The sequence below is a fragment of the Aquila chrysaetos genome, chromosome Z (genome assembly GCF_900496995.4).
Source record: "Aquila chrysaetos chrysaetos chromosome Z, bAquChr1.4, whole genome shotgun sequence".
Lineage (NCBI taxonomy): Eukaryota > Metazoa > Chordata > Aves > Accipitriformes > Accipitridae > Aquila > Aquila chrysaetos.
This window is the reverse complement of record NC_044030.1, coordinates 29,719,861-29,864,039: the sequence shown is the minus strand read 5'-3', so window position 1 is coordinate 29,864,039 and position 144,179 is coordinate 29,719,861. Positions and strand designations below refer to the sequence as shown.

The following is a 144,179-nucleotide window of genomic DNA, read 5'->3' as shown; positions in this document are numbered from 1 at the left end:
TCCTGTAAAAATTAACTCTATCCCAGCTGAACCCAGGACATTATCCACCCCTTATTCTATACCATTTACATCATGCCCAGATCTTACATTTTCCAATCAACCACTACCACTTCCCTTGTCTTATATATATATATATGTATATGGACCCCCCCCCCCCACACACACACATACAAATAGTATTCCCTTAGTCAATGGGTTATCCCTCCAATGTGTCCATCAATTTTATTTAGTTCGTGACTTTGGGGCTCCATCTGTTGTAACACTTCTTCAGGATAAGAGAGATGGTGTGAGGTGTTGGGTTGTTGTATGCTGTCTCTGGAACTTCTGGATGGTACATTTGATGCAACCCACACCCTTGGTCTGCAGGTCGAAGAGGTTGATCTTGAGGAAATTGCTGGGTGCCAGTTCAAGTTCTATCACTGTTGTTCTTGGCTCAGTTTCAAAGTCCATTCTTCAGTCATTTGGGTAATTCTTACAGTAATACCCTTGATATGGCATATAGACACTATAGATACAATGACATACATTGGCAGGTTATTTAGCAGTTAAATATCATACAGCCTAGTTCACTGGCTATTCTCTCCCAAAATCAAATCTCCCTGAGGTACACATCGAACTTCCCCATCCTTCTGCATCACCCACCAGGTGTACCCAGGTCCCTGAGCAAAAACCACCCCTTGGATGGGTTTGTCTCTGCGTGAGGGAGGACTAACCCAGACTGTCTTTCCTAACATACTCCTCATGTGCACTACAGGAACTTTATCCCCTTCTACAGTATGTGGAAGTCTTGGTTGGGCAGGGCCCGCCCAATTGGTGGATCCTCTAGTATTAACTAACCAGGTGGCTTTCGTTAAATGTGTATCCCAATGTTTGAAAGTTCCACCCCCCATTGCTCTCAATGTAGTTTTCAGCAGTCCATTGTATCGTTCGATTTTTCCGGAGGCTGGTGCGTGATAAGGGATGTGATATACCCACTCAATGCCATGTTCTTTGGCCCAGGTGTCTATGAGGTTGTTTCGGAAGTGAGTCCCGTTGTCTGACTCGATTCTTTCTGGGGTACCGTGTTGCCATAAGACTTTCTCTTCAAGGCCCAGGATAGTGTTCTGGGCAGTGGCGTGGGACACAGGATATGTTTCCAGCCATCCAGTGGTTGCTTCCACCATTGTAAGCACATGGCACTTGCCTTGGCGGGTTCGTGGGAGTGTGATATAGTCAATCTGCCAGGCCTCCCCCTGTTTATATTTCAGCCATCGCCCTCCATACGACAGGGGTTTCAGTCGCTTGGCTTGCTTAATTGCAGCACATGTTTCACATTCATGGATAACCTGTGCGATAGTGTCCATGGTTAAGTCCACCCCTCGATCGCGAGCCCACCTATATGTTGCATCTCTTCCCTGATGGCCCGAGGTGTCATGGGCCCACTGAGCCATAAATAGCTCACCCCTACGTTGCCAGTCCAGGTCCACGTGAGACACTTCAATCTTGGCGGCCTGATCTGCCTGCTGGTTGTTTTGATGTTCTTCAGTGGCCCGACTCTTGGGTACATGAGCATCTACGTGGCGTACTTTTACCACTAGCTTCTCTATCCGAACAGCAATATCTTGCCACAGTGCGGCAGCCCAGATGAGTTTACCTCTGCGCTGCCAATTGCTCTTCTTCCATTGCTGTAGCCACCCCCATAGGGCATTTGCCACCATCCATGAGTCGGTATAGAGATAGAGCACTGGCCATTTCTCTCTTTCAGCAATGTCTAACGCTAGCTGGATGGCTTTCACCTCTGCAAACTGACTCGATTCACCTTCTCCTTCAGCAGTTTCTGCGACTAGTCGTGTAGGACTCCATACAGCAGCCTTCCACCTCCGATGCTTTCCCACAATGCGACAGGACCCATCAGTGAACAGGGCATATTGCCTCTCATTTTCTGGCAGTTTATTATACAGCGGGGCCTCTTCAGCCCGTGTCACCTCCTCCTCTGGCGACATTCCAAAATTTTTGCCTTCTGGCCAGCCCATGATGACTTCCACAATTCCTGGGTGACTGGGGTTTCCTATGCGAGCCCGTTGTGTGATCAGTGTGACCCACTTACTCCACGTGGCATCAGTTGCATGATGTGTAGAGGAGACCCTCCCTTTGAACATCCAGCCTAACACTGGCAGTAGGGGTGCTAAGATGAGCTGTGTTTCAGTGCCAACCACTTCTGAGGCAGCTCGAACTCCTTCATATGCTGCCAATATCTCTTTTTCAGTTGGAGTATAGCAAGCCTCGGATCCTCTGTATCCCCGACTCCAAAACACCAGGGGTCGGCCTCAGGTCTCCCCACGTGCTTTCTGCCAGAGGCTCCAGGTAGGGCCATTCTCCCCAGCTGCAGTGTAGAGCACATTTATAACATCTTGTCCTGCCCGGACTGGCCCAAGAGCTACTGCATGAACAATCTCCCGCTTAATTTGTTCAAAAGCTTGTCGTTGCTCAGGCCCCCATTTAAAATCATTCTTCTTCCAGGTCACTTGGTAGAGAGGGCTTACAATTTGACTGTAATTTGGAATATGCATTCTCCAAAAGCCCACAACACCTAAGAAAGCTTGTGTTTCCTTTTTATTAGTCGGTGGGGACATAGCTGCTATTTTGTTGATCACATCCATAGGGATCTGACGACGCCTGTCTTGCCATTTTACTCCTAAGACCTGGATCTCCTGTGCAGGTCCCTTGACCTTACTTTCTTTTATGGCAAAACCAGCCTTCAAAAGGATTTGGATTATTTTCTTCCCTTTCTCAAAAACTTCTTCTGCTGTGTTGCCCCATACGATGATGTCATCAATGTATTGCAGGTGCTCTGGAGCTTCACCTTTTTCCAGTGCAGCCTGGATCAGTCCATGGCAAATAGTGGGGCTGTGTTTCCACCCCTGGGGCAGTCGATTCCAGGTGTACTGGACACCCCTCCAAGTAAAGGCAAACTGTGGCCTGCACTCCACTGCCAAAGGAATGGAAAAAAATGCATTAGCAATGTCAATTGTGGCATACCACTTGGCTGCCTTTGATTCCAGTTCATATTGAAGCTCTAACATATCTGGCACAGCAGCGCTCAGCGGTGGCGTGACTTCATTCAGCCCACGATAATCTACTGTTAGTCTCCATTCCCCATTAGATTTCCGCACGGGCCATATGGGACTATTAAAGGGTGAGTGAGTCTTGCTGATCACTCCTTGACTCTCCAATTGGCAAATCAGCTTATGGATGGGGATCAGGGAATCTTGGTTGGTGCGATATTGCCGCCGGTGCACCATCGTGGTAGCAATTGGCACCTGTTGTTCTTCAACCTTCAGCAACCCCACAACTGAAGGGTCTTGAGAGAGACCAGGCAGGGTAGACAGCTGTTCAATCTCCTCTGTCTCCAATGCAGCTATACCAAAAGCCCAACGGTACCCTTTTGGGTCCTTGAAATATCCCCTCCTGAGATAATCTATACCAAGGATGCACGGGGCCTCTGGGCCAGTCACAATGGGGTGTTTATGCCAGTCATTCCCGGTTAGACTCATTTCAGCTTCTAATACGGTTAGCTCTTGGGATCCCCCTGTCACACCAGAGATACAGATGGGTTCTGCCCCTTTATAACTTGATGGCATTAGGGTGCATTGTGCACCAGTGTCTACTAGAGCCTTATATTCCTGTGGGACTGATGTGCCAGGCCATCGAATCCACACTGTCCAGTAGACTCGGTTGTTCCTCTCCTCCACCTGGCTGGAGGCAGGGCCCCTCTAATCCTGGTTAGAATATTCGTTACTCACTTTTCGCACACGTGAATCAGAAGTCCCTTCAAGAGGATCAGAAATGTGATCAGCCCATCTACTGCATCTGGGGGACTCCTCACAGGAAACTGGAGCAGCAGTTTTCCAAGAAGAATCCTCTTTTCTGGTTGCTTTTTCTCTCAACTCCCGTACCTGTGCATCCAGGACTGAGGTAGGTTCTCCATCCCACTTCCTCATGTCCTCTCCATGGTCACGCAGGTAAAACCACAGGTTAGCCCATCGTGTGTACTTTCCTCTCTCTTGGGCAGAGGAATGCTTACTCCCAATAGCTGCGATGCGGGCCTGTACAGGTGGAGAGGAGGACATATCCACTTTGAATTGCTGGAACTCTCGGGACAATTCCTCTACAGCCGAGACACAGGCCCGTAGGGAGGAAGAGAGACTTCCTTCGTATTGCTGGAGTTGGACAGCCAATTCATCTACCGTTTGTCCATGGCCTTCTTTCCAGGACATTACTGCCAATGAGTTGGCATAGGTTGGTGGTGCACTTCGTAGAAACTTCCGCCACATGGGTTGTGTGCATTGGACTTCATCTGGGTCTATGGGTGACTGCGCATTTTCTGGATCATTATAAATCACCTCCAGCATGGCTAATTCCCTCAGGTACTGGATACCTCTCTCCATGGTGGTCCACTTGCCTTGGTGACATGTAACTTCATCCTTGAAGGGGTATCTTTCCTTTACACCTAACAGAAGTCGCCTCCAGAGGCTGAGGACTTGTGTTTTTCTCCCAATTGCCTTGTCGATGCCCCCTTCCCTAGACAGAGATCCCAACTGCTTGGCTTCCTTACCCTCTAATTCCACACTACTAGCCCCATTATCCCAGCATCGGAGCAGCCAGGTAATAATGTGCTCACCTGGGTGGCGGCTAAAATCTTTTCTCATGTCATGCAACTCACTCAGGGATAGAGATCGGGTGATTATTTCAGGTTCTGCCTCTTCCTCCTGTTCTCGTGATGACCCTGGTTCATCTTCACCTCTCACTGAGCGAACTGATTTCTTTGTGTGCTTCTTTTTCTGTACAGGGGCGACTGATACTGGCACAGGTTGGTTCTCTGGTTTAGCTGCAGTATCTGTCACTGCGGTTGGGGTAGGCGCGCTGCCTGTTGCTGGGGTAGGGGTAGCCACAGTGCCTGTTGCCGGGGTAGGGGTAGCCACGGTGGCTGCTGTAGGGGTAGGGGTAGCCACGGTGCCTGCTGTCCTGTTTTCCATCTTTTCCCCCTTTTCTCCCTGAGGGTGCTGCCTAATATCAAGCAGTGTTTGGTAGATACTGGCCAGGGCCCAGCACAGTGCAGCGAGTTGTGCGTCTCTGGAATAGCCACAGCATTTTCCTTTCAAATATTCTACCACTTCATGAGGGTTCTGTAGTTGTTCGGGAGTGAACTTCCAAGCCACTGGAGGTGAGATGTTCTCTAGATACCTGCCCATATCCTCCCACATGCCGTGCCACCCATGAATATCCAGCTTTGGGGCAGATCTCTGGGTGGTACTCTTAAAGAGCCTTTCTGTAGCCCTAAACAAGACCTGAAACATATTCAGGAGGCATAGCACTAACAGCACACTGGCTTGCGCATCCCAAGGATATTCAAAATTCTCAAAAGCTGTTGTAATTAGTCAGAAGGAGAGAAGGGAGGTGAAGGGATGGGGGGAAGTATCGCCCCTGACTTCCCCATGGATTGGGTGTAATTACCAATAAAATCCGATAGAAGGTGCCCAAAGTATGGAAATGATATCACTGCCTCATACAGATACCAGCTTAACCTCATGACCAGTGACGTAATCATTTCACAAGTCGACATTGCCCAGTACAGCAAAATGATAATCCCAATCACTCTCCCAGAGGTGAGAAACGTAACTACAGGCAATACATAGAGCATATAAGGACTTACAAAACGCCACCATGTAAACAAATTAATCAACATTGTGACTAACATCTATTTATCTAATATAAGGAATGCGTATGACAAATTTGTTTCAACACACTCTAGCCAGATCTGTCGTTATCTCAACCCTTCGTGCCCCACGTTGGGCGACAAAAAGGACTGTCGTGGTTTCAGCCCAGCCGGTAACAAAGGACCACGCAGCCGCTCGCTCACTCCTCCCGCCCCCTCCGGTGGGATAGGGGGGAGACAGAGGAGAGAAAAGAAAAAAAACCTGGAACCTCGAGGGTTGAGATAAGGGCAGTTTACTGGGACAACGCAAAAAAAAGTTACAACAACAACGACGGTACTAATGAAAGAGTATACAGAAAAGAGTGATGCACAGTGCAACTGCTCACCACCCGGGACCCGACGCTCCGCCACTTCCCCCACCGAAAGTCGAGAGCAGGAGCGCCCTCCCCCCGGCCCACACCCCCTTTATATACTGAGCATGATGTCACATGGTATGGAATAGCTCCTTGGCTAGTTCAGGTCAGCTGCCCCGGCTATGCCCCCCCACCTCCCAGGTTCCTGTAAAAATTAACTCTATCCCAGCTGAACCCAGGACATTATCCACCCCTTATTCTATACCATTTACATCATGCCCAGATCTTACATTTTCCAATCAACCACTACCACTTCCCTTGTCTTATATATATATATATGTATATGGACCCCCCCCCCCCCCCACACACACATACAAATAGTATTCCCTTAGTCAATGGGTTATCCCTCCAATGTGTCCATCAATTTTATTTAGTTCGTGACTTTGGGGCTCCATCTGTTGTAACACTTCTTCAGGATAAGAGAGATGGTGTGAGGTGTTGGGTTGTTGTATGCTGTCTCTGGAACTTCTGGATGGTACATTTGATGCAACCCACACCCTTGGTCTGCAGGTCGAAGAGGTTGATCTTGAGGAAATTGCTGGGTGCCAGTTCAAGTTCTATCACTGTTGTTCTTGGCTCAGTTTCAAAGTCCATTCTTCAGTCATTTGGGTAATTCTTACAGTAATACCCTTGATATGGCATATAGACACTATAGATACAATGACATACATTGGCAGGTTATTTAGCAGTTAAATATCATACAGCCTAGTTCACTGGCTATTCTCTCCCAAAATCAAATCTCCCTGAGGTACACATCGAACTTCCCCATCCTTCTGCATCACCCACCAGGTGTACCCAGGTCCCTGAGCAAAAACCACCCCTTGGATGGGTTTGTCTCTGCGTGAGGGAGGACTAACCCAGACTGTCTTTCCTAACATACTCCTCATGTGCACTACAGGAACTTTATCCCCTTCTACAGTATGTGGAAGTCTTGGTTGGGCAGGGCCCGCCCAATTGGTGGATCCTCTAGTATTAACTAACCAGGTGGCTTTCGTTAAATGTGTATCCCAATGTTTGAAAGTTCCACCCCCCATTGCTCTCAATGTAGTTTTCAGCAGTCCATTGTATCGTTCGATTTTTCCGGAGGCTGGTGCGTGATAAGGGATGTGATATACCCACTCAATGCCATGTTCTTTGGCCCAGGTGTCTATGAGGTTGTTTCGGAAGTGAGTCCCGTTGTCTGACTCGATTCTTTCTGGGGTACCGTGTTGCCATAAGACTTTCTCTTCAAGGCCCAGGATAGTGTTCTGGGCAGTGGCGTGGGACACAGGATATGTTTCCAGCCATCCAGTGGTTGCTTCCACCATTGTAAGCACATGGCACTTGCCTTGGCGGGTTCGTGGGAGTGTGATATAGTCAATCTGCCAGGCCTCCCCCTGTTTATATTTCAGCCATCGCCCTCCATACGACAGGGGTTTCAGTCGCTTGGCTTGCTTAATTGCAGCACATGTTTCACATTCATGGATAACCTGTGCGATAGTGTCCATGGTTAAGTCCACCCCTCGATCGCGAGCCCACCTATATGTTGCATCTCTTCCCTGATGGCCCGAGGTGTCATGGGCCCACTGAGCCATAAATAGCTCACCCCTACGTTGCCAGTCCAGGTCCACGTGAGACACTTCAATCTTGGCGGCCTGATCTGCCTGCTGGTTGTTTTGATGTTCTTCAGTGGCCCGACTCTTGGGTACATGAGCATCTACGTGGCGTACTTTTACCACTAGCTTCTCTATCCGAACAGCAATATCTTGCCACAGTGCGGCAGCCCAGATGAGTTTACCTCTGCGCTGCCAATTGCTCTTCTTCCATTGCTGTAGCCACCCCCATAGGGCATTTGCCACCATCCATGAGTCGGTATAGAGATAGAGCACTGGCCATTTCTCTCTTTCAGCAATGTCTAACGCTAGCTGGATGGCTTTCACCTCTGCAAACTGACTCGATTCACCTTCTCCTTCAGCAGTTTTCTGCGACTAGTCGTGTAGGACTCCATACAGCAGCCTTCCACCTCCGATGCTTTCCCACAATGCGACAGGACCCATCAGTGAACAGGGCATATTGCCTCTCATTTTCTGGCAGTTTATTATACAGCGGGGCCTCTTCAGCCCGTGTCACCTCCTCCTCTGGCGACATTCCAAAATTTTTGCCTTCTGGCCAGCCCATGATGACTTCCACAATTCCTGGGTGACTGGGGTTTCCTATGCGAGCCCGTTGTGTGATCAGTGTGACCCACTTACTCCACGTGGCATCAGTTGCATGATGTGTAGAGGAGACCCTCCCTTTGAACATCCAGCCTAACACTGGCAGTAGGGGTGCTAAGATGAGCTGTGTTTCAGTGCCAACCACTTCTGAGGCAGCTCGAACTCCTTCATATGCTGCCAATATCTCTTTTTCAGTTGGAGTATAGCAAGCCTCGGATCCTCTGTATCCCCGACTCCAAAACACCAGGGGTCGGCCTCAGGTCTCCCCACGTGCTTTCTGCCAGAGGCTCCAGGTAGGGCCATTCTCCCCAGCTGCAGTGTAGAGCACATTTATAACATCTTGTCCTGCCCGGACTGGCCCAAGAGCTACTGCATGAACAATCTCCCGCTTAATTTGTTCAAAAGCTTGTCGTTGCTCAGGCCCCCATTTAAAATCATTCTTCTTCCAGGTCACTTGGTAGAGAGGGCTTACAATTTGACTGTAATTTGGAATATGCATTCTCCAAAAGCCCACAACACCTAAGAAAGCTTGTGTTTCCTTTTTATTAGTCGGTGGGGACATAGCTGCTATTTTGTTGATCACATCCATAGGGATCTGACGACGCCTGTCTTGCCATTTTACTCCTAAGACCTGGATCTCCTGTGCAGGTCCCTTGACCTTACTTTCTTTTATGGCAAAACCAGCCTTCAAAAGGATTTGGATTATTTTCTTCCCTTTCTCAAAAACTTCTTCTGCTGTGTTGCCCCATACGATGATGTCATCAATGTATTGCAGGTGCTCTGGAGCTTCACCTTTTTCCAGTGCAGCCTGGATCAGTCCATGGCAAATAGTGGGGCTGTGTTTCCACCCCTGGGGCAGTCGATTCCAGGTGTACTGGACACCCCTCCAAGTAAAGGCAAACTGTGGCCTGCACTCCACTGCCAAAGGAATGGAAAAAAAATGCATTAGCAATGTCAATTGTGGCATACCACTTGGCTGCCTTTGATTCCAGTTCATATTGAAGCTCTAACATATCTGGCACAGCAGCGCTCAGCGGTGGCGTGACTTCATTCAGCCCACGATAATCTACTGTTAGTCTCCATTCCCCATTAGATTTCCGCACGGGCCATATGGGACTATTAAAGGGTGAGTGAGTCTTGCTGATCACTCCTTGACTCTCCAATTGGCAAATCAGCTTATGGATGGGGATCAGGGAATCTCGGTTGGTGCGATATTGCCGCCGGTGCACCATCGTGGTAGCAATTGGCACCTGTTGTTCTTCAACCTTCAGCAACCCCACAACTGAAGGGTCTTGAGAGAGACCAGGCAGGGTAGACAGCTGTTCAATCTCCTCTGTCTCCAATGCAGCTATACCAAAAGCCCAACGGTACCCTTTTGGGTCCTTGAAATATCCCCTCCTGAGATAATCTATACCAAGGATGCACGGGGCCTCTGGGCCAGTCACAATGGGGTGTTTATGCCAGTCATTCCCGGTTAGACTCATTTCAGCTTCTAATACGGTTAGCTCTTGGGATCCCCCTGTCACACCAGAGATACAGATGGGTTCTGCCCCTTTATAACTTGATGGCATTAGGGTGCATTGTGCACCAGTGTCTACTAGAGCCTTATATTCCTGTGGGACTGATGTGCCAGGCCATCGAATCCACACTGTCCAGTAGACTCGGTTGTTCCTCTCCTCCACCTGGCTGGAGGCAGGGCCCCTCTAATCCTGGTTAGAATATTCGTTACTCACTTTTCGCACACGTGAATCAGAAGTCCCTTCAAGAGGATCAGAAATGTGATCAGCCCATCTACTGCATCTGGGGGACTCCTCACAGGAAACTGGAGCAGCAGTTTTCCAAGAAGAATCCTCTTTTCTGGTTGCTTTTTCTCTCAACTCCCGTACCTGTGCATCCAGGACTGAGGTAGGTTCTCCATCCCACTTCCTCATGTCCTCTCCATGGTCACGCAGGTAAAACCACAGGTTAGCCCATCGTGTGTACTTTCCTCTCTCTTGGGCAGAGGAATGCTTACTCCCAATAGCTGCGATGCGGGCCTGTACAGGTGGAGAGGAGGACATATCCACTTTGAATTGCTGGAACTCTCGGGACAATTCCTCTACAGCCGAGACACAGGCCCGTAGGGAGGAAGAGAGACTTCCTTCGTATTGCTGGAGTTGGACAGCCAATTCATCTACCGTTTGTCCATGGCCTTCTTTCCAGGACATTACTGCCAATGAGTTGGCATAGGTTGGTGGTGCACTTCGTAGAAACTTCCGCCACATGGGTTGTGTGCATTGGACTTCATCTGGGTCTATGGGTGACTGCGCATTTTCTGGATCATTATAAATCACCTCCAGCATGGCTAATTCCCTCAGGTACTGGATACCTCTCTCCATGGTGGTCCACTTGCCTTGGTGACATGTAACTTCATCCTTGAAGGGGTATCTTTCCTTTACACCTAACAGAAGTCGCCTCCAGAGGCTGAGGACTTGTGTTTTTCTCCCAATCGCCTTGTCGATGCCCCCTTCCCTAGACAGAGATCCCAACTGCTTGGCTTCCTTACCCTCTAATTCCACACTACTAGCCCCATTATCCCAGCATCGGAGCAGCCAGGTAATAATGTGCTCACCTGGGTGGCGGCTAAAATCTTTTCTCATGTCATGCAACTCACTCAGGGATAGAGATCGGGTGATTATTTCAGGTTCTGCCTCTTCCTCCTGTTCTCGTGATGACCCTGGTTCATCTTCACCTCTCACTGAGCGAACTGATTTCTTTGTGTGCTTCTTTTTCTGTACAGGGGGCGACTGATACTGGCACAGGTTGGTTCTCTGGTTTAGCTGCAGTATCTGTCACTGCGGTTGGGGTAGGCGCGCTGCCTGTTGCTGGGGTAGGGGTAGCCACAGTGCCTGTTGCCGGGGTAGGGGTAGCCACGGTGGCTGCTGTAGGGGTAGGGGTAGCCACGGTGCCTGCTGTCCTGTTTTCCATCTTTTCCCCCTTTTCTCCCTGAGGGTGCTGCCTAATATCAAGCAGTGTTTGGTAGATACTGGCCAGGGCCCAGCACAGTGCAGCGAGTTGTGCGTCTCTGGAATAGCCACAGCATTTTCCTTTCAAATATTCTACCACTTCATGAGGGTTCTGTAGTTGTTCGGGAGTGAACTTCCAAGCCACTGGAGGTGAGATGTTCTCTAGATACCTGCCCATATCCTCCCACATGCCGTGCCACCCATGAATATCCAGCTTTGGGGCAGATCTCTGGGTGGTACTCTTAAAGAGCCTTTCTGTAGCCCTAAACAAGACCTGAAACATATTCAGGAGGCATAGCACTAACAGCACACTGGCTTGCGCATCCCAAGGATATTCAAAATTCTCAAAAGCTGTTGTAATTAGTCAGAAGGAGAGAAGGGAGGTGAAGGGATGGGGGGAAGTATCGCCCCTGACTTCCCCATGGATTGGGTGTAATTACCAATAAAATCCGATAGAAGGTGCCCAAAGTATGGAAATGATATCACTGCCTCATACAGATACCAGCTTAACCTCATGACCAGTGACGTAATCATTTCACAAGTCGACATTGCCCAGTACAGCAAAATGATAATCCCAATCACTCTCCCAGAGGTGAGAAACGTAACTACAGGCAATACATAGAGCATATAAGGACTTACAAAACGCCACCATGTAAACAAATTAATCAACATTGTGACTAACATCTATTTATCTAATATAAGGAATGCGTATGACAAATTTGTTTCAACACACTCTAGCCAGATCTGTCGTTATCTCAACCCTTCGTGCCCCACGTTGGGCGACAAAAAGGACTGTCGTGGTTTCAGCCCAGCCGGTAACAAAGGACCACGCAGCCGCTCGCTCACTCCTCCCGCCCCCTCCGGTGGGATAGGGGGGAGACAGAGGAGAGAAAAGAAAAAAAACCTGGAACCTCGAGGGTTGAGATAAGGGCAGTTTACTGGGACAACGCAAAAAAAAGTTACAACAACAACGACGGTACTAATGAAAGAGTATACAGAAAAGAGTGATGCACAGTGCAACTGCTCACCACCCGGGACCCGACGCTCCGCCACTTCCCCCACCGAAAGTCGAGAGCAGGAGCGCCCTCCCCCCGGCCCACACCCCATTTATATACTGAGCATGATGTCACATGGTATGGAATAGCTCCTTGGCTAGTTCAGGTCAGCTGCCCCGGCTATGCCCCCCCACCTCCCAGGTTCCTGTAAAAATTAACTCTATCCCAGCTGAACCCAGGACATTATCCACCCCTTATTCTATACCATTTACATCATGCCCAGATCTTACATTTTCCAATCAACCACTACCACTTCCCTTGTCTTATATATATATATATGTATATGGACCCCCCCCCCCCCCACACACACATACAAATAGTATTCCCTTAGTCAATGGGTTATCCCTCCAATGTGTCCATCAATTTTATTTAGTTCGTGACTTTGGGGCTCCATCTGTTGTAACACTTCTTCAGGATAAGAGAGATGGTGTGAGGTGTTGGGTTGTTGTATGCTGTCTCTGGAACTTCTGGATGGTACATTTGATGCAACCCACACCCTTGGTCTGCAGGTCGAAGAGGTTGATCTTGAGGAAATTGCTGGGTGCCAGTTCAAGTTCTATCACTGTTGTTCTTGGCTCAGTTTCAAAGTCCATTCTTCAGTCATTTGGGTAATTCTTACAGTAATACCCTTGATATGGCATATAGACACTATAGATACAATGACATACATTGGCAGGTTATTTAGCAGTTAAATATCATACAGCCTAGTTCACTGGCTATTCTCTCCCAAAATCAAATCTCCCTGAGGTACACATCGAACTTCCCCATCCTTCTGCATCACCCACCAGGTGTACCCAGGTCCCTGAGCAAAAACCACCCCTTGGATGGGTTTGTCTCTGCGTGAGGGAGGACTAACCCAGACTGTCTTTCCTAACATACTCCTCATGTGCACTACAGGAACTTTATCCCCTTCTACAGTATGTGGAAGTCTTGGTTGGGCAGGGCCCGCCCAATTGGTGGATCCTCTAGTATTAACTAACCAGGTGGCTTTCGTTAAATGTGTATCCCAATGTTTGAAAGTTCCACCCCCCATTGCTCTCAATGTAGTTTTCAGCAGTCCATTGTATCGTTCGATTTTTCCGGAGGCTGGTGCGTGATAAGGGATGTGATATACCCACTCAATGCCATGTTCTTTGGCCCAGGTGTCTATGAGGTTGTTTCGGAAGTGAGTCCCGTTGTCTGACTCGATTCTTTCTGGGGTACCGTGTTGCCATAAGACTTTCTCTTCAAGGCCCAGGATAGTGTTCTGGGCAGTGGCGTGGGACACAGGATATGTTTCCAGCCATCCAGTGGTTGCTTCCACCATTGTAAGCACATGGCACTTGCCTTGGCGGGTTCGTGGGAGTGTGATATAGTCAATCTGCCAGGCCTCCCCCTGTTTATATTTCAGCCATCGCCCTCCATACGACAGGGGTTTCAGTCGCTTGGCTTGCTTAATTGCAGCACATGTTTCACATTCATGGATAACCTGTGCGATAGTGTCCATGGTTAAGTCCACCCCTCGATCGCGAGCCCACCTATATGTTGCATCTCTTCCCTGATGGCCCGAGGTGTCATGGGCCCACTGAGCCATAAATAGCTCACCCCTACGTTGCCAGTCCAGGTCCACGTGAGACACTTCAATCTTGGCGGCCTGATCTGCCTGCTGGTTGTTTTGATGTTCTTCAGTGGCCCGACTCTTGGGTACATGAGCATCTACGTGGCGTACTTTTACCACTAGCTTCTCTATCCGAACAGCAATATCTTGCCACAGTGCGGCAGCCCAGATGAGTTTACCTCTGCGCTGCCAATTGCTCTTCTTCCATTGCTGTAGCCACCCCCATAGGGCATTTGCCACCATCCATGAGTCGGTATAGAGATAGAGCACTGGCCATTTCTCTCTTTCAGCAATGTCTAACGCTAGCTGGATGGCTTTCACCTCTGCAAACTGACTCGATTCACCTTCTCCTTCAGCAGTTTCTGCGACTAGTCGTGTAGGACTCCATACAGCAGCCTTCCACCTCCGATGCTTTCCCACAATGCGACAGGACCCATCAGTGAACAGGGCATATTGCCTCTCATTTTCTGGCAGTTTATTATACAGCGGGGCCTCTTCAGCCCGTGTCACCTCCTCCTCTGGCGACATTCCAAAATTTTTGCCTTCTGGCCAGCCCATGATGACTTCCACAATTCCTGGGCGACTGGGGTTTCCTATGCGAGCCCGTTGTGTGATCAGTGTGACCCACTTACTCCACGTGGCATCAGTTGCATGATGTGTAGAGGAGACCCTCCCTTTGAACATCCAGCCTAACACTGGCAGTAGGGGTGCTAAGATGAGCTGTGTTTCAGTGCCAACCACTTCTGAGGCAGCTCGAACTCCTTCATATGCTGCCAATATCTCTTTTTCAGTTGGAGTATAGCAAGCCTCGGATCCTCTGTATCCCCGACTCCAAAACACCAGGGGTCGGCCTCAGGTCTCCCCACGTGCTTTCTGCCAGAGGCTCCAGGTAGGGCCATTCTCCCCAGCTGCAGTGTAGAGCACATTTATAACATCTTGTCCTGCCCGGACTGGCCCAAGAGCTACTGCATGAACAATCTCCCGCTTAATTTGTTCAAAAGCTTGTCGTTGCTCAGGCCCCCATTTAAAATCATTCTTCTTCCAGGTCACTTGGTAGAGAGGGCTTACAATTTGACTGTAATTTGGAATATGCATTCTCCAAAAGCCCACAACACCTAAGAAAGCTTGTGTTTCCTTTTATTAGTCGGTGGGGACATAGCTGCTATTTTGTTGATCACATCCATAGGGATCTGACGACGCCTGTCTTGCCATTTTACTCCTAAGACCTGGATCTCCTGTGCAGGTCCCTTGACCTTACTTTCTTTTATGGCAAAACCAGCCTTCAAAAGGATTTGGATTATTTTCTTCCCTTTCTCAAAAACTTCTTCTGCTGTGTTGCCCCATACGATGATGTCATCAATGTATTGCAGGTGCTCTGGAGCTTCACCTTTTTCCAGTGCAGCCTGGATCAGTCCATGGCAAATAGTGGGGCTGTGTTTCCACCCCTGGGGCAGTCGATTCCAGGTGTACTGGACACCCCTCCAAGTAAAGGCAAACTGTGGCCTGCACTCCACTGCCAAAGGAATGGAAAAAAATGCATTAGCAATGTCAATTGTGGCATACCACTTGGCTGCCTTTGATTCCAGTTCATATTGAAGCTCTAACATATCTGGCACAGCAGCGCTCAGCGGTGGCGTGACTTCATTCAGCCCACGATAATCTACTGTTAGTCTCCATTCCCCATTAGATTTCCGCACGGGCCATATGGGACTATTAAAGGGTGAGTGAGTCTTGCTGATCACTCCTTGACTCTCCAATTGGCAAATCAGCTTATGGATGGGGATCAGGGAATCTCGGTTGGTGCGATATTGCCGCCGGTGCACCGTCGTGGTAGCAATTGGCACCTGTTGTTCTTCAACCTTCAGCAACCCCACAACTGAAGGGTCTTGAGAGAGACCAGGCAGGGTAGACAGCTGTTCAATCTCCTCTGTCTCCAATGCAGCTATACCAAAAGCCCAACGGTACCCTTTTGGGTCCTTGAAATATCCCCTCCTGAGATAATCTATACCAAGGATGCACGGGGCCTCTGGGCCAGTCACAATGGGGTGTTTATGCCAGTCATTCCCGGTTAGACTCATTTCAGCTTCTAATACGGTTAGCTCTTGGGATCCCCCTGTCACACCAGAGATACAGATGGGTTCTGCCCCTTTATAACTTGATGGCATTAGGGTGCATTGTGCACCAGTGTCTACTAGAGCCTTATATTCCTGTGGGACTGATGTGCCAGGCCATCGAATCCACACTGTCCAGTAGACTCGGTTGTTCCTCTCCTCCACCTGGCTGGAGGCAGGGCCCCTCTAATCCTGGTTAGAATATTCATTACTCACTTTTCGCACACGTGAATCAGAAGTCCCTTCAAGAGGATCAGAAATGTGATCAGCCCATCTACTGCATCTGGGGGACTCCTCACAGGAAACTGGAGCAGCAGTTTTCCAAGAAGAATCCTCTTTTCTGGTTGCTTTTTCTCTCAACTCCCGTACCTGTGCATCCAGGACTGAGGTAGGTTCTCCATCCCACTTCCTCATGTCCTCTCCATGGTCACGCAGGTAAAACCACAGGTTAGCCCATCGTGTGTACTTTCCTCTCTCTTGGGCAGAGGAATGCTTACTCCCAATAGCTGCGATGCGGGCCTGTACAGGTGGAGAGGAGGACATATCCACTTTGAATTGCTGGAACTCTCGGGACAATTCCTCTACAGCCGAGACACAGGCCCGTAGGGAGGAAGAGAGACTTCCTTCGTATTGCTGGAGTTGGACAGCCAATTCATCTACCGTTTGTCCATGGCCTTCTTTCCAGGACATTACTGCCAATGAGTTGGCATAGGTTGGTGGTGCACTTCGTAGAAACTTCCGCCACATGGGTTGTGTGCATTGGACTTCATCTGGGTCTATGGGTGACTGCGCATTTTCTGGATCATTATAAATCACCTCCAGCATGGCTAATTCCCTCAGGTACTGGATACCTCTCTCCATGGTGGTCCACTTGCCTTGGTGACATGTAACTTCATCCTTGAAGGGGTATCTTTCCTTTACACCTAACAGAAGTCGCCTCCAGAGGCTGAGGACTTGTGTTTTTCTCCCAATCGCCTTGTCGATGCCCCCTTCCCTAGACAGAGATCCCAACTGCTTGGCTTCCTTACCCTCTAATTCCACACTACTAGCCCCATTATCCCAGCATCGGAGCAGCCAGGTAATAATGTGCTCACCTGGGTGGCGGCTAAAATCTTTTCTCATGTCATGCAACTCACTCAGGGATAGAGATCGGGTGATTATTTCAGGTTCTGCCTCTTCCTCCTGTTCTCGTGATGACCCTGGTTCATCTTCACCTCTCACTGAGCGAACTGATTTCTTTGTGTGCTTCTTTTTCTGTACAGGGGCGACTGATACTGGCACAGGTTGGTTCTCTGGTTTAGCTGCAGTATCTGTCACTGCGGTTGGGGTAGGCGCGCTGCCTGTTGCTGGGGTAGGGGTAGCCACAGTGCCTGTTGCCGGGGTAGGGGTAGCCACGGTGGCTGCTGTAGGGGTAGGGGTAGCCACGGTGCCTGCTGTCCTGTTTTCCATCTTTTCCCCCTTTTCTCCCTGAGGGTGCTGCCTAATATCAAGCAGTGTTTGGTAGATACTGGCCAGGGCCCAGCACAGTGCAGCGAGTTGTGCGTCTCTGGAATAGCCACAGCATTTTCCTTTCAAATATTCTACCACTTCATGAGGGTTCTGTAGTTGTTCGGGAGTGAACTTCCAAGCCACTGGAGGTGAGATGTTCTCTAGATACCTGCCCATATCCTCCCACATGCCGTGCCACCCATGAATATCCAGCTTTGGGGCAGATCTCTGGGTGGTACTCTTAAAGAGCCTTTCTGTAGCCCTAAACAAGACCTGAAACATATTCAGGAGGCATAGCACTAACAGCACACTGGCTTGCGCATCCCAAGGATATTCAAAATTCTCAAAAGCTGTTGTAATTAGTCAGAAGGAGAGAAGGGAGGTGAAGGGATGGGGGGAAGTATCGCCCCTGACTTCCCCATGGATTGGGTGTAATTACCAATAAAATCCGATAGAAGGTGCCCAAAGTATGGAAATGATATCACTGCCTCATACAGATACCAGCTTAACCTCATGACCAGTGACGTAATCATTTCACAAGTCGACATTGCCCAGTACAGCAAAATGATAATCCCAATCACTCTCCCAGAGGTGAGAAACGTAACTACAGGCAATACATAGAGCATATAAGGACTTACAAAACGCCACCATGTAAACAAATTAATCAACATTGTGACTAACATCTATTTATCTAATATAAGGAATGCGTATGACAAATTTGTTTCAACACACTCTAGCCAGATCTGTCGTTATCTCAACCCTTCGTGCCCCACGTTGGGCGACAAAAGGACTGTCGTGGTTTCAGCCCAGCCGGTAACAAAGGACCACGCAGCCGCTCGCTCACTCCTCCCGCCCCCTCCGGTGGGATAGGGGGGAGACAGAGGAGAGAAAAGAAAAAAAACCTGGAACCTCGAGGGTTGAGATAAGGGCAGTTTACTGGGACAACGCAAAAAAAAGTTACAACAACAACGACGGTACTAATGAAAGAGTATACAGAAAAGAGTGATGCACAGTGCAACTGCTCACCACCCGGGACCCGACGCTCCGCCACTTCCCCCACCGAAAGTCGAGAGCAGGAGCGCCCTCCCCCCGGCCCACACCCCATTTATATACTGAGCATGATGTCACATGGTATGGAATAGCTCCTTGGCTAGTTCAGGTCAGCTGCCCCGGCTATGCCCCCCCACCTCCCAGGTTCCTGTAAAAATTAACTCTATCCCAGCTGAACCCAGGACATTATCCACCCCTTATTCTATACCATTTACATCATGCCCAGATCTTACATTTTCCAATCAACCACTACCACTTCCCTTGTCTTATATATATATATATGTATATGGACCCCCCCCCCACACACACACACATACAAATAGTATTCCCTTAGTCAATGGGTTATCCCTCCAATGTGTCCATCAATTTTATTTAGTTCGTGACTTTGGGGCTCCATCTGTTGTAACACTTCTTCAGGATAAGAGAGATGGTGTGAGGTGTTGGGTTGTTGTATGCTGTCTCTGGAACTTCTGGATGGTACATTTGATGCAACCCACACCCTTGGTCTGCAGGTCGAAGAGGTTGATCTTGAGGAAATTGCTGGGTGCCAGTTCAAGTTCTATCACTGTTGTTCTTGGCTCAGTTTCAAAGTCCATTCTTCAGTCATTTGGGTAATTCTTACAGTAATACCCTTGATATGGCATATAGACACTATAGATACAATGACATACATTGGCAGGTTATTTAGCAGTTAAATATCATACAGCCTAGTTCACTGGCTATTCTCTCCCAAAATCAAATCTCCCTGAGGTACACATCGAACTTCCCCATCCTTCTGCATCACCCACCAGGTGTACCCAGGTCCCTGAGCAAAAACCACCCCTTGGATGGGTTTGTCTCTGCGTGAGGGAGGACTAACCCAGACTGTCTTTCCTAACATACTCCTCATGTGCACTACAGGAACTTTATCCCCTTCTACAGTATGTGGAAGTCTTGGTTGGGCAGGGCCCGCCCAATTGGTGGATCCTCTAGTATTAACTAACCAGGTGGCTTTCGTTAAATGTGTATCCCAATGTTTGAAAGTTCCACCCCCCATTGCTCTCAATGTAGTTTTCAGCAGTCCATTGTATCGTTCGATTTTTCCGGAGGCTGGTGCGTGATAAGGGATGTGATATACCCACTCAATGCCATGTTCTTTGGCCCAGGTGTCTATGAGGTTGTTTCGGAAGTGAGTCCCGTTGTCTGACTCGATTCTTTCTGGGGTACCGTGTTGCCATAAGACTTTCTCTTCAAGGCCCAGGATAGTGTTCTGGGCAGTGGCGTGGGACACAGGATATGTTTCCAGCCATCCAGTGGTTGCTTCCACCATTGTAAGCACATGGCACTTGCCTTGGCGGGTTCGTGGGAGTGTGATATAGTCAATCTGCCAGGCCTCCCCCTGTTTATATTTCAGCCATCGCCCTCCATACGACAGGGGTTTCAGTCGCTTGGCTTGCTTAATTGCAGCACATGTTTCACATTCATGGATAACCTGTGCGATAGTGTCCATGGTTAAGTCCACCCCTCGATCGCGAGCCCACCTATATGTTGCATCTCTTCCCTGATGGCCCGAGGTGTCATGGGCCCACTGAGCCATAAATAGCTCACCCCTACGTTGCCAGTCCAGGTCCACGTGAGACACTTCAATCTTGGCGGCCTGATCTGCCTGCTGGTTGTTTTGATGTTCTTCAGTGGCCCGACTCTTGGGTACATGAGCATCTACGTGGCGTACTTTTACCACTAGCTTCTCTATCCGAACAGCAATATCTTGCCACAGTGCGGCAGCCCAGATGAGTTTACCTCTGCGCTGCCAATTGCTCTTCTTCCATTGCTGTAGCCACCCCCATAGGGCATTTGCCACCATCCATGAGTCGGTATAGAGATAGAGCACTGGCCATTTCTCTCTTTCAGCAATGTCTAACGCTAGCTGGATGGCTTTCACCTCTGCAAACTGACTCGATTCACCTTCTCCTTCAGCAGTTTCTGCGACTAGTCGTGTAGGACTCCATACAGCAGCCTTCCACCTCCGATGCTTTCCCACAATGCGACAGGACCCATCAGTGAACAGGGCATATTGCCTCTCATTTTCTGGCAGTTTATTATACAGCGGGGCCTCTTCAGCCCGTGTCACCTCCTCCTCTGGCGACATTCCAAAATTTTTGCCTTCTGGCCAGCCCATGATGACTTCCACAATTCCTGGGCGACTGGGGTTTCCTATGCGAGCCCGTTGTGTGATCAGTGTGACCCACTTACTCCACGTGGCATCAGTTGCATGATGTGTAGAGGAGACCCTCCCTTTGAACATCCAGCCTAACACTGGCAGTAGGGGTGCTAAGATGAGCTGTGTTTCAGTGCCAACCACTTCTGAGGCAGCTCGAACTCCTTCATATGCTGCCAATATCTCTTTTTCAGTTGGAGTATAGCAAGCCTCGGATCCTCTGTATCCCCAACTCCAAAACACCAGGGGTCGGCCTCAGGTCTCCCCACGTGCTTTCTGCCAGAGGCTCCAGGTAGGGCCATTCTCCCCAGCTGCAGTGTAGAGCACATTTATAACATCTTGTCCTGCCCGGACTGGCCCAAGAGCTACTGCATGAACAATCTCCCGCTTAATTTGTTCAAAAGCTTGTCGTTGCTCAGGCCCCCATTTAAAATCATTCTTCTTCCAGGTCACTTGGTAGAGAGGGCTTACAATTTGACTGTAATTTGGAATATGCATTCTCCAAAAGCCCACAACACCTAAGAAAGCTTGTGTTTCCTTTTTATTAGTCGGTGGGGACATAGCTGCTATTTTGTTGATCACATCCATAGGGATCTGACGACGCCTGTCTTGCCATTTTACTCCTAAGACCTGGATCTCCTGTGCAGGTCCCTTGACCTTACTTTCTTTTATGGCAAAACCAGCCTTCAAAAGGATTTGGATTATTTCTTCCCTTTCTCAAAAACTTCTTCTGCTGTGTTGCCCCATACGATGATGTCATCAATGTATTGCAGGTGCTCTGGAGCTTCACCTTTTTCCAGTGCAGCCTGGATCAGTCCATGGCAAATAGTGGGGCTGTGTTTCCACCCCTGGGGCAGTCGATTCCAGGTGTACTGGACACCCCTCCAAGTAAAGGCAAACTGTGGCCTGCACTCCACTGCCAAAGGAATGGAAAAAAATGCATTAGCAATGTCAATTGTGGCATACCACTTGGCTGCCTTTGATTCCAGTTCATATTGAAGCTCTAACATATCTGGCACAGCAGCGCTCAGCGGTGGCGTGACTTCATTCAGCCCACGATAATCTACTGTTAGTCTCCATTCCCCATTAGATTTCCGCACGGGCCATATGGGACTATTAAAGGGTGAGTGAGTCTTGCTGATCACTCCTTGACTCTCCAATTGGCAAATCAGCTTATGGATGGGGATCAGGGAATCTCGGTTGGTGCGATATTGCCGCCGGTGCACCGTCGTGGTAGCAATTGGCACCTGTTGTTCTTCAACCTTCAGCAACCCCACAACTGAAGGGTCTTGAGAGAGACCAGGCAGGGTAGACAGCTGTTCAATCTCCTCTGTCTCCAATGCAGCTATACCAAAAGCCCAACGGTACCCTTTTGGGTCCTTGAAATATCCCCTCCTGAGATAATCTATACCAAGGATGCACGGGGCCTCTGGGCCAGTCACAATGGGGTGTTTATGCCAGTCATTCCCGGTTAGACTCATTTCAGCTTCTAATACGGTTAGCTCTTGGGATCCCCCTGTCACACCAGAGATACAGATGGGTTCTGCCCCTTTATAACTTGATGGCATTAGGGTGCATTGTGCACCAGTGTCTACTAGAGCCTTATATTCCTGTGGGACTGATGTGCCAGGCCATCGAATCCACACTGTCCAGTAGACTCGGTTGTTCCTCTCCTCCACCTGGCTGGAGGCAGGGCCCCTCTAATCCTGGTTAGAATATTCGTTACTCACTTTTCGCACACGTGAATCAGAAGTCCCTTCAAGAGGATCAGAAATGTGATCAGCCCATCTACTGCATCTGGGGGACTCCTCACAGGAAACTGGAGCAGCAGTTTTCCAAGAAGAATCCTCTTTTCTGGTTGCTTTTTCTCTCAACTCCCGTACCTGTGCATCCAGGACTGAGGTAGGTTCTCCATCCCACTTCCTCATGTCCTCTCCATGGTCACGCAGGTAAAACCACAGGTTAGCCCATCGTGTGTACTTTCCTCTCTCTTGGGCAGAGGAATGCTTACTCCCAATAGCTGCGATGCGGGCCTGTACAGGTGGAGAGGAGGACATATCCACTTTGAATTGCTGGAACTCTCGGGACAATTCCTCTACAGCCGAGACACAGGCCCGTAGGGAGGAAGAGAGACTTCCTTCGTATTGCTGGAGTTGGACAGCCAATTCATCTACCGTTTGTCCATGGCCTTCTTTCCAGGACATTACTGCCAATGAGTTGGCATAGGTTGGTGGTGCACTTCGTAGAAACTTCCGCCACATGGGTTGTGTGCATTGGACTTCATCTGGGTCTATGGGTGACTGCGCATTTTCTGGATCATTATAAATCACCTCCAGCATGGCTAATTCCCTCAGGTACTGGATACCTCTCTCCATGGTGGTCCACTTGCCTTGGTGACATGTAACTTCATCCTTGAAGGGGTATCTTTCCTTTACACCTAACAGAAGTCGCCTCCAGAGGCTGAGGACTTGTGTTTTTCTCCCAATCGCCTTGTCGATGCCCCCTTCCCTAGACAGAGATCCCAACTGCTTGGCTTCCTTACCCTCTAATTCCACACTACTAGCCCCATTATCCCAGCATCGGAGCAGCCAGGTAATAATGTGCTCACCTGGGTGGCGGCTAAAATCTTTTCTCATGTCATGCAACTCACTCAGGGATAGAGATCGGGTGATTATTTCAGGTTCTGCCTCTTCCTCCTGTTCTCGTGATGACCCTGGTTCATCTTCACCTCTCACTGAGCGAACTGATTTCTTTGTGTGCTTCTTTTTCTGTACAGGGGCGACTGATACTGGCACAGGTTGGTTCTCTGGTTTAGCTGCAGTATCTGTCACTGCGGTTGGGGTAGGCGCGCTGCCTGTTGCTGGGGTAGGGGTAGCCACAGTGCCTGTTGCCGGGGTAGGGGTAGCCACGGTGGCTGCTGTAGGGGTAGAGGTAGCCACGGTGCCTGCTGTCCTGTTTTCCATCTTTTCCCCCTTTTCTCCCTGAGGGTGCTGCCTAATATCAAGCAGTGTTTGGTAGATACTGGCCAGGGCCCAGCACAGTGCAGCGAGTTGTGCGTCTCTGGAATAGCCACAGCATTTTCCTTTCAAATATTCTACCACTTCATGAGGGTTCTGTAGTTGTTCGGGAGTGAACTTCCAAGCCACTGGAGGTGAGATGTTCTCTAGATACCTGCCCATATCCTCCCACATGCCGTGCCACCCATGAATATCCAGCTTTGGGGCAGATCTCTGGGTGGTACTCTTAAAGAGCCTTTCTGTAGCCCTAAACAAGACCTGAAACATATTCAGGAGGCATAGCACTAACAGCACACTGGCTTGCGCATCCCAAGGATATTCAAAATTCTCAAAAGCTGTTGTAATTAGTCAGAAGGAGAGAAGGGAGGTGAAGGGATGGGGGGAAGTATCGCCCCTGACTTCCCCATGGATTGGGTGTAATTACCAATAAAATCCGATAGAAGGTGCCCAAAGTATGGAAATGATATCACTGCCTCATACAGATACCAGCTTAACCTCATGACCAGTGACGTAATCATTTCACAAGTCGACATTGCCCAGTACAGCAAAATGATAATCCCAATCACTCTCCCAGAGGTGAGAAACGTAACTACAGGCAATACATAGAGCATATAAGGACTTACAAAACGCCACCATGTAAACAAATTAATCAACATTGTGACTAACATCTATTTATCTAATATAAGGAATGCGTATGACAAATTTGTTTCAACACACTCTAGCCAGATCTGTCGTTATCTCAACCCTTCGTGCCCCACGTTGGGCGACAAAAAGGACTGTCGTGGTTTCAGCCCAGCCGGTAACAAAGGACCACGCAGCCGCTCGCTCACTCCTCCCGCCCCCCTCCGGTGGGATAGGGGGGAGACGGAGGAGAGAAAAGAAAAAAAACCTGGAACCTCGAGGGTTGAGATAAGGGCAGTTTACTGGGACAACGCAAAAAAAAGTTACAACGACGGTACTAATGAAAGAGTATACAGAAAAGAGTGATGCACAGTGCAACTGCTCACCACCTGGGACCCGACGCTCCGCCACTTCCCCCACCGAAAGTCGAGAGCAGGAGCACCCTCCCCCCGGCCCACTCCCCATTTATATACTGGGCATGATGTCACATGGTATGGAATAGCTCCTTGGCTAGTTCAGGTCAGCTGCCCCGGCTATGCCCCCCACCTCCCAGGTTCCTGTAAATAACTCTATCCCAGCTGAACCCAGGACAAGGCCTTTTCTGTTTCTCATACTGCCCCGCCAGCAAGTAGACTGGGGGTGTGCAAGAAGTTGGGAGGGAATACAGCCAGGACCCTTTTCCAGCTGTCTCCCCCATCCCTCTGCGGGGAGTAAGTAAGTGGCTGTGTGGGGCTCAGCTGTCTACTGGGGTTAAACAATGACACAGGTGAAACATGTCTCTTGGAAAAAGGTGTAGTTTTGGCTCCTTTATTTCCTGAAAGTGTACTTGCTGCAGTGTGGCCTTACCCATGGGCTGCAGTCCTTTTCAGCAGTGTACCTGCTGTGGTGTGGACTTGTCTGTGGTCACAGATGCATGAGAAAACATCTTTCTGTGTCCCATTGCTGCTGCCCCTCCTTTCCCCAATGTGGGAAAACGTTTGAGGGAATATTTCTTCTTAAAAACAAATCTGTCATCAGTCAATCCTGAGCAAAGCACACCTTCTTAACAGACAGGATTTAATTTTTACTAATATGAAATCTCCGCTTCAAAATGTATTTGACCAAATATGTAGCTTCAGTTCTGGAAGCACGAGCTCTGCAGTACATAATTAGGGTACAAAAAGTTGCAAGCATTTGCATAATTTTTAGCCACATGAGTGCAAAATTTGCAGCATTTTTGTTACACATCTGCTCAGATAATACAGTAAACGTGTGGTCCTAACAAGAAACACAGAAATATTGCTCTTTTGACTATAGCATGGTGCCTTCTTTCAAAAGGCATACCAATCTTCAAATTAACAGTGTAGGAAACTAGATTGAAAACCAGATGATTGAAAACAGTGCTTAGATGATAAAGCAGCAGCATAGTAGGGGTTTGATAGGAGGAGGAACAGAACGGCAGAACTTTTTAGGTGTTTTGCCATCTGCTAAATCACAGTTCCTACTGACAATAAGCCTCAGTGTTCTCTCCCATGCAAAATATAACTGTCTTCACAAGGAATTCAGAATTTTTGGATGTGCCATAGAGATCAGGCACATTACAAGGGGGCGATGGTCCTCTGCAGAGAGTCCTGATCTCATGAGATGGCAATGCTGAGACTTCAGTCTGTCAGTGAACTAGTGTATCTAATGACGTAGTTGCAGCACGATCTCTAGATATCGTTAACATAGAGGAACAGGCTTGAAGCAGGCATTCCAAGAATGTCCTCTTTCATTTCTAAAAGTTCCAGTTCTCTGAATTGTTACAAGTCAGCTGTAAAGTTCTGTCTCTGTATGGGGGAACAATCACCTCATTATTAACCCAGTAACTTTCCAGCCATGAAGACTTTGGATTAGATCTGAAATGATAGCACATGCTCTGGAAACAGAACTTGCTTCCACTCAGTTTGCACACACCATTCCTGTTTGTTGTTTAAAAGCAAGGCCTTCTACTGCAGCAGTGATGAAAACAGACTACGTGTTCTGACTGTCACATTTCTCCTGCTGGTCTGTTGATTCAACTCAGATGATTTCATTCTGAAACCATCGTTCCCTGTGCTTCTCTAAAAGTTACCCCTGCACAATTTTGGTTAAAGGCAGGAGCCCGGCTTTTTCAAAGCTGTGCGTTTAATCACACTGCTGTGCAATGGTAGTTGAAATGGTTTACTGCAGTTCTGAGATCACACATGTATAATGGGATGTGGGAGGGAAGGAATGTTCTCAGTAAGAAATCAGGAAAAAGGCTGATGTGAATTTTAGTAGACCTAACTTTTAGCCTGCAGGTAATAAATGCTTGTAAACACTCTACTGTCTGTTTTCAGTGAAAATGAGTAGGTAAATTTACTATTATATTCAGTCATGGTGAGGATTAATTCATCCTTGTCTGATGGATGTTCTTCAAGGACGGTATAAGCAGGGCTGAGGCCATAGTCAACACTGACATGAACACAACAATAAACAAAGCCCAACACAATGCAACTCAGCTCCCAAATGCCTGCTAGACACACTATTCCAAATACGTTCATCCACTCTTGTATGCAACAAGCACTTCATGGTTATCTGTTACATCAAAAAATTATTTCCAAATCACTGACTTCTAAAAATGTGAGCTGTGCTGGCTTGTCATGAAAACCCCTGATAAGGTAGAAGGCTCTTGAGGTTGGTTTGTTAACAGAACTTTTCAGCTACAGCTCATGTTTCTTATTCTCATGTTTACAAGCAAAAAGTATCCCAGAAGACCATCTAACACTAATTTTAATTTCAGTTCAGTGATAATGATATCAGCACATGTAAACTGAATCCTTCACCCTGTCGTGGTTTAACCCCAGCCAGCAACTAAGCACCACATAGCCACTCGCTCACTCCCGCTCCGGTGCGATGGGCGAGAGAATCAGAAGAGTAAAAGTGAGAAAACTAGTGGCTGAGACAAAGACAGTTTAATAGGGAAAGCAAAAGCTGGCACACACAGGCAAAGCAAAACAAGGAATTCATTCATTACTTCCCATCGGCAGGCAGGTGTTCAGCCATCTCCAGGGCTCCATCACATGCCACGGTTACTTGGGAAGACAAAATGCCGTAACTCCAAACATCCCCCCCTTTCTTCTTCTTCCCCCAGCTTTATATACTGAGCATGACATATGGTCTGGAATATCCCTTTGATCAGTTGGGGTCAGCTGTCCCGGCTGTGTCCCCTCCCAACTTCTTGTGCACCCCCAGCCTACTCATTGGCAGGGTGGTGTGAGAAGCAGAAAAGGCCTTGACTCTGTGTAAGCACTGCTCAACAATAATAAAAAAGCATCCCTGTATTATCAACACTGTCTTCAGCACATATCCAAAACATAGCCCCATACTAGCTTCTATGAAGAAAATTAACTCTATCCCAGCCAAAACCAGAACACCCAACCTTTTTCTTGAGTATGGCTTACTATTGTTATTGTGATTATACATAGAAAGGTCTGTTGTGGGTAGTGCTCCCTACTACCAGGAATAAGATTTCCTACTAATCCTTCCAAAATCCTGGAAATTCATTTTGTGAATCATGTTTTTCAAATAAATGTTAATGAATGTCTTGCTGTAATACTAGTAACTTTGGACCTATAATGAATAGCAGCACCTGTAGATTTGACCAAATCAAATGAGAAGAAAAGCATGTAATAGTGTAGCATTGTTCGTTAGGTTCAGGTTTTAAAAGCACAGTGGACACTTTGCAAACCCGTTATCTGAAATGTCTAGTCTATGATTGATTCAGTGATGATACTGAAGTATTTTTGGCTTCATTTAAAACTGGATTTTTGCTTTTGATTTGGGGTACCATTTACAGCGGTTGCTGAAAAATACAGTGCTGGTGGTTCCTGGAATCAAAAAACAAGCATCTTCAAATAACTGTCAGTCTCTGACAAAATTCACACCAGCAATTTTTTGTGGCCAAATATTAATAAATCATTTTTTGGAAAGTATTCAGCATGTTCTAACTGAAGTAAACATGTAGTAATAGTCTACTAGAATAAACATTATATTAGACTAAATTCTTTAAATAAGAGCTATATTCCTGTGGTGTTCTATGCCAAAACAGTCCCAATAATTAAGATATTTATTTTGCATGTCAAAGAGGATGTTACTGAAACTTATGTTTACTCTGATTTCTCTTGTAACTGAAAGTTCAGCTGAGTTCAGTTTCTAATTTTCCGTTTACCTTGCTAAACCTTCTACAGGACTTTGAGTAAGCTTAGTTTTCTCCAGTTCCTTATGTTACACAGAATATCTGATGAAGTTTTAAAGATGACAGCACTGCAGATCAGATTTGAATACCAAATTTTAGAGCACATTTCTGTATTTTAATTACCCATGCCTCCTGAAAGGATTTTCCTTTTGTTCCTTTCCTCTGTGGTCTTTCTGATGAATTTGCTATCTTGATTTTTCTTTTTAAAGAAAAAGGTGTCCAACTTCTCACTTGTCCCTGTTACTAAGCTTTTATCCCTACAGTATGAAAAAGAGCAGAAAAAACATAAAAAATAGTGCTTTTCTAAAAATAAATAATATTTATTGTAGATTAAAACTATGCTGTGACAAGTGAGTTCTAATTTAGAAATTGACATTTCACTCAGCTGAAATGACACTGATGTCTCTGAAAACTGCTGCCTTTCCCAGTGTATTAAACTTCTAGGTAGAAATTTTTTTAGAACAGTTCTTTATGTATTTGTGATGGACAATTGCTCATGGCGGTACAACAGAGTCCACATGCTTCCAGAAATTGACTGCTGTAGAGGATATAAGTGACATTCTCTAATTAAATTTGGTTTTTTTTTCAAGGGCCAGTGGATCTCCACAATTACAGGCTCAGAGACTGAGGCATACAGAGCTGCAAAAATAGACATCTACATACATGTAAAGACAGCTGACTGCATTCACATGAAAATCAAATTGATACTTAGTTGTATGCATATCTAAAACATTCTTTAGAACTCTGCCTGTAACTTTTAATGAAACTTAGAAGCAGACATTTCATAGCAGTTTAGCTGTACTGGTATATTATGCTTCACACATGTGGCTATAGTATCTATGTTTATAGCAATAAAAATGTGTTATAGTCTTATGCCATAGATATGGGGATCTGTATTTAACTAATGCTGAATTCCACTGCTCTTAATTTTGTACCTGGATATGAGTTTATTAGTATATGAGTAAATCCATTGAAAGCAACAAATCTGGGCCTGTATTTCCTTGTCTTCTGACCATCAAGGAGAACACAGTGTTATATAACAGTTGTTCTTACCTTGTGAATTCCTACACTGGGCTTTTTTTAATTATCTTCTCACTGTGCCACCAGTATCCAGTGTAGTAAATGACACGATACATAGATATAACATCCTGGACCACCAATCAGTCTGAATTTATATATATAAAACAGACTAACCTTAATTAATGCAAGTAAAGTACTCCCATAATAATGTGGCATCATTACTCTTAAATTATTCCTTTTAAAATAAACAATGGATTTCTTACATGTAATACAGATTTGAAAGAACTAAATCAAGTTTTAAGACTTACGATTACTGTACTTCTGCTATAGATGTCACTGTGAATAAGTAGCTGCATCCTTTCATTATATGGAATTAACTGTTCCATTTCTGACTTACTCACTAGTACAAGCTTTCCAAGCATGGGTTACTGTCTAAAGAATAATTTCCATCTTTAACTGGAATATTTTATACAATCAATTCCCACAATTCCTTTTGGATATGAATGGAAAACGTTTTTCAGGGTCTTGATGTTGTCCTGGTTTCAGCTGGGATGGAGTTAATTGTCTTCCTAGTAGCTGGTATAGTGCTATGTTTTTGAGTTAGGTATGAGAAGAATGTTGATAACACTGATGTTTTCAGTTGTTGCTAAGTAATATTTAGACTAAAGTCAAGGATTTTTCAGCTTCTCATGCCCAGCCAGTGAGAAAGCTGGAGGGGCACAAGAAGTTGGGAGGGGACACAGCCAGGGCAGCTGACCCAAACTGGCCAAAGAGGTATTCCATACCATGTAACATCACATCTAGTATATAAACTGGGGGGAGTAGGGGTGGGGGGATCGCCGCTTGGGGACTAACTGGGCATCGATCAGCGGGTGGTGAGCAATTGCATTGTGCATAATTTGTACATCCCAATCCTTTTATTATTACTATTGTCATTTTATTAGTGTTATCATTATCATTATTAGTTTCTTCTTTTCTGTTCTATTAAACCATTCTTATCTCAACCCATGAGTTTTACTTTTCCTGATTTTCTCCCCCATCCCATTGGGTGGGGGCGGGGGGAAGTGAGTGAGTGGCTGTGTGGTGCTCAGTTGCTGGCTGGGGTTAAACCACAACAGATGTTCTGGAAATTTCTATACTGATACATCTTAAAGGAAGAAGCAACTTTATTGACAACTCTTATGCAACTGAACTGGGACAAAAATAGATGTTTCGGTTTTTTCCTTTTGTATTGTTGTTTTTGTGTGCTAGAGCTGAATAATTCACTCTATTAAACCACATCTAACTATGAAAGAGAAGAGGAACAAAAAAATGAACAAAAGATAGGGCCATTAGGATAGGATTCTGGAATGCAAGAGCTTTCTGCTCATCCGAAATCTGTCACATCCTGGTTGTGTAATAGCAGGACAAGACTTTTACACTTTTGATATCTCATTTCCTTACACATAAAACGTGCTGGAGAATGGAGTTCTGATGTGACAGGGATACTGGAAAGCTCTAAATTAATGATTCCAGACTGTAGTGATGTTATTCTGGTGGTAGATATGGGAAGATCTGGAAATACAAATTGTGCATTCCTTCCAATCACAGCACTAGGGCGTACTGCTAGAGTAAGTTTCAGGTTTCATTTTCCTCAAAACAACAACAAAAAAGAAAAACATCTAATATAAGCGTTGTTGATGTAACAAGTTCTAGAATTCATCTTACCACAGGTTGGACTGTGAAGTTATATGATCTCCTGCAATACATACATTTTTCATTTTGTCAGCTAGCTCAACAAAAATTTCTATCTATCTATCTGCAGAAAAATGCATTCTTGACAATGATAAAAGAAAGAACATCCAATTTCCCTTGAAAATAGAACATAAAAATGAAGATATTTGTCTTTCTATAAAGAAAGTCAATTTTCATCTTCTAAGCTAAATCACAGTCTTCCGGTTTGGAACATTTTCTTTTTCATTCTACATTCTTCAAGTCAACACAGAGCATCATAAAACTTCCCTAACATTATGACATTCCTTCCAATATTTTCTTCAGTCCATTGACCAAATTCCACTTAAAGTAATAGCAGTTCAAATCCAATCAAATAAAGTAATTTTTTTCTTACTACATGTGATTACACTATGGGACTCACTCAGGAGATCATCGAATGCAAGAAAATATGAAATTTTAGAAATAATTTAATATTTTTATGGGAAATAAGAAAAGCCAGAGTTAGCAAAGTTAATGAAAATAAACATTTTTTTTCAGTGTTCAACCATTTTTTCTAGCTGTAAGTCCTGAAGAAGAGGTTCTTTGCGGTACGCTCACACGTTGATCTTAATATATCTGGTACAAACTACTTCTGCTGGCAGGGTTTTACAAAGGCTCATTTTACAGATCTTGCATGCCCAGAGTTAGACACATAACAGCTACTAGCCCCATTACGCTACATGTGGAGTTTGACTGCTCTGGGCACAGAGCATCAGGGCCCTGAGGGCACTGACAGCTTCACCTCTCCCTGGCCACCCCCAACACTGCCCATGGCTGAGGACCCCATGCTGTCCCCCAGGGCTGTCAGCCCCTGTCCCAGCAGCCCTGCAGCCGGGCCCATCTCCAGCTCCCCACAGCCCTGTCCTGCCCAGCCACGGGCCCTGCCAAGCTGGGCCACATGTGGGCCCACATCCTGCCCAGCCTTGGCCTGTCCCCATCTGCATGGAGGTGCCCAGTACCTGGGGCTGGGGCTGTCCCTGGTGTGCCCTGTCCTGTGCTGCTCCCTGCTGGGGCAGGGGGACAGGCCTGGGCTGGTAGGACGGCCCCCCCATGACCTCTGGGGAATCCCACACCTCTCCCCACCCCAGGCAGCCCCCTGCCTTTGACATAGCTGCAACCCTTGACAGTAGTAAACCTGTAGGAGAGTAGTTATCAGTGTGGGGCATAAAAGGTCACTGGTTCTCCAAGGATTTTTGAAGTAGCTAAAGCTTACAACACCTTTAAAGCTCCAGAGTGAACAATGTCTTCCTCTAGACTATGCGCACAGGTTGGATGCACATCACTGAGAACAAGCTAGACTTATTCTTTCTTTTATTCCAAGTTCCAAAATAGTTTGGAATATCAGTGACTGTGGAAATAAGTTAAGAAAACACAGCAGCAAACTGTCTGAAAGCAACAGTTGCCTAAGTGGTGTTATCAGCCTGGCAATAGACTTGCTTTACTGCACAGTCACACAGGATGGAGGTAGGAATTGTGAAAGGCAAGATGCTAACCACAGTACAACTTCCTTAGAAGAATGAACGCTACCTGGAACTATAAGCTTTTACCTCAGGGTTGATGTGACCTGAAGAGCCAATGTAGGCCAGCTCTTACTGGCTCAGAACACCCCATACCAATGATAAAACGATAGAATATTTACCTTTCAAAAAAGCGACGTGTATAACCATAGCCAGAACAGCAATCAACCAGAATGCAGTATAAACCCCCGCACACCTGCACAGGACATTGGTTTAGAGCAATGAAAATTAACACACCACTGACGATATGTCTACACCACCTGGACAGGCCAAGCGTGTGCTGATCCTGCAGGGAACAAGTACAAAATGATCACATGGGTGATGGTAACTGATTAGCCCACCCGTTACCATGAGTAATTTGATTCGTATACAAAAACTGTATCATAAGGTAGATAAACCCTGCTTTCCTCTGTATCGGGGTCCACCATGCATTAGGCTGGGGCACCACTATTTGCGTTGCTAAAATAAGAGAATAAACTCCCTTGGTAATTCTATGCTAAGCATCCTTGTCTCCCTCCTAAGCTGGCGAAGAACTGACTTTTACAGAATCAGCGGGGAGACTGCTTTGTACATTTCGCATTTCAAGAAGAATATGCATTACCTTGTTCGTGCTGTTTCTTATCTTAATTTTTCTCCTTTTACTTCTCTCTGGATGTGTACCACACATTTGAAATGAAATTATGTTGTACAGGTTATGCCTGCCATTTTTTCCACTCTGAGTCTTGATTCTGGCTCTCTGTTCATGATTAGAACAAGGTTGTTTCCCAGTCAGTGCACAATATGCAAATACACATATTCTGGCTCACTGGAAGCCCTCCCTAGCCAGTGATCATGCAAGAGTCTTCGTAATGACCATTCTGTTATTTTTTCTATGAGCCTACAAACATGCAAAATTAGGAAGAGAGGTTCACGTGCTGTAACAACGTAGCCTTTTATGCAGTGACTACTCTCCCATATTAGATCCCTTCACAAAATAGTTTATATCTGCTATAACTTTATACAAATCCTAGTATTATTGTCTTAAGTCAGAATTTGTATCAACAGAAGGCTGAACATCTGCCACTCTGTTTTCTCCAACAGATGTAGAAATAAACCATTTCTGCCTGACCTGAATCCCCATAACAGACTACACATTCATTTGTGACAGCACAGAATCTCAGATTTTAATGCCAGAGTGAAGTATGGTGCGGTAGAGGCTAACTTTCTGAAGAGAATCACAGGTGTCTTGCTACAGAGGTTCTGGTTTTGAAGTGACAAAATATAGAGAGGTCTTGGTGCCTTCAGACAATGTGTCAAGCCTGGCTAAGCCTATTCCTATCCTGGAATTCCATGGAAGGTAGTCCTTGTTCCCTAAAGGTACAATTAGGGACTGATTCAAAATCCATTAACATCAATGAGAAATTATTTGCATGAGATATTAGTGACTATATGAATCTGGTTTACTTCAGTCCTATTAGATATAAGTTTGTAACATAAAATCCTGTCTTGTCCTGGCCAAAACTTCCCCATCCAAGCAGGATTTTGACAGGAATCACCAATTTCACAGAAACCATCAGCTTTCTGACTGAATTTTGTTTAAACAAAAATTCTCAGCCAAAATTTTTTCAAGACTTGTGAAGAGCAATCTAAGGAGAAACATTATCTTCTAAAGAGATTAAGACGTGAGGCATATTTTGATGTCTTGAGACCCAGCAAGCATAGCATTTCAGATGAAAGTAAATTACTTCCACCTTTTGCTCCCCACCAACAGTATGGTTATGTTGCTGCAGCACAAGGCACTTTCTCTCTGTCCTGTTCATGCTGATACTGTCAGCCAGATATAGGCCTGCAGATCTGTGCTGCATTCCTTTGATGCACAGGAAAGGAACAAGAGGATCTGAGTGCTCCTCTGGCTAAAGGAACTCTTAGATGGGATTCTTCAAAACACCTCACCCTTTCTCTTTTCCGTGACTGATCCTGTCACATGTGTGATGTACACAGAGGTTCATACTTTGAGGGAAAGTAAATTTGACAGATCTTCTGATACAATTAAAGGGAACTGCTGGTAGAAATGTATTGCTGGAGCACCGTCTTACTTCCCACACATACACACATCCCTCCATCTTTCTCCTTTCACCTATGAGTGTTGCAAGACCCACCTTCATATTGTTTTCCAGACCTATTTGCAATCTAATTCTGCATCTTCCCACCTCTTCTGTAAAAAGCAACAGGCTGCTTGGGAATGTAGTACTGTTATTCCATGAACAGCCACAGAAAAGAGATACTTTGGAGATACTGTTGGAGCAGTTTGCAGACTACAGAAAGCTAAGTGACATGCAGTGCATATTAAAAACCCAACTCATACCTCACTCTACCAGATTTAGTGGTTAGAGGTAACGTTGACACAGATCTTGTCTGCAGCAACTTAAATATTGATTCTTGGTAGGACTTTCTTCAGATCCATTCAGTGTGATTTTAGATCAGCTCAGAAAAATGAGCAATGAACAAGAACAGCAATGTGGCATTGATTTATCATGATAAACCTTGCTTTACGAAATACCTAACCCTCAACTTCTCGTCATTTTCAGCAGTTTCTGTGCAGGTTATTGTGGTGGGTTGACCCTGGCTGAACAGCAGGTACCCACCAAAGCCACTCTATCACTCTCCCTCCTCAAATGGGCAGGGGAGAGAAAGTATAATGAAAGGCTCGTGGATCAAAATAAGGACAGGGAGACATCATTCACCAATTACACTCACGGGCAAAATAGACTCATTTGGGGAAAATAATTTATTACCAATCAAATCAGAGTAGGATAATGAGAAAATAAGAACTAAAACTTAAAACACCTTCCTCCCACCTCTCCCTTCTTCCCAGGCTTCACTTTACTCCTGATTTTGTCAACCTCCTCCCTCTGAGCAGTGCATGGGGATGAGGAATAGGGGTTGCTGTCAGTTCATCACACATTGTCTCTGCTGTTCCTTCCTCCTCAGGGGGAGGACTCCTCACACTCTTCCTCCACTCCAGCATGAGGTCCCTCCCATCGGAGACCATACTCCACAAACTGCTCCAGCGTAAGTCCTTTCCACGGGGTGCAGTCCTTCAGGAACAGACTGCTCCAGCATGGTCCTGCCAGCACGCCTGCTCCAGTGTGGGCTCCTCTCTCCCTGGGGTCCACAGGTCTTGCCAGGAGCCTGCTCCAGCATGGGCTTCCCACGGGGTCACAGCCTCCTTTGGGCACATCCACCTGCTCTGGCGTGGGGTCCGCCATGGGCTGCAGGTGGTTATCTGCCCCACCATTAACCTCCATGGGCTGCAGGGGGACAGCCTGACTCACCATGGTCTTCACCACAGGCTGCAGGAGAATCTCTGCTCCTGCACCTGGAGCACCTCCTCCCCTCCTTCCTCACTGACCTTGGTGTCTGCAGAGTTGTTTCTGTCACATATTCTCACTCCTCTCTCCCACTGCAGCTGCTGTTGTGCAGCAACTTTTCCCCCTTCTTAAATATGTTATCACAGAGGTGCTACCACCGTTGCTGATTGGCTCAGCCTTGGTCGGCAGTGGGTCTGTCTTGGAGCTGGCTGACATTGGCTCTATCAGACACAGGAGATGATTCTAGCATCTTCTCACAGGAGCCACCCCTGTAGCCCCCCCGCTACCAAAACCTTGCCACGTAAACCCTATACAGTTATGTGTAAGAAACCTGTAAGCAAAATAAACAACAAACAATTCTGGAAACACTAGCAGCTAGATAGTTACATCTGGCCTAAAATAAAAAGTTGAGAACAATAAACAGACTCATTTTTACTGGCATGTGTGGCTAAGTGATGATAAGAGGTGTTGATGAGTAAGGGTAGTATAGTTTGCAGTGACAATATTGAAGTGGCTTGGAAAATTTGCAACAACATGACTGGCAAGTATGGAAAAGAGAAATTTCAGAATGCCCATATTGGGAAAAAAATATAAAAATTAGCTTTGCCCAGTTTCCTTTCAGCAGGACACGTATCCACCCACCAAAAAGCTAACAAACACTGAGGAAGCTAACCAAACTCACTGCCAAAGCTGATGGGTTAGCTTGAATTAATGTTGCTATAGACCCTGATTTCACTAAATGGAACTGGTTAGCCCACTGGCTGCATGCCTGGTTAGGACATACCAGTACAGATGATTTACTTAAGAACATATCAGATGGTGGCCACTAACCACTTGACAAGGACTTGCCTTGATATCCAGCTGTGCAATATGTGCAGAAATCAGAAAACATTGCAAGGAAGGCCAAACCTTCTCTAACCTCAGAGATGGTAATATTCCCTGGTCCACTTGGCAAACTGGTTGTGTTGGACCTCTCCCTCGAACATCCGAGGGGTGGCGCTATCTCCTTACCGGATTTGAAATAGCATCGGGCCTAGGGAAAGCTTTCCATTGCTGAAGAGCAGATAGTCTTGCCACAGTGGGAAGGCTTAATCAATGGTTTGATGATACTCCTATGCCCTCTGCCATGCAATATGACAATGGCATACACTTCAAAAATAAAATTGTCCAAGGATGGTGTGAATGCTGTGCAGTCACCTCGGTATTCCAACTGCCCTATAGACCTCAAAGTAATGGTGTGGTCAAGAGGTGGAATGGTCCTTTAAAACAAGATCTAAGACAAAATTTATATCCAGGAAATGGCCAAAGTCTTACCTGAGGCCATTTAATGCCTAAATAACCAATAAACACCCACTGGATACCCAGTGAAACAAGCTCATTTTCCAACTATCCTACCCCACAAAACCTCCAGAGAACCCACTGTCAACTCGTCATTTTTCTCAGGGTGACGCTGTTCTTATTGACCACTCTTCAATGGGTAAAATGTCTGTCACTTTACTCTCTCCCCAGGAAAAAGGCATACAGACAGCCATTTCCAAATTGGGACTCTCGTTCACTATCACTGAGGCTTGGCTAATCTCCAAAACTGGGTAATCTCTTATCTCTTTCAGGTAACAAATTGTATCTGGATGGATTCTTTGGCCTTGATGAGACTAGAGAGCACACAGGAAATCATAAACTTAAGATGACCATAACATCTGTGGTACTATGCTCATCCTTATTTGTATCTTGTTTTTCCTTATCCCAAGAATGGAACAATAATCCTATCATTCAATTTATGAATACAATTTCTCAATTAGATAAAGTACCAGATTGTTGGCATTGCCTACACCACCCTCAATAATTTTTTTGGTGATTAGCTGAACCTATTCCAAAGCATCTTGGTATTAACCTAATTTGGCACACTTACTCCCCAACACTCCAAATTATCTACACCAGTCTTTTAGGGCACATTCTTATGATAGAGCCCTACGGTGCATTTAGAATGCCCTGAGCACAAATTCAGCCTGAGTGAGAAAAGCAAGCAATTGTGATTACAGTCAAAGCCAAACACAATTTCAATTTAAATGTAACACAGTATAAGCTTGTGTTGGTTCTGATGTGAAATCCTCATAGAACTGCAATAATGAGTCAGCAATAACAAATGATCATAATTTTGGTAGTCTAAACCTCTGGAAAATAAACATAGAATATTAACAATAAAAATTGTGACAGATTCTACAGTTTCAGTGGTTCTAATTAAACATGCGGTCCAGGTTGGACATCTGGCTGTTTGGGTCACTAACCCTTTTGGATAATCCTATTAAGACAAGCGCGCTTAATGAAATTTCATTGTCCTTCCTGTCCATAGTGCTCACTTTGCCAATATTGCAAAAACTGCTGGCAAAACTGGTGATGTACCATTTTGACAGCTGGATGGTTCTGGGTCTGTGGCACAAGTGCCTATAAAAGTCTGCCACCACAATGGGCAGGTACTTGTATTGCTCCCTTTGTATTTCAATTAAAAAAAATTAACTTTTACCTTTTTACACAACTGTCCTGGTTTTGGCTGGGACAGAGTTAATTTTCTTTCTAGTAGCTGGTATACTCTTATGTTTTGGATTTAGAATGAGAATAATGTTGATAACACACTGATGTTTTTAGTTGTTGCTAGGTAGTGTTTATACTAAGTCACGCCACTGCTGAGTGCTGCTGTACTTGTTGTGCTAGAGCTCCAATGCAAACTGGAGTCAAAGGCAGACAAGCAGTGTGCTACAACTGATATTGCCAATGTGTTTTTCTCAGTTCCTTTGGCAGCAGCATGCAACAGTTTGCTTTCATGTGAAAGGGGTGTTCAATACACCTGGAATTGATGGCCCCAGGGGTGGAAGCACAGTCCTACCATTTGTCATGGACTAATCCAAGCAGCTCTGGAACAGGGTGATCCCCCTGTACATCTACCATACATCAATGACATCATCATGTGGGGCAACAAAGCAGTGCTAGGTGGGCAAAAGGGTCTAGGGGTGGGAATCTGGGATTTGGTGTCTACAGAATGGAGTAGCAGGGTCTCTAGGGACTGGTGAAGAAGCCAAGACACCTGAGTTCTTTTGGTGTTAAGAAAACAGCTGGGGCTAGCAATTAGAGCAGAGCAGGTGTAGTGAGCAGCAGGGCAGCTGGGCTTCCTGAAAAGCAGTAGGATCTAGTGCTCCTCTCCCCAGCCCCTCCTCTCATGAGATGGGGATCTCCTCCCAGTCATACCCATGCTGATTGTCAAGTGTTATGTTTGCTTCCCTGGTGTTGCAGGTAGTTTTGCATCTACATGCTATCACTCAGCTGAACCTGGAGCCTCAAATGGCCCTGCTGAACTCTGCCCTATGAGGCAGCTGTGTTCCCAGGACAAAGAGATTCTGAGTGGGGTGAACGCCCAGTATATCAGCTCTAGAAACCTAGATAAGGCTAGGGGAAAATCACCCTTCCCTCTTCCTGCACTCCCTGCCATGGTGTGTCTCTACACAGCCCCCAGTTCTGCCACATAGCGACATAGGGGCAGGGAACATGAAGATTTAGGGCTGTGGGGGACAGGACAGGGGGATGTGAAAATAGGGGAACAAGGGTCACTGCCTGTGGGAGGGGCTCCACTTCTGGTGGTGTTCCCTCATGCTCTGCCTCTATATCAAACAGGGTCCCACCATAGCCCAAACTGGGGGAAGCTCAGTCCTCACAAGGTCGGCTAAGACTGTGTTCTCTCCAGCCCCTTCCCCTGCAACCCAGCAGCGTCTAGGCCCATCCAAGCTTGGATAGTGTCAGCGATTCTGGGCAGAGCATGCAGTCCCAGAGTCCAGGGGGGCTGCACTGTCCAACTGCCCCAGCATGACCAGATGGGCTGGGAGTGGCCACACCAGGCCAGACTGGTCTGGAGAAGATGAAATAAATTAAAAGTCAACATTTTCATTCCTGCATCAAAAGATGTATATTTTTTTTAATTTTCCAAAACTGAAACCAAATTATTTGGCATTTATATTTGAGCTTTTCCAGTTGGTGGCGAAAGGAGGAGGAATGAGAAATTAAGATGAAGGAAAGGAGAAATGCAGCTGGAGAGACAAACTTAAAAACTGAAATGGCCACAAGCGGGCTAGAGACTGTTTCTGTTTTCCATCTTGCTGTTGTTGAAATAACCAAAATGCTAGGATCTAGTAACAAGACAACTCAATATGAAGAAAAAACTCGAATATGATGAACATTAAGTTAACATTAAGCTTAAAGAAAAAAAAAAATAAAATCGCAGCTGTCCCCATTATGATTGCTCTAGGGTTGGTTAGTGTGTCGTTTCTTTAAAAGCAGGAAAACTTCGTTTTGCACACGGACCAGCCTCCCTCTTCAGCCGCTGGGTGGCACACGGCTGTAAATTGCAGAAATGCAAACTGTGAAGGAAGGATGCACACATGAGCAGCTAGCGGCTCCACGTTGGAAAAACTCGGCAGCTCAGCAGCTTTGATGACCCCAGAATAATGTCACAGCGTGCGTTTTCCGGAAGGCTTTGGGCTTTGCAGAACGTTGAGAAAATGAAAGTAACTAGAACTGCGTCTAAGAACTCCGCGAATGAGTTTGCAGCACGTCTGGTGGTGCGGGGAAGGGGTCTGTCCTGCAGCCGAGATGGTGACTGATGCTGTGTTGGTTGTTCTGTGTGTTCCAGCTCTCTGACAACACCTTCAGTGCTACATAGTTCTGGAAACAGCAACAATCAAACAAAAAAACCTCAGAAGAAACAAGGCAAAAAGCAGTTGACCCTAATTTGCATGATTTCAGTTCAGTCTCACATTTTTAAAATAACCAAAGTTATGATTCCACTCTCATTTGCACAGAGTTGAATCAGGAGAAATTGAAGCTAATGCAGTAAAATGAAAAAGGACAAGCACAACTCAACAGGGACTCAGCAGACAGGGAAGGAGCCAAAGTTCAAGTTTCAAGGTCAACAGTTTTGCGTTGAGCCTCTCATCTGCTGAATACTTTCTTCTGCATTTGGAATTTGACCTGAAACAACCTCCATGTACAGACAGACACTGACAGAATATAGATAGCCATTTGATATAACTGCACAGGGAAGCTCTCTTTTAACAAGCAAACAAACAAGCAAGCATACAAAACCCAACTAACCACCCAAACCAACTTTTATCATTGTAATTATTTTTCTCAATCTGGTAAAATTAAACTTAGGAAATATTATACCAGGAAGAATAACACTGCACGTAGTCCCTCTTGAGCAGAATTTCTCCCTGCCTAGTTTTCCACCTCCCCAGACTCAGCGATGTAAAAAAACCTCCAAACAAACAGTCAAACAGATCAAAGACACCAGTTTACTAGAATTGTTCTAGATTAATTGAGGACGCACAAAAATATTGCTTCTGGTGTCACCCGAAACGTTACAGTAGCTTTCATCAAGACTTACCTGCAAACTGGAAGGAAGAACAAGGCAAAGTTGGAAGGATGCTTCTACCTTTAACATGCAGCTGAATGTTAAAAGGCTATTTCAAAGAAGTGTATTATTATTTCCTGAAATGTTTTAACGAAATATGGGAAAAGCACCTCTACAAGTGACCTTTTCAGGCCACAGTTACAGTCCCGTAAATGAACAGTGAGTTTCTGAGTTGGTGAAGTTGAACTGGATCCAGCTCTGGAACTACAAGTTCCAGCACTGTAGATTCTGTGAGTGTAGATGGGCTCAAACCATTGAGAACAGAGAAGAAAAATAGCTGGCAGGAGAAAAAGGAAAAAAAAATAGACAACCGCTGAACTGGGTAAACGGTAATGAGGACTGTCTGAATACCTCTTTCCTGCTCAGCAGAGTGCGCTTACTGCAATTCAGGTTTCCAATAGTGTGTTGAAACTTGTGACATATTTTTCTGCTCCCACAGTTGCCCTTTTAAAGAAGATTTCCTGTTTTCATGGCTGAGGGCAGCCTTGCTACCCCACCATGGCAGAGGATTGCAGTGACCAAGACAGGGAACATGCACAGGCCTGTCATTTCTCTTGCTCTTTCACATCACTCTTGCTTCCACCTCTGCTACAGCAACATGTGATGTGTGTCACATGTCACACTGCTGTGACAAGCAGCAAATTAATAGCAGCAAAACAAGAATATTCTCCATGTGTGGACACAACAGACAGATGGCAAAATCTTACACACAAAACCTTACAGGTAGCAAAACCTATAATCTTAGATCTTCTGGTAGCATTGTTATTGTTAGAAAGTTTGTAAATCAGATCTTTACCAGAAATGTGTTTGGAAAACTGCTTAAGTTCAATTTAATTACAAGGGCATTCACATGGGCCACAAACTAGCAACAAGTGACTGTGGCTGTAGGGCTACAAGCCTTCCTGTAGCAAAGACAAGGACTTTCAGACTTTTAACCCTTGTTTTGACAGATTCTGCTCTGGCTCCTTTGCTTTGCTGCTTTGGTCTATTAAGCTAGAGCTATTTTGCTCTGCTTGCCTTAGTGTTCTGCAAAGTAGCAAAAGCATGCATAAGAATCTCTTCTAACAGCTGCTCCTCAGTTAAACATAAAGTTTGGGTGTAATTCGGAGGAGAATACGTTCACCTTGATAAGGCATGAATCTGTAGTTCCTGCAGAACATATCTTTCAGCTTTGTCTTATTACAGGTGGTGTCATAGGCTTGCCTACAGCTCTGTAGCCAAGCATGTGTAGAGGTATCTCAGTGGAAATGTAGAGGGTGATATGGATGTGGAGGGCTGTTCTGACGGTGTCATGCCCTGAATTCTGAGATCTTGTTAGGTGTACCAGAACATGGTAGTGCTACTTTATCTTGAAAATATGTTACGGTCCTGGTTAATTTTCTTTCTAGTAGCTCGTATAGTGTTATGTTTCGGATTTAGTATGAGAGTAACGTTGATAACCCCCTGAAGTTTTCAGTTGTTGCTAAGTAGTGTTTATACTAAGTCAAGGATTTTTCAGCTTCTTATGCCCAGCCGGCAAGAAGGCTGCAGGGGCATGAGAAGTTGGGAGGGGACACAGCCAGGACAGCTGACCTAAATTTGCCGAAGAGATATTCCATACCATGTGACGTCATGCCCAGTATATAAACTGGGGGGAGTTGGACGAGGTGGGGGGGGCAGATTCCTGCTCAGGAACTAGCTGGGCATTGGTTGGCGAGTGGTGAGCAATTGCATTGTGCATCGCTTGTTTTGAATATTCCAATTCTTTTATTATTATTATCATATTATTATAATCATCATTATCATTGTTATCATTATTATTGTTATCGTTATTGGTTTCTTTATCATTATCATTCAAGCCAGTATAATAAACACTGACTGTGCCAACTATGCCAAATTATTCCTTTCTCACTGCACAAAAAGGGTAAGGATTAGGAACCAGTGCAATGCGGAGGGCTATAATGTTGAAATCTTCTCTGTCAGTGCACAAAGAACCCTTTGTTGAACATGGACGGAAGATAGGGCATTGTGTGGAATTAAGAATGAGATTTTCCATCAAAAGTTCTTCTTTGTTTTATGGCTAGATTAACTGTTCAAGTGCTACCAGGAAAAAAGTGGGGGAAGAACTATGACACATTTAAAGTCTTTTGGACTAAGACCAAGAAAGACAACCATTTTGTCTTGTTTGCAGAGAACACATCCTTCAATATGGCCAAAATCCAGAAGTTGCTCTGGACCAGATTTTTTGGGGAGGCTCAACATGGGATAAAGTTCTTCCTTCCCTCCTTGTGGAAAGACAAGAATGTCAGCCTCAGATCTGTGTTTCTGGTTTCTTTTGGAGAAGCAAAGCTTAAATAAAACTTTAACTACATTTACTCCGATTTGCTTTTCCAAAGAGGGTCAGATTTAGTGCAAAATATTTAATTCTGCAACTGAACTGTAAATTTAGGTTTATATAAATATGTGTTTAATGCCATGTAAATAGGACGTAAATGTTTTATGGAAAGCTTGCTGTTGATCTGGTTAGGTACTACTTAGCTGTTCTATCATCCAGTGTGCTGTGTGGCTTCTCCACAATGTCATATATATGTATCTTGGTATAGTTGTACTCATTTAGAAAAATATTATTTACTGCTTGGCCTTGTTCATAAATCAGTATATACTGAGGTGATTTTTTTAAACTCAAGAAACTTGAGGTGGATGTAGCAGGAATCCTTCAGAGTGCAAAGCCTGAACACTCAGTACTCACTTGACTACTTTTAACTACAGCTGAAGTCAAGAGGAATTCCACACCTCATGGGTCTGAGCTTGGTAATTACAGAGAGCTCTGCAGCAGAAAAGGTGAACAATCAACACCTCTCCCACACAATAACATAACAGTAAAACGCCATTTTGATCTGACGTCAGCTCAAAGATTCAGGCTTAATCATTCCAGTCTATGGGTGTTCCACAGACAGGAAACAGTAAGGGAGAGTCTAGGACAGTCAGACTACTCGCATAAAGAAATATTGCAGTGTTGAGCCTAGCCACATTCGGATTACATTTTCCTTTGAAAAACTTTAATCTAAAAAGCACCAACAATTTTCTCAGCAGAGAATATTCTCAATTACTTCACTAGAAGATGTAAGGATATTTTTGAATTGTATCAATATCACAGTCCTGCCCTGTTCTCACTGTCTGGGATGTGGTCTCAAATCCAGATGGGGGTGGGAGGGGGTAGGCAGAAGATAAAAGCTGCTTCATTCTCCACTACAATTATTCATGCAAATTTTTGTTTCAGCCTCTTAGACTGTGGATACTTATTCAGATATACTATATATCCAGTTCATCAACAAGAATGAAGAAAACATGAAATTTGTATGCAGTCAGTTTAAGAACCAAATATTTGGGAATTAATGTACAGAAAGAAAGAAAGATGATCATATGTATTGGGTTTACGTGGCAAGGTTTTGGTAGCGGGGGGGGCTACAGGGGTGGCTCCTGTGAGAAGATGCTAGAATCATCTCCTGTGTCTGATAGAGCCAATGTCAGCCAGCTCCAAGACAGACCCACTGCCGACCAAGGCTGAGCCAATCAGCAACGGTGGTAGCACCTCTGTGATAACATATTTAAGAAGGGGGAAAAGTTGCTGCACAACAGCAGCTGCAGTGGGAGAGAGGAGTGAGAATATGTGACAGAAACAACTCTGCAGACACCAAGGTCAGTGAGGAAGGAGGGGAGGAGGTGCTCCAGGTGCAGGAGCAGAGATTCTCCTGCAGCCTGTGGTGAAGACCATGGTGAGTCAGGCTGTCCCCCTGCAGCCCATGGAGGTTAATGGTGGGGCAGATAACCACCTGCAGCCCATGGCGGACCCCACGCCAGAGCAGGTGGATGTGCCCAAAGGAGGCTGTGACCCCGTGGGAAGCCCATGCTGGAGCAGGCTCCTGGTAAGACCTGTGGACCCCAGGGAGAGAGGAGCCCACACTGGAGCAGGCGTGCTGGCAGGACCATGCTGGAGCAGTCTGTTCCTGAAGGACTGCACCCCGTGGAAAGGACTTACGCTGGAGCAGTTTGTGGAGTATGGTCTCCGATGGGAGGGACCCCACACTGGAGCAGGGGAAGAGCGTGAGGAGGAAGGAGTGGCAGAGACAACATGTAGTGAATTGACCACAACTCCCATTCCCCATCCCCTTGTGCCACTGGGGAGGAGGAGGTTGACAAAATCAGGAGTAAAGTGAAGCCTGGGAAGAAGGGATAGGTGTGGGAAAGTTGTTTTATGATCTTATTTCTCTTTATCCTACTCTGATTTAGATTGGCAAGAAATGAAATTAATTCCCCTGAGTTGAGTCTGTTTTGCCTGTGACAGTAATTGCTGAGGGATTTCCCTGTCCTTATCTTGACCCACAGGCCTTTTCTCTCCCCTGCCCATTTGAGGAGGGAGAGTGATAGAGTGGCTTTGGTAAGCATGTGGCAGCTAGCCAAGGTCAACCCACCACATCATATCAGTAAATGGAAATATATCTTATAACATAAATTCCCAAACAAAAATCAGGATGAAGTGAATTGTTTGTGTGCCAACTGAATACCATGAAAAAATGCCCACATATTTAGAAGAATAAGGGAACAGAAAGAATAGCTGGCTCCAAATTACGTTTGCCACTGTTGTACCTTATTTGGTACACTTTTTGTGCAATAAGCCTGGACAAGTCCTAACTAATCTGTGCAGGTGTTACTATACATACTTCAAAGTTTGAGTCATACCACACTGCACAGGCAGGAGAAGAGCTTCTCCCATCTATTTATGCTTGATGTTTTTCCGGTGGAAATGCTCCATAGCAAATTAATCTGCTCAAAGTTGTAGGTGTCAGGGCCCACTCCTGTCTTCCTGTGAGAGACTGAAAGAGTTATGTCTCAAACCCGTCACATGTTCCCACTCCTCTCTCCTCTCTTGGTCTGCTGGTGCAAGGGGAACCAGTTGTGACAACTCTCCTTGCTGAAAGTTCACCAGCAAAACAGTGATGAGTTTTTTGGTCGAATTGCCTTCCTGAGGCAGCTCAGTCCTTGATCAGATCAGTACTAGTGCCCTGTTCAGGAAGGGTCAGCTCAGGCAAATGAGGTATGAAGGACCACAGGGTCGCACTAGGTCTAGGTCTGATTGCCGATTTCTACCATGGAGCCACCTCCTGCATTAAAAACTGCAATAGCAGAATGGACCTTCTGGCAACAGGACTCTTGGGGATGCAATTAAATAATGGAAAAATTGACTGTGTATAGCAGATACACACCTGAACACCTGAGGAAAGAAAAAATGCTGACTTTGTGTTTTCTTTGGATGCTGAATTTATCTAAGTTAAACTAAGGAACAAGAGGCTGAAATCTTAACACTTACCAAAGAGGTAGATATGGTCCAGTCTTCAGCCATTGTAAACTGATTTTCATATGAATTTAATAATTTATATCATAAAAACGTTGGATCTTACGTGTACTACTTCCTTCCTGAAATATTAAAATGTTTCTTTGCTTACGTTACACACAGAATATTTATAGTCATAGAACTGCTGTTTGAAATTCCAGATTAATTTTAGCACACTGTTGAACAGAATTTCACAGGCATATATATTAAGATACCTAAACTTTTAACCTGTTACAGAATTTCATAGACTTTTTCTTCAGCTTGACTTAATGAGCTATATCAAGGGTTGTAGGAAGACACAATCAAGGTAGGATCCTGATGACTGGAAAAAGGTGAGCCTCATACTCACCTTCAAGAAGGCAAGGAGTGTGGTCTGGGGAACTACAGGTCAGTTAGTCTCATTTCAGTCTCCAGGAAGCTTATGGATGATGTCTTCCTTGGAGACTACTCTATGATGAGATGATTGTCTGACCAGATAGGGGGATAGCAGTGGATGTTGCATACTTTAGCAAGGCCTTTGACATTGCCTCCCATAGTACCCTTGTAGCCTAATGGGTAAAGCAGGGATTGGCAAGTGACCTGTAAGGTGCATGGCAAACTGGCTGGACCACTGGGCACAAAACACTGTGTTGTGTGGTACAAAGTCCAGCTGGCAGCTGGGTATGGATGGCAAGCCCTTAGGGATTGATAAGTAGGCCAACACCTTTTAATCTCTTTGTGAACATCCAGGGTGATAGGCACAGTGGCCTTGCAGCCAATTTACAGAAAGTACCAAACCTGGCGGTGGGGAGGAGTAGGTATGGAGGGCAGGGCTGCTATTCAAGAGAGACATCAACAAGCTGAAGTAATGGGCCAAGGGTGAACAAAGGGAGTTGTGAAGTCATGCACACACAACGAATTGAGGCCCTGTACCAGCATAGGATTGACACTGAATGGACAGAATGCGGCTTTGCAGAAAAGAACCAAGGAGTTCTGTGGGACGCACAATTGTACATAAGACAGCAGTGCACACCTGGCAGCAATGAAAGGCAACTGCCCCCTGGGATCTCTTCCCAAGAGTATAGCCAGAAGATTCATTCCAGAATAAATTTTCAGAATTACATGATTCTTCCTCTCTACTCAGCCCTTGTGACACCATATATGAACATTGTGCCCATGAGGCTGATTGATTGTCTCTCATTAGCTCACTTCCCAGGTTATCCTACTTGCAAATGCCTTTGGATGGTACTTGCTCTGTCTCTGTACACCTTCTCCCACCCTCTGGAGATTAGTGACATGCAGCACTCTGTTCCCATAAGGAAACTATGGAATAGACTCTCTTGTGACAAGCATCACTCCCTTTGTTGCAAATAGTTTGATAAAGATTTGATTAAAACAAAATCGTGAGATAGGAGTGTGAAGCTCACAATGTAATTATAAAACTTAGGAACATACAAAACGTGTTGTAAACAATTATAAGAAAATGAGTATTGTCTAAAATTAGTTAACTATAGAAACTTTGACAGATTTGTTAGTTTGTAGTGTTTTGTTTTAAGAAACTAAGGGAGATCGTCATGGACCTTAGTTCTGTTGCTTAGAAACCCCACTTTGATCAAGATTCCAGTTAATGGAATTAAGTAAGATTAACCAATGATTGTTTTAGTATGAGAATATTGATAAGGTGGTGTGACTGAAGGACCAATCATTAGAAACGTTAAATTTAAGAATTAACATAGAATGTATTTTATGTAATCTAATACATGATGGCGAAAATTGGGCTGCGCAGAATCACATAAGAGAGGTCAACTATCGGACAAAGTGAGGAAGACTATGGAAGACCACCAGAGGGCTTTTGAAGACCACCAGAGATTTCACTGAGTCTGCGTAAAGAGACATTTATATATGCTAATGGCTTATTGGGAAGTTTATGATTATGCATGACTTTTCCCAGAAATTTAGTGAATATGTATAACAGGTGTGTATTTAACCTGCATGATTAAACCAGACAGGTGCACATGCTAGGTGGAGCGATCCCCCGTGTGCCCAGCGCTGCAATAAAGGAGTGCCTGCTTCTTAACTTCTCATTGCTGTTAAGGAGTTTTATTCTGGATTTCGGCAACACCTCGAACCTCCCGAGGTAAGCAATGTCTTCCCTGGCATTGTAAATACTGTATCTCAGTGACGTCTCTTACTCCTGCTTCATTCCTGTGCAGCCCAGGGCGGTGCTTGCTGCCTTAGCAGGAGATGAAGTGTCCTGTTTCACCCTATCCTGAGAACCACAGATGGCAGGAGGTATAACAGCAGTGTTTGTTGCCACCCTGTAGGGGACAGACATTTGTCTTAAACATTTCTTGGCACAAAGGAAACCACATGGTGCCAGTTTACAGGGCAGAGCCCTGCACAAGAACCCACAGCCTGCTGCAATAACTGTCAACAAGGTACAGCACAGGCACAACAAAAGGTCGACTGGTTATCATGACACTTAATGGGGGCACCCAACAACCAATGACCCCCTATGAATACATCTGCATGTGCAGTTGACTGGAGACACCACACGATCGTCACATGGGTACCAAAGTCTGCATGGCAAACGTGCCGTTGCCTTGACTACTTCTTGGAACTGGGTGGAGATTTTGGGACTCGGACTGTGTAAAATGGTGCCATCAGTAGCTAGGGGGAGGACCCTCACCACCAAGACACCAACAATAAAAAGGACCAACGGGACACCACTGGGTCCACAGGTGGTGATATCTTCTTTGTCTGTCTCTGTCTCTCTCTCTCCTCCTCTCCTTATACATGTGGCACGGGATTTGTTTTTCTAGTTGAGTTGTCCAATTAAGTTGTTGCCATTGAGTTATTGCATCTAACCTCATGCCTTGCATTTTGTATTAATAAATTGTTAAACTGGTTGGCTGGTGCCTTTTCACCTTAATTCAGTCCAAGGGGATCACAAACTTGGTCACTGGTCCCTAGGGGAGAGAAGTCATCCTAAACGACTCCTTTCAGGCCTTGACAAACATGAGATGGGAAAGGCTCAGCTGTTGCTGTTCAGGAGAAAGTTTTCCCACCTGCCCTGAGAACAGCCATCCGGGTGGGTACTTGCCTCTCAGTTTAGCCAAGGGGGAGTCCTTTTTCTGGTACTCAGACCTGAGGTTATTCTGCCTCTGGAGTTTGTCTCAGCTGCTCTGGAGCTGTATTTTCACTTATGGGAAGTGAGGCACTGCCACCTGTTGTAGGTGCCACCTCTGTGGCAGTCCAAGTGCTGACAAGATCAAGAAGAGAGAAGGAGTTCCAGCAGCTCCACTGCAAATGGTGGTGGGGCTCTTGGCTACCTACCATGTCCCACTTGGCTCATGGGCAACTGTATCTCCCACTGCTGGTCTCTGGTGCTGCAGCTGCCTGTTGTGGGGAAGATCCCACAGCTGCAGCACAGCCTTCCTTCTTAGACACCTCCTAAGCAGCTAGATCCCAGTCACAAAGGCCAAGACTCTGGCTCTCCACAGAAAGAACTTGGTCCTTCTCCCCACCCCTTCCTGCTCCTTAGGCAGCACTGCTTTGAGAGAGGACATGGCAATGCAAGATGTAGCCAAAGGAGGTGGTAGAGGTGTGTCTACCACCATATGCAGTAGAGTGGGAATGCCATATTATAGCTTCTCTCTGGGCCTGGATAGGAGTGATGCCTAGCTGACTCCACACCTATCAGAGAGGTGACTGCCCAGTCACAGTAGCATAGCTCCTCACATGGCCACTCATACAGGATGTAGCAGGGTGTCTGGTTCTGAGTTGTCTTTGTTGTTCAGAGTAAATTATGCTTTCCTTGGGATTTTACTGCAATATTTGGCTGACGGAAGGGAAGTTCCTTCAGCCTAGACAAACGGGAAGGATTTGTCCCTGACTCTTTGGGGCTCAGAGGACATTCCATCCACCCTACCCTAAGTCCTATGAGGATACTAATTGCCTTTTGGAAAGCAGACTCTTTCTTCTTCTTTAGAACTCACAATTGCAGTTCAAAAGATTTTTTTTCTTTTTTTACAGTGAAACTTTTACAGAAATAGTCAGCTAGGGCTTTGTCTTTTCCAAGTGTAGTATAATTTTTGTTTTCCTACCAAAACCACTCCTTGGTGGAAGAGTTTTGATGCCCCTTTTGCCCTTCCCCATGTCTCCTTCTTATACGTCCCTGTGGAAAATCCACATGTATCCAACTACAACAGTGTTATTTCAGCAACCTCCTCTCTAGACTATTTGTAACCTCTAGGCTCCATGGGGATGGGCCCTGAAGAGACTACAGCTCCCATAATGGTCTCCTGGAACTTAGAACACAAGGACACAGTTCCATACTTCAGCATTTCTCTTCCCTAGGACTTGGCCAAATGCAGGTCTCCCACCTACAGCATGTTGAGTATGGAGGCAACACTGGCCTAAAAGGTTGTTCCAGAGTGGTGAGACAACTTATGCTTCCAGAAAGGGGTGTGCCTAGCTTGAGCTGAAGGATACTCCATCATATAAGGTGTCACAGCTCAGCTCTTTATAGCTTTTCTTTCACTGCTATCATTGGACAAGTCTTCCATCTTCCAGCTCACACTCTTCGCACATGGGTGGTAGAAAGAGTGGCCAAGAAATGGAAATCAAGTTATCTCTAGCAAAGCAGGCCCAGGCGTACTGGGGAAGCCCAGGACCCGGGTAAGAATGATCTCAAACATCTGCCCTGCTAAGGTAGAAATAGAGCCTCTGCCTGGGACTGAAGATAAAAACATACTCAAACCCAGGGCTGCTTAGATGTTAGTGCTCACCTGTCGCTCCACCTCAGGAAAGCAGGGGCTTTCAGCAGGTGCTTCTTATCTGTGCAGCTCTTTCCTAGTCTGCCTGAGCACGAGACCCCAAAGCCCCTTAATGCAGGCAGCTGCCAGAGAAGGGCAAATGTGCTCTGCCCTGCTTCTGTGGAAAAGGTCCCCCTGCTCCTTCCAGCAGGGCTCAGGGCAGGAATAGTTCTGTCTACTGCTCCTTCATCTGGTGGGGGTCAAGAAGACATCACTGCTGGGATGGGGCCTAGCTCTTCCTCTTATCATTTCCCTGTCTTGAACGCACCCTCCTCCTGCCAGGGGTAGCTGATAGTTCTTTGCTTCATCCACATCTCCTCAGGATTTTTTTTGGGTGCTCAAAATGTGGTGTTGAGCACACTAGTGGGTGTTAGCAACATGCTTTACAATGCAGCCATAAAGTGAAGGTCACTGTGCCCAGTGTGGTGAACATGCTTAGGGTCATCCTTTACGTGAAGTATGGAAAACAACCAGAGCAGTGTTGAGCAGTCGTGTCTGGTACAAAGCAGCTCTGCTATCCTCTCCCAGGGCATTAGAATGGCCAGTAAAACTTGAGTCTTCTCCCAAGGAAGGACACCATTGCTGACAAGCTCTGACCCCATCATTTTCACATGACCTCTACAGAAACATCTGTTTCTGTATGTTTCTATGGATGAAAACAGGATGCAGCAGGTCTTTTTTCGGGCATGATTCTGAGTCAGCAAGTCAGTCTCAGTCCCATGGTAAAACAGCAGGTCCATAGTGACACAGCAGGCCAGAAATTAAGCAAGGAAGCCAAGGCAATAGGTCAGGATTAGGGTCAGAATCAAGGAAGTACAAGGCAAGGATTTATGTAGGTGTAGGTACTACAAAGCTGTGATATGTAGCACAGGTGGGGGCCAGCACTAAATTCTCACCTTAAAAGTGGCTTCCAAGTGTGTTATTGTTTTGTGTGGCATGTTTTGGTTTTTTTTTTTTGGTAGTGGGGGAGGGTCTGCAGGGGTGGCTCCTGTGAGAAGCTGCTAGAAGCTTCCCCGGCTCCAAGTCGGACCTGCCTCTGGCCCAGGCTGAGCCCATCAGCATTGGTGGTAGTGCCTCTGGGAGAACAGATTTAAGAAGGGGAACGGGTAGTGAGTAGGGGGATTAGAATGTGAGACGAACACCTATGCAGATACCGAGGTCAGTGAGGAAGGAGAGGGAGGAGGGGTACCAAAGGAGGAGGTGGGTGCCCCCGCAGCCCATGGTGAGAGGGCAGCCTGTCCCCTGCAGCCCATGGAGAGGAGCGGGGGAGCGGAGGCTCCTGAAGATGGCCATGACTCCATGGGAAAGCCCGCGCTGGAGCCGCATGTGACTGAAGATTGGCCCGTGGAAAGGACCCACGCCAGGGAAGTTTGTGAGGAACTGCAGCCCGTGGAAAGGACTCACATTTGAGAAGTTCGTGAAGGACTGTCTCCCGTGGGAGGGACCCCACGGTGGAGCAGGGGAAGAGTGAGAAGTACTCCTCCCGCTGAGGAGGAAGGAGCTGCAGAGACAAGGTGTGGCGAGCTGACCCCAACCCCCATTCCCTGTTCCTCTGCGCCGCTGGGGGGAAGAGGTGGAGAGAACTGGGAGTGGAGTTGAGCCGGGAAGGAGGGAGGGGTGGGGGGAAGGTGTTCTAAGCTTTGGTTTTACTTCTCAGTATACTTGTTTTGATTTGATTTGTAGCAAATTAAATTGATTTTGTTTCTTCGCCAAGTTGAGCCTGTCTTTTGCCCATGACCGTACGTGGGGAGTGATCCCTCCCAGTCCTTATCTCGATCCACAAGCCTGCCTTTATATTTTCTCCTCATCCCACCGTGGCTGGGGGGGGTTGGGGGGGGGCGGGGAAGTGAGCGAGCGGCTTTGTGGTGCTTTGTTACCGGCTGGACTTAAACCACGACAAAGTGAAAGAGGGACACGATCTCACTTTTAGCTTTCTTCACAACAGCTCCTATCAGTGAAAGAGCAGACCCTGGACTCTGCAAGTCAAACTCTTTAACTCAGCCTGTACTCAGCACCTTGAAATCAGAATAATTCAGGCAGTAATGTGGTGAGAGCATAAAAGACAAGTAAGGGAAGTGGCTGCTTAATTTGATTAACAGGGGTGAAGAACAGCCTTAATAGTACCAAAACTGGTGCAACTGATGGTTGGAGGACATCTGAGGCATAGCAATCATGAAGTGATAGTTTTCAATTCTCAGAGAATTAGGGAATGTGGTTAGTAGAACTGTTACCTGGAATTCTGGAGGGAAGACTTTGGCCTGCTTGACAGAGTCCCTTGGGAAGCAGTCCTGAAGGGCAAAGGAGTCCAGGAAGGCTGGAAATTCTTCAAGAGCAAAATCTTAAAGGTGCAGGAACAGGCCATCCCTATGTGCCAAAAGACGAGCCTGTGGAGAAGAAGACCGGCCTGGCTGAACAGAGAGCTTTGGCTGGAACTCAGGAAAAAGAAGAGAGTTTATGACCTTTGGAAGAAGGGGCAGGCAACTCAGGAGGACTACAAAGATGTTGTGAGGTTATACAGGGAGAAAATTAGAAGGGCCAAAGCCCAACTAGAATTTAATTTGGCTACTGTAGTAAAAGACAATAAAAAATGTTTCTATAAATACATCTGCTGAGCTAGAAGGCTGAGACGGGGGTGTCCTGGTTTCAGCTGGGATAGAGTTAATTGTCTTCCTAGTAGCTGGTACAGTGCTATGTTTTTGAGTTACGTATGAGAAGAATGTTGATAACACTGATGTTTTCAGTTGTTGCTAAGTAATATTTAGACTAAAGTCAAGGATTTTTCAGCTTCTCATGCCCAGCCAGTGAGAAAGCTGGAGGGGCACAAGAAGTTGGGAGGGGACACAGCCAGGGCAGCTGACCCAAACTGGCCAAAGAGGTATTCCATACCATGTAACATCACATCTAGTATATAAACTGGGGGGAGTAGGGGTGGGGGGATTGCCGCTTGGGGACTAACTGGGTGTCGGTCAGTGGGTGGTAAGCAATTGCATTGTGCATCACTGATATATTCCAATCCATTTATTATTACCATTGTCACTTTATTAGTGTTATCATTATTAGTTTCTTCTTTTCTGTTCTATTATACCGTTCTTATCTCAACCCACCAGTTTTACTTCTTTTCCCAATTTTCTCCCTATCCCACTGCAGGGGGGTGGGGGTGGGGTGGGGTGAATGAGCAGCTGCGTGGTGCTTAGTTGCTGGCTGCGGTTAAACCACGACAGGGGAGCAGAATGATGCCCTCATAATCCAACAGGAAAAGGTTAGTGATTTGCCACACCACTTAGATATACACAAGTCTATGGGGCTAGATGGGATCCACCCAAGGGTACAGAGGGAGGTTACAGAAGTGCTCAGCAAGACACTTTCCATCATTTACCAGCAGTCCTAGCTAAGCAGGGAGGTCCCAGCTAACTGGAGGTTGGCAAATGTGATGCTCATCTACAGGAAGGGCCAGAAGAAGGATCCAGGGAACTACAGGCCTGTCAGTCTGACCTCGGTGCAGGGGAAGGTTATGGAGCAGATCGTCTTGAGTGCCATCATGGGGCATGTACAGGAGAACCAGGTCATCAGGTCCAGTCAGCATGGATTTATGAAAGGCAGGTCCTGCTTGACTAACCTGATCTCCTTCTATGACAAGATGACCCACTTAGTGGATGAGGGAAAGGCTGTGGATGTTGTTTGTGTGGACTTCAGTAAAGCCTTTGACACTATTTCCAACAACATTGTCCTAGAGGAACTAGCTGCTTGTGGCTTGGACGGGTATACTCTTTGCTGGGTAAAAAACTGGCTGGATGGCTGAGCCCAAACAGTTGTGGTGAATGGAGTTAAATCCAGTTGGTGGATGGTCACAAGAGATGTTCCCTAGGGCTCAGTACTGGGGCTAGTTCTGTTTAATATCTTTATCAACTATCTGGATGAGGGTATCAAATGCACCTTCAGTAAGTTTGCAGATGACACCAGGTTGGGCTGGAGTGTTGCTCTGATTGAGGGAAGGAAGGCTCTGCAGAGGGATCTGGACAGTCTGGATTTACAGGCTGAGGCCAACTGCATGAGATTCAACAAGGTTAAATGTTGGGTCCTGCACCTGGGTCACAACAACCCCATGCAATGATACAGGCTTGGGGGAGAGTGGCTGGAAAGCTGCCCAGCAGAAAAAGACCTGGGGGTACTGGTTGACAGCCAGTTGAATATAAGCCAGCAGTGGGCCCAGGTGGCCAAGAAGGCCAATGATCCTGGCTGGTATCAGAAATAGTATGGCCAGTAGGACTAGGGAAGTGTTTGTGCCCCTGTATTCGGTACTGGTGAGACTGCATCTCGAATAGTGTGTTCAGTTTTGGGCCCCTCACTAGAAGAAAGACATTGAGGTGCTGGAGCACGTCCAAAGAAATGAAGCTGGTGAAGGGTCCAGAGAACAAGTACTATGAAGAGCAGCTGAGGGAACTGGGGTTGTTTAGCCTGGAGAAAAGGAGGCTGAAGGGAGACCTTATCTCTCTCTACAACTACCTGAAAGGAGGTTGTAGCGAGGTGGGTGTCCATCTCTCTTCCCAAGTAACAAGTGTCAGGCCAAAAGGAAACAGCCTCAAGTTGCACCAGGGGAGGTTTAGGTCAGATATTAGGAAAAATTTCTTTACCGAAAAGGGTTATCAAGGCTGTCCAGGGAAGTGGTTGAGTCACCATATCTGGAGGCATTTAAAAGACATGTAGATGTGGTGCTTAGGGACATGGTTTAGTGGTGGACTTGGTAGTGTTAGGTTAACAGTTGGACTCCATGATCTTAAGGGTCTTTTCCAACCTAAATGATTTTATGATTCTATGAAAACAAGAATATTCTCCATGTGTGGACACAACAAACAGATGGAAAAAGCTTATAGGCCATCCTCTCCATTAATGGATCTAATTAAGGGAGCTAATCAATAAGATGATTTCAGAGGAAAGTTTACTTCATTTGTGCTGAAAGGAGGTTATGAATGAACAGCAAAAATCAAAGACATTGTTTAAATGTCCCTTATTTTCACAGAACTTATGACACCCAGGTTGAAATACAGTGGCAGCAGAATAGGGAGCTACTTCCAGAGCTTCAAGTCTGAGTCCATCCTGGACATATGAAGTCACTATCTGGAATCTTTTTTATTATAATGATTTTATACAATTATATCACATACATTTGTATTTGGAAATAATTAACAATAATGACCATAATGAATTAATAAGGAACAGGGAGCTTAGGGCTGGTTGTTGCAGTTTAAGACCAAATTGACAGTGCAGAGACTAAATGGAGTCTGATACAAAAACACTCTAATCATGCATATGTGTGATGTTAACAATGAGTAACATGACTTCCCTGTTCTGCAGGACAGATTGTGCAGTCCAGGAGAGAAGCTGGGTTGGTCACTGTAGTGGTTCCTGACATAACTTCCTTGCCCTGTGTGGGAGACCACATGGTCTGGGAGAGAAGTTAGGTGGGTCAGTGTAGCATTTCTAGCCCTACTGTGTGTAGGCTGGGGGTAAGGATGTGGGGTCCTCTCTGTTTCTCCCAAGGTATTCCCATAATCTCCCCATTTTCTCTCCAGGATTTTGCTTGAGGTTTCTTCTGATTCTCTGGACTCTCCCCACGTTTCTCTAGTCCTTCCCCATATTCTCTCTCTCTGGGGTCTCTCTTCCAGGTCTCTCTTGAGCGACTCTGGACAATATCAGTTATAGACTGGTAGAAAATGTCTGATTCCTGATTGGCTCATCCAAATTCTCTCTGTGTCTCACACTTGGCTCTTGCCTCCCTGGCAGTCACAGTCTGCCCTTTCTAAAAGTATCTCCACACTTCCCCCATGACACATTTCCAACTTTCATAGCAATTAACAGGTTGTTTACTCTTAAATTGTTTCCTTATTCTTCTCTATTCATTTATAGCTAAATTTCAGCCAGGCCCAACCCATACCACCTGCCACATAATCTAGCCCTTATTCTATACACAATCCTGTAACTCTTCCTACAGATTCATTCCATGTAATCATCAGCATGTTCCAGACGTTCCCATGGCTTGTACAAGTAAATAGGTTTCCAACCATCCTGTCAATATTTATACCACGGCTAAGACCATTGTTACTTGGAGGCAGACTTGGGGAGTGGGTTAATATAGTCAACTTGCCAACAAGCTTCACCAAATTTCCACATATTCATTCAGGTGTAGGCAACAGGTAATTTCCTCTGCCAGGCTTCTCTACTACAGCACATACTTCACAGTCCTGAATGACCTGGGTAGTCATTGCTAGTGGAAGATCTGTCCCTCATTCTCTGGCCCAGTGGCAGGTATCATCTTGGCTTCTATGGCTTGCCATCTCATGGGCCCATTGGGCCATGACTGATTCTCCTTTGTGTTGTCAGTCTAGGTTCATTGCTGCAGCCAGGGCTGTGATGTCCCCATTTATACATTGGTTAGCTTTAGTATTTTGGCACTCTTCTGTGGCCCAGTTGTTTGGGATCTGTGCACTTACATGATGTATGAATACTCATCTTTGCTGCAGGCTATTTGTTGCCACATCTTGGTGGCCCAAATGAGTTTAACTCAGCCTTCCCATCCCTGTTTTTTCCCTTGGTTCTATCCATCCCTACTCAGCATTGGCCACCAACAAAGAGTCAGTGTAAACATACACTGTGGGACACTTTTCCTGTTAGGTATTTCTAGGGCTAATTGCATAGCCTTGGCTTCTGGAAATTGACTGGATTGTCCTATTCCACTCCATGCAGCCACATAATGGGTGAGTGTACTCCATACCATTGCTTTCTGTGCAAGGTGTTCTTTATTTCCCAGACGTGGTCACTGGGTCATCAGGGCAGTCCACTTGTTCCAAGTATGGGCAGTAGCATGACGGATAGGTGCCACCCCTTCTTTGAACATCCAGTGCAGTACAGGCAAATTGGAGCACTTATGTAAGCAGTTGTTCCTGGTACTTCAGATGCTGCTTGGACTCTTTCTTAGGTGGAAAGGGTCTTATTCTCTCAAGGTGTGTAATTAGCTTCTGACCCCTGGTAGCTGCAGCTCCAAAATCTCAGTGGTCAGCCTTAGATTCACCGGGACTCCTCTGCCACACACTGCAGGAGATTACAATACCTCCTGAGGTGATATATAGGATATCTTGCACTTAGTTTGGATAGGGCCCAGAGCTATTTCCTGTGCCACTTCCAGCTTCACTTACTGGAAGGCTTGCTGTTGCTTGGGTCCCCACATAACCCAATCTTGCTTACGCCACCATTTATAGTGGTTTCACTAGTTGACTGTATCCAGGAATGTGCATTTGTCAGAATCCTACCATTCCAAGGGAATGCTTAAGCTTCCTTTTTGTTGGTAGCTTTGGGAAATATACTAATTTTTTCTGCCGCTTCACTGGATATGCCAACTTCAATCCATCCATTTTACCCCTAGTAATTGTATTTCTATATTGGACTTCAGAATTCTTGATGGCACACCTTGCCTGCAGTAGGATTTTAATGACAGCTTAACCTTTTTCCAAATATTTCATCTTTTGTTTGTCCCCAGAGTATGATGTCATGAGTGTACTGCTGGTGTTCCAAGGGCACTGCCCATCTCTAAGGTTTTTTGAATCAGTCCACGGCAAATGGTGAGACTGTGGTTTCACCCCTGGGGTAATCAATTCCAGATGCACTGGTTTCCTTCCCAGTAAAAGCAAACTGAAGTCTATGCCGTTCCGTTATGGGAATAGAAAAGAATGTGTTGGCTGTCAGTGCTGGCATAGCATTTTACTACTTCTGATTCCAACTCTTACTGCAGCTGGAGCATTTCTCTTAAACTAAACCCTGAGATTACTCCCCTATTCTTGTCTACTTCCTTGTAACTAAAGTTTAGTCAAGCCCAACCCAGCTCAGCTGCCACACTGGCCAAAAAAACAAAGCTTGTTTTCAGACCTGTGTTGTGGCTCCATCTGTGTAGTGTTCCATATGCCCCACAATGCTAAATGCAGTGCCTTGCTCCAAGCCCACTTTGACAGGATGCTGCCTACTGCCACTTCAAACCAAATGGTAGTGATGAAGATGGGGAAGGTGCTAGTGGCAGAAGAGGCCTAAGAAAACTCCCACCCTCCATCAGACTGACTGATGGCAGAAAGGCTCTGCTAAAATCCCTACTACTCAGTCTCCCCCACTGAGCTTGCAGCACCAGAACATGATACCTTTCAGAGTTCCTGTGGGGTAACTAGAGAGCAATACAGAAGGGAGAGCTCAAGCTATCAGCAGTCTGAGGTGATGCAAGCACCAGATTAGAAGTAGAAGCAACATTCCTCTCCTTGTAGGCTGGGTACCCAGGCCCTGGGGTACCCCCACTTTTGCCTTCTCTTCTCCCAGCTAAATCAGCCTGATTCCCACTGCTGGTCCTCATACATCATGTGTTCCAACCCCCAGACCATCCTACAGGTTCTGATCTAGACTTGTTTCAGTTTGTTGACATCTCTCCTTGTACCTGGAGGCACCCAAGCCAGATGCAGCCTCACCAGTGCTCTATAGAGGAAATAATCACTTTCTTCCACCTGCTGGCTACACTTCCACTACACAGTCCTGACTACAGTAGGCCTTCATGACTGCAAAGGTGGACTGCTGACTTCTGTTCAGCTCTTTGTTACTCCTTTCCTACCGGTGACCCTCCAGTCTGTCCTTTCGCAAGGCGTCAGTGCATCCCAATGCAGGACTGCCTTTATGGAACTCCAGGAGGTTTATGCTGGCCCATTCCTTCTGCCAATCAAGCTCACTCTGTATAGCTCCCTCTGAATTTCCCTCTAGTTTATCAACAGCTAACGGTCATCTCCAAAATACGGACTGCCAGATGGAGCCAGTCCAGGATGTCTGTTCAAGACACAGACATAGGAGACTAATTGGGTTTACTCTTGAATAAACTCTTGGTCTACAAGCCTTGTACACTTTGACCTTTAGCTGACAGGTAAACAGTCCTTTTCTGGTAGCAAAATGGCTTGAAACAAAACAGGGAACATGCAATATCAGTCCCCCAAAGTTACTTCTCTGAGTGGTGTGGCTGGCTGTAGGAACCTTGAGATTTTTCTGTGGCTTGATAGTGCTGTAGGCTATGCTGTAGTAATTGCATAGATGCCAGAAATAGAAATCAATGACAGAAATGCCACATCACCTTTGCTTATAGGTAGGCATTGATGGCCCTGTGTCCCACTCAGGACAATACCAGGACCAAGGAATTCTCTGATAGTATGGCATAGAACGCAACATTTTGTTTTTCCTACACTACTACTGCAGGTATCAACACTCAACTGTTACCTGCATCCAGTGTAATGTCACAGTAATACCAATCTCCAAACCAAGCTTAGAAAGAAAACTGGGCCCTGCAAAGCTGCAGTTAAGCTACTGTATTTGTGTCTTGGAACTGTCAACAGCAATAAATGCAATCCAGGGACCCTGAAAGACACTTGAGAAAGCACAGGCAACGTTTGGATTGATCTTGTCACTGAACTAACTACAAGCTTCAGAGCACTGAGGTCAACACAGCAACTCTGATTTGTGGGTACATTGTTCTCAGAGTAAGCTCAAGGCCTGAGACAGGCAATAACATGCTGCAGAAAATGGGTTGTACATGGTCATCCCTTGCAACCTATGAACTTCCTTTTTCAGTAGGACTTCTATTTGCTTCATTTCAGACCAACAACTTTGTTCAGCTGTTGCCATTTCCTTCCTTCGTTTCTTCCTCCCTTCTTACTGGGAACTCCAGCAAGAAGTAATAAAACGAAGTAATTTGCAGTGTTTTACATGGGATCATTGCAGATTATTAAAAAGGAAAGAATGCATGAAAAACAGTTGACTCTCCACTGCTCATTCCCTTCTCCCCTTGCTCAGACCAGGAGTGCAGACATGTCTGTTTCATTTCTGTTTTGTTTTTCCCCGTCTCCAAGGAGCTAGTGCAGCAGTGTGTTGGGTGGCTTTTATTTATTTATTTATTTAAACAAGTGTTAAGACCTTGCTTGTTCTGCTCAGGCACCCTAGGTACAACCTGAGGACAGCATGAATAACTAACAGCAGCAGATGACTAACTGAGTACCCCAGAGTGTAGCTTAGCAGTGCAGCAGGGTGAATATGGAATCAGAGCCTGGATGAAAGATGGCATTTGCAGCCTCCACAAACATTGCCACACAGTGTTTATGTTGCCAACTTGAGCAATGACAGCAAGAGAAAGGGCAAATCCTGAACCTTATTGGGCACAATAATAAGCAATAATAATAAGCAGCACATAAATGTGTCATCCTCCAAGCAGCAACTGATTTCCCTCAGAGCACAGACTCAGGCCATTTTCTTTGAGAAGCTGGAAATGCGTGTTTCATATCTTTGCACTTAAGAGATCCCTGCGCTTTGCATCCTGGCTCTGAAGACTTAATTTCAGTCAGAGAATAAACTATTACCAAGTACAGAACCCATGGTGATGACTATACTTCACAAACTTTAACAATTTTTCCAATTATGGAAGGAACTGTGAGATGTAATCTTGGCCACTAAAACTCTCCTACCCATCATACAGATGTTCACACCTTGGGGGCTTTCATCACACTGAAATACTCATGAAAATAGAAGCCTAATTAACACTTCTTATAAAGTCTGCAAAAAGTGATTCATCAGTGTTATGCTGTAAACAGCAATAACTGGATTCCTTGAGCACCTCAAGCAATTGGACAGCAATGTCATTCACACATGCACAGGTGTTGTTTTGGCACAGCCCTTGCAAAGGTGCACATTGTCAAAAGTATTACTCAGGGCAGAACTGAGCCATATTATTTTCCAGACTCCAGACCAGATTATAGCCTAATGATTACTTTCAATACACAGTTAAGACACACAAACACAAATTGTTCTGAAAGGCTGTTTCAGCTATTAGCTGTTCAAGACAATCTGAGTACACATTGATAGAGGAAGAAAGGGAAGAGGTTTATAATTTTTTTTTAAATAAACTTTTAATGTGTTATATAGGCATGATAGCTATGAGATCTTCCATCTATACGCAATGCTACACACTGCAACACACGGCATTTTCACTGTACATTAAAAGGTCTGGGAAGAATATTCCTTCACTGGAAAAATATCATACAATCACTTAAATAAACAAATACAACATTACAGTGCAAACGAAATCCTGGTTTTATTTATTCTGCAATTACTGAGTATTTTATAAAAGTCTTTTTAAAAAATAATCAAAAAAACCTTCCCACAGACAACCAACATTTTCTGATATGATTTCCTTTTGCTGAACCAAGAACCCTGATCTAATCTTTGAGGCTGTAATAAACTGTATACACATTTGTATGATGCATATTGACCTGATTTGTATGAAGCAAGGGATCCCAACCCAAAATCTGCAGACAGCAATAAAGTGGCACCAGCTGACTTTTGATCAGGCCCATGACAAGAAAGATTTGGTACAACAGTCATCTCCATGAACTAAAGACAATGTACTTAAGGAAGCTTGGCAAGGCCTTGGTTAATGATGCTGGTGGTTTCTACTGGTAATTGTTGTTAGAAAGAGTAGGGACTTACTTTTCCATTACTGAAGTGATATACAGGCCATAGAACAGCAACAATGCCAGATTTTAAAAAATGCACTTCAACATGCAAAAGAAGAAATATGACATATTTCTGTCTCAAGAGGCATGACGGAGTTGCCAGAGCCCCCACAGGCAAAGACTCAGACAGCAGCAGATGCAATCTGATTCCTAATCTCTGCGAGCTCTGCCACCTTCATGAACTCCTATTCTGGTGAGAGAAGAATATGCTATCTTAAAAGTGCCTGTATGCTCTTGCCAATTGGGTGATGTTAAGAGGAGAATGAAGAGTTCTGCAAAGGCTTTAGGGAAATAAATAGCACATGTAGGTGAGTACGTGAAAAAGGGGATGTTGGGTTACACTGGGAGAGGAATGTTGTCTCTTTGTACTCCATCATGTCACCCTGCTCTCAGAAAACCAGTAAGAACCTATTCCAATGTGGCTTCAAATTCTGGGTGAGATGGGGGCAGTTTGACCTACTACTCTTGCTGCACAGAATGACACTGGGCTCCTCACATACATGTGATCCACTTCTGTTCAAACTGTGTTGGATGTCATATAAAGAACAACGCAGGCTTAAAAGGAAGCAGAACATTCATCACCGATGACACTATATGGGACATCCTTGAGGTTCTTACCAGATTAGACAACACACTGAAGCACTACTTTTGCAGGCAGTAAAGGGTTATTCCATTACAATTTTCAGATTTGCACTTCTTTCTAAGCATACGTGAGAGGGAATACTACGTAAGAAAGCTGAATTAAATAACACACAATTTCACAGTCCTATTGCAGTTTGTAAAATACATAAACTGTGTATGACCAGTTTGCTACTACAACAGCTGATGGGTTTATGTAGAACATTCTACACATAAGTGGGAGAAGGGGCAAAGTAAGGACTACAGGCTATTGATTCCCCAGTTCCAATTTCTGCACAATTATATTATTTTCATTTATCCCATTCAATGAGCACACAGAGAATGTAGACAATATCTCTCAAGTGGATGGGCACTGAGTTGGCAGGACTAAGATACAGCGCAGCTTCTGCAGTGCTTCTGCCTGACAGTGACTGAAATACAGCAGGAGGCTTCTGCTTGTGGTGAAAATAAACACTGGTCAGAAGGTATGTGTCAAGGGACCATGTTTTAAGAATGCCTTGGTACACCAGAAAAACAAATTCTGCTTTGCTACATACAGCAGTTCTCATTTATACAGCTGCAAAAGCCATCTTATGGAAAGGCAGTGTGACACACACTTGTTAGTCTGCTACCTCAGTGGGACAACTGTTTGATCCAGATGAATGAGCAAGTGAAGATTTTGCCTACTAACGCTTTATAAAAGCCTTCAGTCACCCTCATGCATAAATACTAACACACATATTAAAATGACTCATTCTCAACTACTTAAAACATTACAGTGTAACTGCCCCAAACAGAATTGGCTGCCTGCATCTATGAATGGAACTTGCAAATGAAGACAGTAACCCTTAAGAGATTATTGTACCAAAAAGGATAAAAATATATAACAAACTACTTTTTAATTACATTCCCTATTAATAAATAATTGACCATGATTTGCTCTCACAAAATTATTTTCAGATTGTGTCCCTAATAGGAGCTCAACATTTGACTACATCAAGAAATTGCCTTAAAAAAATCAAACCCCACCAAGCTAAGTGACCAGAGCTGCAGGGACTTGGCTGCTAAGCAGCTCCTTCTCAGGTCCACCAAGAACACCCTAGGGTCCCTCAGGAGCAGGTTACTCTTTCACATGGAGAAGTTTCTCAGGGTAGCAAGAGAATAAAAGTTGCTGGTGTTTTACTGCTGAGAAGAACTTGTTGATTCTTCTCAAAACATGGAGGAAGAACCTTTGTTGGGAAGTACTTTCATTCACAGAGAAGCTCTGGGAAGGTTACCTGTTATCCTTGCACTAAAATAAGTTTTCTTTCTCTTATGTAGAAGCACTGTTCTAGAGGCATGCTGCAGCGTAAGAGTACCATACACACAGTCCCATACACAACTCTGCAGAGCACTCACGTTCCCAAGACTAAAGGCTGCCACTCTCCATCACAGACTCAAGCACTGAATTTCTGCAAAAATCCTGTACAACCCAGCTTACCTCTCACCTCCCATCCACAGAACGGGGTGAGACTAGGTTATTAGAGGGTCCGTACAGCTACAGGGTAGAGCAGTGACAAGTGTTCTGCTCCTTTGATAGGCAGCTTTTTTGTGGTGTAGTAGTGGATGACTTCAGGAACGCTGTCGAAGGGAGGGCTGTTCTGACCCAGGATGTATTTCTCTTTGGTTTTCATCAATTTCATGTGCATAAAACCTTGACTGCTCCTGCAAGGAAAGCAAAGCATTAGTTCATGCTTGTGCATAGGGAAGAGGGGAGCAGCGCTGTGACAGACTCTCCTTCATGATGTAGGGGAATGTGTGTGAACAAAATGCAAGCAGTTGTTGGGTGACATGCCAAAACAGTGGCCAGACTCTGACAGACAGTGACTGCTAGCTGCAAACCCCCATGGACAGTCCAACACAAAGGCAGCCTAAGCTAGTATTTTCTTTTCACCACCTGTGCTGTCTGGATCCAGGTGCAAGGCTGTCTTACCCTGGAACTGATCCAGAGGTATGCCAGAGAACAACCTCTTTCCTGACCCCCCACAATGTTTTCCTGTGAACATTTACTTTTCACTACAGCCAATCATTACTTCTAGACCAAAAGGTATAATTGGTTTTGGCCTGTCAGAGGCCTGAGGCTCTCTTCATAGACACAGAGGCAGGCCATGAGCCTCACTCAGATGAGGCTGGAGACCTCAGCCCCGGGGTCCTCAGTGAGCCCATGAGCCTCACTCTGCCCTGGAGACCTCAGGAGAGACCACACTCATCCCACCCTGGCAGCAAGTGCCCAGAACATGGCTATGTGCAGAACCTGGTGGCTTCAGCTGGGAAAAATTCCTCAGATAAGCCCATTCCCAAGGTGAATGGCATGAAGACTTTCACCTGCACTGTACTGAGCAAAGGCTGCTATCTTGCAGCCTTTCTGCAGGCAGAAACCAGTCTGTGACTTCGACACCTGAAGCATTCAATTCCTAGATGACCTACCTGCCTGCCTGCACAGTATGCTGTGTCTTTGAGGGAAGGCTTATGATTACACAGGGAAGAGAATAGTGACATGGTAACTGCCCTGTCTGCTCTTGGAAAGCAACCCATCAAACATAATGCCACTCTGACAGGTAGCACCCACGCTGCCGTATAGTACAGCAGGTGGTAGAGTTGACCTCATCTCTTCCCAGCAGTGACCCTTCAGTGTCTGCTGTCTTTAGCATGTCATACAGGCTATTTTAAGAGTGTAGAGTTTAGCCAGGACAAAACAAGAGCAAAGGACAGCTCCTACACTTCAAGATGTTTAATGAGGACTAGAGGGTTTTTACAGCTTGCTTGATGTCCCACTCCCTAACTTTCTGGCTCCAAACATTTGTTTCTTCCAAGTGTGTCCAGGGAAAAAGACAATAGTGTTAAAACTGGAGTCAGTCTATGTCAGCAAGGAAACCCAGTTTAAGATGACACAGAAAGAGCAGGAGAACAAATCATGCCATGTTAAAAGCAGCTTCTCTAAAATCTGCCATTTTCTATTTAGCAGGTGCAACATTCCCTCCAGAAGTGCTTGTAGTACAATCAAGGACATATCCTCCAGATGTGTTCAACAATTCTGTGACGAAGTGACGCCTTCTGGTGAGCAGAAACCACTGCAGGCACTGTAATTATAGCTCTACATGCTTAAAATCTTGCTTTAAGTATCAATTTCTTAGCAGAAAAGAATCCTCTTTCGAATCATAATTGCCTCTGTTTCCTTTAAACAAGGGTGGCATCTTTAAATACTTTATTATAAGGACAGATGCATTGTTCCCTTCCTTCAGTTCACTATGCATCTGTTTTGCTACAAAATACCTTGAAAGTGTGCAGATAAATTAATGGAATCAGAGGTGCATGCTAATTTCAGTAGTATAGCAAGAACTGGAGAAAAATCTGCCAAGTGCACTCTAATGCAGAAAGGGCAAGGACACATGCCCTTTTTAAAACAAAAAGAAAACACATAAAATGTAAACAAACTGCTACAAGCCATGTATTCATGACAGATGGCTGTTGCTTCCCTGATAAGGACCTGTGTAGATACTCAGGTTTGGGTAGTACACAGTCACTGAGTTTACAGTATATGATGTCTATGGCTACCAGAATTCCACAAATGAACAAAAAGCATCTCCTCTACATCATGGCAGCTCAGTCTTTTGGGAAGCCACAATGTTTGTGAAGATGACTAAAAAAGAATAAGACCTAGAAGATATGGATAACAGCCTAATGGAATTCAACCAAGGCAAATAGAAAGCTTCTGCCCTTGGGATGGAATAAACCTAGACAGCAGTGCAAGCTGGGACATGACTGGCCAGGAAAGGAACTATGGTGGAGAGCACACAGAACATGATTCAACAGTCTGCCCATGAAGGCCTATTGAAGCCTAGGCTGTGGAGCAAAAGTGTAGCCAGCTGCTGGAAGAAGGCGACTACTTTCTCTACAGAGCACTGGTGAGGCAGCATATGTATCTGTAACTGTAACTGGTGTGAGGGCGCCCCACAAAGAAAAGAAGCCAGTACTGGAGCAAGTCTAGAGCAGGGCCGCTAAACATGGTCTAGGGGTGGGATGTACGAGGATAGGCTGAGGGAACTATGTCTGTTCAGTCTGGAGAAGAAAAGATGAGATGGAGGGTGTCAGGCTGCAGTCATCCATTGCCTAAATGGAAGAGTTACAGAGAAGACAGAAGTTTCTCAGAGTCAATAAGTACAAGTGGCAACAAAGAGAGTTCCCACTGGACATAGGGAAGAGCTTCGTCCTCATGAGAGTGGTGCAGTCCTGGGACCAGGCTTAGACAGGTCAGGGGGTCTCCATCCTCAGAAGTTTTCCACATTTGCCTGTACAAAGCACTCAGCAACCTGATGAGTGTGTCCTGCTTGGAGTAGGGGGTTGGACTAGACACCTCCAGAGGTCCATTCCCATCTAGATCTCTCTAGGGGTCTATGATTAATCTTTACCATTTGTATATTTTCAGAAACCACTAAATAGAGCTTCTAGTTCAACAATTTTGATTTGAAACATTTGTAAAAATCTACTATTAAAGAAAAAAGATCAAAAAAAGAATACGAGAAACCTGTGAAATTTTATTTCAGGACTCCTAACTAAAACTTTCCTGAAATTGAAAATGTTTTTTTGTGCAATTATTTCACAAGAAAGCACAATAAAATCTACCTCCATTTCAAGGTAGACAGAAAACACTATTAAGGGGAAGACCTGCAAAAGGGACAAGTTTTGACAAGAGGTTCAAGAAAGTGAGAAGTCATTCCAATGTGATGGCAGACACTATATGGTGCAGGCTGCACGGCAGATTGCTCACCTCCTGCTGTTTGGATTTGCCCTTTGCCAACCACCCAGCAGGGATGACATCACCTTGCAACTATCTGTAGAGAAATCTTGCAGTTAATGCAGACAGGAGTGTAGACAAGCTATTGTCCTGCATGCAGGTCTATCCTAGTCTGACACAAACGCTGAGGAGCCAGCTATCCTAAAGCATGCAGAAGAAAAACTATTGACTCCTGGAAGCAGGGAACATGGTACTTTCCTGTGCATTTGTGCATTTTAGAATAATAAAGTCTTCATGGTTTTTTAATTTGTATTTTGTTTTACTGGTGCCATCTGCAAATTGTCAGCTCAAACCTGGGAAAGCAAAATCTGATTGCGTGGAGAAAGGATGAAAACACTTCAGTATAATGGGCTTGCCAGACAAATACAGTGGAGCCCATCTCCATCAATAAGCTAAAGCCATGGCCAGCTGAAAGCCAGCTCCTTTGGGGTAAGTAACCCATTCCATTCCATTCCATTCCATTCCATTCCATTCCATTCCATTCCACTCCATTCTCTGCTTCAGCTCCTTTTGGACCAGTGCTCTAGCTTGGCAATCAGAGCTTCAGACCACTTGCTTACAAACAAGGGAATATTTCTGCTGCTGTTTTTTCCCTTCACTGCAAAGCAGCTGAAGTATGGCATGAACTAATAGTTATGTGATCGTACTGTTTCACCAAAGCACTGTCTATGCCTCATAGTGATGCTGCACAAGGCAGCTCCAGCAGCCCTACTTCTTATCAAAAGAAGAATCTTGTCAATTTCTCTTCCTTTGATAAAACATGTTTGAAGAGCAAGCTGCAATCATAGAGATCTCCCCAGCAGGTAACAAATCTCATTAATGTATGCAATCTTCAATGCAATTCACACCAATGCTGCATACCACTCATAATCATAACAAAAAGAAATTTTTGATCAAGAAGGCTATGAAATACTGCTAATGAAATTGACCCCAGTAACAAAATCGCCCACTCCTAAAAAGCAAGATATTTAATAATACATTACATAATTTTGTAGCAGCTGGTGCACATTACCAACAGTTAGCATGCACCTCTTATACCTCTTACTTTTCCTGGTAATTGCTCAATGAATTTTTCATGAGAAGTATAGGGCAACACTTATACTAAATCAATTCCTTTCATGATAGATGACTTAAAAACACTTGCATACAAAACTGATATGACTGGAGGTAGAAGGGTCACCCTCATCTCTCATAAACAGTAGTATGCAATCCACATAAAGTTCGCATTTCGAGGACCAAAACTCCATCACTATTTCCTGAGATTTCTATCTTATTTCATGGCAATGGGATGTCACCCCACATCCCTTCTTTTCAGGCAGTTTGCATTACAATTTTTCAGGGGCGTAGTCCTGCAATGTTAAAATCAATAACAAAGCAAACTGACTTGTGCAGTATTAGATTAAGCTCAAGGAATGAAGGACCTCTCCTTGCATTCACTGAATCATTTTATAATCACAGCCCTCTATGACATTTGGCTCATTTAGACATTGAAAGCTGACTGCCTAAGACTAACAAACCTGGAGATTTTATTTGCATGTAGCTTTTCTGTTAAAAGCAACTCCTAACCAGGGTCTTTGTGGAACATCCCAGATGATTGAACTGTCAACTGGCCCTGTGCAGATGAAAACCTGTGAGGTTATCTTTATTCAGTTATCAGTAACCTTCAGTCATCTTCATTCTCAGGTATCTCCTCTGATTATTCAGTAACATCTCTAACAGCCCTCAGTCAAGCACTAGCTCCCATTTTCTTTTCAAGGCAGTATGTTGGAAAACAGGGAGGAAATGGATGGCCATCGAACCTAGCATCTTGACTCTTGAAAAATGGTTATTTCCCACCTCCATACTATCTCATGTCCTACCTCCTTTGTATCTTCTCCTCTTCAGCAAATGTTGTGTTTATTCAGCTTTTAGAATTAGAACAGGTCAAAACCTAGAGTTTCCCTTTTGCAGGTCTTCCCCTTAATAGTGTTTTGTGGCTGGTTTGAAATGGAGGTGGATTTTATTGTGGTTTCTTGTGAAATAATTCCATAAAACCCACATCCCAATCTATTTCTTCCCATGCATTTCTGCTTTTTGGTTCTCCTAAAAACCCCAGAATTACTTTCATTAAGTAAAACCCAGTCTGAATAAAAAGCCCTCAGAAATGGATTTCAGAGGTCATTTTGTGTGAAGCCTGAGGAAGGGTAGAGGTGGCAACTGGGAGCTGTGTGAAACTGACCTCAAAGCTTTGCAATGTCAAGCATGCAAATTTTCTGTTCACAAAGGAGAAGAACTGAGAGGCAAGAACATTAAGTCAATGAACTGATTTTACTGATTGCTAGTGTTTGCAGACAATAGTCATCATCACGTTGTTAAAGATGGGCTGAGTTCTAATTTCTATCCTGGCTACTTTTCTGGATGTCCAGAACTCTTTAAATTGCACATTATTCCAGGCTTACTGGTGGATGAAAGCAAGGATTATATTTTCAAATTCTTTCCTGCTTCACTCCCTTCTTGTCTCCTTCTAGTTTCCAAAAATTACATTGTGATTCCGTTATCTGCCTTCCTTGTTCCAAGTAAACCAACTGATCTGTCACTAGTTGCAGCTAGAAATATCAAACCAGACATGAGAAATGAAGAAGAAATTAAGTTGGAAGAAAGTCAGCTTACTACCTTGAAACCATGCCCTTGAATTAAGCACTTCCAGGTGTATACGCTTTGAAACTGTTCACATCTACACTAAGGAGCCTTGTGTGCTGCCTCCCCTTCCCCATTTGTTCTTGAAGTCTGTCTTACAGTCTCCCCTCTTCTGGTATGCCTGGACTCAGCAAATCAGTGCCTACTAGCAACTGGCAAGGGCAGAACGCATTACACTTGTTTAACACCACTATTGCTGCTAGACCAGTGACTAGGATTACAGGGACACTGTTCAGAAAGGAACCTGGAAGTCGTAGTCCTCCCTTTTCCTCTCCTCCAAACCCTTTTGATCTAAGCTCTGATTTTAGTATGCAAAGAGATTACTGAAATTTCAGGTAGCGATGAGGAAAAAAACTCATGGTTGAACTGTTTGTGAATCAGTTTCTGCTTAGTTTTCTAAGCAATGTTGGAGCCTACCTGAACAAGTACAAGCAGAACATGTGCCTGATAGTGAGTAGTCCTGGTTTTGGAATACCAGTTTCACAGCTCTTTCAACAGCAATAACTGTTAGAACCTGCCAGGCCCAATGTTTTCAAAGAGCAGAACCTAAATAGCTATCCCAAAGTCACACATGTGAACACTGGTAAAAGCCTTGAAGAGATGAGATACACATTTTGCAAGAGAAGATGCTGGGACCTAATGTAAGTCATGTGATATTGTTACTAAGTGAATTCTGAATGTCATCATGGTTTCTCAAATGTTGCAATAATTCTTTCTCAATTGTTTGAGAACAATTGTTTGAGAACAATTGTTTGAGAACAATTCTCTTTTTTGTTCAACTGAGGGAAAACAGTGACAAAACAGTGCCACTACAGACAATATTCACTCCTTCCCTATTGCAACAGTTCCCATGAGTTTCAGGTACAGAACAGGAGAATTCCTAGTTGCTAATCCCTGCATCAAATTGCTTTGGAACTCTCAAGCACAGATGTTTACACAGACACAATACTTGATATATGACTAATAGTCACACCTTGTTTAAAATGCTTTGCAACACAACCATAACACCAAGTGACTTTGAATTACAGCTTTCCCACACATTTTCCTTCAGTTTTCAAAGGATGGTAAAGGAATTGTGCAGACAGCTCATCAGACTGTGCTTTTTTTGATCTTATGCCTGAAGTGTGATACAAGAACGTTCAAGAAATATTAATTAGTTATTAAAACTAGTATTTTTTTCCAGAAAATGTTAATGGCTTTGAAACATCATTCATGTTCTCAATCAGAAAAATTGGCCAAGCCTTTTGCACACTGTTTTGCTGAAGAAAGTGCAGTTTTGTCAGAACAGATTTTCCGCATTCATTTTGATGAAATATCATTTGGACAAGGAAAAAAGCAACAATTTGCAGTAACATCAGAAAAACACATTCTAGCAATGTAGGAAACATGTGTTGTTTTGTTTTTCCATTATTAAATGCCTTCCTCTTTCAAAATTTTATTTTATATTATATGCTGTCACTTTGAACAAAATCTATAATGTTTCATGCCAACCTACAGCAACAAAGGAATAAATTAAAATCTCCTCTGAAAAAGAAAAAAAATCTTTTTTTTCCTCCAGGTGAGTGATTACTTTGAAAAATCCTCTACTGGAGACTTTCAGAGGCTGACCTGTCCACTGCTTTTCCTGTCTCACCTCTGCTTTTTCAAGCACAGGATATACAACACTGTCATTCTATATCTGACAGCCACTGTCTCCATGGTACAATAAACAATGTCTCTTGCCCTACTAGCAAGGGCTAGCAGCGTCCATTTGTAACAGCATCCAACATGGGTGAAGACCACTCTATCAAGCCCAGGCTCCATTCTCTATAACCAATTCCCATCTGCTGCTTTGAAGACAGTAAGGATGTTTAGCTTGTTGGAGTTCTGTAGAAGTGACGGAATCCTTGCTGTCTGCTAACAGCCAGGTCCCTACCTTTACTGTTTAGGCCAACAGCAGACTAGTAATACACTTTTAAATACTTTTATTCAATTACTGATTTAGAGAGCCATCAAAAATCCCGCTACCTCTTTATAAATAATATTGACAGGAAGAAACTCATATTTTTCTACAATACTACAACAGCTACTTTCCAAGAATATATTACATGTTTTAAATCAATTAAAAGGTGCAAAGTCCAGCATTAATCCGAAACCCAGAACTACCCAAAGTCTATGTTCTCAGCTTTGGAAAACAGGACCTCTTCTACAGATCAATCCTGCATTTTCATGATGACAAAAAACTTTGCCTGCAGTCCTCTTTGCTACTTAGGGAAAACCACATGCCTGTTTATGAGTCCACAGCATCAGGATGTCAGCAGACACCATTGTCTCTGAATTCAGCTCTGTTCTCCCTCCAGTGGCAATGACTGTGCATAAATTATCTGTCAGAGCAGAAAGCAAAGCCCATTAATGTTTTTACTCACAGTTTGCACATTTAGCTGATTTGTGAAATAATCCTAATCTAAAATCAAGAATAGCCATGTTTCCCGAAATTTAGATGTGAGTCAGGAAATGAAGGCATGCAGGCATGGTGCACACTGCTGCAAAGAGCCTTGGGAAGGAGAAATCCTGACTGAAAGAATTAGCTATTAGAGGCCAGCTGGTGGCTGGTCTTCATTGAGCAAGATTGAAACATAATATCCTATCCAGAGATGTTGTTCTACTGTTACATTAGGAAGGCATCTCTATGAGCTTGATGTGCAGTGAAGTAATTGCTGAACATCTAAAACACACTTATAAGTGTGAGATTGATCTCTTCTACCCTTGGCACATCTACTTGCACTTCTTTCACCAGCCTGCTTGCTAGTAAAGAACAGACCTAATATAAGGAGCTTGCAACTAGGCAGTTCAATGGCAGCCAGCAACTGGGAGCCCTGGTCACAACACAGTTACCAGGAATATGGATCTCCAGTTTTTACCCAGCCTTGTGCAATTAAAACTGGGTTTAAGAAAAGAGTGGGAGGGTATGAGTGAGCCAAATACTTACAACCCTGAAGGAATACAGAGAAGAGGAAACACAAGGAGCAATGCACAGCTGCTCGAGGAGGTACAAGAGAATGCACAGCTGCCCCTCAGGCCTTTGGGATCATTTTGTTCTGGGAAGGTAGATCATATTCCTTCCCCATTCTGCTATGGAGAATTCAAACAATGCTGACAAGGAGGCCCAGATCTTTGGATCACAATCCATAGAAAGATGCTTTTTGCCTCAAACACTTGTCATCAACTAACAATTCCTTTTTCTGAGATGAGCAACACATAAATCTGTATATCATAAAGACCTTCTTTGATGCCCCCAGAGGTAGCCAATTCAGATGCAATTAATTTTCCCTGGGTAAACTATGGTATCTCAAAATAACAGACATGTTTTCTGTAAATCCAACTTTTCTACAATATTTTCCCTAGATGTTGTCTCTTCCTCACAGATCCTTCAATATGTGTGCCCCTTTATTTCATGTAGTCACTCATGTGGGTATACAGATATTCTGCCTGCCCCTATCACAGGCTGAGATGTATCTGTCAACTATTCCATTTGCTGTAAGAGCCAGATGGAGACTAATTATCTTTTTGTGTTTCATGGATCGTCCATAAAAAACATCACATTGCTTCTGTTCCTGTTGCTGATCTACTGCCTGATTCCAGAGAGGTCATCACCTCTCTGCCCTCATCCTTCTGCTCACACAACACACCTGGGCCACATCTGGCTTCTGGACCTCTCCTGTTGTGCCTGCCTACATATTATGATGGTAAAGATGCAAAAGCATCAGTCCAAGGATACAATAGAAACACCAGGCTTCATCAGTTATTGGGGGGAGGGGCAGAAAGCAGACCCCACCCCCCAAAAAAAACACCAAACAGGGAGCTTGCACTCACTTGCACCCACCAGTGAGCTTAGTGTGTTCCCTGTTCATGAATTGTTGTGATAAGCTCATATACTGCACAAAACACTGCAAAAGCAACATAGTTGCTGTTATTAAACACAGCTTCTCAGGCCTGCCACACTTGTACTAGCTAAACCCATGTAAAAAAGTTTAAAAACCTACAGCCAGGATGCTTAGACCAATAGGAGGATTCAGGCTACAGACAGCCAAGTGCTTTTCAGAACACATTAATCAACAAGTGAAAGGTGACTGCAGTCATTTGAAAGTATTTCATTAAGGCTTCTGCAGCCAGTCATAACTTTTAAACATGTGTCTAACCAGTAAAGCTCTCTCTCCTCAAATTTATTACACTTAAAGAAAGTAACAGCAAGACATCACACTTGATTAGATAACCAAGAACAAATTCAATAATTACTTTAGGACTCTAGTTCAATATACTGTCAGAGCAAGGCTGGATAGCTCATTGCTGTACCCTCACAGCTTAATCTTCAGCACTGCTTTCCCATTTTCAAAGTATGGTCACAGCAGAGACCCATATCCATTCCTTCAGGGCTCTGTTGCTGCCCGAGTTTCCATTTCAACACAGCCGAAATGGGAAACAGCCTTAAGGCGGCACCCAGAAGCAGCTCTAGTGTTCCTGAAGAAAATATCCAATCAATCTGGACCTTGGGAGATGCAAATCTAGATTATAACCTAGTTCTCCTGTTGTAACTTGAACACCTCCAGTTCGGCTGGTGAGCATTTGCCTTACAACAACAGGTTTTATTTGGTTTACTGTGCCCAGCTGTGTGGTAGTAGTCCCTTCTCTCCTATACATAAAAGAGTCTTCCAGCCTCTCATGTGGAGGGTCTTAACTCAAGACAACTCCACCTGCTTTTACAAGTTTGACAACATTCTTTTTTGGGGGAGTCTTAAGAATCAGTCTGTCGTAAGACCACACAGCTGACAGAGGACTTGGTGCTCTACCCTGGCAATTCCCCTACCTAATGAGTAGGGGGAATGTTCTTAGGAACAACACCGGAAGAAAAGCAGAAAGTCACAAGGAGATTTGACAGAGGTGGAGAAGCTGACATGTTATGGTTGAAATCCAGTAAATCTTTTTATTTCAGATGTTCCTAAGAAGTCTTTTTTATCCTCCTCTCTCTTGCTTCTGGCAAGGAATGCAGCCAAAGATGTGCTCTTGTGAATCACAGGTAACTTAGTATTTGAACAGACATATCAGCTCAAGGACATAAAACAGCAGCAGTGGTCCCAAACCTCACCCCCCTCCCTTTGGTTTCAACAAGCCAACAGAAGGAGCTATGTGCTTTAATGGAAATCAAACAGAACCCAAATGAGTTTGTCCCAGGTAAAGGGGTTTAGGACAACCTTGCTCTATAGGGCTTTCACAGCACTGTGCAACAGTACATGGGGAACACATTGCCTCCAGTTTCCATTGCACCAGCCCATCTTCTGGCACTGACAGAAAGCACGAAGCATGTACGTGCAAGGGAAAGGCAGGCTTGAAGTAGAGGGGTAACTGGAAATAGCTAAGGATAGTAGCCCTTCAGTTCTGTCAGAGCATAAAAATCCCTGCTGCTCTTATGCCTCTCGAGACTACTTAAGATCTGCTGTGTGGCACACTGGTCTCTGGCTAAGTAGTGTGGAGAGCCTTAGGATAAGCATGCTAGGGCCTGCTATCATTTGGAGTGGATCAGGCTGCACAGCACTTGATCTAGAGACCTTTAGGTCCCATGGGATAACAGGCAGCCTTGAGGCATTGCTGAGATCATTCTGGCATTTCAATTCACAAGGTCAGAGCTCAGTCATTTTATGCTACAGCTTTATTAACAAATATCTCCCATAAGTACCATGTGTCTTTATAGTGTCTTACCAGATGCTCAGCAGCCAGTGCTTTTCATTTCATGCATCATAAATGCAGCAGTAAAATAAAACAGGAGTTTGATGCTGAAATGGTCTGTTCCGAACATTATTTGACTACGCACATTCAACAGCAACCTTCAAAAGCCTCCATCTTTTGTAGATATGTCATACCTACAGAAGACCTCAAGTATCCCCAAGCCTACCTGTTAAAGGAAAAGTTAGCAAAGCCTGTTTTTATACTATCCTATGATGCCAGTCCTGATGCTAGTCCCATGTGGCAAGTGGGGCACTGGATTGGTACAGCAACACATGGTCAGGTTCTGTGTAACAGTTGCAGGACAAGTGTATTATTACAAAGAGTCTCTTATTTGGTTGGCTTTATGAAAAACACTGCAGTGAGGCACCTACACACAACCCCAAGCATGCTCATGCCAGCAGCCCAATGCCTGCAGCTCCTTTATGATTTTTTTAAAAGTGAAGTCCAGTTGCGCATCCTACTCATATCCTAGGGATGGATCATAACAGAAATTAACTGTCTGCCAGTGACATCAGCCAGCAACTTAAGTCTACAGCTGAATGTTTCAGGGGCTCTTTTCTGTAAACAGAAGTAATTTTACTTCCAGCAGTGGGATCACCACCATGAACTAGGCTATACACGTCCTCAGTACAATCTGAAGAAGGGATGGCTGGTTACCATTGAGTCTATGGTTAACTCTACAAACAACCCCACGCACCCCTTGTTTGAGCACTTCTGTACAAGCCACACATCTGTCCTGCTGAAAATATGAGGTGAAACAGAGTGTCTTATATGAACGAAAGATGAGGCACTGGGAAGAGTACAAAGCCACCTGAACACTGGCTGCACCACTGGTAGACTTCCTAGCTTATTCACTGAAGTCAACAAAACTGTGAAGGAACAGAGGCTTGAAATCTCTCTTACCATGAAACAGGGGAAGACATAGGACTACTCAAGCTAGAAGCCCATTGGGACACGAGGTATATCAAGAATAGAATCACAGAATGATAGAATAGTTTGGGTTGGAAGGCACCTTTAAAGCTCACTTAGTACAACACCCCCTGCAATAAGCAGGGACATCTTCAACTAGATTGGGTTGCTCAGAGCCCCATCCAACCTGACCTTGAATGTTTCCAGGGATGGGTTATCTACCACCTCTCTGGGCAACCTGTTCCAGTGTTTCACCACCCTCACCGTAAAAAATGTCTTCCTTCTATTGAGTCTGAATCTACCCTCTTTTAGTTTAAAACCATTACCCTGCGACCTATCACAGCAGGCCCTACTAAAAAGTCTGTCCCCATCTTTCTTATAAGCCCCCTTTAAGTAATGAAAGGCCACAATAAGGTCTCCCCAGACCCTTCTCCAGGCTGAACAACCCCAACTCTCTCAGCCTTTCCTCACAGGAGACGTGTTCCATCCCTCTGATCACTTTTGTGGTGCTCCTCTGGACCTGCTCCAACAGGTCCGTGTCTTTCTTGTACTGAGGACTCCAGAGCTGGATGCAATACTCCAGGTGAGGTTTCACCAGAGCGGAGTAGAGGGGTAGAATCGCCTTCCTCGACCTGCTGGCCACGCTTCTTCCTATGCAGCCCAGGATATGGTTGGACTTCACCTGACTGCCATGACTTTTCAAATATCAAGGACAGTGGCTTTGCAACTACATCAGTCAATTCCCTCAGGACTCTGGGATGCATCTCGTCAGGTGCCATAGACTTGTGTATGTTCAGGTTCCTCAGATGGTCACAAACCTGATCTTCTCTTACAGTGTGAGGGACTTTGCTCCCCCAGTCCTGCCTTGAGGTCCATCCACACAAGAGGTGTGGGAAGAGATTGCCAGTGAAGACCGAGGCAAAAAAGATGTTAAGTACCTCAGCCTTCTCCTTGTCTGTTGTTACCAGTTTGCCAGATGTGTTCATTGGGGTGTACACTTTCTTTAGCCTTCCTTTTCTGGCTGACATACCTATAGAAGCCCTTTGCGTCCCTTGCCAAGTTCAGCTCCAGCTACACCTTGGCCTTCCTGACCCCATCCCTACACAACCAGGCAGCGTCCCTATACTCTTCCCAGGATACCTGTCCTGCTTCCCCGTGCATTTCCTTCTTGCTTTTTAGTTTGACCAGCAGGTCTCCACTCATCCATGCCTGTCTCTTGCCTTCCTTTCCTGATTTCTTACAATTGGGGAGCAAGAACTCTCATGCTCTATGAAAAGCATCCTTAAAGATTTGCCAGCTCTGTTCTGCTCCCTTGTCCCTGAGGGCAGTTTACCAGGGGGTCCTATTGACTAACTCATTGAACAGATGGAAGGTTGCTTTCCTACAATTCAGGGTCCTGACTTTACTCTTCATCTGACCCATATCCCTCAGGACTGTGAACTCCACCAGTGCATGATCACTGCAGCCTGGGCTGCCTCCAATCTTGATATCTCTGATTAGCTCACTTGCGTTGGTGACCGTCAGGTCCAGTATCGCATCCCCTCTGGTAGGGCTGTCTACTACCTGCCGTAAGAAGTTAACCTCAACGCTCTCTGGGAGTCTCCTGGATTGCCTACAGCTCGCTGTGCTACTTTTCCAGAAGATGTTGGGGTGGTTGTAGTCACGCAGCAGAATGAGAACCTGCGTGCCTGATGCCTCCTGTAGCTGGAGTAAGAAGGCTTTGTCAATAGGCTCCCCTTAACTGGGTGGCCTGTAGTAACCACCATCCACAATGTTCCCTTTGTTTCCCCAGTTTCTAATTCTTACCCATAAGTTTTCAACCTGCTCATGGCTATTCTTCAGAGAAGGCTCTTCACAATCTATCCATTTCTTGATGTAGAGGGCAATCCCTTCACCCCTCTTTCCTCACCTGCCCCTTCTGAACAGCCTGTTCAGCTGCACTCCAGTCATGAGATTCGTCCCACTACGTTTCGGTAATGGCAACTAAGGTTGTAGCTTTCTAGAAGCACGGTGGCTTCCAACTCCTCCTGTCTGTTGCCCATGCTGCATGCATTGGTGTAGAGGCACTTCAGCCGGGCTGTCAGGCATGTCACCTTCTTAGAGGAACACACCTTAATTCCTTTGAGGTATGTCACCAGTGTTCCCCTGTTGGCTCTTATTACCTCATGAGCCTCTGGCTCATCTCTGTAAGACTTCAGGTGTGCTCCAGTGTACCCAGTATGTCTCAGAGCAATTGGCTGAGGGCCCTCGCTGGCATCCCATCCCTCTAACCTTGGCGTGTTGTCCCACAGCTTGTCATGGGCAAGTCTGATATTATCCCCTTCCCCCTTCAAGTCTCCTTTAAAGGTCTGCCAGTGAGCCCCACTAGCTTGTGAACTAAGAGCCACTTCCCCCTTTGAGAAAGGTGAATCCCATCCAACGCCAGGAGGCCTGGTGCTCTGTAGACAATCTCATTATCAAAAAACCTGAAATTGTGGCAGTGACACCAGGCACAGAGCCATATATTAATAGACTGGGTCCATCTGTTTCTTCCAGTGTCACTGCCCACAACTGGAAGGAGAGAGGAAAAAAACTACCTGTGCTCCAGATTCCTTGACCAACCATCCCAAGGCCCTGAAGTCTCTTTTGATTGCCCTTGGACTATGTGTTGTGACTTCATCGCCACCCACATGGAAGAGCAATAATAGGTAATAGTCCGAGGGCTGTACCAGGCTATGAAGTTTCCTACTGATGTCCTTAACCCAGGCCCCAGGGAGGCAGCAGACTTCCCTAAGAGGTGGGTCTGTCCAGCATATTGGACCCTCTGTTCCTCTCAGAATGGAGTCACCTACAACTATAACCCATCTTTTCTTCCTTGTGGAGGTGGTCATGATACAGGGGTTAGGCCTTTCTGACCTTGGCAACACCTCTGGTGTGGATGGACCATCATTCACATCATCCTTTAACTGACCTTCCACATCCAAAGCCTCATACCTGTTGTACAGAGGCACTTGGGAAGGCAAGGTAGGCAAGGAGGTGGCTTGTCTGCCACCCTGAGCATGGACTTCCCTCCATTCACTCCTTTCCTTCAAGCTACTGCCTTCTGCCTGGGAGGGGGAGGATACAGGATCCCCTTGATCTTGTTTTTTTTTCTGGTGGCTGTTCCTGTTTCTGTCTAAGGGAGGGCAGAGTATGGTTCCACCAGCCTTTCTCTTTCTCAAACTCCCTGATGCTCTTTAACCTTTCTACTTTGTCTTGTAGCTCTGCCACCAGGCTAGGCAGATCATCCACTTGGTCACACCTCACACAGCTGTTCCCACTACTGCCATCTATTACGAGAGAAAGGCTCTGGCACACGCTGTGTTCACATTTCAGCAAAAGATGAAGGCATCAGGAGGTCCTGCAAGTGAAACAGTAATGGGGAGGTAAGACTGCACAACAATGAAATGAATGAAGGGATGGATTACAGGCTGACCTCAAGGTAAGCATGTATAGATGCAAAATAACCTCATCACAGACCGATCAGATGCCTCTAGGCAAGGGAATCAGAACACAAAATAGTATCATGTGTTTGGCACTTTGAAGGGCTAGCTTCCACAGCTAAAAGTAGTCATAAACCAGGCTGATTGTGAGGAAATGCTTCAACCAAGGATCATGAGTAAAACCTGAGAACTGTCCAATAACTTAACTCTTCGAGCTTAAGGAACAAGATATCCACAATTACCAAAACTCTTCAAAATCTTACTTTGATTGGAAAACCATCTTCATTAAGGAAAGGATTAGAAAACAATAATGAATTATAAACTCAGTGTCCTAAACAGGGGGAGAAGGGGAAGAGAGCCTTATGGCAGTGAGTAAAAATCACATGTGAACAGCAGCATTAAACATAACTTTGTCAGTAGTTTGTAGATGGTAATGGTCAGCAAGATGGCAAGTAAATAGAAGTAGGTTTCTAGCAAAGGAAGCAGGTTTGCATGATAACTTAAGTGTGGTTAAATAACATGAACATTTATTCAGCTAGATACTTTGAGAGAAAACACTGATTGCATTTGCAGGATGTCAGGATAGCTCCTGGAAAAAAAGAAAATTGATTACCAGCTAATGGATAGGACATGAATTCTAACTGCAATACCATGGGCTTAAGAGGATTATGTGAGCTTTGGAGGAGCCATGGGAGAACGATCATCATCACAGGAAGCTGGTGTATGAATTAATAGACTGTATCAAGAGGCCAGAGTCAGCACTAGTTTTGACAAATGTATGGCAGAAGAGCAGTGAAAGAATCTTATGCTCCAGAAAACACAGACTGGAGAAGATCAGTCATTTAGCTACCTTATCATAGAGCAAGTTATGGGGAGACTTAAAATAAGTACCACCAGGAAATATGGTTTAGAAAACTTTGGAGTAACAACACGGAAAGGGACTACAACTGGCAAAAAGACATTAAGGGCTGGCATCCGGATGTCTGAAATTGCAAAATATAAATTTCATTGTCACCTTTTCCTCTTGAAGTTGTGCTCTGGTTTAATAACAAATATCACTACACTGATGCAAGAATTAAGTGAAATACTTAAAAACAAAAGTTGTATTCCAAGACTTACAAGAATTTAAGGGAAAATTTAAGCCTACATATATCTGAAGCATGTGCCATTAACGCTTCAATGTTTGAAAATATCTAGAGGACTACTATACCAGAGAATACACAGATCAAATAACAAAAGGGACAACAGGAGCTGAACTGCATTTCCAAAGCAGGTGTGTTCCAGTTCAAGGCAGACCTCTCTATTACAGGGACATCCCAACAATAATAGACTGATAGTCTCAAACTCTCTGGATGCCCTTCTGAGCCAAACCAGTTCAGCAACAGACTGGATCATTTTCTCTTCTTGCACCAGAGAAGTTATGGCTTATAAATGACATTTATGTTTTACTGACAAATACTTACTTCAGTGAAAGACAATAGTCATGCTTGCTTGTTTGACTATTTCTTACAAGGTAGCTACATTCTTTACATAAACGTAACAGGTTTTCTGCATCTGTCCGACTGATTGCTCCATGATACCATCTAGGAAAAAGAACAGAGATTAATATACACAGATACTCCAACTCATACTCCTTTCACTAATTTGTTTCTTTAAGGTATGAATAATGGTTAATATCACATGGATATCTTTAAGATCTAACATATTATGGATAAAAAGCACATTGCTTCCATTATCTGAACTTAACTTTACAACCTGTGGAGGCCTGTAGTTCCTGTCAGCTGAAGGAAAAAACTTAGATCAGAAGAGCATGCAACAGGATTGGTGTACATATTTATGTAAGAAATTCCCACTCAGAGCAACACATTATAATCTCTATCTTGCAAGCAGTAGATCCACAATATACACATTTACTCTATTTCATCCCTGTGATATAGCAGTATTTCAACTGACATACAAAAGAACAAAAAGAAAACAAACAAAAGTAAACAAAAAGAAAATCACATCTGAATAATACGAACAGTTAACTGTGGAAAAGATTTGCTAAAATAAGTCTTGGAAAAAGGACAAAAGTGATAAAGTTTGAAGATCTATAACAAAGGCATTTGTTCTAAGCACAGCTGTGACAATTTGGTGCGCTTTAAGTAAATCTCTGGTGGATTGCTGGTGGAGTGGGTGTGATCAATTCAGGGAAGAAAGGACATGGGGAGAGGAGAGGTGGGTCCCTTATACTAAACTGACCACTGCAAACAAAGAACCTCCCCAGCACATGCTGCTCTGTATCAGCAATTAAAATCTCTCAGTCCAGTAGTAAATGCTTTGACCCTTCCCTCAAGTTTCCCCGAGCGATGTAATGTGCCTGGCCCTGCACTGGGTCAATCGCATCTCTGAGGAAGATCTCTCTCTTCCTGCAATTACGAGATGCACTTTGAAGCACAATGTGACACTAACATGCCTGCCTAAGCAGGATAATGCATACATCAGAAGTGCTCTCTGTCTGTTATTACCAGCAGCTGTCACTGGCCTTGTGCAAAAAACATTTTCTTCCTTTTGTTCTCATTTTATTTCTCTGCTGAACTTACTGTAAGGGAGATGTTCCAGCTAAAAGGTAAGTGAATAAATACCAGACAGATCCCTTTGACAGAAGTCATGCTCTTAACTACCTTGTGCTCATGTCAGCTCCATCGTGAAATCTGACGAAGGTGTTAAACAAAAGTTGGTGCTCAAATTAAAAATTCATTGTGCCTGGTTACAACCAAAGTTGCATTGCAGAAAGGTAAAAAGAATGTTATACTATTGTATATTCAAGACAGGCTAGAAAGGGAGGCCCTGACAGCTCCATCACTTCACAAATAAAATTGACACACAGATGCAAATGTTTCCAGGCAGTGTTCTCCCTATCTCACATTAGATATTTACTGCTAAGGGATATTTCTGAACATGCGATTTAAAGACTAGCTTGTCTTCTGAGTGTAAGAGAAGAATATTAACACTAAGTGTAACTCAAAAAATGGATTTGGGAGAGTCTAAAAATTATTCCTATTAGCTAGAAATATTTTTTCATTCTTTTCTCCCCAAAGGGCCAAATAAAATCAAAATAAAATGTGACCTAGCCAAAACCAGGGAGATAGCCTGGACTCTGATATTCAGAGGGAAGTATTTCACATATTCTTCAGATCTGGTGTTCCCCAGTTGACAGGGAGGTTCATGGAAAAAGAATGCAGGGCTGGTTCCAGGAAGCAAAAACTGCTTTTAAAACAGTTGGAAGAAAAACAGTGAAGTATGAAGACAACTGCTGATGGGAGAACATCTCATTCAGAAGTGATGCCTCGAAGTTGTTTTGGCTACAGCCGCGAGTAAACAGCAGTACCCAAAAGTGTAATTGCTTGTGAATCATATGCCCATTTAAATGGGACACTCAGATTGCTCCTATTCCAGCTAGCTAGCAAGATAAGCATAGTGCCATAATCAGCTTAAAGTTCCTGAATAATTTGCTGTTTCAACTGTATTGGGTCTGTTTGCTGTGGGTGTGTCTATTTTTTAAATGTCAACATACAGGTATTTGTGCAGAAAGGTCAGATTCAAATGTCAGTGATGTGGCCACAAAACAGTGAAATGACAAGTTGTGAAAGATACCAAAGCAAAAGCATGGGACATAAAAACCTGAAGACATGCATGTCTTCTGAGATATCCTGGAAAACATAAGCACACAATCCAAACCTGCAAGCAAAATTCAAACATAATCACACATTTTGACCTTTATCGAGATCTCCTCCCAGGATTGAAAGCATCCTGATTGTGGTTTATAGAATGTTCTTCCTGAAGTCCCTTACTTTCTCAATGGTCAGGTTTCAGCCACTAAGTGGCCACAGCTCCACTGAAGACAGGACAGCTGCATCAATTATACAGTAAGTATAATCAGTTATTACAGCTCATATAATGCACAACACTACTCTGTTTCTGAATTGGTCAGAGCAAAACAGGAAGTCACCAGATCTTGTATACAAGGGTGGGAGGGATTCACTTTCAGTAAGACAATGGAAACAGCAGAACATACTTTCTTCTTTTCACTATTACTGAGTAAATGGAACAAATTCATTTAATTCCTCTGAGTCTATGAGTTCACTAAATTCATAGTTAGAGACTCCTTAATCACAAGCAACTAAAAGTATTTTCTTGATATATTATCACACCTTGGTATGTCTGCCTGTTTGGGAAACTTCCTAACCTACCTATCCACTTGTCAGCTTGCATGCTTCCTTTCCTCTAGATCTTGTACTCCTTTCTACAGAAACAGACTCCATTTTTGTAGAGAAAGATGGAATGTTTTGGCATGTGCTGTGGAGAGGTCTCATGCTACTAAAACGTGAGCAGTTTGAATGATTATGGATATTCTAAGGTACAATAAGTCTAAACTCTTCCATTTGCTGACACATTATTGTTAACTGTGCATTCATTTCAGGTTTGATCCTGCATAATGAAGAAACAAAAAGAATCTCGTGATTAACACTTGAATAACTAAAGGAAGCAAAACTAGCTCTGCAGTTTTCAGTTGTTATTATCAGTTGCAGTTATATATAACTGCAGTTACACTAAAAGAGTATATTTATGAGTTAAGTTAATTAACAGATGCTCAACTCCCTGCAGTATTTTAAATATAGTTTTTGGGGGTATAGTGAACAACCGCCCAGTGGGGGGGTTGGGAACTACCCAAATCTGAAGACCAAATTTTACAGTCAAATTTGTAGCCTTTTAGGCATTTACCTAACAGTATCAGTGAGTGATTTCACAACAGTGGTTGCTACTTCCTCTGTTGGAGATAAGTATATAATCTGTCAATGAGCAGATGGTTCAAAGACTAAGGTTGATTAGATGGACTATAACACCATGCAAATGATATTATTCTCTGTTTCAAGCTTAAGTTTCCAAATATTGCACATAAAAATAGAATATCAAAGGAAAAGGAATTTCAGGAACTACCTTCTCTCAGACAGAATTGACAGAGGGGATTCTCTCCTACTGAGGATGCGAAGCGCAAAAGGATTGCTACTCCTTTCAATACCGCTTCCATTCAGGAACAAAGTATTCTCACAAAGAGCACACTCACATCCATGCTAAATTATGCCCTCCCTCTCCTGTGAAAATAAATTCTGCATCCAACTTAGAATGACATTGTCTGGAGTGGGACTGTTTTCAGGGATTCAAGACACAGCTTCCTCACTTTACTGTGTGAATCCATTGGCTTCTCAGTGCTCACAAATATCAGTGTTACCTGTGTAAACTGCTCCACAAGAAGATTTTTCTTTCTTTGTGTAATGGGGGATTCTGGCCCCTTCTATGGGGCTGCACCTTTGGTATGATACAGGAAACAGTGGGTCATTCCATCACACAAGCCAGTCCTTCCAAATGATTCAAGGAAGGGTAATGAGGCAGGACAGAGGCCACCCCTGTGGATACCAGACATTCACTCCAGGGAATTACCCCAGAACTTTAGTTTGGAGCTGACAAAACTGCCTCTAAATACCACCCTCAAATTTGACACCACCAGATTAGAAATAACAGTCTCTTGTGAAAGCTTTGTAAGTGGTCTTATCAGTCTCTTCCTGGAGCAGTATTACAGCCAGATGCATGGCACGTCTGAGGTACTGGAAACATGCTATGCAGCCACAAAGATATGGAATTTGTGCAGCTTTAAAGCACAATTTGTATATATATGATATAGACCTGTTTTCTCTAGTGCAATGTAATCAACATGGTTGAAAGTGGAATAACTGCACATACTCAGCAGATAAAACTCACTGTTCCTGAGATGAATTTCCTTTTTAACACTGTTTTGACCCACACAAAAGTTACTTACACTTTGCAGGATTAATAAGAAAAGTTTTTTGTGAGCACTAACAGGGGATGCTGAGGAGTGGGAGCTGGACAGCAGGATCTGGGACACTTGCTGCTCCTGTAAGTGGGGAGGCAAAGAGCTAGAGAGCAATTACTCTGCTTACTTACATCTGTTTTTCCAGTTGAATAGTTGGATCTATTCTCTCTCCCAGGATCTCACAAAATTCTGGACTGCCATGTTTGATGGGTTTAAAGCCTCCTCCAGGTGCTCTTAACCGCCTGCACTGGTCATTTGAGGGAGAAGATGCTTGCCGTTTCTCACTTCCATTAAATTGGGCTGCAAGATACACAATGATTACCTCTCCAGGCAAGGTTAACAACGACCAAAATAGTTGTAGGACTTAGAGAGGTTTCACACTTCCCAGGGAGAATAAACATGCACCCACTAGCATTAAGATGTAGTGGTTTATCTACAAAGTTGTATGTGTCATGTAAAGGTGTTTCTAACTATGCAAAATAGCCCTGAAACTCTCTTGCTTTTCCAGTAACGAAATCCACACTCTTCTAAACCTTGTTACAATAACTAGCGCTTAACATTTGATACTTTCTTCCCCAAGAGATGATACTGTTAAACAAATAACAGTAACAAAGATAGGCTTTCAGCCACCTGCCATAATTACAATAACAAACAACTGAGAGCATCAAGAACCCAGCTTGCCTCAGTTTATGTGGAATCATCCTAACAGTGATCTGCGTGCAAATCCAGACAGCAAACACCCATCTAGCCATGTCAGAAATACCGGCAAGCAGCACTGAATTAAAAGCATATCCACTTATACAATGCTGGCACAAAGCTTTTGAAACATTAGAATACAAGTGATGAAAATGGAAAATGGCATTTGTTATTTTCTCTCACATACTATATTATACCAAGAAAAGCAAGATGACTTATTTTGTAAAGCTGTAATTTCTTAGACCACTGCAATATCTGTAGCAAAGCACTGATATTCCGTAGCAGCATCCTCATTCTACACTTACTACACTTGCAGTTACAGATTGTACATATCTGTAATTTCAAAAAAATTAAAGGACAGAATATTGACAGAAACAGTGAAAGGAGCTACCCACACCACATTCCTGACTCTCACTGCCTTCTGTGGTTTGCTTCTTCATCAAAAATTAACACTCCCAGATGCAGACGGCTTATTGTTTTAAGGTCACCTAGTGGGGACCAGGCAGAAAAATTCACTGTATCAGCAGGCATCACAATGTGCACAAACATACACAGCGCAGTCACCTCCTCTGTGAGTTTCAACAGCAATATCAGAGAAAACGTTACAAGGACAATTAAAGTGGCTTCTTACAACAGCATGTTATAGATCTCATGCATTTAGAACTCAACTTATTCTAACACACAGCCAGTTAGGCATGTGGCTGGTAGTCCTTACTGTTTTAAAGCAATGCTATACAACAGGAAGACAGCTGTAATGTTCAAAAAAATAGTGCATACAGAATAGAGATGTGTTGTTTTGGAGTATTTTTTTCTGTTATTTTAATATGCTTTCCTCATGGGGCTTAGGACACTCCCAAATTCCCCCTTTACTCTGAGGAATTAGGCACAAATTATCACAAAAATTGGGCAAATGTATTCAATCATATTCCGAAGTATGCATGGCAGAAATATGCTGGTTATTTCTTAAAATGGAAACTCAGATTTAACCTCATTACTGGATAATGAAAGCTGATTAGCATAACAAGGAGAAACATTGCGTGTGTATACTTGCCAGTGACATATATGAACAGCACTATTATTTCAACTGTAAGAAAAACACCTGGATGTAATTTGGGAACTCTTTGAAAACTGGTGAACTTAATGTCAGCTTCTGACCAAGCAACATCTTGCAAACACCAATAAAGTCAGTTCACAAAACAAACATGAATCTCAGTTCTGATTGTAAACAGCAGTATCTTTACAACATGATGGTTAGAAGTAGGATCTGTTCTCCAAACAGCACCAAGTTAAATTTCAGATGTTTTTGAATGTTTTCTCTGTCTGAAAACCTCAGTCATGTCTCTGCACTCCTGCCCTATTTTTTTTTTTTTTTTTTTTTTTGTGAATTAAATTGGTAGGCAGAAGCAGTCTGAAAGGGATATCCAGGCAGATTAAGCTGAAAAGAGTGATACCCCATCAGGCACCAACCCACACAATGTTGTTATCAGGACTGAGTTTCAGTTGCTATAAATCCCCTCTTAACCAAAGCTGTAGTATATACACTGAAGGTTCAGAAGCTCAATTCCATGCAGCTGGGAGCGTCAAGTTTTTTATTGCTATGGTACTTCTGTTTACAGAGCCATTAAAATTATGGAACTGATGTCATACCTGACCCTTCCTCACTCTCCATGTGGCCTCTCTTCCAATGCCCTGTAGTTGGTGCCATACCCCTCTGATGGTGGCACGCCAGAACTCCCCTGCTTCAAGTCCCCCGGGGTCCTAGGCACCAGCTGTCTGTGCAACAGCAGCTGTAGCCAGCAGAGGTGACTAAGTTTGGCATCTACAGATCCTCCTTCAAGGAGTCCATGATCAGTGCTGAAAACTACTACCAGATGGCCCTCTTCAAAACAGAGGGCCACTTATTTTGTAAAGCAATACTGAGATGGGCTCTACAGACTTCACATGCATTTCCTTCACCCAAAGGTTTGCTATGCCCACATGACAGCCTGGAAAGGCCTGATTTTTCACACACTCAAATAGGAGCCAGTGTCAGCCTGACATTCATGAATGGGCTCTCTGATGTTGCTATCTCCTTTTCTAGCCAGACTTATGTACCAGAAAGCTACTTTGTTCCTGTTACTTTGCCATCCTCAGCTCTTCTGGGCAAATCAGTTTGCCCAGCTCAGCAGAAGGTCTAACAAATCCTGCCCACTTCCCATAAAAGCCATGAAAAACTCATTTCAGCTTCAGCTGTACAGCCTCCAATGAAATAAAACCAAATTTGTTTCTCAAAGAACTCGAGCTGCAACCAGTCAAAATGCTGCACTCCAGCTCTGCTATACAGAGACACATCTTTCAGCACTGCAGTTAACAGCAGAAGTCCCCAGGGAAGGCTAAACATAGCTTGCTCCACAACGTCAGTACGACACCAGCCCCAGCCCCAGTCCTGTACTTAGGAGCCACAGTGCAGACACGCTCCCCTCAACCTGAGCAGAATTCACAGCTTGTGCACACTTTCAGTCTGGCATATCTCAAACTCCAGGTTGGATATAAACAGGTTTTATCCATGCTTCAGCAATAAATCTTGAAATCATGGCAGAAGAACAAATGTTTTCCTTAAAAGACTTGCATAAGTAACTTCTTGGTAATTCTAGTGTTGTGTCCTGGTTTTGGCTGGCATAAAGTTAATTTTCTTCCTAGTACCTGGTATAGTGCTGTGTTTTGGATTCAGGTTGACAATAATGTTGATAACACACTGATGTTTTAGTTGTTGCTAAGCAGTGTTTATACTAAGTCAAGGACTTTTCAGCTTCTCATGCTGCCTTGCCAGCAGAGGCTGGGGGCACAGAGGAACCTGGGAGGGGACACATCAAGGACAGCTGACCCAAAGGGGTATTCCATACTATATGATGTCACGCCCAGTATGTAAACTGGGGGGAATTGGCCAGGGGACACCACGGCTCAGGGATTGGCTAGGCATCGATCAGTGGGTGGTGAGCAATTGTATTGTGCATCACTTGTTTTGTATATTCTGTTATTGTTGTTGTTATTATTTTCCCTTCCTTTTCTGTCCTATTAAACTGTCTTTATCTCGACCCATGAGTTTTACCTTTTTTCCTGATTCTCTCCCCCATGCCATTTGCGGGGAGGGGGTGGGTGGCTTAGTGGTGGTGTGGGGAAGAGTGAGCAAGCACCTGTATGGTGCTTAATCGCCAGCTGGGGTTACACCATGACATATTGCTTGCCATTTTCGTTTGTTTTCTAGGCCTATCACCTGTCAAACCAAAACATTCGCTGCATAAATCTCTTTGTGTCTGTACTTCATATCACAAAAGTCTGTTGCTCCCTTCAGATGAACTTCTCAAATAGGGAAGTTTCAGCAGAGGGTCCCTTCAGGTTCACAGCCTCCACAACTCCAAGTAGTTGGGAGATGGTAGTTGTGGGCCTCTAAAGTGCAACTCGCCCACTGCTAGAATTTCTAATACCACTTTGACCAACATTGTGCTCTTCAGAGAAATCCACTTCAGCTAAGAACTGAAAAAAACCCCACCTGGTCTAGCTACATTAGCTAGCTACATTACAGAACTACAGTACACAATTAGTCAGAAAAGCACTTCACACATCTCCGCAGAGTGTCAATACTTCTCCACTGCAAACTTTCCATGGTTGCAAACTTAGAAGTTGGACCTTTTCTTTCCTTAATTTAAACACTTATAATTCCTAGGAGTTAGATTAAGGATAGAGACACCAGGTGAGACAGGAGCTTGAATCTATGCTTGCAGCCAATCCTTATGCATTCCTTTGTAACAAATAATCAGGTACCCAAGACATACTAAAGTTATAATGAATGACAGATGCAATCAAAGAAATCTAATTCATCTCAAAAATGTTTACTCTCTTAGCATTTTACGACACCACTCTGCGTGCTGAACCCATAAGAAATTCTACCATATCATAACTCTTTTTAGTTAAACAACTTCTTAAGTCTGTTACTTTTGTAAAGCAATATTTTAATTTAGTGTGCTTTCATAAGTGTTAACTACATAATGCTTAGAAGAATATTTACACATAGGCCAATCATAAAATCTCATATTGGATGGATTGTGCCTTATTAATTTAGTTACATGTAGACAAGCTAAAAACTACAGATGAAGAAAAAAAATCAACAAAAAAAAGATCAACACTCAAAAACAGTTTCAGAATTTACCTAATAAAGACCAAAAAAGTGGGCATGAAGATGATTACAGAGCTCAAAGACTTAACAAACACCAAATGAGTTGTGCACAAAAAAGTATGCAGTAGTATGCAGTATAAACTAATAAATTTGTTCTCTGGATTCAGTGAATTAAAAATCAGCCACTACATATAATATGCACCATACATGAAGAATAAAGTCTAAGATTTCCATATGCACACATATGACTCTTAAGACAATAACTTTTAAAACTAATAATCCCATTTCTGTGGCTGCTGTAGTACTAATTGAGAAATCTGTAAAGCGTGATCTCACTGCAGACAGACGTGTACTGGTACCACAGCTTGTATCTCAGTGTTGCTAAATGGTGAAGTTTCTGGTTTAGTTATTTTGCATACTTTGAAAGAAAAATTACTTCTGAGTAGCGTACAATCACCATCCTTGTGTGGGAAGCTCACAGTAACTCTGATACTACTCTTAGCCTTTGGAAAATTATCAAAACTAGCATGTAAGGAAAAACTCAACTCACAGAATCCCTCTGCTATGCTAAACCACAGAAACAAACTGCAGAGAGATAAAGAGCTCTAAATAATTCCACCTTTGAAGACTTAAGTGTCACCTGCTCAAGCATTTGTTCCTCCCTGCTCTTTCATGCAGTCCAAGGGCTTTACTTACTCTCTGTCACCTTCAAACAAAATATTCTGTGCTCAAAAGGAACTCTAACCCCAAACTGTCCAAGAACACAGGCACGAATGGCTGAATGTGCCTTGAGCCAAGCAAACACTGGACAGGTTGGCAAAAAATTACTGGAAGCCTTTCAGCTAATACAGTCAGCAAGAATTAACTGTTCAGCTTCCTTGCAGAAGGTCTTCAACAGCAATCTGTAGTCACTGTAGCCCAGACCTTCCCATGGCATCTGGCCTAGCCCAGAGGGCTAGAAGGATGGGCATGAATGAGAAAGCACATCATCTCTCTTCCTCATGGGTAGAAATGCACACACAGCTAATAGGTGAGGGTCTTGAGTGATAGGGAGCAGATGTCTGAAGGTGGAAGGAGAAGAATCCCAAGGAGATCTAAGAAGGTAACAGAGTGGGACCAGGTGTCAGGTAGGAGGATAAGTGAGAGAGTCTAGACATAGAAGCAGCTCTGTGGGACAAAAGAAAGGGGAAAAGAAGACCACAAACAAAAGAAAGGAGGAAGCAAGGAGCAGACGTGGTGGCAGAGGGGAAACGATGGAAACCCCTCCAGAATCTAGAATGAAGAATAGAGAAATTCCCTGGAAAAGAATGCAGAGAGCAGCCTAAGACCCACTGCAAATTCACTGCTTGTGGCTCTGTGCTGCCCCTACATGTGCTGTGGGTAGCTTGTGGATCCTTCCAGGTAGCAGACACCCCACCTCTACAACAGAGTTACTGTGGACCATGCTGCTGTGTAATAAGACTCACCTGTCAGGAGATGGAGGCTGCACATATGCTCTACACAAAGACAACATTGCTGCCATCATAAGGACACATGAAAAGGCATGGAAATATCTGCTGAACTGGGGCAGACACCAATGCCATAGCACAAACCCAAAGCAGAAGGCTTTACACACATATACCAGACTGACATTCGGCATCTGCAGAATAGCCATTGTGGCACTGGAAACCTAGTGATACACATCTCTGTTGATTAGCCTACCTTGACACACAATAGATATCCCAAATCATAGCCAGGATCTCACAGCCAGGCAATCTCCCAGCACAAGTCTTGCAAGCATTTTAATTGGTCCAGCAAAGGGGATGAGTCAGCTCAGGCAAGCCTGAACCAAAGCCTGCTTCCAGCAGGCAGAGCTCAGCAGCAGAACTGTATATCCTACTAGAAGCCACAGAAGCAGGTTAGACTTTTGTGTTGGAGTTCATGCTCTTTAGGGAAAAAGACTACTTTACCTGCACAGCATCCAGCAGAACTGAATGCTGGTTTAGATCCAGGCTCAAAAGAACTATCAGCATATGCTTAATGGGAAAGCATCTGAGCCTGGAACTCCGTAAGATTATTAACAGCTCACATACCAGAGCAAATCATGCTGCTCGGAAGTAGAAATCAGTTTTCTTTAACCTCCTCTTCTGTTCCATAGGAGCCCAACAAAAGGAAAGGGCATGCTAAGCAAGAGGTTTCTTTTTAAGCAGCTGCTTCAGATTCATCCATGTGGGTGGGAGCAAGAGACACATGTCACAGAATGAATACTGCAGACATCAGCTTGGCTTGGAAACAAACCCAAATCAACCACAACCTAAAGATGTAAGAACAAATGAAGCAGAGAGGCAGAATCACTCTCAAACAGATCGCCACTGCTCTACTCCACAGTGCTAGAAGAGAAACACATTTCTGTCACCCATGTCCATCTACCTATTAGTGGATCAGGTCAGAAACACCCAGGAAATGTATTTTCCCAACAGGCTCTGTTTACAGAACAGTAGCCCTGTATAGCTGTGGAGAGAAGTCATTTCTCATTTCTGTAGCGTGGCAATATCATGACACACAGAATTGCAAAATCATAGAATAATTCAGGTGGAAAGGGACCTTGGGAGGTGTCTCGTCCAACCTGCTCAAGGCAGGGTCTGCTATGTGATCAGATCAGGTTGTTCAGAACTTTATCCAGTCAACCCTTCACACAAAAATCTAAAGATGGAGACTGCAAGAAGTCCTTGGACAATTGGTTCCAATGCTTGACTGTCCGTGCAAAGAAAAAAACTCCTCATATTGAGTCAGAATCTCCCCTGATTCAACTTATGTCTCATCTTCCCATCACACACCTGCTCATTTGTGAAGAACCTGGCTCCGTCTTCTCGAAGATCTCCTCATAGGCATTGGGAAGTTGCTATTACATGCCCCTCAAAGCTTTCTCTTCTCCAGGCAAAGCAAGCCCAGTTCTCTCAGCGTCTCCTCACAAGTCATGTGCTGCAGTTTCCTGTCATTTTGGTGGCTCTCTGCCGACAGCAACATTTATCAACATCCTTCTTGCATCAGAGTATTGGACACAGCATTACACATGTTGTCCAGGAAATGTGAAGTAAAGAGGAGCAGTCACTTTGCTTGATCTACTGTTTTGCTCTTGTTCACACAGGCCAGGACGCTGCTAGGCTTCATCAATGTTGTGGAGCACTGCTCGCCACATTTAGTCCACTTTCCCCCAGGACTCCTTAAGCCCCTTCCAGCAAAGCTGTAACCCAGCAAGTCTGCCAGTCCTCAGTCCATATCATTGCAGGGGGTTAGTCTGCTCCAGATACAGGTCCTTGAGTTTGTCCTGGTTGGATTTTGTAAGGTTGTTGTCAGCCCATTTCTCCAGCCTGTCCAGGTCCCTCTGAATGGTGGTCCCTTTGAATGGCAGCTCTGCACACACACACCCTCCCCACCATTTGATATCAATCCAGACTTGATGAGATGCATTTCCCCTCCTCCTCTTCTGGACTACTGATAAAGATGCTAAACATGAGGGGTTCCAGAACAGATTCTCTGAGGAATCACAGCTGTAACCAGACTCCAGGAAGAGTATGAATCACTGAGCACTACCCTTTGAGGTCAATGACCCTGACAGGTTTTCACAAATCTAGTAGTCCACCTGTCTAACATCTAGCATTCCAAACCAGGTAACACAGCTGATGCCACAGCACAGCATGCTGAATAGATGACACCTACTGCTCTCCTTCCATTAACAGATCTAGTAGTTTCAACACAGAAAGCAAACAGGTTTGTCAAGCAGGATTTACACAGGGTAAATGCACCCTGAGTACTAATCATTGCTCTCAGGCTTCTACCATGCTCCCTCCCAGAGCCACATCTTTTTTCTTCCCTCCTCATCCCCACAATCATCACCACACATGACTCTCCTTTCCAAGCTTTCCTCCAAGCTGACTCCTAAAAAGAAAGGGGAACAACCCTGCTCCTAGACACAGCTTTTCACTAGAACATGCCATTGAGGGGAAAATCACAGAACACGTATGAATCTAGCAGCCCACAAGAGCATTCTGGAACATGGTTGCACCAGCTGATATAGCTGGGCACACAGAAGCTTTACAAAAGAAAAAGCCTTGGCCTTTAGAATCACATCCTCACTGAATGAAGCCCCCCTCAGCCATTTCCACAAAACAACAGAAAGGAAAGAGAAGGAGCAGTGTAACCAACACCAAGCACAGACATTCAGAGACAGAAAACAGTTTGTATCAGATCTCCCTGACTGACAAGTTCTGATGTGGGAGAACTTCAGGAGTTCAAAAGGATTAATCCAAAACCAAGTTCTATATATCCATAGAAATGCTTGCAATTATAATGAAAATACTCCAAATACCAAGAAACTCATCACTGAGTAGAAGCATGTTACTGCATGCACATTACACAGCTATTTTTTGTCCTGCCCCTTTAAGAATTGCCCCACAATTTAAAGACCTTGCAAAGCAACTCACTCATCATAGAGCCACTCAACAATAAACACTATCTACATCACAACCATTGAAATGGGGGTAGGGGCAAGGAGTGGGAGAAACAGAAGTTTTACTAACACGAACCAAGTGCTGACATGGTTGACAACAGGTCAGCTGAAGCACCAAACAAGAAGTGCAATGTTCCACATTTCTGCAGCAGGTGAAGATTTGAGACTACCCACTTTTCAGAGATTTCTCCACACACACACATCAAAAGAGCAGAAATACTTGAATTCTCCCAAAGGCAAGTACATATGCCATGAGTGTGAGAGAGGATTTCCTGGTTCCGATCTAGGGATCCTACCTGCCAGAGCTGGGATGGTGACTTTGTTCCACTCCCACGGCTGATCATACTCATCTGCAGGCCTGTCATCATCCTGGGGCAATTTGTTTTCTCGTAAATGGTGACTCGCCACACTTTCAGAATCAGATTCCACACCACTGCCTTCTGGTTCATAGGGTGTGTCATAGAGCTGCAGGTTGTTCTGATGGGACTTCATGCATTCCTGCTTCTGAAACTCTGTTGGCAAGAAAGAAAATTGCATCAGCATCACTACTAACCATGCCTTATCATTACAGTCAATAATTTTAGAGCATTCAACTAATGTCCATGGTTTTCATGCAACTCCTAACAATGACAGCTCTAAGTGCTAAAATAGTTACTGGAATGACCAGGGAGTCCAAAACTGTGTTAATTTCACTTCTTTTGATTTTTTTCACTTTTATTAATATTATCCTTTGAACTCTTACTGCTGATAAAGAAAAGTACATTTTTATAGAATTATGCTCGTTAAATTAATTAGCTACTGGAAGAAGAAACAACCAACATTTTGAATTAACTTATTTTGCTGGCAGGCTGGAAGACCCCCACAAATAATTCTTATTCTTGCAAATCAGCAGTTATAACAGAATCAGGCTCCAGGAGTTTTGATTCCTGTGTAAAACCAAGAACCTGACTAGCAAGTACAGAAACCGAGACACCTGGGAACACAAGATTATGAGTTACAAGACTGAACTTGACATTCTTCTTCCCATTTAGTGAACAAGTCTGACAAACACTCACATACAGAACAGACAAAGCTCCACAGGACAAGCAGATACCTCATGGTAACCTTTCCAGCAGCCACACTAAACCTCTTAATAGTCTTAAATAATTCAACAGCATTGCTCCTAGATGCACCGTATTCCTGAGGTGAGTTTGGAGAGAGTTAGGGGATATATCACCAAGAAAACAGAACAGCTATAAAGCCAACAAAAAGAAAGTTTGAAGACAGTACTACTTGCTTACAGAACCCAGTAAGTGAGCTTCTACAGCTTTCCTTCCAGGAGGATGCAATCTTCTACAATGTACAGATGCCAATAGGTATTTCCTTCATCTCAAACTAAAGCATGCAGTAACAAGAGGTCAAACAATGTAGTTGCACTCTTAAAAAAAAAAAAGTTCTGATAACATAAAAAAACCTTTTTCCCCAAATCAAGCACACCTGTAAGTGTCACCAGGCAGTAATAAACTCAACACCATTTTACAGCCCCTTTGCAACATTTCTTTGGATGAAATTTGATAATATGAAAAAATGTAAAAGTCCTCTTGCAACAGTTCTGTAAGGAATGTCAGACACAGAAAGATTCCCTAAAGTTAAGCACTTGTAAGAAAGTTTTTGTTTTCCTGTCTGGCGAAAGAGAATGAGCTATAGACTGTTGGGCAGGTTGGGAAGTAAAGGCAGGTTCCTGCATCACAGTAGGAACACATCTTGCTTGCCTACATCCAACATGCAGAAGGAGTCTTAGCCCACAAGAGACAAAGCACTAAGTCATATAAATTCCCTGATTTTTTCAACCTCTATTGTTCTACTGGGAAAGCTTTTAAACTTTTTACATGCAAGGAGTTCACAGCACCTATGGTAACACAGGCATGAGCTTCCTTATCACTCTGACAGCAAACAGTAATTTATGCATGCCCCACTGAGAAATAGAGATTTATAATATAACTAGATACAGACACATTAACTTATAGACTAATCAACTGCAGCACAACAAAGCTGTTTTGACTCACCAGTATGTCAGATTCCAAAGAGTACTGACCCACACATATCAGGTGCAACTGTGGTAAAACAGACACATCTCAACTTCAGCTACAGATTTCAGGACTGCTGCAGAATTTAAAATGACAGTCCTGCCACCTCCTCAGCTGCTTTCTCTACCACCAAAGCCCTATCCTACTGAGCCAAATCTGACTATGAAGGTAACATATAGAAACAGTACCGCCATGCAAGGCCAACTTTTGAAAAGCTAGCACTGAAATTGACTTTTAAGCAAAGTACAAGGGCTATCAACACTCTTTGTACCTGACAAGCCTCAGAGCAGAACTTGGGTCAGATGACAGAATTCTGCTGCTGGGATTTTACACAGCACCCATCTCCATTCAACAGTACAGAGCTCAATATAGTGTTTAAACTGTTCATACTGGTGGATAAAGCTTCACCCTATTTCCTAAAGCATGGGACAAAATACTTGGCAATGCTCCTAACCCCAACAAATGGCTGTTGATAGAAGCCCTTGAATGAAAGTACAATGATTTTTCAAGGTCATTTGTGTGTGCACTTAACTTTGTTCAGATACACAGCTATTTGAAGGAAGCCCAGCAGATTCTTCATTTGTTTAACTCATATTAACATGTAACCACTGTGCTGGAATAGAAGTGTACAGAGCACAGCTGTCAGCTTTAAGAATTTCTGCCCCTGTACTTCTGGATTCAGACTACAGGTCTCCTCCAGACGGTTGCTTCACTTATGCCCTCTTCCCAGAAGTCAGCATTTAAACAGCTTCAATCCTAGTGACCTGGATTTCGTTTCCTGCTAATCACATAAAAAATGCAACCTGCTATCAACTACACAACATACAAAACTATAGCCAACCTGGAGTGAATACTACTGTGATGCTATTCTCACTACATTTGCATGACTCAAATCTACTGGATAATTCCAGCTGCAAGGATCTTATCATTGAGGTAACTTTATCTGGAAATCACAGATGTTTCTGGTATGAAGTTTTCAAGGCACACAGACAAACTAAACATTTATCATCAGAAAGATCTGGATGTTTAATTAAAGCAAGCAGGCAAACAACAATCCCTTGCTAGAGTCCACTATTTGCATCTGGCTCTCCTGTACAAACAAAATGCCCTGCAGGGAGAGGGAGTGTTTCAGTAGTTAGGAAACAGGCTACCCTGTCTTCAACTAGGATAGTCAGAGCAGAGTTATGAGCAGCACAACTTCTGAAATGTGGATTCAAATATTTTATATTCAAGAGCCCCAGAACAGCAGTCCGCAAAGTCTTTGGAGGATTTGCTGTAGCACACTAGCTTTCTACAGATAAGCCTAGGACAACTAGAAAAGAACCATACTAAAAAAAAAAAAAAAAAAAAAGTAAAGTTACCTGAGAACATAACTCAAGAACAAGGCCTGTTTGTGGACAACAGCCACTTGTATTCCTTGTATTCTCACCTGTCACTGAAAACCTGAAGTTATCAGTGGGAGTAGAAAGAAAATTGGGAAGGTGCAGGCTCATGTTGAGAGGTACTGGTGAGTACATGATGCAGCTCCCCAGACATTATACTGACAGCCTGGCTGTCTCTTGCAGGTGAAGGCCACATCAGAGCCAGGTCTGAACCCAGAAAGCCAAGTCTCATCTGGAGTTCTTCTTGCTCTCTATTGGGGAACAGGTCTTGCTGAATTGGCCCAAACCTCTGCCCTCCACATGGTCTGCTCTTGAGGCTTCCAATGGAGAGCCACTGAACTGGCACGTAATCGCATTAAAGGGCAGTGAGCCGTTTGCACTAAGTGTATGGGTAGGCTACACATCAACCAATAACTTGCCAGTTTGCCAGAGGCATAAGACAGATGCTAATGCAGAGATCACCCTGACACTAGAACATTTGCCCCCATTGAACCCATTTCCTCTCCCTCTCCATAAACAGGTCAGAAATACTTAGCCAACTGCTTACTTATTCCAAGCCTCACCATTAATGTTTCTTTTCACACCCATCTTGGCAAGTTAGTCTGGAAACATTCTAGAACTCATGCTGCAGAATTCTCATTGTATTAGTGCAAAGTCTATTCACAATAGAAGCTAAGTTTTACCTCTGCTCAAATTTCACTTCAGGCCACCAGAAGTCAAACTGCTTTCTGCTCTGCTTCCAGGTGCAGCTGGATGCCTCCAACTGCTGGGACACAAGACAACACCAATAACATTCCAATGGGAGGGAGGGCTGTTTTGGCTTGAGACTGCAGCACCTGCCTCCCAATGCTCATGATTCCAGATTTTGCTGCAGGAAAAGATGGATATGAGAAGATCTTCCCTCATTTTCCTTTGAACAGAAGCCAAGTGACTCAGTAGTGTGCTGCTTTGCAGGAATGAACAACAGATATTTGTTCCCCTGCCTTGGTGTGAGAGCTTGGCACAACCTCTTGATGTGAAAAGTAATGTCTTGAAACAGCCTGCAACATGATGGAAATCCTACTGAAGTCCAAGTATGACTTATTACCCAGGAAGAAGCACTTAAAGCACCTTTACATTCCAACAATCCTGATAAAGTATTAGGCCAGTCAGAGCAAGGGTAGGAGGGAAGAAGTCTGTATATGGTAAGTATCAATAAACGAGCAACAAAACCCATTAACATCTTCCACAGAACATATGTACTGAAATAAAACAGACAAGCAAGCGTACCCTGCTGAAGAAGACAGGAAGTACATGTTTTGATTTGGGGGTGGTGAGGAGCAGCAAAGAGGAGGGGTAGGTGTTGGTGGAGTTGAGGGAGGCTGATTAAAAAAAAAAACACAACACATGGGAAGAAAACCTAAATCATGGTGGATTGGAAGAACAGCAGTACTGCTTCCAAAGGACATGAAAACTGTCCTTGGAGATGTATTTCTTTCATGGCAGAGGCAAAGAAACAAAAAATTAAATTTCTTCAGTTCCCTGAAGGAAGAAGTTCATTCTACAAAGCCTTCCCCCTCAAAACCTAATTTTCTGTTAAATAAGCCATGATTAAACATTGCAACTGCCATCTTAAAATTCATAATTTCTGCAGACTTTACTTCTTCAGAGGTGTTTTGATGCTGCTTAGCTGCTTAATCCTTACACACTTCTCAGAAAGACATAGAAGAGGAGTAAGAATGCTCTTTTTATTTAGGTGAGGGGAAAAAGAATCCAAAAAACCTCCACAAGATTCTATACATTTACTGCTGCTTGGCCAATAGCCAACTTCATATGTTGCTACAGCCACCATTGCATCATAACTAAATCCATGGTTTGCTTGTAGGTTTTCTTGACCTTTCTGATAAGCAGCACTGACCTTTGGGATTCAAGGATCATTGTTCCATGGGCTAAATGGAGCAATACTAGTAGCAACAATGCAAAGCAGAGACTTCAGCTCAATCAAAATCTGTGATTCTCATTCTATACTCTGAAGCTTCTAAGCTGTGTAAAAGAGGATTCATTCCTTGTGGTATGTGGGAATGGAAGCCATCTTGGAAAGAGTGCAGTGCAGGTATTTTCATGTACACCTGTGAGCACAATTGTTCTCACCAGCCCACGACACAAGCTACAGTGTCCAAAAAAATTTGTTCTAAGATTAGCACAAGCAGAATCAATCCTTCCTGAGAGGCATTTTAACACCAAAGTGGTGGCTATTTTAAACAAGCTGACACTCTCCAGTGTCAGGACGGAGAAGCTTGTAGCAAACCTGACTACTATTTCCTGCAGCTAGATCAGTCTTGCTACTCATGGCTGCTACTGATGCTCACAATGCCCTTGCCAGCTCTCTTGAGGCACACAGTCTCACCCCTTCACAGGAATCACCTTGAGAGGGCAAAGGAGCAGAAGAACCACCCATTCATAATGTAACTGCCATTCAACGCTTACACAGAAGGAAGATATTTTCTTGAATCTTGTCTGCCTGTGAGAGTCTCTGCTTAATGAAAGCTTACTCAAAAGCACTGAATGAGATAAGCACTGATCAAAAAGATTTTTAGTGAGTATAAATATTTATCTATATTTATACATTCAAGATGATATTGCAAGGGATATCTAGATGTGAGCAAACTGAGTTTATTAAAACCAAGACAAAATATGCAACTATTTCCCTGGTAGCTGGAGGTTTAATTTCAGAGATAATTATCCAGAGAGGAGTTATCTTCTCTGCATGTAACTAACTTTGAACATGGCCTTACTTGGGATGGGGGAAGGAGGCAGAGAAGAAGGGAAAGTGGATAGAGGCCTCCCTCCAGACTTAATTGCCCTGTGATACATAGTGGGGAAGAAGTTGCCTACAGGAACAACATATATGGCAAACAGACAGCAGACTTATGTAGCCAGAAGAGCTGCGATACATGATTTAACAAAGCCAGATGAGATGTTCTTTTAGCCAGATGAGATGTGCTCTTATCTTCTTTTAGCCACATGCTAGCATTCCCCATAGAGAGTACAAGACAGGGAGAAGTACTGCTGCTGAAAAACTCCTAGAATAGATATATTCCATAGGCATAGTGGCTACATGGTGAAAAGCAACACAGAAATGTGAATTGCATGTTATTTCTAAAGAAACATCTAGCCTGTGAATGATTGTGTCACTATGATTAAAAAACAGAACAAAACTGAGACCTCAAAACATAGCCTGAAGCTCCCCTGATGACTAATGACTATTATTTTATCTTTAGTAATTTTTCAGAAAAATGCCCTGAAAACAAAGACACGTCAAAGCTTTGGAAGTGATATCTGATGCATCTACAAGAGATCTTTCCCTCTGACCAGGATTCCAGCAAGAACAGGCACTATCAGTACTCTTGTTTCCTCCTTTGGCAGGACTTAAAAGCTGCACAGCATCTGCATGCTAAACCATCTGGGGTTTTTTTCTGTTCACTGCAAGGAACAGCCACAGTGATTACTTGCCGCAGTGATCATTTGCAATTTTGCAAATGGCAAGTTTCAAGAAAGAGTGATCAGCCACAGTGATTATTTGCAGTTTTGCCCACTTTGACTTGCTTTCCCAAGGGTAGTGTTGTCCTAGTTGCAATCTTTCTGTTTTGTCACTAAGGTTGAGCTACTGGCACAATCTAGGAACTCTGATCAGTACCTAAGCACCCAAAGAAGATGAATCACCACCTGTCAGATGTAAAAGCCTTCAGATATGACTCCAAATGTTAGGATGGGAGATAAAGTAAACTCAAAGTCCAGCGCAGTCCTGCACATTCATACAGCAAGGATCATTTATGTAGACATGAAAGATGGTCTACATTTGCTGTTCAGCTCTGGAGACAGAATGGTTTAATTTAGAATTCTACTTTCAGATGAGTAGACCAAAAGAGCTGCTCAGTTGTCATCACATCCAGACATAGATTTTTGTTTTTCACAATCCAAGGCCTTGCATGCAGTAAAAGACAGCTGACTTGTTAGCACAGAAAAAGTGACAGCAACATGAACATTGAAATTACTGGGAGAATGTTTCAACTCATCCCCTCAGGCCTATGATCCCTTTACTCATCCAGCCAGCTCAGTAAGTGATTGATGAAAGAAGCAACTGGTACCTAGCACTTGAAAGACCTCAAATACTCTACACTGAGCTGTCCAGCAGCTAATAATCAGTACCTTGCATTTGTTTGGAGATTTGCCTGTAGTTATACTACTCAGGCAAACCCTGACTAGATGCAGATTCTTAGCTGAAAGCCCACTTACAGAGAAATCTATTAGTAATGAAGTGGTTTTTTTCTCCTTGGACAACATTTTATATAATAGTACAGAATGTGAAGCAGTATTTGAATGTATGCAGCTATTGTTAAAATGCTCTAAAGTATACAGTCTATCATGTCATCACTCAAGAGCATTTGTGCTTACACAGATATCTAAAAGGAGCAAATAAATCTGGTTAGCATTCAGCATAGCATCATCAAGAACAGATCCTACTGTTAAGGAAAGCAAACCACAGCCATGCAAACACCATAAATCAGTTTTCTTCTTGCAACAGAAATGTCACAAATCATGAAGAGTAACATCTGGTATTTTCCACTTTGGTCAAGTCAGAAAACATCATATTATAAAAATACATTCCAGTCATGATCTTGATGAATAGAACTGAGACAACACTTTCTGGTAATTCTTCCAGTTACACTCTTATTTTCCAATATGTGTCTCTAAACCACTAACCAATGCATATGCAAACATTTTCAGTGCACAAAACTACACCCAAAGAGACAATTGCAGAAAGCTGGATTTTTTGCTGGGTGTTTTGTTGTTTGTTTTTAAAGAAAGATACAAAAAGATCCTTAAAAACAGTGATTAGGAAAGGCTGTCTGTTGATATGCTCTATATTCTACCATGATGCCAAGTTTTCTCAGTGACGGTGCATCTCACAACCAAAGGAAAGGGCAATAATAAGTGCTACTCAGCTTAACGTACAAAAGGAACGGTATATCTGAAAGACAACACTTTTTTTCCTTTGTCTCCCTCTTCCCTTTCTGTTTCAATTGAGACAGCAGGACAGACACCTTCCAGCCCACCTCAGGCTGCATTACAGCCATAACAGCTGCTGCAGGACTTGCTTAGAAAAAGTTCAAGAAGGCTCAGGTATGCCATCACACTTTTTCGCCTTGCAGCCCATCCCAGCCAAGTGCCACTCTTTGACAGGCCATACGAGAGCACAACAGCACAAGAGCCACAAAACCCACCGCTTTTTCACATAGCTTTTCAAATTATCCACTCTACAGAAAATGAATGCAGAACTCAAAGCAAGCCCATAGTTCCTCCAGGCAAGCCTCGTTTCCCCCCAGTTTGCCTGGTTTGTTCTTAATTGCTAGTCTGACCTACAACAGCATCACTTTTGCACACCTACATCCTGCTTCATAAAACCAAGCTGTATGCGAACTCTCCCACTCCAAGCCACCAACACATGAAACTGAACAAGGCAGAACCAAGAGGAAGCTCAGATGAAGACTGAATATTTCCATTGTCTTTTTGCACATATTGATATTGCTCAAGAAATTCAGTCACAGTAGCACAACACAGTCCAGCACCAAGCAGAAACACACTGCAGGCTTCCTAGATCTTTGCTTGGGTACGGATGGCTGGAAGAAATGTGCATATCAGCACACCAACACACACCAAAACCAGACAAGGCTTACCTGACCTCATCCAGAAAGGGCAGGCTGTTCCCAAAGACAGACAATAGCCTCTAATAATCGTAGCAACCAGAATGGTAGTGAACAGCTGAGTTTGCATAGATATTTGAGCTCCTCCAAAAGCGAACTTTCAAGTAGAGTTCTTCATAGCCAGAAACCAGAGAAGGAGAGAAGCTGTATGTTTTTGCCACCCTACATAAAATGCACAGAGCACAAAAGAAGTTGTGTTTCTGACTACTTCCCTCTGAAATTTTAAGCTCATTTTATGGCACTGCTGTGAAGCCACATTAAAATGTTGGTAAACTGATGTGGCAAGATGCTCAGTCTCTGTGGCAAGCAGACACAGAACTGGCTGAATCTTCAACCCTCATTTACTTTTAAGGATAAGAAAAATCTCCTCTGGTTTGGGTTACAAAACCCACCTTAGGGTCACAGTTCTCTTTCATATTTCTTAGGAGACAGCTGCTAGAGTTCTAAAATGACAGATCCTCTTGGACCACAGAGACCTCAGTGCTCCTCAAACTGCTGGCAGTAGCATCCCTGTCTTGATGGGACAGGCAATTCACATCCAATATTAAAAGGACCATTGTCCTTAAAAAAAGCAGCCCAAAAACTTGAAACTTGTCTGGTTGTGATGGGGATGGGGTAGAGGGAAGATCTGTGGTAACCAGCAGGCTAAAACACACACAGAAGAGAAGCAGCATTTTAAGAAACTTAAATATAACTCTCTATGCCAAAGACAATGCTATGTTCAAACCACACACAGGCACCAAAGAATAAGCAGCATCATATGTTACAGATGTTGCTTTTATTAGGAAAGCAGATAGGTTTTGTCTAAGTAACCCTCTTGATCAAAGTGGCTTGAAACTACTGCTTCTTTATCAACATGATGCAAGGAGTCTTCCAAACTGCAAGCAAAGGTTTTATAGCATTTTGAGCTCAATGGTTTCTCTTTCCCAACCATCCAAGCATCCATTCCTTCACTTCACTTTATGTGGAAGAACAGGCCAGATTCATCAGACACTGAACAAGTAAATTGCATGAATGAAGTTAAGTTCCTTCCACATGCACCCTGTTCTAGTCTGTTATGACCTACATTTCTAAAGTTCTGGACACCTTATTCCCATTATTTTGGGTGTAAATTGTGTCATAATAAAAAGAAGTTGCAAGAAACTGAAAAAAGTCTTAATTTATATTCAGGCTTGTGATTCAAGTTTCACCATTTAGTCCATTTCCAGCCTACATCAAGTCATAAAAGCAAGATAAGGGTATTAAAACGGGGGCAGGGTGGGGGTGGAAAGGCATTTAAATCTTAGCTTAAACCCATTCAGGACAATATGTTTGCACGCTGAAACTAAGGAACAAAATTCTGTGCATGCAACTGATGCATTGAGTGGCAAAACACACTCTAGAAACTCTCTTTCTAACTCCTATTCCAGAACAGGGTAGGGGGATGGTTACTCCTTCAGGAAAAGGCCAATTTTACAGTTACCCGGCTGTACAGAGTAGAGAAGAAGAGTTAGTTTTTTATTTTCATATATTTGTAAGCTGGTTTGTGCTATCGAGAGCAGCAAGCACAACCGTAATATTAAATATTAGAGAAAATGCCTTTAATTATTTTAGGGAAGGAAACATATTTAAACATAGAGGAATGTTATTCATTTTACGCATCACTGGTTTCCACCCCCAGTTATGCATCCAGTTATAGCAACCACAACACACCACAGTCTCTCCCAACATGAGGAATAAGACTGTATACATTCTGCCCTTATCTCCTCACACTCCCTGATGGGGTGTGAAGTGCTCCATGAAGACAGGAAGAGAGTACTGATCATCGTGGCAACTGAACATGGATCTAAAGTGATAGCTTCACAGCACATGTGAGGTCTATTGCTTTGCTCAGAGAGAAGCTAAGGACTTGTGTTGAAGCAGATCCAGCATTATGTCAAACATGCCTCAATTCATGCATATCAGACCTAATGCAAAGGAAGATGTCCTCTTCTATAATTGTCCCTAGACAACTTCTTCCCTTTAAATCATCGCTGAATGAAGTCTCTGCCAAAATTTCTAATGAAGTAAGAAACAACTTGAAATAGATGCTGAAGCCCAGGAGGTTTCTAACTAACATTACTTCTAGCATATTTTAAAGAAGAGGCAGAGCTGTTCAGAACATATCTCCTCTCTTCTACTGGGCTGCAGGGAATTCTGCACTACAATCAGGATAGCAGCAGGTGAGGACCAGGCTCTATAAACACACACAGTAACACTGTATGCACTGTGGAGCACTGTGCTCCAAATGATGGGTATGCTCAGGACACATCAAACATCCCCTTCTTTGTCAGCTCTAGGAAGAGCTCCCCATGATTTCCAGTGCAGCCCTTTAGAAAACTCCCAACATGTAAACAAAGCCATCTTGTTACCAGTCACAAGCTTACTTCTGTGTGGTATTGAACTTCTTCAAGTCTCACTCAGTGGCTCTCCACATTGCAAATGATGAGTTGAGAGCACATACACATCAAATTTCAGGAGTGAAGAGTTACCTTGCACTTCTTCCCACACTTTTTTAAAGAAAAAAAATCTTAAAACTTGTTCTGCTAGAATGACCAGCATGTAGTCTTATTCACACCACCTGGCCACAGGACAACGAACGTAAGAGTTGTAGTGAGGAAACTACAATACCATATGAGATGGATTGATGATGCACAAATTCTCATTTTGGGCTGATTTCTAGTTATGGCTAGCCTAGTGTTAGATACTCAGAATCTAGAACTGGAACACACTCCAATGTAGGAACAAGAGAAGAAGCTTAAAGTCTTTTGAAAACTATGCCAGCTCTTGAGCTTAGTGGCCAAACACGATTCCTCTTCTATGTTGGCTACAGCTGTTTGCCATGTTCAAATACAAGCAGATAGCAAATCTTAAACAGAGACACTACAGTGCTTAAAGTTCAGGTTGGCTTGCTAGGCTCAGTGACCTTCAATGGGTCAGAAATGTTCTCTCTAAACATCCCATGCTGTACGTACTAATCTGTGCGGCCTAATATCAAGTAATTATCATTGCTTTTTACATTATTTGCAGTGGTAACTCAGAGCCAACAAGCAACATGCCAGAGGCCATCTGGTAAAGGATTTTACCAGAACTGACTCACCACCAGTGTGCTGTAGTGGCTATTCAGATGAAGTTACATGTCTGAACAAAAAACGGCCTTTCCACTTACAAGGGAAACTGACATCCAAGACCTTTTGAAGTAGGTGCAGGTTCATGGGAATGATGTTTTCTCCACACTCCCAGCATTTCTGTGATAGCTTGCAGCAAAACAGAGCTACTGCTCCCAGCATGTCCATGGGGAGCTCCCAGTTAAGGCAGGTGCACTGCTTTTGCTAGGGTGCCTGTCATGTGCTGGAGATTCCATTGTGATTCAGGCACAGACTCTTACCACAGTCCCTAGAAGGAAGCAGGGAAGCACATGAAGGCATTTGCTCTTCTAGCATTGCCTGCACCTAGAGACGAAGCTCAGCTTTCTGCATCCACAGGGAGGGAGGCAAAGCACAAAATCCCTAGGCATGAGCTAGTTAAACTTGCTCACTGCTATTCTACTGCATAGCCAGGATGATGTATATAGAGACAGAACAATAAATACACAGAAAAAGAAGAAAGGAAGGAGGATGCTACTGTTGTGAGCCTATGAACAAAGCTGTGAATTTTCATTTGGAATTCTCTCTAATATCCCCCTTGTTTAACCTCAAAAAAGCTCCTGTTGACAGAATCCTCACATTTGTTAAGGCCCCTCTGGATGGAGGCTCTATCCTTCCTCATCAAGCACTTCCCTTAGTTTATGTTCACCGTTGCTGATAGTGCAGATATGTCATCACCCAGGTTGATGAACCCATTGAAAAACACAGGCAAGACAACAGGTATTTCTGTGCCATGATTTAATTGCTCTAAAGTATCCCTAGAAACAATTTCCACCTCTTCAGGTCCAGGACACAGGTCCTTCTCCTGTACCAGTCACCCACCCCTGCAGCATGTACACGAGCTCATCTGTTCAGTCTGCCCTACACAGACCAGGTTTGTATGGGAAAGGACATGTTCTTCTCAGATTTAACTACATCCGGGAGACTTGAATTCAGCTTTCCATTTATGGCCAGAAGCCCTTTTGCGACTTACTTAGATCTTCCAGTCTGCACGGGGTACTGGCAGCATGCTGCTGTGTTGACTCAGGACTGACTCAATGCATGTCGAGCACTTTCCCTGATTCTTGTGGGTCAGCATATCTGACCTACAAGATCTAACAGGCCCAGTTCCCAGGACGACTGTGTGACTACCCTCTTGTGAGAAATGCAACAATAACAAAACTGAATTCCTGCTTCCTCAAATACCTGCCTTTGACTGTCCAGACGGAGATTTTTTATGCCCTGAGTAGCCTCTAAAGTTACCATGAACAGAAGAGAGGCACAGTATATATTTTATCAATAGTGTTATGATTGCATTCTGAAGTCCCTTCACAACACAGCATTTGCTTCATGAAAAATACCACATGGCATGTTACATCTCAGGAAAGTAACTATTTTCAGAAATGCTACCCATTGAAGTCTACACAATTCTGAAAAACAAGAAGAGGCATTTCTCCCTGTCTGCCATATCCTTGAGGCAGATGTATGACAGAGGCCAGAACCCCATGCAGGGGCTGATGTCCCTGGCACAGTGCTAGGTGATGCCTGAAAAAGCAAAGGAGAAACATGGTGTACATTCGAACTTCCAGGCAGAGCACAGTTCTGAGGCACTTCTAGGCCTTTAAGAAATCAAGGCACTGATGTACCGTATGCTTATCTCAACTTTCAAACCATTGTCCTAACTCAAGGGCCTAGGCTGCCCTAACTGTCCTTCACTACCCGTCCTAGAGCACAGAAAACACAGCTTCTGATCTGGAAAAGACAGGAGTGTTTTTGCCAACACACATCCCTGAAGGCAGGCATGCCCCTCAGATAATGCTTTTTACTTCCCCTCTCACAGAGCCACCCCCCCATTTTTGATAATGTGGTTCCAAATTAGTTTAAGACTTGAACTGACTTTCATTTTATTATTGTTCAAGTAAACTGCTTTTAATATTATAGCATGTACCATGCTAGGCACCTTGTATTCAAACAATTGTGAGTTGGAGGTAAGGGGCTCCCTTCAAAGCCAAGCAGCAAGTTAAGAAGGGCAACAGATGCAGTCTATTATCTCATTCTTGTAGCCAGTATTCTTTATCATATCTTAAAAGGATACAGTTCTTTGTGCAACAACTTGGCTGACAGTGTATCTCCACCTGTGTGATGATCCAAAATTGGATCCTCCTCCAAAGGTGAGTTTTAGGTGCACTCTATGATCCAGCACACAGATGGCTGTGGTACAGACTGCCTTGATTTAGCATTTGACTGCAAATATTTCATGCAGTCTGGGGACTTAATTCCTTCTGAGAGGCAGAGATACCTGGAAAAGCTGTGTCAACAGGTACAGTTGCCAGGAGAAAGTAGAAAGGCACTATCCCTTCCAGCTCAAAGGGTATGGCTGGGATAGGGCCTTATGAGTTTAACGGGATTTTAAAGGGGGAAAAAAAAAATCCATATTTTTCCCCAGCATAGACATAACCATGAATTGAAGGCACTTTTCCTCCTCTCAGGTGAGGGATTACCACAGAAAACAAATAGACCCCTCTCTAGTATTTGACATTCAGTGCAGGCTGATGGGAGTAAATACTCAGGTGGAACCTAACTTCTCTTACCCCAGCGTTCCCCGAGAAGAACAAATGACGGAACAGCCTGGATGTTATGGTCACCACCACTCTGGCCTAACAGTGTCTCAACCATTCACTTCTGTTCAAATGCAGCGTCTCCAGCCACTGCTTCGCTGGGGAACTCTCTCTCAGGCATGAAGTACCTCCTACACCTGATCGAAGCAATGATGCTTGGTAAGGCAGTACAGGCCTGTTTCTGTGATGGGCCATATGTTATTGCAGCAGCTACAGACTGATGCTAGAAGAAAAATAAGAATTGAAAGCTTGCATAAGAAAGCAGTGGAAACAACATACTTACAACACACTTGGATAGACAGTCTAGCCCTTCCACGGGAACAATGGGGATTTATACCGCTGTTCCAAGAGAGAACAGAGTCCTTTCAGCTGTTAGACAGCGCAGTTATAAATCAGCACATGAGGCTGCAGCTTTATGAGGAACCCCAGTCACAGTAATGTTATCTTGCATTGTTTCTTCTCTCCTCTTCTCTTTGCCTCCAGTCCTTCCTCATCTATTTCTTGCTAGGATGTGGTTATCGAGGCAGTATCAGCAATGCCAGTATTTTCTTAGCAGGTTACTTTTTTCTCTCTGGTCCACCTACTTCTCAGGATCCTTAGAAATCAGCATCTTCTCAGCTATCTCTACTTGTTATCATGCATACATGATAGCAGCCAGGCCAGGATCTCACTCCATGCATAGTCCAGAATACAGTATGGCAGATATTAAGATCACAGAGATCTGTATTTACACTAGGACATCCAATCCCCAAACAGATTGGGGGTAAGCCAAAGATCCAACACTACTCCTGTGGCTTTGGGTGCCTACCCACACAAGACTCACACTGCACAGCACACCCGGGACTGGATTCCCAGGGATTTTCTCTGAACGTCTGGCATAGACTTCCTGAAGACAGGACAGACACTTATGAATATCAGCACAGGCCAGCAAGTATGTTTGGCTTCTTATAAACATGCATTCGTTCTCAACATGCTTTACCTTAGCCTCAGGTCACGCCTTTCCTCGAAAAGCCTTTCCAAACTATAAATGTTGCTTTCTTTCAACCAACATAACCACAAATCTGCGAAGACAGTATTTTTTGGGGACGCCATCAGCAGAAGACACTTCAAGCCTGATTAAACATAATTCTAACCACAGACAGCATGGAATCAGATAGACCATTCAATAGTTTATGGAAATCATCAACTTCAAGGCTTTTTTTTTTTTTTTTTTTTTTTTAAATGAAACATCAGATGAAAACCAACTCCATCACAACCGCAAGCCCACATTGCTTTCAGGGAGGAAGAATAAATTATGAACACATTAGTTATTGCAGATATCATACACTTCTATTCAGGTGTAAGCTTAGCTTCTCAAATTGACATAGTAGGGTCTTATTTCATATGGACATTTGCTTTTGCCTAATCCTCTACTAACTCAAGAAGCATGCAGCATGTACAAAAACTTTAGGTTCCTATTTCAAACTAGCCCTTACACCTGGTTTCCAGAGTTGATCAAGAGTTAGGGTACATCGGTAAACAAGGAATAACTGGCAAAAAGCTGTTTTGTCTTCTATCTCTCCTAAAGTGCATTCTGCTGGGGTATGCAGATTCCCCCTCTCTGGGATTAACCCATGTTAAATACAGTCAGAAGGACTTCAACAGATTAATTAGCTAAATGGATAGCCATATAATGTTCTTTTGTTCAGGAGACAGCACAGCTAACAAAAAAACATAACAAACAAAACAGTAAATGTTTTGAGGCCAACCAAACTGCAGTCCAAAGGTCTTCTTTAGAAGTAGTAGATACATAATAGAACTCACCTGGGAAATACAAACTGAATCTTTAAAAACTCTCCAAAAAGATGCCTTTGGATTTTCATTTGTCAAGTAAAACACAAAGGCAACTTCTGTGCAATAAAAAAGCCAAACATAAAACCACATGCTTGAATATAGTGTATTATAATCTAACCTCACCGAGGTTTATGGGAAGACTTTCTCTATTTCTACCAGCATTAGGACAAGATGACTGGAAACCAAATACCCAAATCTCAAAACACTAAACATCTTCAGGGAGATATCAAGCATCTTCTACTGGCTTGATCATACACATATTCAGAACACTTGCTCTATCATTATACTCAATTAAACCCCAGTTTTGGAAGTGCCTCTAGCATCTTTGAGAGCTCCTCATGTTTGCTTTATAAGAACATATGGAGCAGATATAACAGCTTATCAGCTTCACCAAACACCAGTTTGGCAAAAGGGTGTCATGGAACTGCAAGGGTATACAAGTTTACTATCCCTTACTTTAGCTAAGGCATTCGGTATTGTCCACTAAACCACCCCATTTATTGTGGCTAATCTGGAAAAGGAGATAAAATAAGCTCCTGTCCTAAACTCAGGAAAAAAGAAATCAAAGCACAGCAAACTTCACAGTTAAAATTACAAATGCTAATCACTGCTGTATAAAGAGCAAGAACTTATTTGGACTAATTTGTTTTTCAAAGAAATTACTTGACTAGCATGAATAGATTTACACCAATGAGAAATAAAAGCTCCCAGCCGCACTATAAGATACTGAAAACTTCCAAACAATGTAGTCTGCATGTCATTTCCTCTGTCTCTCTTCAGAAATGCTATTTAAGAAAAGAAAAATAGGAACACTTGCATGAAAAAAGGATCTTTGCATCCAACAGCCTCATCTTCCCCCACTGATTAATCTTTCCTGAGGGCCCAAAACAGGAGCTGCCAATAGAAAAGGAAAGCATACAATCAACTTAACTGGGCACAAAATTGACTTTTACCTCATTAAGAGAAAAAGAGAACCTGCTGTATAAATCTGAGAAATGCACAACTGATCTGCACAAAAATGTGTGTTGACTGAGTCAAATCATCATACAATAAAAACCATATGGTCCCACACCCCAGAAAAGTTTACAGACTGCACAGCCAACAAGTAGAAAATGGATGCAGATAATATGAGAAAAATACACGGACAATACAGTCGCATAATGCCAGGACAAGGGGTTCAAACAGTACAAACTCCCACAACAATACCACAATTAACCATCTCCCTACATGACAGAAAAGGAGGGATGCTACCAAGAATAGCAGTTAAAGGCTCACAGGCATCCTAAAGTGTCTCACTTTGACCATTGGTACAAAAAAACATCAGAGAAGTGAGGAAGGAAGGAAGGAAGGAAGCTACATAAAGATGTAGCTTTGCAGCCCTCCTCTGACAGAGGGAAGACCAACCAGTCTGAATCTAATTGAGGAAAAAAAGGCCATAAGCAAGTTGATCAACTGTTTTTAAGTGAACTAACACAATGTCATGCTTTGGCCATCCCTACTACATATGCAGATGACAGCCTTGACATTGCCAAGCTGAGCAATACACACTCCAACTCCCACTGCTCCCATTTTCATCTTCCCACATGACAGTACAAACCATCTATACGCAGTAGTGAAATCCAGAGCAGTATTTTTAGATATCAAGGCATCTGCAGGCACCTGAAAAGCTGTCACGGCATTTACTGTTGCCTACCTAAGCATCTTCAGAAACATGGTTTTTCACACCAAAGGACATTTCTGTTTCATAGCAGCTGTAATATCCATGTGAACTGCCATGCAATTAAAGATCACATGTGCAATTGTCTTTTCTTACCAGTCATTATTCTCTGGGCTTCGTACGGTTCCATATAGCCAGTGTTCTCCCCTTTTCCCATTCTGTTCAACTCACTTTTGGCATCAAACGGATCTGAGTAGTCATCAGCTATCAATACCTGAAAGACAGGAAAGTAACTGTTACTAGAATCTCTAGTCAGATGTACAAACCAGAAGGCACTTAACACCCTACCAGCAAAAAACCTAGTTTCACACAGCTGCATCCTATGCCATTTTCAAAGCACAGTCTGAGTTCAGAGGACAAATACACAGTTGCCACAAATCAGTTACCAAACGGTGCTGAAATAGAAGTGTGCTCCTGTTCATACCAGAAACATCACAAGGCAGACTCTCTGTCAAAAGATTTCTGACTAGCACGAGATATGGAATAATTGGGATGGACAAATTAGCAAGATCCAATCAGTCAGCACAGTCAATCCAGTGCAATTCTTATCAGAGAATTTTGCTAATATTCAGCAAAAAAAGCACACTTTCACTTGCACATAGTTCACCCCCTTTCCTTTTTAGGTTTATAAGCTACAACTGAAAATATTGCTAAAAAAAATTTCAGAGAAATACTCAAAGGCTATTATTTTCCTGCATTAATAAGAAGCTTTGTGATTTTAGTTCTCAGTTGAAAAGGAACAAGACACAAAACAAGCTGTTTGTTTAAACTTAGTTCCTTGAACCCATCTGTGCCATTCTTTCTCTCAAAGGAACATTATATTTACCTGTATTTTGTGAACTAGGAAAAAAGGCAGCAAAAAGAAATTATCTTCAGAACAAGTTTCCTTCCCCCATTAGGAGACTAGAAAAATGTGAATGTTAGAAAAATCTCACCCCTTACCCTCCATTACCACAGTCCCCTGACCCCTGCAAAATCTGTGTAAGTCCCATTGGTTATATAGGCTTTTAATTAGCTGATTAAAGTAACAGAAATCATTCCTCCATGTTGAAGGGGTAAAGTTAATCTTGGTTTCTAGGAGCTGGCAAAGGGACCAGGGCAAAGAAAAAATCCTCATATGAGAATTACTACAGAGCACAGACACGTAATATAGGACAGGCAAAAGAGTCTGAAGCAGAGAAAGTAGAGGCAGGCCTCAGCATCAGAATCCCCACAGAATCATAAAATAATTCAGGTGGGAAAGGACCCCAGGAGATCACCCTGTCCAACCCCTCACTCAAAGCAGGGCAAGCCTAAAGGGTTCTGTCCTGAAGGACTACTCTCTTTAAGAGAGATTTTTCAAACAAGCTTCTTTCTGTCCCACAAGTTACTTTACATCTTTAAGACCAGCACCAGTAAGACTGACAGCAGACTGCTATTCCAACAGCTTCAGACTTTTCCACAAAGAACCAGGAGTACATTGCTAGCTATGACTCTGAAGCTGCATCTATTTCTGTCTCCTGTTGCCAGCATACCCCAACAGACAGAGCAAAAAACAGGACACACAAGTATTTCCAGATCAAACACCCACCATGGAGTAAATGAACACTGTATTAGGAAAGGTAGATATCTCCTTTAAGATTAGGGAAAAAAACACCTAACATACTTTAGAGCCACTACTCAGGCTCTGCAACACTGCCACACTCTGATTTTACACTACTTCTTTTGCTTACCACCCGCCCCCCTCCACAAACAAAACAAAAAGTCAACCAAAAAAACCCCCACCGCATTCTTCAGCACAAGCTCCCAAACCCTGGACTACAGATGCCTCACAAGCACATCCCAAGAAGGGACATTTTAGAAGATGTTTTTATTATCACTGAACACACAGGTGTGAGTGTCAGCACAAGACTTAGCTGTCCTACAGTCACAGGTTAACAGCTGGGATGCCAAAGTATCTGGGATGGATGTTTTAATTCTAAATTAATTGTGTTTTCCTCCATTCAAAGTTTGGCCAGAAACCACCAGACAGACATGGATAATAGAGGGAGGGAAAAACATTTCTTTCTCTCACTTAGTGTCCGAAATTACTGTTTCATTATTGTGAAAAACAGTTAACCCAAAGGAAAAATCCCATTTCCTATGTCTAGCAACATATGCCCAAGCAGCAGATCAAGTGACAGCAGCTGCACACACTCTTTTAAGAAAGACAACGATGTGTATCACGCAGCAGTAATTTTTCCTAATCACAAGGACAGGTTTATCTCCAAAAGTGCTACAGTTGAAATGCCATCCATTCAGTCTCCTGGTGCAATCCTGTCAAGAGCTGCTGGATGGTAGCATGGGCTCTGTGCTGCTCTCCTGTTAAAAATGTTGATAAGTAATATGTGCCAATCCTTAGCATAACTGTACTAAAACATGAAACAGAAAGCAGTCTAACACAGTTATTTGGTATTTCTTCCTCTCCATTTGCCAAAAATATACTAGGAGGAAAATTATATACATAAAATGCTGTCAAAAGATAAAAGTCAAGACTGATTTGCTTTAAGCATAATGGCAACATATTCAAGAACTTACTGTACTGAACATGAACAGAAGGACTAAAGCAACTAACTTGTTATTAAGAAGATATCTAACAAAGCAAAAGCTGCTTCTAGCCAAGAAACTAAAAATAAAAGTAAGATGATCCAAACCCACATTATTTCATTACTGTATTTATTACTATTACTACATTTTATTATCTGTAAATCTGTACCAAATCAGACTGAGGCTGGAAATATTTCCACTACAGTAATCCCTGGCATGAAAACTTCCCTAGCTTGGACAGTGGGTATAAACTCCTCCCCTTCAGATGAATAATAGTGGCACAAGCACTAAGATTCTATACAGCTCACCATAACTATGCTTTCAATCAGGTCACCTTTCAAATTTGTCAGATTGGGCAAACCTGCTCTGTCAAATGACCACGCCCAAAAAAACCCACCCAAAACCAAAACCCAAAAAAAACCCCCAAACAAATCCCAAGCCACTTTTCAGCACTCAGTCAGGCAGAGAGCAGTCTGCTTCACCTTCCTGGAGCTGTGTATCTGTATTTCCTTAGTAAAAGTAGCTTTACAGCTCTGAGCTGTCAGAGGGCTCCTCAGATGACTGTTACTGTTTCCATATGTAATAAAATCTCCTAATTCTCAGCCTAAATACAGCAGCTGGCCAGTGCCAACAATTGGTTTCTTCTATACTTGCTAACAGCTACACATTTTCCACTTCTAGGAAGCCTCAAGTTTTCCTACTTCTTTAAAAAAGAAGTCTTCCTTCAGAAAGGCTTGAAAACCTCAAATGAGTATGCTTGTTAGTTTTATTATAACATACCTACCATAAACTTCTAAACTCCTTTTCACAACACCATTACAGAAGATTATTTCTCCTGTTCTCAGATATCCCAACCAGAAAAAGGGTTCCTATTCCACAAGTCTTTGTGCCATCTCCCCAGATATAACATTTACCTTAGGAAGCTCATCTTCCAAGCCTATATGCAGTAGGTCAGACAAAGTACAGAAAAAGTCTTTTGATGAACGATAAGGTTCTGAGTACAGGAGTTTTCTAGTATGGTACACATAATAAACAAAACATTTGCTTCATGCCAGAGAGTATGAATACACTGTCCTCATACCCCTTCATGCTATCCTCACAAAGCACAAGCTTGCTTATTTCATGCAAGTTCTGTTCACAAGCCTATGAGTATCCCAGGTACAACCCTTGCATGTGCAGTGGGGCTCTGCAGATAATGATTTTAGTCACCGCCATGCCATGTGGGGAAGATCCAATATGAGAGCACCATGCTGACACCTCTCCCCCATGGGCATGTAGGAACAGGCCTTTCTGTGTGATAATCAAAGTGCCTCCATTTTCACCAGGACTCATCAGTGTTGCAGACAGGGGTATCTGTGTTGTGTTTTTTTCTCCCAGCAACCTTTCAGCCACTGCCCAGCAAACTGGTCTCAATCAGCCATTTGTTTTCTGTGGTCCAGAGGCCCAGGCCAGCACAGAAGATCCCAGCTTAGGGCCTGAATGCAGTGCCCCTCCCACATCTTGGGTTAAGTGCACTTCCAAGGCAAATGGCTAAACTTGTTCAACTGGTCTCCAGATTGCTCCTTCATGTCAGTTACTGACAAACACAGGACAGGAAAGAGAAGGGAATGGATGCCATCCATTGTCTACCAATGCATCACTCCCAGAAGTCTCAACTAGTCAGGCTACCCAGGATCTAATGCTGTATCTGCCACATCTGCCTTAGACACAGTCAGAGGATTGGCAACTTGCTGAGGTTTTGTAAATGCAGGCTAGAGAGGGCATTCACACACAGGATCTGACCTCTGAAGTGGGATACAGTTAATTTGCCTCTCCTCTCTGTCAAATCCAGCCACCTTTCATGTGGGTCCAACCTGTCAAAATGAATCACAGTTATCAGAGAATCCCCAGAAAGCCTCAGACACCTATTCAGATTCCAAATTCATGTCTCAATTGGCTGCATTTGTCAGGGCTATTGTTAAAGGCCTGCGGCCTACCTCTTAACAGAATGCAAGATTATTAGAGCGGACCCTAAACTCCTACAACTACTGATTCGTGTTCTATACAAGCCCATTCTATGGCACCCCATACACATATATTATTTTCTGTCATGTAGATCTAGTAAGAGTAACCTGAGGCATGAGTAACTTCAAGCAAAAGAAACTCCAAAACATAAAGAGAGGTGCACTGATCAAAAAAGTAAGTGAAACTTGTATTTGAGCTTCCACAACCAGAGAGATCAACAAGCATTTAGGGAACACTCACAGGAGTTCTCCCTAGCAGGTTGTCTGTTAAAACGCAAAGGCAAAAGAAAAGGAGTATGGCTCAGTTACCAGACCAGCTGACAAATTCAAAACCATGGCTCTAGCTAAAAGGTCAGTCGGCAGATACAAGATCAGAAAACAACAACCCCCTCCCAAAAATTAAATACAAGCTGAGATTCTGGTTTACCCCTCTAATAAGGTCCAAGCTTCACTATTGTTACATAGTCTTTGTTCTTCTACAGTCTTAAAAAATACCATTTAAGACCTACATATATTATTACATTAAATATAAGTTTAAATGACTATTTGCATATGCAAAAGCATAATTTGCATGTGCAGCCACAGGAAGAAAACAAGGAACATACCTAAATGCACAATTTCGCAGATATCTCTACCTGACTATAAAGCACATTTTTAAAGGGAACAAACAAAAAAGAAACCAATGAGAACTTACTACACTGAAATAAACTGAGTATTTAGGGATAATGCCTCTTTGAACTGAAAGGAAATACAAAAGATTTATCCTTGAAATAGCAACTTCAGCACAGAACTGTTTGTTATTTGACTGATTTAGTGGCTATTGTGATTAAGTACACAGTATTCTGGAGGAAACCAAGAGGAATTATGATGAATAACATGAAGCAAAAAACCAAAAGACCTCTCCTGCAAGCCAGATCTTTTGGAGACTTATTATGGGACACTCTTTTGTGGGGGGGAGATTTATTATTAAATATGATATATTATAATTTTATTATTAATATATACTTTAAAAAATGGCAGACCATGTATTCTTCTCTCAGCTTTTGTGACTGGCAATTAAGCCCACCAATATCATAGACAAGAATATGTGACTGTCAGCAGAGATATAGAAGACAAGAGCACTTAGAAACTGTGAATTTGTGTCAGAGAACACCATGGTTAACACATTTAACACAATGTAATGAAAATTCCTCACTGTGTCTGAGAATTCATAGTCACAAAAACCACTCACTAGCTACAGTAGAAGTGACTCTATATTAAGGTTTTTTTGTTTTGACTTTTTTACAACCACCATGTGAAATTTTTGAGAAATACCAAATTTCTCTCCTTGTCCCAAAGTGATCTCCAGGTTTCACATTCCAAATATGCCCTAGGTAGATGTTTCCTTAAAGCCCAGCCTGCATACAGAAGGACTGCAAAGTTTTGTCTGGATTTCTTTTCCAAATGAATGAATACTTGCACTTACGCTTTCTTCCATGAAACACTGAATTCAAGAACCTGTTGGGTAATCCTCCCTGTAGGCCCAGTACCGCCTTTGTTTCAAAATAAATTTCACAGCCTTGGGAAACCTGCAAATACAGTGATCCATGCATGGTTGAATTCCCAAAAGGATCAGCAGCAGGATCAGGAAAAGTAAAAGAAGGATTTTTAGTATCTTGCTAATAAGTCAGAAATTTAGGTCATGATTCTAGAAGACTCTCTACAGATGGAGCTGTTGTATAGAGCCTTTACTTCTACTCCTAAATTTGAGTGTTGGAAAGACCTGCATCAGCTCTGCCTCTGGAAAAAATCACAGGCCTCATTCATACCTTTGATTTCCAGAGAGGGACACATTCCTTGTCTAAAATGTAACTGACGCACAAATTGGGAAAGGTAGCTCCTAAATTTCTGAGACAGATGTGGACTGATAGCGAGGTGTTGGAAAAAAAGAAAAAGCCACTATTTAATAACCAGGTTTCAAGAGCTACTCCCCCAAACACAAGGCTTAGTTTTCAGAGACGATGAATTGCTCTTTGTGGTTTCTACAAGTCCACACGCTCACAATGAGAGGACCCAGCTGCTAACAAACTGATATATAAACAACAGTTCTTGTCTTCTTGCCTCCCCATTTCTCTCCTCTATGCTTTGATTCCCCCAGGCAGTAATTGCAGTTCCCCGCTATCCCATGTGTGTTCCTACTTCACAGAGGGCAATGCAGGCCACACAGATGCTGCGGCTTATAGTTTAAAGACAGAGTTCTACCTTTCCTCTCAGTAAAGGACAGGACACTCCTTGAACCATCCACTTGACTTTGTAAAATTTGAAAATACACTGTCCAACATCCACCAATAGATCCAAGAGTTATGGAAGGAAGGACAGACAGAGCAGTTAATAGGTATTGTTCCCTTCAGAAAACCAGGTCAAAAAAAAGAAAAAAGTCCAACAAAAAAAATTTGTATCCCATGCACTGCCATTAGCAGAGTATGTTTTGTAAAACAATTTTCTACACTTCATGCACAATGCACAGCTACTCCAAAACCACACCTTATGTCTCTTTCCTTGTCAATGGACTGTTTTACTGTAACATTTACAGAAAGAGTAACATATCCAGGAAGATCTGTACCACAGTCCCTTTTCCTATCTATCACCATATGCTCTTTCAACTGCCAGGTTTCATATCACTTGCTCCACTTCAAAACAGTGCCTAGCATACTGTTAGTCAAGGATACAATCCCACTGACACAGGGCAGCAAAGGAATGAGAAGTCAAACTGTATTCTTTGCCATGGGGCAGCGCTCTGCCTGAGTGTCTCAGAATCAGGCACTATAACCAACTGCTGGTAGGCAAGGACATATAAAAATGTGTTTAGAGACACAAATATCTCTCCTATACCAAACTGTGTCAGTGACCTTGGGGCGTAAAGCAGCTTGTAAAAAAATATAGAATAGGCATTTCTTCACTGATCCAAGCAAATACAATGGCAAACTGGCCATCACAAGATCAGACTGCAAAGCAGAAGTTCACTAGCAAACTTGATGGTTAAAAAGAGAAAAACAGATTCACCTTTCTCCTTTCTAGATCCTTTCTCCTCATTAACCAGGCTAAAAAGCCATTTATGTAAGTTCCAATACATGTTCTTACTGTGCCTAATTTCTCATTTAGAGTTAAAATGCCCTTTAAATCAGAATAAACTGCATAACCTTATTCTGTCTACAGGTTTCACTTCCACATATACCTTATATTAGAACAGTCCTAATGCCAACAGTTTGCTTGCAAGGTTGCCTTAAGCTGGATGTATAAAAAAGTGTAATACAGACCTCTTTCCTTATCTGAGCAGTTTTGAAGTAAAAGCTGCAGGTAATATCTGTGCTATCATGCAGTAGTAGACAGCTGGATTTATGGTGGCCCAGCTGTTGAAACAGAATTGTGTAATGCTGTTTCAGCTATGCTTAGTGTCTCGGTACTTCTGTGTTCACATGCAGACTTAACCAACCCAGCTCCTGCACACACCCATGTGAAAATTACAGGACAATCTACAGAAGCAAGCACAATTCATTCCTTCTTCCTGAGCAGCACGAGTATTCAGCCCTGCTTTAGTGTCCTCGCAATATCATTCTCCCCCATTGACTCACCCAGCTATGCCCAATTGTATACACATGCACTTGATCTGAACAAAGCCGTATTCATTCTTGAATGCTTTTGCAGGAGGTATGCTTGTATGCTTTAGAGACTATTGTCAGACTAACTCCACATTCACTTACTGCACAGATTCATCTACAGAATGGGGAAAACCACTCCAGCTTGACAGAGCTGTACCTTAGGTCCATCCTGCACTACTGTCCTTACAGGAATGCACTATATTAACATTAGTCTGTCGGCAATACTCAGGCTCCAGGGTAGGTTTTGAACATCAGAGTTACATTAAGGCTTAGGTTGCATGACATCTCTGAAGACAATTAAACCACTCTTCTGCTCAAAGCAGGGGTCATATGAAAGCTAGACCAGGTTGCTCAGGGTCTTGCCCACACAAGTTTTGAAAGTCTCCAAAGTTGGAAGGTCCACAACCTCTTTCTCAGCAATATGCATGTTTATACACATAAAATAACACATAATAACTATAACTGTATATTTTATATATTTATCATAGTTTTGTATATGTATGTGTAAGTAGATGCATACAATGCAGATTTCAGAACTTCACAAATCATTTCAACATATATAACAAGAAAACCTAAATTTACTTAAATAAAACTGGTAGACTACAGCAACAGTTTGAGATCAGACAGAAGATGTGTAGATCAGAGCGACAGAAGATGCATAGACCAGAGGATGTGATTAAGTTGGCATTTGGATTCCATTCACAGATATTGTGGTTCCCATGAAGATGGAACGCATGCAAGTGCTACTCTGATGGACTGCTCTGGATTCAGTTCAATAGTTTAGAAAAATCCTTCCACAGGCAATATGTGGTATCCACCATGTAGTTTTCACTTGTATTTAAAGTCAGAACCTGTAAGGCAATAAATCTGCTGTTGGCATTTTGACTCTTTTCACCTGCCTTCTTCTGTTACCCATGCAAACTCCAAAACTGCATTCATTTTTAGGTGGATTTTTTTTCTTTCACTATCCAATTTAGCCTTATCCACCATTTAGCCATATACCAATTGTTACTACCTTTTCAGGTTAAACAATATACCTTCTCCTTGTCTCCTACATTTATTAGCTTTATCATTCTGAAGACTTTAATTAGAATTGCTGGCTGAACATGAAACAGAATGACGAAAGAAAGTGTAATCATAGGGACATATCTCACTATTACCATTAATATTATTTGTTCCTCTAATACTTTTGGTAAGCTAACGCTTGTTCACAAATGTAAATTTAACTTTTACAAGGAATGCTCCAGGTTCTTCATATGTGACATAGCAATCTACAGATCTTGCAAGATCATGAATTGCATCTACACCATGCAGCTTTCTCTTGTTTCCATGAAGTTGTCAGTGGCTGGAACCAGGTCAAAGTGATCTCTACCGAATCAGCAAAGACATGTAAAAGCAATGGATTACTTCCTTCTCTCTCACAGCTGTCTTTTTTGAGTATAAATCCTCATAGCAATCAATAGATAGAAAGATTAAGTGGTGAACTTATGCAGAAGCAGTAAGAGGTAAACCAGCTGTGAAACACACACGGCAAGCTTGTAATGGGCGTGCCAGTGGTAGGACATGGAAGGCTACTGCATGCAGTGACATCCTTCCAGAGACATCCCTGTAGCCCACCTGACCTCTCAAAGGTAAGGCACAAACCTGCTGAGCAGCAGTAGGGCCACATGGCTCCTCTTTCTGCATCAGAAAGCTGAGGGGAGGAAAGAAAGAGGTGCACCCTTCTGCCAGCTCAGAGAGGCCCAGCTGTGTAGCTCCAGCCTATCCCCCTGTAAAGAGAAACACAGCCAGCATCCTGCTGTTATGCCCAGAGGTCTGCACACACTGACCACTTCTTAAGTCAGGGTGTTTCAGACTCACTTCCAGCTGCCATTGCAAACTGTTTGTGCTCCCTTCCACCTTCGCTTCAGCAACAGAAGCATGTAGACTCCTCCAGCACACTGAATGCTCTAACTTCAGAGCAGTAGGAGCCCCTCTGTGCAGGCTTTCCAGCTGCAAGAGAGCCACTCTATGATACCATACCATAGCTGCAAGACCAGTACAACAACCTGGATATATCAAGCCAGCAACAGCTCCCTATTACCACAAGGCTTCTCTAGACTTAAGTGCCAAAGACTGACCAACAACAGCCCCCCTGACAATTTTCCTAATAACACAATGGTGGTGGAAAACTCTGTATGATTAGCTTGTGCCCCCGCACAGCTCAGGACTCACTGAGTTGCATTACCCTGGGCAGAAAGTCACCCTGGAATTCCACACTCTCCAGCCTGGTGTTCAGCTTTACTCAAGCCTGTTTCATGGAGCACACAGACATTATAGCCCAGCACTCAGTCCACACTGGACCAGGGAAAAACAATCCTAAGACAAACCTCACTTCCTGATGGATCCCGACATCACAGGTCAGGACTTTCAACTGAAATTCCCCCTGGACTTGACATCTCCTAACTGTATGCCACAATTCAGCATCTCTTCGCCCATGCCAGATGAGCAGTTGAAATGACTTCAGTATTTAGTAGACACATATACCCCCAAGCACTCTCAGATGTATGGTGACAGCAAGCCCAACTCAACAGCACCTGTGTTCCCTCCAATACTTTCCATCACCCTTGAAAGCCAGCTGGAAACCATCAGCAACACCTGTGCAGTTCAGTGAATCCAGACTATATGAGTCATTTATTTCAACACACATAGCATGACAATCATGTACAGGCCAAATCAACCATCCATTGATTCACAGAGTGTAGTGTTACACTTAACAGTTGGGCGCTACACCCTACAGCCAAAGACCTCTCTGAGTCCCCCACTGGAACTTTCCCTGTGTGAACTTGACAACAAGAGTGCAGGAGCGGGGAAGGCAGGCATTTTTCTGCAGCCTTAGGGACACTTGTTCTTCCCCAAACAGAATGTAACAAGCATTCTAGGCAGCTCTCAACCTTCCTATTATAATCTTGGAGCATATGGCAGTTTTTAGTTTCTCCTAGGTTGCAGGCTTCTGATCCTTATCTATCTTTGAGTCATTTTTCTAATCCTTGAAGTAGGAAAATCACTCGCAGGATTACCAAATCATCCAGCTCATCTTCTTCATTGCTGCTGTGATTTCAGTAACTTTGCACTACCTTTACCAGACATACATGTCTGTCAGCCACAGCAGACCTTCTCAAATTAATTTCAGGTTCTAAAATGCCTCAAGTGGCTTTTCATTCTTCAATATCCCCTGCAGATCTCTGGCAGGGCAATCACACCTATCACTATGGCTAACCAGCTTATTTTGTTAATGTAGACATGTCAGGGTATCGGAGAAAAGAGAGGAGCACTGGAGGTGGAGGCAAAGCAATGCTCCCCTAATCTCAAACAGAGAGAAATTAGTCACAGATCACAAAAGCCACAGCAAGCTGGACCAATGCTTTCACATTAAGTGGCAGGATATTCTCCAAGTTTAACACTAACCAAGCACTTACTCCTTTCTATACCGACCACAGGCAGAGTGATACAGAAGACATGAAATCTAACAAGCATGAAATTTGGCATGAAATTTAACAAGTCCAAATGCTGGATTCTGCGCCTGGGATGGAGTAATGCTGAGCACAAGTACAGGTTGGGAGAAAAGTGGCTAGAAAGCAGCCCTGCAGAAAGGGATCTGGGGGTACTGCTTGGCAGCAGGCTCAATATGACAGCAGAATGCCCTGGCAGCCAAGAGGGCAAACCACATTCTGGGGTGCATCAAACACAGCATAGCCAGCTGGTCAAAAGAGGTGATTATCCAGCATTGATGTGGCCTCACTTTGAGTATTGTGTGCAGTTCTGGACCCCACAATTTAAGAAGGATGTTAAGGTACTTGAATGTATCCAGAGGAGGGCAACAAAACTGGCGAAACAGCTGGAAGGCATGTCCTGTGAGAGATGGCTAAGGACTTTGGAGAAAAGGAGGCTGATGGGTGACCTCATTACTCTCTACAGCTTCCTGAGGACAGGAAGTGGAAAGGGAGGTGGTGATCTCTTCTCCCTGGTATCCAGAGACAGGACAAAGCTGCAGAGAGAAAGTTCAGACATGACATTACGAAACATTTCTGTACCAAGAGGGTGGTCAAACACTGGAACAGGCTTCCTAGAGAGGTGGTTGATACCCCATGCCTGTCAGTGTTTAAGAGGCATTTGGACAATGCCCTTAATAACATGCTTTAACTTTTGGTCAGCTGAAGTGGTCAGGCAGTTGGACTAAATGATCATTGTATGTCCCTTCCAGCTGAAAACACTGTATTCTATTCTAAGACAGGCCCCAAATCTGTTTGCTGGAACAATATTAGTTGAAACTAGGGTAGAAAAGTTGTATCTGAAAAGCAGCACTTCCTTTAAAGAAAGAGACTGCCTTAAAACTTCAGTTGGAGAGAATCCATAGGAAGTAACACCTTCCATAACAAACTTCCTCTACAGCACTTTACTGAGCTACAATCTAACAATCTCTGTAGGGTCTGCACACAGAAACTACCCACAGAATATATAGCACAGCTGTAGGATGTTTCTATCTCATTCAGACTTTACATACTGATCTTCAAAACTACATTTGGGACACTTGTGACTTTTCTTTGAAGATTTAAAACTACATTCTGTTGCTTTGGGGTTTATGTTTTTTTTTTTTTAAACCTTGCAAGATTAAAATAGATCTTTAAACATCTCAGAAGAGCAGAGATTTGAATTCCAGGAGTGTAGTCTGTTCACACATGCTCCTCCTGTAGTTCCCTTCAGCAGCCTTTAGTCCACAGTCATAAAGCAATACCACATTATAAATTGTAAGTGGCTGAAGTCCCCCAGTGGTCACTATCACTCTCACACATAAAGCCTGTGAAATGCTTTGAAATCCTTTGGGAATATAGCCACTGATAATCTAATATCTAGTACTTTTGCAAAGCCACACGGAGACAACACAAGAATTCAGGTATTACTGTTTGACATCAATGTATGGAATTCAGCAGCAGAAACAAAGCAGATCTGCAGGTTTTTTTAATCTGGACCAAACAGACTGTAGCTATTTTTTAGAGTCAAATATTAATAAGCAATTAACTTTAAGGTGGCCTTCCATCCCTCCAATGGAAAACACCCCAGCCCACTGCAGCCATGAGTGGTTCTGTTTGTTTATCAGAACTGAAAACTATGGTCAGGAAGTCCAAGTGACTGCCCTGGTAGATGAGGGGAGAGCAGTGGATATTGTCTACCTGGACTTCAGTAAGGCCTTTGACACTGTCTCCCATAAGCTCCTCATATACAAGCTATTGATGTATAGGCTGGGTAAGCAGACAGTGAGGTGGATTGAAATCTGGCTGAACAATGAGTGTGGTGATCAGTGGCACAAAGTTTAGCTAGAGTCCAGTGACTCGTGGTGTACGCCATGGGTCAATAATGGGTCTAGCCCTGTTTAACATCTCCATTAATGATCTGGACGATGAAGGAAGAGTGTATCCTCAGCCAGACAACACCAAACTGGGAGGAGTGGATGAGATACTAGTGAGTCATACTGTCATCCAGAGGGACCTCTACAGCCTAGAGAAATGGGCTGACATGAACCTCATGAAGTTCAACAAGAAGTGCAAAGGCCTGCACCTGGGGAGGAGTAACCCCATGCACCAGAACACGCTGGGAGCCACCCAGCTGGAAAGCAGCTTGGCAAAAAAAGGACCTGGGGGTCCTGGTAGACACCAAGTTGAACATGAGTAAGCAATGTGCCCTTGCTGCAAAGAAGGTGAATGGTATCCTGGGCTGCATTAGGCAAAGCATTGCCAGCAGGTCAAGAGAGGTGATCCTTCCCCTCTCATCAGCACTAGTGAGGCCACACTTGGAGTGCTGGGTCCAGTTCTGGGATCACCAGTACAAAAGAGACATGGACATACTGGAGAGAGTCCAGCAAAGGGCCACAAAGATGATGAAGGGAATGGAACACCTCATGCACAAGGAAAGGCTGAGTGAGCTAGGACTGTTCAGCCTAGAAAAGAGAAAGCTCAGGGGTGATCTTATCAATATGTATAAACATCTGAAGGGAGGGTGCAAAGAGGACAGAGCCAGGCTCTTTTCAGTGGTACATAGTGACAGGACAAGAAGCAATGGGCACAGATTTAAACACAGGAGCTTCCATCTGAGCATCAGGAAACACTTTTTCCATTGTGAAGGTGACTGAACACTGGCACAGGTTGCCCAGAGAGGTTGTGGAGTCTCCACCCTTGCAGATATTCAAAAGCTGTCTGGATATGGTCCTAGGCAACTGGATCTATGTGGCCCTGCTTGAGCAGGGCAGGGCTGGACAAGATGATCTCCAGAGATCCCTTCCAACCTCAACCATTCTGCAATTTTGTGATTCTGTCCTTGCAGCAAAGCCTAAGCCCCTGGTGCAAATTTTAGTCATTACCAAATGTCTTTTGGCAACTATTTGAAAATGTGACGTTGAATACAGATGGGGAGACAAAAGTTAAAGCACCAAGCTCTGGCTAACTGCTCCAGGACACACACCAGCCACCTCTCACACCATAGAATGCTCAGAATACAGGTTAAAGAGACAGAAAAACATACATGTTAATTCCTGTTGTCCAGGAATAGGACAGGAAGACAACATCAAGATCGAAGTGTTTATGATTACAGATACACCCAAATAGATTACAGCTGGACAATGCAAGTAAAGAAAACACAGGCACTTCTAAAAAGAAAAATATAACCCTTCTGAGTTTTGCCTAGAACTTTTAACCTCATACCTAATATCCTGTACCCCTTACCCTCTCACTCCAAAAGGAATGAGCACTTTGTACCATGTAATGAGCCCAGAAATTAAGCACATGACAGCACAGAGCCTGTGTTCCTAGAAGCAGTGTGGGTCTCCTGGATTTGGGAAGATAGCCCAGCACAGAAACATATTCTTCTTAAATGCTTTCTGGTAAAGCAAGAGAGGGTACATATGAGAGAGTGACACAAGCACCTATTCTTGCTCATTGGGGGCCAAGTGAGCACAGTTCATAGGCAGTAGGTACATAGGTTGCATGGAAAGGGGTGGAAACAGGGTAAGGTCCACCCTGCTCAGTTCCCTTATGGGCATTTCTCCTGCAGTATTAGCCTTTTTCAGAATAAGGCCATGTGGAACATGTTCAGTTACAGTCTCCCAGTAAATAGTTCAATAAGCACGCCTTAGCTCAGAAGGGGCAAGTCAGTCTTCTCACTTGAATCCAGTAACTGAGGTGCTTTCTTTCAATGGTCTGGATCTGCTTACTGTAAGGGTATACACGATACACTCTTCCAGAAGGCTACCACTCCCTCCCTCGATCTCCATATGTCTAACTGCTTCATACTCCTTCCTGATAGCCTTTCTCTGCTTGGATCTCTCTGTGTCCAAGAGTCTGAAAATTTGGATGGTTCCCAGAGCTGAGACTGTTCCAAACTATGCCATAGAGTGCAAATGCCAGGCATACTTGTAACTGAACAGCCTTACCACATCGCTTCAAACAGCCCTAAAGTCGCTAAGACTCCACACGCTCAGGTAATAAGTGAATATCTTCCCATTCATAAGACTGTGATAGTCCCTTAATCATGAGACTGGCATATGTGGAAAAATGCATTTCTAGCTGTAATACAGCAACATGAGATACATGGAAGAAATGCTGCTTGCTGCCTTTATGTGTGGCCTTGCCCAAGGTATTCATGCTGGTTCACAAGACCAGTGGCCACTGGTATCTTTTTCTTGAGACCTTTGACTCAAAGGCAGAACCATATGTCCATGGGAACCACATGCAGAGAGGAAGACTGTCTCAGAGTAGAATCAATTGTAAAGAGTGGCATCCTGACACCCTGCTGCAACGGATTAAACATGGGAATAAGACAGAGTTACATTTGTAGTTTAGGATCTCTAGAAACTATATACTTTGATATAAATAACTCCAACACTGCTTAGACATCTTTCAAGTGTTTTCTCAGTGCACCTTGGAACACCAGCTGCAAGATTCTGTTAAATACACCTGACTTGTACTCATTTGCAAGATCAAATAAAACTTAGACCCTCCATATGCAGAAATAAGACAAACATCTTCTCAATGTTTACTAAAAGGTTTTAATTATATACACATATTAATTATGTTCCATGGAGCCTAAGCACTTTTATGCAAGACCTTAAAAGTTCAAACAGCTTTTCCATAGTCTATTGCAATGTCAGAAAGGTACTTGTTTCTTACATAATGGGGGGAAAGCTTTCAAGACAAACAGCTTTAGCCCTCATTCTTAGCTAGCAGCCAAATCTCTGCGCCACACACTTCTGAGCTGGATTGCATGGAAACAAAGGGTTTTTTTTCCTTATGCAAGTATAGAATTTGCACATAGACATTGTTTTCAGACCTTTGTAAATCAAGTCAGCAACTATGCTGCCCTGAACAGTTTCCTGCCTGATTGCTGCTGCCACAAAACATTTACATGCTTTTGCACTGGACCAGCTCTGCCTGTGCAGAACTGAGCTATTTTCTACAGCATCAGGTATGTCCTGTCCTGTGGAAATGGATCTTGCAACTTGCAGTGTCTTCTGCATTCCATATTGAGAACTGCTGCACCGTTCTGCCTCCACTGCACAGAGGGAGGGCAAAATGCCGCTCATTATGAAATAATGATCTTTTAAAGGACAAGTAGGCTACAATCCCAGCTTTTAAATCCTAAGAACTTCCTGCAACGGAGTATGATACACTTGCTCTTTGAATAGTGGTCCAGGTTCTTTGGCAGCAAAGCCAGGCAGAGAAATGTTTAGGTTCAAAAAGTATAACAGGTGAGAAAATACACAAAGTATCCTTTCACACAGACACTTTCCCCTCAACTATTACTACTTTCATGGATTTACACACACCACACAATGCCACATAGAGGACAGTCAACTCAGGAAGAATTCAGCTCATTCTTTTAGATCCCCAGTTCACCAAGTGGTTTTTCTGTTGAGTTGATGTCAAGCCAAGTCTCGCATTTATTCTTAAACAAATATAGTAGCCGCCAGGTTGTTCCGGAATACAGCCACATGTTGCTCCAGCTTGCCTACACTCATTCATTTGCCACAGGAGAGCTAAGAAGTTAACATCTCCCAGGCCAGCCCTAAAGACGGAAGCCACTAATTTGTTATGTTGTTCTAGCTTGTCTACACTCATTTGTCTGCCACAGGAGAGCTAAGAAGTTAACATCTCTCAGGCCAGCACTAAAGATGGAAGCCACTAATTTCTTATCCTCCATGCTGGAGGAACTGAGCTGCTTCTACCATGAATTCTAACATAGCCTGCTCTCCCTTGTTTGAAGATAAGCATCACTGTTAAAGCCCCCAAACCTGCCTCATTGTACTACCCAAATAAAAAAATCCACCCAACAATTTGAATTCAAATATGGCAATGGTGACTCCCTTGGGCATCTGTTGTAGAGGCTAGTCACCTCATTATTAAAGATGCATGGCAATTTGGGTTTGTCTGCTTCAACTTTAGTCAGTACTTCTACCTCTACACATCAAAGCTTCCTGAACCCCAGGTACATTACATCTCTGTGGTTACTTTTACAACCTGTGCCTGGAATCTTGCAAAATACGATCATGCCTGCCATTGCTTTTAATCTCCATCTCCTTTACTCCCTGAATCAGCCAGCCATTTTTTTCCTGGGAATTTTGACTAACTAGTCTGTCCTTATTCATACTTTACCATTTGTCCGTTATAAGTAACCACACTAAACAAGCACCTTCCTGAATCTCCTTCCCATTCTAGAAAGTCTTTCAAGTTTAACACACGACTGAGCTGTCCAGCCAAATCTTTACTGATGACCAGTCACAAAAGTTATAAAATTGCTCACTGAATTTGTTGAAAACCACACTTCTCACTTCTTAGTTAACACATAAAGGAAAACAGCACTGTATCCTTGTAAATGAAAAAGAAAAAAAACCAGGTGCTGGAACACAACACAAGCATTTAGTGCACACTGTTGGATTGTTAAACACTAACATACTTCTGTAATGACAGACCTATACGGCAACTAGATCTTTTTCATTGCTAAGGTACTTACTAGCTTAAGGTATGCTACCCACAGATTTTTTTCCCTGCAATGCTTTTAATATTTCTATCAACTCTTTTGAATGTCAGACCTCTAGCTTTTTAATGCCATCTTTACTGTCCCCTCTACTATATACTTCGTACAGAAGTTTATTTCCACTGGCTTTATTTGCCACTGGACACACTCTGTTAACTAAATTCCTCATTTTTTTTCTCCTCAGGGAATGACAGGTGTAGGAGAGCAGCAGTTCTCTGCCTGCCCACTACAAGCACTGCTTATCAGGTTCACCTGTCGGGCTTTACATTTCAGGGCTGTGAAATAAGAGAAATTTCATCTCCATTACTGGGAGGAAATATCACAATTGAACAAAAGGCAAGCTATGTAGCTCCTCACAACCCAATTCTGTTATGGGTGGGGCAGGCACGCTTACTTTTTAGGCGTAGGGACAATTTTATTTCTCAGACATGTTAAAGATTGCCTGTTTGTCACAAACAGTTCTCTCTCTCAGAAACAGAAAGAATGTGACTATGACATGAGTGGTCTGCATCTTTTCTAAAAAAATTGTATGCTGCTCATTCAAAACAAGTTTTAGAACCTGCAGCAAGGGCTTGGGAGTAGCACACAGATTTATGGTCACACAAGGTAGCAGGTTACCTAGCAACAGATGTAGTTTCTGCTTCGACAATTGCTTCAGTAGGGTCTAAAACTGACAGATAATTAAAAAAAAATAAAATCATGCTCTATTAAAAGAAAGAATAGCAGTTGCACTTGGAAGCATTTTGCCCCAAGCAGTTATTTTCTCTGACATATGAAGTTGCTGAAAGTTATTTGCCTAAGAGCAGATACATGGTATCATCAACACAGGCAATTGAAAGAAGACTGACTATACTGAAACTGTAACATAGTGAGACTCTACTTCCACAAAAGAAGTTGCTTCCAGTCAGGAACTACACGTAAACCAACAGACATTGTAATAAATTCTAGACTTTTAATCTTGTACCATCACCATCGCAAGCTGGTTTATTTGGAATTCCACCTGGACAGGATATAATTTATCAGGTTCATAGAAATGTGTCACTCACTATTCAATGCACTCATGTTATGTATTTAAACATGTACACACAGATCATTTAAATTGATAAAGTTCAGCACATACTTAGAATTCCTGTGATGTGACTGTTACATGGAAGTAATACCAATTTACAAAATGGAGGAATATTAATATCCAATATATGAAAAAACTAAACTATACTCACAGGACCAACAGATGTGGGGGGATATGTGCTGTGCTTACAAAATAATTAAAGCTACTTCCCTCTGCAAAGCTTCCCAGCTGTAACCCAAGTTCCTGAGCCCAGCACTTCCCAGTGCTACAGTATTTTGTTAATATTTGTAGACAACAACCAGTGAAAGATAGGAGGACAATTGCAACTGAGCCAGTAGCTATAGAGTTTGCTTCAGGTACCTGCCAGTTGGAAACACAGCTATCATGGAAGTTGTGATTCTGTTGTAACACAGGACTTTGAACTACTTCACCTTTCACACTGAAGTAGGAGGCAAAGAAGTTATTACTGAACACATGATAAATTGTCTCCTTAAAAACAGGCAGTCTGACTCAGGATGGCATCAGAGTTGTTTTTTTTTTTTTTAATTTTTTTTTTATATATGACTGCTCCATACCGCATGCAATGGGGCTGAGGCCAAAACTCTGAGTCAGAAGCACAGGGCTTCTCAAGTGACTCTAGAGGTCCCCAAGCACCCCCTCAAAGACTCAACATGCTCTTCTGCAGGAACTTGCCAATCCAAGAGCCTTGATACCAATCATGAGGTTGGCAGTGCACTGTGCCCCAGAGCAGGGCTAGGCACACCTGCAAACCTGCCCTATCAGAAGGGAGGTGAGTTTGAAAGCCCAGAGGACAGGGCACCACCACTTCATGTGCCAGCTTTGCACATGCCCTGCCTACCCCAAGATATTAAAAAGGGCCAGGCCACCCCATGATGCATGGTGGAGTGCAGTGGCCACTTCAGATGCATTCAGACAGGAGCTAGTCCCCTCACCACAAACCATTGCAGGTGCTGACATAGCCCCAGCCCTACTACCTAGTCTACTGGGGCAGGAACAGGAGCACAACACTTACTTTATCTTTCATGGCAGAGGGGACAGAGGTTGCCAGCTGCTTGGAGCCCTTGTTGAGCTTCTCGCCTGCGCCATCGCTACTCTCGACCTTGATAAGCCGGTGCTTGGGGGAGATGTACTTCACGCTGGGCGGCGTCGCCGGGTGGCGTTCACTGTGGCTGCGAAAGAGGTGTGCGGAGCCGGCTGCACAGGTGGCAGGGGATGCAGCGCAGCATGAGGAGGAGGAGAAAGTCTTGGGGGCCGCCTCACCCACGTCCTCGGACGTGGAGTAGTCCAGGCGGCACATGGCGCGCAACTTGCTTAGGGACGAGCCAGGCCCGCCGTAGGGGTCCTCGAAGTCGCGTTCCTTCTGGGCGCGGTAGGCACGGAGCAGGTCACTGGTGTCGTCGCACAGGCGGCGATGCGGAAAGCCGGGCGAGGTGTGGTGGTGAAGGTGGAGATGCGGCTGCTCGTCGGGGCGGGGCGCGCTGCTGGCACCGTTGCGTTTCTCTCGGTAGTCGGGCCGTGGAGGCTGCGGGGGACTCTTGGTCTTGTTATTGCCCAGGCTGAAGTACTTATTCAGCCATTTGGCCATCGTCTCTCCCGGCCGCGGCCTGTCAGCACCGCGCGCTGGCCCCGGCGCCCCGCGCGCCAGCCCAGCTCACCGCCGCCGCCCGCATGGAGAAGCAGGGCGGCGGGGCGGGCTAGATGCCCCCCCTCCGCGCACACACCGCCCTTCCTCTGCCGACGACTGGAAGAGCCCTCCTTAGCCCCCCGAGTTCCCGGCGGGACGGAACCGTTCCCGGCCCAAGCCAGGCGCTCCTCCCCCGCAGCTCCGGGGCTCTCGCGAGCGCAGACCCCGCTCCTCCGCGCTTGCAGCGCAGCCTGCCCTGACCTCAGCACGCACTAGGGAGGCGGGGGACGCATCTACATGCAGGCCTCGCCACCAGGGCCCGCCCACCACCGCGACCGCGGGCGGGGAGAGCCGGGCGGGGCCGGGCCGGGCCAGGCCAGGTGCTGGTGGGCGGTGGCTGTGCGGTGCGCTCCGCCCTGGCCGGAAGGGGCTGGCCAAGCGTCCCCCTGAAGGGGGTCCGCCCCAGGGCTCACTGCTGTCTCCTCGTAAGCCCTGGGAGGGGCCGGACGTGCATCATCACCGTCAGCAGCGGAAGCAAGCGTCTCTGGGGAGCGGGGGAGAGTTCGTACGGCCACTTGCTGCGCTCCGCAGTAGAAGGGACGCGGCGGGGGCGTGTCAGGCCTCGCCGGGCCGGTGCTGCAGCGGGTGGGACCCGCCGAGACTTCCGCTCTGCGTCCATGGAAGGGCGGGGGAGTGGAGGTGCCTCAGTGAGGAGAGAGGAGGCATGGGTGCCTTTCGTTTCCTAGCTAGCCTGAGGTTCAGGAGCCTCTGTCTGCCCTCTAGCCTTGTCGTCTGGAGGGGCTGGAACACCTGCAGCCAGGATGATGTGGTCTCAGCCGCTGTCTGCACAGTTTGAGCTCTGACTTTTCTAGTACTGCTACCTGTGTGTCCCCCTTCCCCTCAGTGGGGTACGGGTTCTTACACTGGGCCCAGCTGGGCCTTATTAAAGGGCACCAACCCCTGTTGTTGGCTAGGGCTGGTGCTAAGCAAACAGGATATTCTGTATTTTGTTGGTAGGTGCCTTCCCCACATGTGTTCCTAGGTGAGGATGACAGTAAATCAAATGGAGACATGATACCTGTGTGAATCATGCTGCTCAGCTTGCGTATTGCCAGGTGGGTTTGTCATGTTCTGGGCCAGTATGGTTGTGACCAGTTAGTACTGCTCTTTTTATCTTTCGCCATATGCCTAAAGGTAAACATCTAGTATAGCAAGTTTTCCCAAGTTCTTTCTGCCCAGCTGTGATAGTTCACCTGAATTCTTAGTCCCCATCCTGATGTGGTCTGGCCTTAGAGAAGGCTGAAGGCATTGAATGGTTGTTCAGCTGGGGATAGTAATATCCAAGTTCATTGATGGCCTTTGCCACAAGAAAGAAGTTAAGCAGACAAAAGAACTACCCAGGTGATATCTTGGCCTGTGGTGTTTCAATTGTGCATGCTGATCTGGGACAGGAGAGTTTTGTTGTGGTTTTGTTCTGTCTAAACTGCACAGGTGAAATTCAGCTTCAAATAGAGTGGAGAAGGCCTCACAATTACTTCTTTGGGAGGCTTCCACCAGTAAGAATTCAGACCCATCAATACAAGCAATAAGATGTTGGTTGTTCTTTTCCTTTTGGGATCATCCTTTTCACCCCTTCAATTCCAACCACTCCAACTTATGACAGGGTTTTCCAGATCTATACTTTCATGTAAAGCATCAGCTCCACATTGCATTATGAAGCCCATGAGTGCAGAGATGAGTAAGCTGGGGACCTGCAGCTCAGGAGTTCTGTTCTTTTCATGCAGGTCAAAGCTCTGCACAAGAACATCCCAGTTTCATTAGGAGCCATGGACATGTTCTTAACATGAACAGCAGAGGTCCTAACATGCTCTCTGTGCAGAATTGTGGCCTGAAATTAGAATTGAGTTGTAGGCCCCTTTTGAAGATGGGAAAGGCAATATTAGTTCAGACGGTGGTGTGAAGTTGTCAGGAGCTAGTCACATTTTGCACTGTTACTTTTAATCATTTGGGAGATGGACGTCTTCCTATCTTCTTTTTTATATTCACAATGGGGGGAAGGGTGGAGAGGAAGCCTTTATCTACTTGTCATCACAAGTCACCTGTGTAGTGCCCTGTTGCATTTTGGCAAACACCTATGTAGTGCCCTGTTGGCATTGTTGAAGCCCAACATCAGAGTCATACCTGTTGTATATTTTACACACCCACACCCAGTCATGAATTCTGAGGACAGAATGGAGTCAGTTGTCTTCATGAGTTGTTAATTACCTTCATGAGTTAAAGATTTTCATGTGAAGTTTTTATCTGGTTTTATGTACCATTTTAACCTTGCTCTTGGCTGCACATTCTCTATAGGAAGCTTCATTCTCTCTTTTGAGTGCAAAGGAATTCCTTGAGTTTTGTCATTATCATGCAGCTTGCTCAAGATAAGTATATCTGTATGTTGCAGTGACCTTCTGAGAACAGAGCTCCTCCACTATGAATGCAGCATTCAATTATAATTCCTTCCTAGCAGGACATCCTGCAGCATTGCCATCAGCTTTTGTGGAAAGGAGGATAACATGCTTGCTTTACTGGCTTGGGCAGATGGAAACATTTCTGGTTTTATATCCTTAGTGCTGTTCTCCCATCTCTGCTCAGCATATTCATCCTGTCTGACTTTAGGGTTTTTTTAGAGCAACTTCTCAGCCTGAAAAGTCCTGTTTCTTGACTGGCTAGTAGCAGGGTCTTTCAGGGGGTTGCAAGACTCCCAACAGTTGCTGTTTCCAGGAATGGCATCCTCCTTTATACAAGGGCAAGTTTTTGCCCTGAAGCAAGATAAGTTTCAATTTCTTTAAAACTCGAAGGATCTTATCACCTGGAAGTCTAGCAACTCCCTAATTCCTGTTCTGCCAGACTTTCCACCAGGAATTTAGCTCCAGCGTGGAGGCATGGGAGGGGCAGGAAGGCCCGAGGAGTAGCCCCAAACTCAGACCAATACTGTCCCTTGTGGCTTAATGAGGAACTACATTTTCTCCACTGCATTGACAGGCAGCTTGGAATGACAGGTGAGCAAAATGATGCCAATGCAGGGCAGCTTCTCTAATACTTCAGAGGTTCTTTTAATTTACCTACCATCAAATCTCAGCAATGTGGGAGGATAGGAAAGATGGGGATACTGGATAACCCCAGAAAAAGCCAAACCTGGATAATATCTGTGGATGAAAATAGAAGAATCTGCAAGACGGGCATAGCAGAGGAATGAGATTAATATTTCTATCACCTGTGGAGCATGCCAATCTCAGAGATTGTTCCAACCTGAGTCTGCAAGGACCACAACACTCTTGAATGTGCACAGGCTGCTTTCCAACCCCAGTCTGCTCATGCACGGTATATTGCACCTGCAGCACTCCTAGTCCCTGCTCTGAGTCATTTTCACATGGCTTTTTGGAGGAGCCAGGCTTCATCTTTTCAGAGTTTTGACTGGAGTCATGAGTTCTGGTTGGCTGATGTTGTGGTTTAACCCCAGCCAGCAACTAAGCACCACACAGCCACTTGCTCGCTCCCCGCCACCCAGTGGGATTGGGGAGAAAATCAGAAAAAAAAAAAAAAAAAAAAAAGCAAAACTTGTGGGTTGAGATAAGGACAGTTTAACAGGACAGAAAATAAGAAAATAATAATGATAATAATAATGACAATAATAATAATAAAAGAATCAGAATATACAAAACAAGTGATGCACAATGCGTCACCACTCATCAACCAATGACCAGTTAGTCCATAAGCAGTGATCCATGCAACCCTAGCCAACTCCCCCCAGTTTATATACTAGGCATGACATCATACAGTATGGAATGTCCCTTTGGCCACTTTGGGTCAACTGTCCTGGGTCTCTCCCCTCCCAGCGTTCTTGTGTCCCTCCAGCCTTCTTGCTGGCTGGGCATGACAAGCTGAAAAATCCTTGACTTAGTATAAACACTACTTAGCAACAACTGAAAACATCAGTGTGTTATCAACATTTTTCTCATACTATGTCTAAAACATAACACTATACCAGCTACTAGAAACAAAATTAACTCTATTCCAGCCAAAACCAGGACAGTAGGTTTCTGGTATATTTTTTTACCAAATATAAGGATGGAAGGGTAGTGGTAAAAGAGAACTTTCTTAAAACTTCTCTGTGAAATAACAAATCCTAAAATGTTATCTGAATTGAATATCTGCTTCTGCTTGGCCCTGCATCTCTTGAAGTAGAAGTGCCAGGAGAGGCTTTGCAATTTGTTCCGAGTTAGAGAATGAGTAATAAAGAGATTCTTATCTCCACTGAGACCAAATGAAAAGCTGGCATTTGATACATGTATATTATTGCACATAAGTCATTCATTTGTGCTGAATAAGTGTGCACACTCCTAATCATATTAATATAATTAAATAATGAATTTAAGTAGCAACTACTCTGGAATTTACAAGACATTTGTTTCCTCTTATGCTTCTGGTTTCCATGTGTAATAAGTGTTGCAGTACATGCAGTGCATTTCAAATTAAGATAAAGAAGAAAAAGTAGCAAGTGACATACAGAGCAAAGAACTTTCTGGAAAAAAAACAGAAATGTTCTCTTTCTTGATACACTTCCTTCTGGTGACTAATGTTGGATAGTTCAGAAAGGGTGTGTAGCATTCATAATGCATTTGGATTCCTCCTATTTGCGGATATTGCATCATATTCAGGTAATGATTACAGATCGTTCTGTTACCCACAGGCTAGCAAAATTCTGAGTATTTTCCTTTTGGTGTATGTGTATGACTAAAGGCAGGATTACTCAGAAGATCTGATTTTTCTACTTTCCAAAATGACATCTTCCAGCAACTAGTTTACTCCTGAGTAAGGAGAAGTGCTCATACTGTGGTCATATTTTAGTTATTTAAGTCCAACCAATTTGTCCCATATTTTCATGCTGCAGGAAAAGAGAAACAGATAATGTTCCTCTTGAATTTTACTTTCGTAAAAAGTGTGGTTCACATTCAATCATCTTTAGTTTTCTTGTATCACATGGGGTATTCAAAGTCAGATTTTGAAGGGTTTTGTCACCTATAGATGGCCTGTAGAATTTGCAAAAGTAGCTTCATAAAGGCAGCTGGAATTAGAGTATAGGGAGTTAGCAAGCATCCTGCTTGTCATCTGCTTACATCTTTAGGTGCCTCTGTTTCTGGAATTCTCTGACTTAGGTGACCAATATGGGCTACATCATAGATTTGCTTTGGGCACAGACGGCCTGGAATCATTGGAATTGTGTCCTTCAATCCCAGCTACCCTCCAGAAAGTGATGAATTCTGACACTGATGTGGCTGCAGCAGCATAGGGTTCTTCATAGGTTGCAAAATCTGGCTGGGACCTTGATTCAGCCTGAACTCAGCTGGATAAGCAGGAGCTCTGTCCCTTTGATGCAAGCATTTTCCCCTGCTTTGTGCTGTAATGTGCAATGATTTCAGAATTTCTGACTACTTCTCTGCTCTGAGTTCCAGTGCAACACACAACCTCCTGGAAGTAATGGGACCTTCTGCACAGTGATGAAAAGTTGGGCACTGGTACAGTGGCCCAGAGAGGTAGTAAGATCTCCATTGTTGGAAATTCAGACCTCAAATGGAGAAGGCACTGAATATGCGTATTTGTACTGGCCCAGCTTTGAGCAGGACAGTGGTCCAGAGATTTCTAGAGGTTCTGTTCAACCTAAATGGTTCTGTGCTTCTGTGAAGCTGCTCTCCTATCCATGTTCTTCACAGTTCCTGTACTGCATAAGGAAGGACATGGTCTGACCCAAAAACCTGCATGGACACAACAGGATGGATGGATATGCCTGATGGCTACCCTACTGAGATGTCACTATTCATCCTAAACTGAAAGCTGTTGTACTACTTGTCACCTGCCACTGTGGGGACAAAGAGATTCTTTTGGGGATCCTCAGCAGAATGATGATGGCGCTAAGTTGTAGTTATAATTAGAGTGGGTTTTTTAACTTAATTTTATGATCAGCATAGTATAGAATTTTATGATCACAGTAGCACAGGATTTTTATAGTTGGAATCAATGTAGCACAATTTTACAAGTAGCATAGCACTGAATTTTATAGCACACCTTAACTTATGGTTCATAACCACTTGGACCCTCTGCAGGTTGGGTCAAATCTTAATACTTGGCTTGCAGTATCAATTTAACAGTTATAATCTAGACTCAATCCTCAGAGGAAGCAGACAACAGTGGAGGTGTCCCTGGCCACTGGGGGATCACAGGTTTTGCCATCCAGCAGCAGTTCTGGTCCAAGTGCCACTTAGGTCTTGAAACTTCTTGATTTTATAGACAGTGCTCTGTGTGCTGTTATGCTTCATTTTTCTGTAACAGGGTCATCACAACCTGGTTGGCCAGGTGCCTTGGACCTTCAAAGTCATAAGGAGAGAAGAATATGGCCTGGCACACAGGAACCTTGAGGCTGATATGGAAGTGGAGAAGTCTGCCTGGTGCACAGGACCTTCAAGACCTGATGAGTTGGGGAAAGGGTCATGATACGTGACCAGCTCAGTCACAAAGAATGGCTGTTTGCCTCATAAAATGGTGTTAGCTATGCTAACCGTATTACCAGGTGTCAGGAGCAAGAAGTACCAGCCACACTACTTTACAGTCTTCCCATTGTGTGTTGCTTTGCAGTTGACTGTGTCAGTGTTTCTCCCTCTACCTAGTTTTTCTAGGTTCTCTTGAGATATCCTCAAACTCTTCCCTATCTGTAGGTAATCTACATAAATCTAAGACATCAGCATATTTTGCCAGGTCAGTGTTCAGGCTCTCTTCCAAGTAATTATAAGTTAGTGAACCTCAGCAATCCTAGCATGGATCCCACAGGCATACTGCTGTTAGCCTTTTTCACAGGTGAGAGTTGGTCATCTATGCTTTCTCTTGATTTTCAATCTCTTAACCCATTTTTAATGTGTCACAGGACTTTAACTGCTATTGTTTTGTTACTTCATTTCCTTGATAGTCTCCTGTGAGAAACAGTATCAGAAGCCTTTTGAAAGCCTAACTAAATCCTATCCTCAGTTTATTCTTTATCCATCACACTAAAACTTTTTGAGAATTTTAACAGTAACTAGGCAGGGCTTCACCTTCCAAACCTGCTTTTACATTGATCCATTGATCTGTGCATGTTCATATTAAGTGATGCACTTCAGGATTTAAAGATACTTAGTTGTTTCTAATCATACTGTGACGTGCGGAAACGGACTCCACAATCAGTGAGATTGCAAAGTAGGTATGTTTATTCAGCGCTGGGCAGCACAGGGGGTAGTCCCACCAAAGTCGTGTGCGCCCGACTGGGCAGTTAGTTTCAAGTTTATACAGTCAAGTGTTACATATTCACAATACGCCTATACATATGCATGACCTGTCCCCGCTTCATATTAAAATTAGCTCCGAGAGGTCATTTCCATAGTCTCCTCTCAACTGCGCTTGCGCAGTGCCTCTTTATGGTGGTCGTCTGGTGGTCGCAGAGATGAAGATAGATGACTCCTCTTCGTCACCGCTAGTAACCTTTCTTCTTGCGCAGGCTCAGTGATTTCTTGGTATTCACCCAAGCCACAAGACCAGTCTTAGCTGGCTCTTGGGGCCTGCTCCTGCTTCTTATCAGGAACTGTCTTTACCTTATTGGCTGGTTCTTAGGACCAGCTCTTCTTATCAAGGACTGTCTCTA

At 43.9% G+C, this 144,179-nt stretch overlaps 1 protein-coding gene across 5 annotated transcripts; it reads right to left on the bottom strand.

Annotated features, from left to right (window-relative positions):
- Positions 1-40,569: 40,569 nt before the first annotated feature.
- On the bottom strand, positions 40,570-136,871 carry SHB (SH2 domain containing adaptor protein B). Of its 5 annotated transcripts, none has more exons than XM_030004669.2 (7): positions 135,857-136,871; positions 115,583-115,700; positions 97,280-97,495; positions 87,777-87,945; positions 83,237-83,356; positions 54,174-54,326; positions 40,570-41,027 (listed from the first exon to the last, which is right to left on the bottom strand). In XM_030004669.2, the coding sequence occupies exons 1-7, from the start codon at positions 136,427-136,429 to the stop codon at positions 41,018-41,020; spliced, it is 1,359 nt and encodes a 452-aa protein (XP_029860529.1). In that variant the 5' UTR covers positions 136,430-136,871; the 3' UTR covers positions 40,570-41,017. The 5 variants fall into 5 exon arrangements, 4 of the variants coding, with proteins under 4 accessions (XP_029860529.1, XP_029860527.1, XP_029860525.1 ...); XM_030004667.2 differs by lacking the exon at positions 54,174-54,326 and adding an exon at positions 65,614-65,837 and having other exon boundaries at positions 135,857-136,868; XM_030004665.2 differs by lacking the exon at positions 40,570-41,027 and adding an exon at positions 65,614-65,837 and having other exon boundaries at positions 54,225-54,326; positions 135,857-136,868.
- Positions 136,872-144,179: the final 7,308 nt, after the last annotated feature.

Excerpts from the sequence above, each read along its gene's own strand:
- SHB (XM_030004667.2), bottom strand. The coding sequence starts at position 136,429 with ATGGCCAAATGGCTGAATAAGTACTTCAGCCTGGGCAATAACAAGACC. Across the intron at positions 97,496-115,582 it reads AGCCCAGAGAATAATGACTG|AGTTTCAGAAGCAGGAATGC; the intron begins GTAAGAAAAGAC and ends TCTTGCCAACAG. Across the intron at positions 87,946-97,279 it reads CACCATCCCAGCTCTGGCAG|CCCAATTTAATGGAAGTGAG; the intron begins GTAGGATCCCTA and ends TGTATCTTGCAG.